This window comes from Capra hircus, chromosome 29 (assembly GCF_001704415.2).
Source record: "Capra hircus breed San Clemente chromosome 29, ASM170441v1, whole genome shotgun sequence".
Classification (NCBI taxonomy): Eukaryota; Metazoa; Chordata; class Mammalia; order Artiodactyla; family Bovidae; genus Capra; species Capra hircus.
Window position 1 is genome coordinate 25,682,788 of NC_030836.1, and position 142,907 is coordinate 25,825,694.

General features: G+C 42.4%; 5 protein-coding genes across 9 annotated transcripts; 1 reads left to right on the top strand and 4 right to left on the bottom strand.

Moving 5' to 3' along the window:
* On the bottom strand, window positions 1,134-13,148 carry LDH-A (lactate dehydrogenase). Of its 3 annotated transcripts, none has more exons than XM_018042654.1 (8): window positions 12,933-13,148; window positions 8,154-8,303; window positions 6,556-6,673; window positions 5,432-5,605; window positions 4,596-4,769; window positions 3,883-4,000; window positions 2,490-2,613; window positions 1,134-1,910 (listed from the first exon to the last, which is right to left on the bottom strand). In XM_018042654.1, the coding sequence occupies exons 1-8, from the start codon at window positions 13,077-13,079 to the stop codon at window positions 1,746-1,748; spliced, it is 1,170 nt and encodes a 389-aa protein (XP_017898143.1). In that variant the 5' UTR covers window positions 13,080-13,148; the 3' UTR covers window positions 1,134-1,745.
* GTF2H1 (general transcription factor IIH subunit 1) lies at window positions 36,153-65,955 on the bottom strand. Its single transcript, XM_005699541.3, has 15 exons — window positions 65,785-65,955; window positions 58,433-58,601; window positions 55,123-55,315; window positions 53,743-53,908; window positions 52,699-52,792; window positions 51,213-51,362; window positions 51,005-51,084; window positions 48,334-48,461; window positions 48,133-48,220; window positions 45,796-45,884; window positions 45,310-45,427; window positions 41,236-41,326; window positions 40,672-40,787; window positions 39,575-39,667; window positions 36,153-37,149 (listed from the first exon to the last, which is right to left on the bottom strand). Exons 2-15 carry the CDS (start codon window positions 58,584-58,586, stop codon window positions 37,063-37,065), a joined length of 1,647 nt encoding a protein of 548 aa, XP_005699598.1. The 5' UTR covers window positions 58,587-58,601; window positions 65,785-65,955; the 3' UTR covers window positions 36,153-37,062.
* HPS5 (HPS5, biogenesis of lysosomal organelles complex 2 subunit 2) lies at window positions 65,949-110,795 on the top strand. Of its 2 annotated transcripts, none has more exons than XM_005699540.3 (23): window positions 65,949-66,382; window positions 75,184-75,347; window positions 77,020-77,130; window positions 77,299-77,363; window positions 77,818-78,010; window positions 79,121-79,254; window positions 83,778-83,990; window positions 84,305-84,376; window positions 88,145-88,233; window positions 89,336-89,514; window positions 90,383-90,541; window positions 91,124-91,310; window positions 91,975-92,098; window positions 92,928-93,077; window positions 94,938-95,015; window positions 95,326-95,906; window positions 96,903-97,023; window positions 97,227-97,382; window positions 98,346-98,465; window positions 100,032-100,145; window positions 101,901-102,007; window positions 107,451-107,721; window positions 109,270-110,795. In XM_005699540.3, exons 2-23 carry the CDS (start codon window positions 75,240-75,242, stop codon window positions 109,328-109,330), a joined length of 3,393 nt encoding a protein of 1,130 aa, XP_005699597.2. In that variant the 5' UTR covers window positions 65,949-66,382; window positions 75,184-75,239; the 3' UTR covers window positions 109,331-110,795. The 2 variants fall into 2 exon arrangements, with proteins under 2 accessions (XP_005699597.2, XP_017898489.1); XM_018043000.1 differs by having other exon boundaries at window positions 65,949-66,363.
* Window positions 122,425-124,473, bottom strand: LOC102168428 (serum amyloid A protein). The gene is made up of 4 exons (XM_018043001.1): window positions 124,348-124,473; window positions 123,692-123,783; window positions 123,100-123,238; window positions 122,425-122,712 (listed from the first exon to the last, which is right to left on the bottom strand). The coding sequence occupies exons 2-4, from the start codon at window positions 123,780-123,782 to the stop codon at window positions 122,547-122,549; spliced, it is 396 nt and encodes a 131-aa protein (XP_017898490.1). The 5' UTR covers window position 123,783; window positions 124,348-124,473; the 3' UTR covers window positions 122,425-122,546.
* Window positions 138,594-141,815, bottom strand: LOC106503728 (serum amyloid A protein). 2 transcript variants are annotated; one of them, XM_018043003.1, is made up of 4 exons: window positions 141,729-141,815; window positions 141,232-141,323; window positions 139,273-139,411; window positions 138,594-138,874 (listed from the first exon to the last, which is right to left on the bottom strand). In XM_018043003.1, the coding sequence occupies exons 2-4, from the start codon at window positions 141,317-141,319 to the stop codon at window positions 138,718-138,720; spliced, it is 384 nt and encodes a 127-aa protein (XP_017898492.1). In that variant the 5' UTR covers window positions 141,320-141,323; window positions 141,729-141,815; the 3' UTR covers window positions 138,594-138,717. The 2 variants fall into 2 exon arrangements, with proteins under 2 accessions (XP_017898492.1, XP_017898491.1); XM_018043002.1 differs by having other exon boundaries at window positions 138,594-138,883; window positions 141,729-141,814.

The window sequence follows — 142,907 nt, forward strand, 5'->3', positions numbered from 1 at the left end:
ACTTATATGCAGAGTACATCAAGAAAAACGCTGGGCTGGAAGCACAAGCTGGAATCAAGATTGCTGGGAGAAATATCAATAACCTCAGATATGCAGATGATACCACCCTTATGGCAGAAAGTGAAGAGGAACTAAAAGCCTCTTGAAGAAAGTGAAAGAGGAGAGTGAAAAAGTTGGCTTAAAGCTCAACATTCAGAAAACGAAGATCATGGCATCTGGCCCCATCATTTCATGAGAAATAGATGGGGAAACAGTGGAAACAGTATCAGACTTTTATTTTGGGGGGGGCCTCCAAAATCGCTACAGATAGTGACTGCAGCCATGAAATTAAAAGACACTTACTCCTTGGAAGGAAAGTTATGACCAACCTAGATAGCATATTCAAAAGCAGAGATATTACTTTGCCGACAAAGGTCCATCTAGTCAAGGCTATGGTTTTTCCAGTAGTCATGTATGGATATGAGAATTGGACTGTGAAGAAAGCTGAGTGCCAAAGAATTGATGCTTTTGAACTGTGGTGTTGGAGAAGACTCTTGAGAGTCCCTAGGACTGCAAGGAGATCCAACCAGTCCATCCTAAAAGAGATCAGTCCTGGGTGCTCATTGGAAGGACTGACGCTGAAGCTGAAACTCTAATACTCTGGCCACCTCATGCGAAGTGTTGACTCATTGGAAAAGACCCTGATGCTGGGAGGGATTGGGGGCAGGAGGAGAAGGGGACTACAGGATGAGATGGCTGGATGGCATCACAGACTTGATGGACATGAGTCTGAGTGAACTTCGGGAGTTGGTGATGGACAGGGAGGCCTGGTGTGCTGCGATTCATGGGGTCACAAAGAGTCAGACACGACTGGGCAACTGAAGTGAACTGAACGTATGTGAATTGTAGAGTACCAGTTATGATTAGCACCATAATCAAATTATCTCATAATCTTTGAGGGCTTAGAATATTATAATGATTACAATGGAAATGGTAACAAAACAGTCTAGCCAATCTAATCACACCCTTAATATGTTAATTAATTGAGTCTGGTCATTAGTAAATAGTACCCCTCAAAAAAATCATTGTTGTGCAGCCCAATAACCCAATGGCTCCCATTTATGTAATGAACAAATAACAGCTTTATGACTTTGTATCTTAATTAACAGAGTAGTCACTGTTCAAGCTTTATTTATTGTTTTAGTTGGTGTTAACTTAGTTGGCTGCCTTATGTAATTTTTCCTTTTTACATTACAAGGCAATGTACACTATTCTGATACATACAGTACGTAAGATTCTTTAGAACAGTTATGCACATGGCATGCAATACTGGATTTGTACATTGGATCCCAGGATGTGATCAACTGGAGGGAAAAAGTTGGACTAGGCACCTTGGCTAAAGGAACCAGAGGTTATGTTACACAGTAAACACACATCTGGTTTGAAGGGCAACTGCAGCATCTGCAACATGGGCAGTGGAACCTCTTGAGGAAGTTGAATTATTTGACAAATCAATTTAGGACCACACAAGGTAAGTGCCATGCAGCATCAGGATACAGCTGCAAGGTTTCATGAAGCATTCCTTGCCATCCAGCAGGGTTTTATGAACCATTCCTATTTCTAACATTAGGAAATTGATTTTTTCCTAGGCTGTCTTAACATTACTGTTTTAATCACAGATCAGATATAAAGGACAATATGAGTTACAACCTCCAACTAAAATCCTGTGTAGCCTAGACAGTGAAGTGACACAACATTAGAAGACTTTAAAACTGCAGTTCTTTCTGGATCCCCCAAAGTGTATCTGCACTCTTCTTCAAACAGGCCTCTTCCTCATGAGTCAGAGTCACTTTCACAACGTCTGAGATTCCATTCTGTCCCAAGATGCAAGGAACACTAAGGAAGACATCCTCTTTTATTCCATAGAGACCCTGAGGATGAAATGAAAAATATTTTGTGTTTTTTCTATGCATTCTGGGGTCTCCCAAGACTTTCTATTCTCTACAATCATGAAGCTTACTTAATACAACTTGGCAAGTAAAATTTCTTCCTAGATTTTCACTTAGGATGTAATGAACAGTGTAAAAGAAAGTCATTAAAATAGCAGCAAGACTTCCATTCTAAAAGAAAATCTACATTATTGCTAGTATCCCTCATACTTTCCAATTTTTACTGTCAGACACTTTAGTAACTTTGAGTGTGATTTCTATTTTTTCCCAAAGGAGAAAAATTTGTGTTTTATAGTCTTCCACTCATCTCAACAAAATTGAATCAAGTTTTTCAGTCAACAGGAAGTAGCTATGTGCTAATAACCAAAATACTAGTAGACATTAATCCTAAAGCTCAACCAGGTCTTTTCAAAAAAGAAAGCTGCAGGTGCACTAATTTATTTCACTCAAATCAATGATTGAGGACTTACCTTAATCTAATTGCTTTCTGAAATGAGTTTAAAAAAACAAAACAAAACAGGAAATAATGGCATTCAAGTACATTTTACTACACAGACCTACCTTAATCATGGTGGAAATCGGATGCACCCGCCTAAGATTCTTCATTATACTTTCTGCCAAATCGGCCACTGACAGTCCAATGGCCCAGGATGTGTAGCCTTTCAGTTTGATCACCTCATAAGCACTGTAGGATAGCGAAGGACAGGAAAAAGTAGGGCAGGAGGAACAAAGAAGAAGCTTTCACTCAACACATGCTTTATAAGAAATCACTGATATAATAAGTAATACTATATAAATATAAACTTGCATTATGTACCTAACTGTAACCCTTGCACATGTATGCCAGGATATTATATATGGGGATGTTTGCAATAGTACTGTTGGTAATAGCAAGAACCTGGCAACAACCCCAGTGCTCTTCAACAGGAGGATGGATAAATTATACATAGCTGTCAAAACAAACTATGGCTCAGGCAACAAAATAGATGATTCTTGTACATGCAATATTAAATTTTAAAAAGCAGACCCAAGAAGATTACATATTGCATGCTTGACGTGGGATTATCTCAAGAGTGTGTATGTGGGGGTGGGGGGTTAGGAGTAGAGGGGTAAGTGGGAAGAGCACAGAATCCACTCATTTCCAAGCACCAGCAGACTAATAATTCCAATTCAACAAACACTACAGTTAGTTAACAGCAACTGTCAACATTTCTTGGGTTGGATGATGGGTTCACAGGTTTTAACAAATACAAATCAGAGGGCCTTGCTGAGACCAATCATGATTCATTCTTCAATTCCATAGACCTGAGGTCTACACATGGCTACCTTATTTAAAGTAAATAATGCTAGTAAGCTACAAGTTTCCCTATTTGAACAATTTGTAACAGTTATTTTTTGTACCATGATGAATTTGTATCTTGCTTAAAACTTTATAATCATATGAGTAAACAAGCAGCTAGTTGTGTTTCTATTCATGATTATAAGATCTTAGATTAAAAAATTCTTATTCCTAACTAAATCAATGATATATGCTTTTGAAGTAAAGACTGAATCTTAAATCAGGTAGACTTGTTTTATATCTTCGTTTACAAACACAGGAAGAGTTATCATACTATAAATTGAGAATTATGGCAAATAAAAGTAGACTGTAACATTAATACATGCCTGCAATATCTAATACCTGTTTTATAGTACGAGTTTTAACAAGCTTTAGAAAACAAGTTTTCTGACAGTTACCAAATGCAAAAGTTATTAAATTTTAATCTTTTATGTTTCTGGCCATGTGTGGGGCTTGCCAGATCTCAGTTCCTCAACCAGGGATGAACTCACAAGCTCAGCAGTGAAACCTCAAGTCCTAACCACTAGACAACCAGGGGATTTCCAAAACTTTTAATTTCTTAAATAAAAATAATAAATTTTAACCTTCTGTGTTATAAACTATGAGATCTATTACCTGTCAACCACTTGTTTGTGAACTGCTTTCCACTGTTCCTTATCTGCATCAGTGCCTAATTCAGGGTGTAAATTCTTCAGGGAGACACCAGCAACATTCACTCCACTCCATACAGGCACTAAACAAAATAGTACAGAATATATTTACTCCCAAGCACTACCTAGCTGACCAGTAATTCTGACCCATTCTCCAAAAACTGCTTTCTTATTTGAGGAAGATTATCCCCTTTTGGTAGGTGGTCAAGACTACCAATACTCTTCGTTTTCACTGATTAATTTATGTAAAGCTAAGAATTTTCACTGTATACTAATTTGCTTTTTCCTAATGGGAAATATTGAGATGGGATATTATGAGATAAGAGGAATTTTCTTGCCATAAGGAACCAAGAACTCTGCACAAATTATAACATCTTTCAACTGTGATAATGGATTTTTTCTCATACATTCCATTTGGATCAGCAGTTTGCCTATAAACAGCTGTGATATTAATATGTTCATTGTAATAAATTTCATTCCTCATCCCTTATACCAAAATATGTCACACAAAAATGGCTAAAATCTTAACAATTCTAGCATATAATTACACCAAGAGATAAGATTTCTGGAAACCATCTACCCTAATGGATATCTGATTTAGACTCTGATTCAGTAACGATATTCCGGTTAATTTTTTTACACAATCTTTTTGCAAACAATAAAAGAAGTCACACTTACCACTAGAGTCACCATGCTCTCCAAGGATCCACCCATGGCAGCTTAATGGGTGAACTCCCAGCCTCTCCCCCATGAGATAACGGAACCGAGCTGAATCCAGATTGCAACCACTTCCAATAACACGGTTTTTGGGAAAGCCGCTTATCTTCCAAGCCACATAGGTCAAAATATCGACTGTGAAGAAAATATTTAGACAGAGGTATTATGTGAATTGGGCTTACCTGGTGGCTCAGAAGGTAAAGAATCTGCCTGCAATGCAGGAGACCCGGGTTTGATCCCTGGGTTGGGAAGATCCCCTGGAAAATAGAATGGCTACCCGCTCCAGTATTTTCACCTGCAGAATTCCATGGACAGAGGAACCTGGCAGGCCCCAGTCCATGGGGTCACAAAGAGGTGGACACGATTGAGAGACTAACATTTTCACTATGTGAATCATGAGCTAATGGCTGACTACTCAAGATTCATGGCTCTGTATAGATCTTGGTATTTATCATGACCAATCAATATTTCTGTTAATTTTTTAAGCCTCTATATTGTGTATAACAAATATATTAGGAATTCAAGAAGTGTAGTTTAATGAAAATAACTTGTGCATCAATAACACATTATTCATAATTATTCCTTATCCAAAATCTTCCTAGGCAAGTTACAAATTTTGAAGTGCCAACTACGTTAAAGACTTTGTTTCCCCTTGATGTTTTAAATTTAACTATTTTACAAAAGCACAAATTCACTCTCAGGAGGAAAATGAAAAATATGAGAAATATATATAGATTATGATACATACTATCAGTTTTACTCTAGCTCATCTATTTTTATGCCATTAAAAGTCTCACCTGGATTGGAAACAACAAGCAACTTGCAATTTGGGCTGTATTTTACAATATTAGGAATGATGAATTTAAAGATGTTCACGTTACGCTGGACCAAATTCAGACGACTCTCTCCCTCTTGCTGACGTGCCCCAGCTGTGATAATAACCAGCCTGGAGTTTGCTGTTACATTATAGTCTAGACAAAAGAGAAAAAATAACTAGATTAAGGCTTTTAAGAAAACTCCAGCAAAAATGTGTTCCATTAACTTTTTAAATGGACAGTTTTATCAGTGTTTTGTGTATGTGGCATATATATGCCCAGACTCCTCCTTTACTTTTGGAGTTTTATCACTGTGGCCACTTACATGGAAGAAGACTACATCGACACCTCCCTTGTATTATGTAATTATGTTGTGGCTTTATATAACTATGACTGGGGGGAGCTGAATCACATTTATTTTACACTCATATCAAATGAGACACACCCAAATTTTTTGCCACCTGAGCTTAATGTTCACACTTTTCCACACTCCTGTTTCTACTTAATTGTGGTCATATCAGCTCAGGGATGGGTTTTTTTTTTTAAAAGCAGAGGCAATTTCACACTTATCAAGCATGTCTAACTTCTATATATCCTGTAGCACAGTATGGTTAATCCAGGGTTGAAGACAACGAAACGAATAATCTATCAGATAAATGGTCAATGGTTTTCAAGTGTTAAAACAGACTATTTCAGCCCAAGTCTGTTTCCTGGCTGGTGCTTGTAAAGTGTGACAGGGTCAAGCCAAGAGTATCTGCTGACCAGGCTCATTTACCCTAGTCTCTACCTTATGTTAGTGTATGAAAGGAAGTAATGGAAGTAAGTGTATTTAAATATTTGAAGCAATGTAGTACACTATGAACCTAAGAAGCTTTGCTAGTTATATTATAATTCAGATGTTTTCCACATCATGGACAAACTGGATTTTCATTTAAAAACACTTTTGGAAATTCAAACATTGATATCTATAGATAACAATGCAAAATTGTTCAAAAGGTTCTCTTATCCTGTATAAAGAAGAAATCTTTGAAGAACTGATAGGATTTTCAAGCCTGATAATGAATTAAGCCTAACACAGAATCTAATATAAATTTGCCAAAATCAACCTTTGCCAGAGACAATTTTTGGTGTTCTAAGGAAAAGGCTGCCATGTTGGAGATCCATCATCTCTCCTTTCAGTTTATCTTCCATGACATCAACAAGAGCAATTTCATCTGCCAAGTCCTGAAAGACATAAAATTTTGGTTCAATGGAAAATAGCCATTTCCAAATTTTTAGACAAGCATGAAAAATTTCCATATTTCTGGTATAGGAGAATTCTGCTACTTTAGTATCAGTACGTACCTCAAAGTAGAAGTAGGCTCTCATTAAAAGCTCACTCACAGATGACATATACATAGGAAAAAGAACTGACCTTCTCTCTCATTGGAGCACCCTCGGCAAGAGCTCCACCACCATTGCACAGAAGCAGAACACTGAATTTGCAGGGAGTACCACCCAGTTATGTAAAACTGCTCTATTTAGTCTCTCAAATTCAGTTTTACACATTGATTTTAGGTTGTTAGTCATTAAATAGATGATACCAACTAGTATTAAGCCTAAAAAGTGGTATTCTAGATCATTCCCTGGCTACGTTTTCCATATGTTAACCAACATAAAGTTTTACTTATAGACAGATTTATGCAATACAAAATGTTGGTGAAAAATATCCTTTCAGGTGAACCATTAGAAGTTCATAGGTGCATCTCAGACAAGGATCACCAATAATAGCTTTAATACAAATGGAATGTGGACTATCATAACCAAAGAGATTATAAGAGCTGAGATGCACATCTACCCCTAATCATTTACAGTGTAATAAGTGGTCTGCCAGTTACTCTTAGCCACACCTGAGTTAGGGGGCATCACAGAAAATGACCACAGGTGGTTCACTGGTTTGGGAGAAATAAATGGCATCAATGTCTGATCCAGTGGGGAAGGAATAAAGACTTTGAATAACATGTGGCCTCTTTTAAGAACACACAGAGCAACCTGTGTGGTTACAAGACCTTTGCAGAGCTCATTTTCACCTTCAGTCCCTTCTCATTTCAGTCCTTTTTGTGCGGAATCCAGAATTCATCACTTCACTTTCCTATTAGTAACTCCAAATCTGAACTTAAAAATATTTTAATATCGTAAGCTCTCTCAATTTCTTTTTAATACAAACCAGGCTTGAATGCTATAAAAAGTGTTTTTTATTCATTCACAAATTTTTTCTAATTAAATGTTAACTCCACGATTGATACCAAAACTGCTATCCAAGGAGCGGGGCAGAGGGGATTACTATGGGCAAAGGACTTCCCACATTCAGTTTAATTTTACCATGTATATGTGTCAATTTCAATTCAAAAATTACTTTTAAATAACTTTAGCTTGCTTAAAGGCATAGGCTCTACTTTTTCTTTGTAGGCAACTAACGAGGTTAATAAAGCACAGCGAATTTAAGGAACTGGGTCTCCAACTTAGAAACTTTATGTAGTTTAGATACCCGTTTGGTATAGCATCAGGTTTTAAAAAGTTTGTTTCACATAAAGTTCTTTCAATGAGTGCATGAGCTTATATATTTGTATATACAATGTGATAATGCAATTCTTGGAGAGCAAATGGTAGATGGGTTGAGTCAAGGTATCTTTAGGGACTTGCAAAGTGAAAGGCTCTCACTTACCTTCATTAAGATACTGATGGCACAGGCCATGCCAACAGCACCAACCCCAACAACTGTAATCTTATTCTGGGGGACATGTTCTTCCTTAAGAAGATTCTGAATCAGTTGATCCTTGAGAGTTGCCATCTTGGACTTAGAACCTAAAGGAACCTATAGGGGAAAAAGCATGCACTGTCACTTGGATCCTTCCGAAAACTGTTCTGAAGAAGATTCTTTTGCTTTCTTTTGGGATACCTGCCCCTAAAAATCACAAGAAATGACTAAAAGAGGGGAGAAGGGAAGAAACCTACCAACAGGCAAAGAAGAACTGAAAGGCCTAATGCCGGGCTCTGGTCTGACTAGGGTCTTGGTGTAAAGTTCCTCACCTTGGCGTGGAAAAATAATATTGAAGTTTGGGTATAAGTATAGCCTCCTGAAGGCTCACTCATCTTGACTTATTAACTCCAAGCGGAGCTAGCCTTTCTTCAAACAAGATAACTATAAGCTGCCGGCCCAACACTTCGGCAGTCACCAGGGCTCCTGCCAAGCCCTTAAGGACCACAGGTACAGCTCTACTCCAATCCCCAGGGCTCTTGCCAAGCCCTGCAAGGACCACAGATACGTGCGTAAAGCGGCTCTAACCGTCTTCACAGCCCTAGCCAGAACCGGTGGGAGCTGTGCTCATGCGCAGCTCTAGTTTTCGCCTCCCAGTCCCCAACCCCCGCCCCCGAAGAAGCAGTGGCCAGCCAGTGGCCAGGGGCCCGCGGAGTTTACGCCCCGCCCAGACCCGGAAGATTAGCGGCCGCCCTTCCCCCGCCCACGCACCGCGCTGCTCATCTTGTGCGCAAGCGCACTTCACAGCGTTGGGCGGAGGCAAGAGTCGTGTGCCTCGGCGCCGCTGGCTATTGAGAGGTGAGCTCTAGCCCCGACAGCCCGGCGCTGGCTTGCGGAGCCCCACCCGTAAGCGGACCTGATGAGGAGGAAGTCTACTGCTCTGTGGGTCTGAATGAGCTCGGAATCAAGACTTTTTCAGACTGAACTCGTGCTCTGAAGCACACTTGTTCATGAAGCCCGGCTGGCTGCCTCCCCGGCCTGGCGCGCTGCCAGAACCAGAGTTTTAATCTTGATACCAGGCACCAGGGGGTGTTAGCCAACTCACATGGAGGCACCTCGCGTGGCTTCTGCCGTGATCTTTGTTGCAAAGGCGTGAGGCCTGGTATGAGGAAATTTTGTTACTACAGGGAATGTAGCAGTAGCTGCAGAGACCCCTAAAGTTCATCAATAAAGTTCCTCTTGGTGGAAGCCTCGATTTCCAGAGCCGGGGAGGTGGGGGGTGGATGGTGGAGGGTATAGGGTGGGGTAGGGGTGGTTCTGCGTTCACTGGAGAGATTTTCATAGATTGCATCCCGAAAGCACTACGTCTAATCTTGACACTGCTCCAAAGGGCAAAAATATCTGAGAGGACTTACAGGCAGGCAGCCCAGAGTCACCAAGCTGGAATCGAGTCTCTCCTGACAAATCACTGCTATTTCTAGACAGCCCTGAAAGGTTTCTTCAGCCTGGCAGGGGGAAGGGAGTGCTTTCTGCAGACATCTCCTGGTTTCACCAAAACCGAAGCTCGGCTCCAGCGCTCCCTTCAGTGTGGGGATACGGATGGGAGCGGAGCCCTGGAGAAAGGGGGTCTGTCTACCTCCCCCCAACTCTGGCAGGCACTCACTGTGACCTTAGAGATGCCCTAATCGGCCTTGGGTTCCGAGAGCCGGGAGAGCTGGTACCCTTTCTCCTTCGTATTTGCATGCACCACGTCTAGTTCAGCGACGGACACAGCGGCGGCTGCTTAACAAAAGTAACTTGCGCCAAGAGCTCCCTCTCATCTGCAGGCAGCGGCTGCCCCAAGGAGCCCACCTCTCGAGAGTGCCAGGATTAAAATGCGATCCGAGAGCACCCAGCGGCTTTCCAGCTTCCGGGAACCTGCCCCAGACTGCTGAAGCTTTTTCGGTTCCGTGGACTCTGGCAACCTGACTTTGAGCTCCGTGCGGCTTGCTCATTTCAAGCCCGGAGGTGTACTGCACCCCCCCCCATCCCCCCTCCCCAACCAGTCGTCTCCTATTCCGTCTGCATCTACCCGGACCTTCGACCCCAGGTTAGGTGCGACCACCTCCTTGGTTTCCCAGCCCGGCCAGAGGCCATTGTGCCCACTTAGAGCAGCAGCAACATTCGGCCGGCCCCCGAGACCATTTGGTAGGGTGGGGCCGCCCCCCAGGTCTCAGGACTATGCCCTTTGGAAGCAGCGCCTACACCTCCCAAGAGCGGGGACCCCACCCCCATGGGCAGCGCCTGGGCCAGTGAAGCCTAAAGCGATCGCCCTTGCCCTCGGGCGCAGAGAGCACCGGGCCGGACCGTACCGGGAGTGACCGTCGAGCGGGCGGGCGTCGGAGGCGCGCGGCGTGAGATCCGGACTTGGCTGCAGCGGCTCCGGTACTCGGAGTGGGGCGCGGGAGGGGCCTTAAATGGAACCGCGAGGCTGACGTCAAGGGGGAACCGGGCGGACGTGCGAGAACCCACGTGTGCGCTGGGCTGGGGGCGGGCTCCTAGCCGGGCGGGGCGGTGAAGATGCCCCGGCGGCGCGCGCAGGCGGAGGACCCGCAGGCGGGCCGACCCACGTGCGCCTAGACTTCAGAAGGACTGCGCAGAGGCATGCTATCTCTGGCACAAAACACGGAGCCGTAAGCCGGGATCAAGCCGACCCTCCATTTCCTCTTCCGTAAAATGTGGAAGTTACTTTCAAGGAAGGCTCAACCTGAATTTTTGCCGCTGTTCCCCACTGCCCAATTTCTAGCACGTAACCGACACTCGACAGAATATTTGTTGAAAAAAAGAAAATTCTTAGCACAGCGTCAGTCTACTTAACCCAAGTCGTGTGATTTCCAAAACGTGACCCTGCCTGTCCCCCTACGGCTGGAACTTGCAAGTCTCACAACTCAAAGTAAAACCTCAGCCTTTTGATTGCACTCCCTGCTGCCCTACCGGTCAAGCTCCTGTGTCCCAGCCACGCCCCAGAGCAGCCTAGGTTTTATGTTTTTAACATATGGTATTTTTACCTCCAGCCTTGGCTCACCCTGGTTCCTGCCCGGCCTTTCTCCGCTGTCTCTTTCAACTGTGCGCATCTTCTCACCCTCCCCTCTCCCCCCAACCCCACACACCCACAGAGTTGGTATCCCCCTCCTGTATGCTTGCACCACACCAGTCTGTACATCCTGCCAACCGCTTTGCAGTAGAAGTGTGTGTGTGACTCAGCTGTCCTACCTGCCCATGAATGTTTTAAGGGTATAGGTGAATCCACTTCCTCCATGCACCTGGTGCACCGATTAATAGCCGCCAGCTGTGAAAAATATCCCTACTGGTGAGTTCCTTGGTTTTGAAGGGAAAACTCTAACCTCAGCTCCAGAAAACAGGGCAGCTTTCTAGCACATCCTAGCAGTTTTCCCGGGCTTCCTAGGTGGCTTAGTGGTAAAGAATCCACCTGCCAGTGCAGGAGATGCAAGTTTGATCCTTGGGTCAGGAAGATTCCCTGGAGAAGGTAATGGCAACCCACTCCAGTAGTCTTGCCTGGGAAATCCCATGGACAGAGGAGCCTGGCCAGCTACAATATATGGGGTCGTAAGAGTCAGAGTTGACTTAGCACCTAAACAACAAAAAACAGTTTTCCCACCACTCCAGGAGGCTCAGAAATCTAGTCTGCCTCCACAAACACATAGCTGGGAGGGACTGAGGGCCAGCCACAGGTTCTCCTGGGTTCCTCAGAGCAGGGTGAATTGCAGCAGTGTCTGTGGTTCATCAACCTTTGCAACAGCGGCCTCGTTCAGCCAGGGCTGGGCCCCTGCCTTCCTATCAGTGCAACCACAGCTGTCAGTAGGAGGAGGGCAGAGCCCGGAGAGCAGAGGTTAGGCTGGGGAGACAGGTAGGAACCTTCAACAGCTGGGCTTTGGGACCACCTCTGAAGATAATCTAGGCAGAGAGTTTGCAGTTCTCTAAGGCACCTAACAACAGTTCATTCCAAGCACAGCTTCCCTCTGTTTATGTAGAACTGGAGCTTCTATTTTACTCTACAAATATGAATCAAACAAGTACTGTTTTACTCAGCACCTCCTGTGTGTCAGGCAGCAAGCTAGACATTCCCCATCCTCATCTTCACTTTAATTCTTTGGAATAGGCATAATTATCCCCATTTTTCAGATGAGAAAACTGAGGCACAAAGAGATTACTGGTTTTGCCGAAGTTCTACAGCTAATCATTGATTTCAGCTGGTACTTTTTAATCCAGGCTGAGGACTCCAAACTAGGAGTTTTTCCTCTATAGAATGTTGTCCCCCTCCTACCTCTCAGTTCGGTTCAGTTCAGTTGCTCAGTCGTGTCCGACTCTTTGTGACCCCATGAATTGCAGCACGCCAGGCCTCCCTGTCCATCACCAACTCCCGGAGTTCACTCAGACTCACGTCCATCAAGTCAGTGATGCCATCCAGCCATCTCATCCTCTGTCGTCCCCTTCTCCTGCCCCCAATCCCTCCCAGCATCAGTCTTTTCCAATGAGTCAACTGTTGGCATGAGGTGGCCAAAGTATTGGAGTTCCTACCCCTCACCCCCGACCAATTCCACAAAGGCCCAGAAATTATGTAGGGGGGCCCAAGCCAGTCCCAGGTTCAGAAAGTTCAGTTTCCAATGAGAGGCAGTGGGCGTCAGTGGGTGTCTCTGCCCATCTGCTTGAGCCGAGACATGGGTCTCTGATCCTCATGGAACTTACGCCGCTGACACTCCGGCTTCTCAGGCCTTTGGCTGGGGCTGGAATGCACACCACCTGCTTTCCTGGACCTCCAGCTTGCCGACAGCAGATCGTGGGACTTCGCAGCCTCCATAATCGCATAAGCCAATTCTTCATAATGCATCTCATTTTATATATAAATGTTGTCTTTCTCTGGAGAACCTTGAGTAATACAGAATCCTGACTAATGCAATCCAAACACAAGAACTTCTGTACTAAAGTCAAAGCTGAGGGTGGGGCAGGAAACTGCTTCAGAAGGCAGAAAAGACTTTTCACCCTGACAAAGTGGTTTTTTGGGGAAGGCGGGGGCAGGTTCTTTAAAAGGGAAAATCTCACAAAGAGGTGATGTGATCAGGGGACAGGCTGGCTGTTGAGTAGAGAATGGGTGCTCTTCCGCATCTAGCCTGAGATTTTCCTAAAGTGACCTTGGCCAGAGAATGTGTCTACCCAAAACACATCATTCCTTCATCCAGTAAGTATATATTATCTTCCTCCTCAAGAGCATTCAGTGGCCCCTCAGTCAATGGCCTCCCGAATAAAATCCAAATTCTTTGAAAAGGCTCAGTAGACTTTCTATGATCCAAAGCCCACATCCCCTCTCTGGCCTTATCTCCTATTTTCCTGCATGCCATTCCCAAGAGTACTTACCACATTCCCCAAATATGCCACTCACTTCCACCTAGGCAGTTCCTTCAACCTGCATGATTCCTCTTGCCACCATCCCTGCCCACCCTAACCCCATACCTCCACAGGTCAAGTGCTGTTCCTTTGGCTTTATATTAAATTCTTATTGCTGTGCATCTCTTTCTCGGATTAGATTGTAAGCTCCTAATGGGCAGAAACTTTCTCACTCATCTATCTCCATATCACCAACATTTTGTTTAATAAATATATTTCAAATTACATGCCTGCTATGTAAAGAGTATCATTATAGGTGCTGGGGATACAAAAATGAATAAGACAAATTTAGAAGGCTTCTCCACAAATTTAATGGAGAAAACCAACAGCATCCCTCTCAGTAATTAAAGTGCAAGATAAAATGTAGCATTAACACAAAAGAGGTAGAAAGTAATGCTCTAGCGTTCAGATGAGAGATGGGTCCTTTGGCCAGGGATACCTGTGAGGGCTTTCTGGAAGAGGTAGGATCTGAACTCAGCCTTAAAAAAAGAGAGAAAGAGAGAGAGACTTGAATCGATGAACATCAGGTGTTGAGAAAGCGGAAAACAAATGCCTGGAGTCAGGAAATTCAAGGTACATCTGGTGAATCTTTAGCTTTTAACGTCAGGCTAAAAGATTTGGCAGTTTGCTTTTTTGGTTTTTGGGGGTCACTGGAAGTCACTGAAGTTTGGGGGGAATGGGAGAGATGGGGTGAAAGCAAGATGGTTGAGAGGTGATGGTTGAGGGCTGAGTAAGGACCGTGTGGCATGTACACAACAGAAAGTATAGGACATACGCAGCTCCAACCAACTCTAGACGAAATGTCCGCTTCTCTGACACACCATGCGTGCCCCCACAGCCCCTCTGAAGACTCACTGACAGCCTGACTTTTTTTTTTCCCCACCTTTTCCATGGCTACAAAGCTGAGTTTCCAGAGTTGCAGGATCCAAGATGCAGATTGCCTTATCGGTCTCCATCCCTGACAGGCCAGGGCCTGCTGTATATGGGCCACAGCGGAAGCTCCTCTCTCTGGGAAGAGAGCAGGTGCCTCCCTGCTCATGAAGTGGGAGACCACTTTATGTCATCCTCCCAACCCCGTCTACTTCTCTCATGATGGGAGTGGCAGCTGAAGACTCTGCCCTGAGTCCTCAAGTTCTCCTGGGTGCCATCTCTTCTGGTACACTGATGGCTCCCTACCCCCAACTCCTTCTCCCCTCCTTCAAGCTGGCCTCACCCTCAGGCACTGGATGCGGCCTCTGTTTCTCTTTTTGAATTAGACTGTCATTCCCTCCAGAGTTCATTCCTCATTTGACCCCCTAACAGAAGCCCCTGAGAAACTCCCAATTCCCTTTGCTCCATACAAAACGCCTGTGTCTCCCCAAAAGCCATATGTTGAAAGCTAATTCCCAAGATACTAGTATTTAGCAGTGGGGCTGTTAGGAGGTGATTAGGTCATGAAGGTAGAGACTTCATGAATGGAGTTAGTGCCCTTATAAAGGAGACCCTAGAGAGATTCCTTGTCCCTTCTGCCATGTGAAGACACAGCAAAAAGATTGCCATTTATAAACTAGAAAACAGACCCTCCCTAGAAACTTTCCAGTACCTTGCTCTTAAACTTCAAGCCTCCAGAACCGTGAGAAATGTTTGTTGTTTATAAGCCATTCAGTCTATGGCCTTTTGTTATAGCAGCCTGAACAGACTAAAGCATTACCCTTCTAGCCACTTTCCACCCCAGGAAAGAGATTAGACCTGTGTCCTTTCATCTTCATACTCCCCTGGCAGGGATTTGTTGTTGTTGTTCAACCCCACGGACTATAGCACACCAAGTTCCTCTGTTTTCCACTATCTCCTAGAGTTTGCTCAAATTCATGACAGTTGAGTTGATGGTGCTATTTAACCTTTGCATCCTCTTGCCTGGTGAACCCCATGGACAGTAGGAAGAAGCAGGGAGTTAGGCCTCAAGTCTTCCATCCCATTGATGGATTCCAAGGCAAAGACTGTCACCAGAATGTAAGTGGCTTCCAAACTGAGACCTTCAGAACTCGGTGTTGCAGAGGGAGTCCCAGGACCTCTCCAAGCCAGACAATTCTCATTGTAATGGAATGTGCCCCTTATCTAATCACAGCAGGTGAGAACTGTGGGGACCTTTGATAGCCTTTCCCTCTGACAGGTTGGGTGGCAAGGACAGTGACAATCATGGCTTAGCAAAGATGAGTGAGTAGCCTGATAGAAAGGCAATAATGACCTGGGGTTCTCACTCCAGCTTTTCATGAAGATATCGTGGCAATCAGATTCTCTCTGTAGTCCCAGCATCCCTGACTGTAAGCAGAAGAGGGTCTGTCTCCTTCAGTTCAAACATCCAGGGAGGCTCAGAGCTAGGGAGTTGAGCCTCCACACACACCTTCATTTTTCCAGTTTTGTTCAGGATTCAATGACAAGGCCACCTCCTATTTTGGAAAGTGATTGGGGCTGCTCTGGGACTAGAGGCAGACATTCAAGGCTCCTGGCTCCACTTGTGGTAACAGGAAATCCATGCCTGGCACTCTCTTGTCCCCATAATAGTTCCAAAATAGGGTCCAACATTCCTAAGGATCTGGTGGGTACTGGATTTGTTAATAAAAACAGTCTCACGGGGCTTCGAAAGTGAATCACTGATAACAGGAGCCCATCTCTCTTTGATTCCTGAATAGATGTTTCAAACCTTTAAACCTTACCAAATGGAGAATTACATTCCAAAGCCTACCTCAAAGAAGAAGAACAATTTCCTCTAAAATTCCAAGAGGATCAAGCCAATTGTAAATAGGAATACAGCCAGGGAAGTTTATTGGTAATTTCCTGGGGCAGGGTATGGGAAATGCATGGAGGTCTTCTTGTCTGTGCAGCTGCTGACTGCAGAGCACTGTCACTGAAATTTCGGTCCTAGGATTTTGCTTAGGCACTCATCTAGCTACACCTCACAAAGCAGGGTCTGCTGGAGAAGGAGCCCCTCTGCCCTGTCATTTGAGCCTGCTCAGAGGACCCTGAGCTGAAAAGGTAGACCCACCTCATTTTTCAAGGGTACAAGAAGGGAGTCTGGGTTTGTGTTGAAGGCTCAGATGGTAAAGAATCCACCTGCAATGCAGGAGACCCAGGTTTGATCCCTGGGTCAGGAAGATTCCCCTGAAGAAGGAAATAGCTACCCACCCCAGTGTTCTTGCCTGGAGAATCCCATGGACAGAGGAGCCTGGTAGGCTCCAGTCCGTGGGGTTGCAAAGAGTCGGACATAATTGAGTGACTAACACACATACTTGTGTTAAGAAGAACAGAAGAGAGCCCCTTTGAAACCCAGGAGGGACCAGAGGCCACAATGAGTCCAGACGTGGAGAAGGCCTCCCTGCAGCTGGATAAAGCTCGTTGGGTCCTTCTTTTCTGTGTAGCTTGTGGGAAGGGAGCAGGCTTTCGTATCCATTCTCTCAAGGTTTTCACCTCAACCAAGAGAGGAAAGCAGAACAAGAATTTTTACCTCTCTCTTACTGGTGACACTGCCCAGCCTCAAAAGTGTAACCACTTCAGGCCTCATAGATGGAAGGCAGGCAGGTGGATTTCAAACTCCTGCCCTAATCTTCCTTCTCCTCCACTACTCTGTGCCTCAGTCTTTCCTGGAGTGGCTCATGGACTGGAGAGCAGTTGACCCTTTGTTCCCTGAATATCAAGGGGTGACTGTGATAAATCCTCATCCAGGGCTGCCAGAAGGTCCAGATGGCTCACCTGCCCCCAGGGCTGCTTCAGGGCCCTTTCTAATAAAGCCTCCCTCTTCCTGGGGCTCCATTAGCCTTGCACAGTCCACGTGTGTGTAGGGTTAAGCTGTGCCCTTTACACAAACACACTTGCAGCGTCAGGCATCTTAAAGGACATGTTAACTGAGCTCATCTACCAGTTTTAGCCACAGAAGGGATGAAAGCTTAGGAGAGGCCCTCACAGCCTTGGCCCTCCTTTACCCCCTGAATCAGAGGGAGGCCAGCCCCTCACACGCACACACTCTTTGCTTACACTCTCAATAGGATCGGCCTACAGGGAAGACATCATTACGTGTTGGGGAAGTAGGGCTGGGAGAAGGGGAGGGCAGTGACATGCTCTTGACCCTATCTTAGTGTTTCAGGGTGTTGACTAAGAAACAGGAACCTCCCAACCAGTCTAGCACTCTCTCCACTGCACCAGACACCACAGGCTTCTCCACCACCCTGGGCTCTTTCCCAGCACTGTGGGTGTGGCTCCATTCCCAGCTCGACTTCTGGGGTTTTTCCACTGTACCAGAGCCTCTTCCAACAGCCCTGGCTTGGGATTGGCAGCTTGACAGAGAGACCTCACTCTGCGGGAGGCCACACCCCGGCCATTAAAGTCAGAGGATTGGCAGGAGGCCATCTCAGTGGAGCACGGTTCTTGCAGCGCTCCCAGCCTCAGCCTCCTCTGCAGCTCCCTCAGCGGCAGGCTCATGATGTAACAGACCCTTCCCCTCAGCTGAGCTGGTTCTCAAGCAACCACATTTCTCCCCCTCATTTCTTAAGGGAGGCTGCCTGTCAGCCACAGATGGGCACAGGCTGTGCCAAGATCTCCATGGCAACCAGAGGCCCCTGTTTCCTGCCTTGGGCGATGATCCAGAGCCAACACCCATGGAGAGCTCCCTTGCAGACCCCGGTGGGGCTGACTGTTGCTGCGGGCCCATCACACCCTGCTGTCATTCCTGGAACTTAGAAACAGCCTAGGGAGGAACCCCAGCTGAGTTTCCCTGGAAGACTTCAGACCCATTGGGAGTTTTCTGAGAAAAGTCCTGGAACGGGGCAGGCTGGGAAGGCTGTTCACTGGAATCCATCCTCCCCCTCCCATTGATTTCTCAGGGCAGAGTGTGGGGCTTCTGGTGGTAAACCTTCTTTAGGGTAATGGGTGAAAGTTGACAATTTTACAGTGTACTAGTTGGCTTTAGACTTTGCTCTCCCTGGCAGAGGGGGTGGTGGTGGTGGTACTGGAGACAGTTTGCAATGGATTAGGCAATAATCCCAGATCCTTGCTACCCCCACCCGATAAATGACCTCTGAGACATTTGAGGACCCGGCAGGATCTTAACCAGGTGGGTGTTTATCCATGTGCAGTCAAAGACTCCAGAGTGAAAGGGATGGCAGGGTGGGCACCCTGGGAGCATAGATGGAGCTGAAACTCACCGCCACAATGTCAAGAACTGGGGAGGCCTCTTCCTAGAGATTCCATCTCCAGGAGAAAACCAAATCAGAATGCAAAGTAGAACTGTACCTAGTTCGACCTGCTTCTCCTCTCTGCCCTCTGCGAATCTCCGGGAGGGAACCTGAAATTCAGTTGTGTGGATACTGTACAGGCACGGTGGTTCACAGCCTTCTCTGCTCCCTGGGGGATTCCTTCTCATCAACTTCTTTCCCCAGTCTCAGGGGAGAGGAGTTTGGTTTTGCTCATCTTGTTTGTTGGGCTTTCATAATGTAGAATCAATACCCAGTTGGTGAAGATTCTGTGGTTGGACTGGCAATGGAAAGAAGGATTTGGGTCTACAGGATATTAGTCTATATAATAAAGAGAAATAGAAAGTATCTCAAGGAAATTTTGGAGGCAGTGGAGGTGGGAGATTGGAAGAGAGTTGCCCTAACTTCTGCTGACTGATGAGAGGAGATTTGACAGGACCGAGAATTCATGCCCAGTGCTTCCGTGGACATCACCATCCTCTCCCCTCTCACTTTGCCAAAGGGCAAGTCTCAGGCTTGAGCTATTTGGAAGTTACTTGTGACTGCTAAAGGGCACTTCCTAGTCAGTGCTCGGACACCAAACCTCGTGGATCCAGACTTTGTGAGACTTGTAACAATAATCACTCTCATGTTTACGGAATATTTAATATGTATGTACCCAACAGTCCTTTTTCTTGCTGTTGGTCAGCCGCTCAGTCGTGCCTGACTTTTCTGCGACCCCATGGACTGTAGCCCTCCAGGCTCTTCTGTCCGTGGGGATTCTCCAGGCAAGAATACTGGAGTGGGTTGCCATGCCCTCCTCCAGGGGATCTTCTGGACCCAGGGATCGAACTTGCGTCTCCTTTACCGTCCGAGCCACTTAGGGAAGCTTCCCAGCACTCCTACTAAAACCTTTGAAGGCATTGTTTGATTTAATCTTCCCAACTGCCCTGTGGAGAAGGGAACATCATTATTCCTATTTTCCAGAAACAGAACTGAGTCACAGGAGGTAACGACACTTGCCCAGAGTCAGATGTGCTGTCACCTGGCCTGGAAGGCATGAAATCCGGGTGGTGTCCAGGCAAGTTTTCTGCAGGGAGGCCAGGTGCAGCAAGCACGATGGGGAGCTCCTCTCTGGAAATTGCTAGGCCGCGCTGAAGAGGGTTCTCTGTGGAAGCCGCAGCCTCTCACTGACCCAGCAGAGCAGAAAATCAAGCTGATACGAGGCCCGGCTCCGTGGAGGCTGCCCCTCCTCAGCTCTGAGCGTCAGGAATGTGCCGGGAGCTGAGGTGATCATCTAGGACACCTCCGGTCAGCCTGTTTGTTCCCCTGCCATCTTGTGAGTCCTGGGACTGACGTGTGGGGGGACACACAGCCCAGATTAACCCCCTCTGAGGAGCGCCCTGTCGACTTTTCTGCCGAGGCGTTTCAGAACGCAGACGTCCCCCTGAGAGTTCCCATCACTTGGAGAGTCCTGCGGGACAGGGAGGGGCAGATGGCTGAGCCTCTGTACTGCCTTCCTCTGTGGCGCCAGACTTACTGTCCCTCAGGAAGGGGGTCTCTGTGGGAACCTCAGGTTTGGGAGTCAGTGGGTTCGAACCACCCTTCCCACAGGAAGCTCTGACATGATTCCTGTTTGGACAAGTCACTTTCTAAACTTCATGCCTTGGTGAAATAGGAAAAACAGTAGTACCCACATAGTAGGTTTAAGGCCAACAAAATGACTTGGCACAAGGAAGTTGCTCAATAGGCCATATTCCGATCTCAGGAAAGGAGCTGAGGAGAGAGTCGAGTTTGTGGTCACTGGTCTGACAGTGCGTTATATCTGCTTTGGACTCTGATTGGTTCTGAGCATTCTTCTTGGCCCTGCACCCAGGCACAGCTTGACCCTTTTCTCAGTGAAGCTCTTCCAGAACCGGTGCATATCTGCCTTACCAACCTTTTTCTTTTCCTTTTTTTAAAAATATGCCTTATTACCTAGTACTACAGTTGGTTGCATATACAAGTCTGGGCTGGTCAGGGAGGGGCTACAGTTTTCCTAACTTTTCTGTGCATAATCCTTGGCTTATGATGCAAAGCATGTGGCTGTTTCTGGCCACCCCTGGCCATGCTGCCTTGTCATTGCCACACTCGGGCTGGTTTCTGCCCTTTGCATGGATCCAGAAAGGCAGCCCCTGCCCGTGAGACCCTGGCCTCCCTCACTGGTGTTTTTCTCACAGTTTGGTAAGGCACGCAGCCATGCAATGTCCAGACAGGGCAGCAGTGTAAGGCCCTTGTCTCCAGGGGACAGTCCTGTTGGTGTCTCTCCCTCAGGGAGGCTCTTTGCTTTGTCCTCACATTGCCCTGGGTTTGATTCCTGGCTCCGCCACCCACTGTGAGAACTTGAGCAAATTACCTCCTCTCATGGAGCCTCTGTAAAATGTAAAAACCTTGTTTTCATAGGTTGTGAGGTTTAAATGTAAAGCTCCCAGCACCCAGTAGGGCCCCAATAAAATATTAGCTCCCTTTTCAGTTCCTGTGGGGCAATCAGGAATGTTGAACTGAAGACACTTCCTAGGGGTTTCCCTGGTGGATCAGATGGCAATGACTCTGCCTGCAGTGCAGGAGACCCGGGTTCGATCCCGGGTTGGGAAGATCCCCCAGAGAAAGGAAAAGGCAACTCACTCCAGGTTTCTTCCCTGGGAAGTCCCAGGGACAGAGGAGCCTGGCGGGCTACAGTCCATGGGGTGGCAAAGAGTCAGACATCACTGAGGGACTAACACTAGGAAGCTCTCCAGAGCCCTGGGCTAAGAAGAGGAAGGCCGCCAGGAGCCAGGGGAGACCGCTGATACCACCTGCCTCCCTGCCTGCTCTGCCTCCTCTGAGCAGGAGCTGGGCCAGGGCCGTTCTGAGACAAGTGAGCAGCCTCCCTGAGGCTAAGAACCAGACACTCCAGCCAACTGTCAGGTACCAGCCCTTCCATGCGCTCAGGCTGCGTCGCAGAGCTACGGGAGCAAAGGTGCCGAGGAGGGGAGGTCTCTGGGGACAGAAACACAGCTAAGAGGAAGGCCAGCTCCACAGGCCTACTCTGCTCTTCTAGCTCCCACAGTCTGCAGACACCCTCTTGCAACGCACAACTGACCAACTCCAGTCAGGCTGGAAGGATTTCTGCACCCATTCCACAACAAGAGAGAGATGCCCACACCGGACAATCCTTAGTTTCCATTCCAGCTGAAGGAAGAGCACAGGCCCTAGGGCTTTTTTGGGAAAGAATTGTGTTTCTTAAGTCTTCTTTCTGAATCATGTAGCACTAGCCAGCTGCAACTGAGCAGCACTGGGGTTCAGCAAATATCATTGTCACAATGTTTGCCGTTCGCAAATAGCACTTATACTACTCTACTCAAGGCACTTCTCTAAACCCACTGTATTTTACAGTCTCATCCTTAACAAATATGTGCCTGATAAACCAGTTTCATTTAATTGACAAAAAAGTATATCACTGGTTTTAGAAAAAGCAGAGGAACCAGAGATCAAATTGCCAACATCCGCTAGATCATCGAAGAAGCAAGAGAGTTCCAGAAAAACATCTATTTCTGCTTTATTGACTATGCCAAAGCCTTTGACTGTGTGGATCACAATAAACTATGGAAACTTCTGAAACAGATGGGAATACCAGACCACCTAACCTGCCTCTTGAGAAATCTGTATGCAGGTCAGGAAGCAACAGTTAGAACTGGACTTGGAATAACAGATTAGTTCCGAATAGGAAAAGGAGTACGTCAAGGCTGTATATTGTCACCCTGCTTATTTAACTTCTATGCAGAGTACATCATGAGAAACGCTGGACTGGAAGAAACACAAGCTGGAATCAAGATTGCTGGGAGAAATATCAATAACCTCAGATATGCAGATGACACCACCCTTATGGCAGAAAGTGAAGAGGAACTAAAAAGCCTCTTGATGAAAGCGAAAGAGGAGAGTGAAAAAGTTGGCTTAAAGCTCAACATTCAGAAAACTAAGATCATGGCATCCGGTCCCATCACTTCATGGCAAATAGATGGGGAAACAGTGGAAACGGTGGCTGACTATTTTTCTGGGCTCCAAAATCACTGCAGATGGTGACTGCAGCCATGAAATTAAAACATGCTTACTCCTTGGAAGGAAAGTTATGACCAACCTAGACAGCATATTACAAAGCAGAGACATTACTTTGTCAACAAAAGTCCGTCTAGTCAAGGGTATGGTTTTTCCAGTAGTCATGTATCGATGTGAGAGTTAGACTATAAAGAAAGCTGAGCGCTGAAGAATTGATGCTTTTGAACTGTGGTGTTGGAGAAGACTCTTGAGAGTCCCTTGGACTGCAAGGAGATCCAACCAGTCCATCCTAAAGGAGATCAGCCCTGGGTGTTCATTGGAAGGACTGATGTTGAAGCTGAAACTCCCATACTTTGGCCACCTGATGCAAAGAGCTGACTCATTTGAAAAGCCCCTGATGCTGGGAAAGATTGAAGGTGGTAGGAGAAGGGGATGACAGAGGATGAGAGGGTTGGGTGGCATCACTGACTCAATGGACATGGGTTTGGGTGAACTCTGGGAGTTGGTGATGGACAGGGAGGCCTGCTGTGCTGTGGTTCATGGGGTCACAAAGAGTCGGACATGACTGAGTGACTCAACTGAACTAAACTGGTATCACTATACAATCAGAATTTTGAAATGCTCAGTTCTCTGATCCTTACTCAACCCCCTGGAGGGGTGCTAACCACACCGTAGAAAACACTGGGCTAGTGAACAACCTAGCAGTGGGATCATGTGACAAGCTCACACACACATCAGGGCTAAAAGCAGGAGCTCAGTAACTTTGCTGCTCTATCACAAGGGCCTGAAGATAGCTACTAGGGGTTTGGTTTGTGGACAAAGAATTCCAGTGGCCAAATCAGTGAACAAAAGATGGCGTGGCCATCAAGTCATCAGCCACTGTAGCCACTTCCAACAGTGCACCCTGAGCAGATGGAAAAGAATAGGATGCTGACACCAGACAGCTGAGGTGCATGCCAAAGGAATAATTTCATTAAGCCCAGACAAAGTGAATCTTCCCATACAAAGTGCTAAACTCATTAACTTCAGATATTTGTTTCTTTCTTTAATTAGCAGAAATCTTTTCGTATTCAACTACGTGGTTTGTTTTTCACAACACTGCTATATATCCTGCCTCTTCCCTGGCCTCTTCAGGACAATCCTTCAGAGCTGAGAGTCTGTCTCTTGGGCTTAAGTCCTTAGTATGTCTGCTGAATAAAATGTAATTCTCAAGCTTTTTGGTTGTGCTTTTTTCTCCAGTTTAAAGCAATCATCTTATGGGACCTCTAGTCATGAAATGGTGAACATTCATCTTGATTCTAAAACCAAACCACCAAAATTCGAAAATGACTCTGGTTAAACATGGTGGGTTGAACTCACATGTTTATCTTAGGTCCTTCCCTAGATCCCACTAAAGTAAGGGGAAAAGAACATACAAAAGTATAATCATACAAAGACCCAGAGACCGGAAGAGGAGACAACCGCAGACAAGGTCTGCTGACAATTGTTTAGAAGGTCGAAATTAGCATGACGAGCACCAGATGAAACTCAGGTGCTCACAGCAGGGCTTGGGGAAGAGATGGAAGCTGATTTGCCCTGCAAAGCACTTAGATGGGCTTGGGAATTGGAAGGAGTGCAGTGTGGGGCTGAAACAATGGATATGAGACTTAGACACCCAGATTCCTATCCCTATATGTGCAACAAAATGACTGCCTCCTGCCTCCACCCTCACTGAAAATAGGGGGTCTATTTTCTGGGGAAATGCAATCAGGATGAAGTACAGTGGTGAGAGGTACTGGTTAAAGACAGGGGCACACGAGCATGTTTACATACGGAGAAACCCCTTCTTGAGGCAGTTCCCAGAGAGTTAGCATGAAGCTTATACTCCCAGGTAGAGGCATGGAGCTCCTCCTCTGGAGAGATGAACGGCCTCGAAAAGTTCCCCAGATACCGACTTTTGAGAGACTAGGGTGGCAAAGCTGCCTCCCCTGTTACCCTCATGGAAGCCCTTTGACAGACCTGCCTGTGCACATTGAGCTTCTAACCCACTTTAAAGCAACTTGCTCAAATATAAGTGCCAGCTGAGGAGTTTCACAGTCTGTCCACAGTTTGGAGTAAAGTAGCCATAGGGATGTTAGAAGATGGAGCCAGCTGAAAACTGCAAGCACGCTACATCACTTCAGTCGTATCCGACTCTTGTGACGCTGTGCACTGTAGCCCGCCAGGCTCTTCTGTCCATGGGGATTCTCCAGGCAAGAATACTGGAACTGGAGCGGGTTGCCGTGCCCTCCTCCAGGGGATCTTCCTGACCCCGGGACCAAGCCTGCTTCTCTTATGTCTCCTTCATTGGCAGGCGGGGTGGTTGTTTTCTTTTTTTTTTAACCACTAGCGTCACCTGGAAAGCCCAATGAAACCTGTGGTGAAGGACAAACAGTTGGTCAAGAAAGGTGCCCTGGTTGGCTGTGGTTCAGGACATCTTTTTATTTTTGACATCTATTTGGCCTGCAGGTTCACTGTCCTCTTCTCCATCATGCTTTGGGCTTTGAGGGGCTGACCTGAAGGAAACACACAGTAGCAGTACCCCCATCCCTCTGCCATCCCTGGAGACTGGGGGAGAGGGCGAGTGAGATGGAGCCCTCCATGTGGGACTGAGTTGTCTGTGTCTGTGAACTCCTGTCTTTCCTGGTGACCACTTTTTTCTGTTGCCCCATCAGGCCTAGGACTGGTAACTAGGACACCACACTGCAACTAATGGTTTCTCTGTACTCTGCCTGCACCTTGGGAAACCGTTCCTTTATTGATCTCTTCAAATTACCCAGTTTGAGGGTGCCATTTATTTCCTGCCACGACTCTGACTTGAAGCACCAAACAATATTTACATCATCAAAATGTGAAAACTGAGTGCTGAGTACCAGAAAACCTGTGAAATAACTATAGTGGGAAGCTGGAGAAAGGGAAATGGGAATAAAAGTATAAGAACACCAAATCCTTAACTGCCATGATAGTAGTGAATAACAAAATTGATAAACTGGGAATGGTATAATATAAGCGAAAGGAGTTGAAAGTGATGAATTCTGTGAAGAGGGAAGTTGATGGACATGATGTTGTGGTATGTACCCTTTATGCTTTTGATTTTCTAAATTATGAGCACGTATAAATTTGCAAAAAATTTAATTTAAAAAAAGTAAAATGTCAGGAGAAAACAGGACAGTGAAAACTCTTTGAATTCTTCGGAGGACCTAGTGCATAATGGTTGCTTAGGTACCAACAGCAGAGTTGAACCCTACATGGCTTTCCCTTAGAGCTTCAGGTCCCCAAGAATCTGTCACTGCCCTTCAGGAAAATGAAGCCATCTGTGCTTGACAGTGTGTGTGGCCTGATAGCAGGGTGGGGAGAAAATAAGGCGATTAGGGAGAGAGGTCAATAGTTCGCAGCTGCATAATTTGCTTTAAGGAGCAGAGCCTGAATCTTAGCTCTCCCCTCTCAAATAGGAGTCAGGGTCTTTAGGCAAGTTATTTCACCTCTCCAATCCTCAGTTTATTAAGTTCCATGAGGGCACAGTCTATTATAACCATCGTCTTTTCCTGACCGGAGACTTTATATAGTGGGGGCTGTAGATTGATGCATAGTAGGAGCTTGACAAATAATTGAGTGAATCCTTAACTATAAAGAGGAACACATTTGAGTCAGTTCTAATGAGGTGGATGAACCTAGAGTCCGTTAGACAGAGTGAGGTAAGTCAGAAAGAGAAAGACATATCGTATATTAATGCATATATATGGAATCTAGAAAGATAGTACTGATGATCCTACTTGCAGGGTGGCGAAGGAGACACAGACATTTTGGACACAGTGCTGGAAGAAGAGGGTGGGAAGATATGAGAGAACACATTGAAATGTATTTATTACCACATGTAAAGTCGATAGCTGGTGAGTTTGATATATGACTCAGCGAACCCAAAGCCAGTGCTCTGTGACAACCTAGAGGGGTGGGATGGGGAGGCAGGTGGAAGTGGGGGTTCAAGAGGGACAGGACGTGTGTACTCCTAATGCTGATTCATGTTGATGTGTGGCAAAAACCACCAGAATATTGTCAAGTAATAATCCTCTAATTGGAAAACTGGAAAAAGAATAACTGAGTGAATCATAAGGATTAATTAAGAATGTACATATAGCAGGCAAATGTTTGGTAAATAGATCAAATAAACATTAATTTTTTTCCTCTCTTACTTTCTGCCTCAGTTCCCTATCAATGTTGATATCAATCAGCTTTGAGCTGAAGTCTGATAGAGGTAAATAATATAAATGGTACAAAGAACAATTATTGAGTCCTTAATTTGTGCCTTGCAAGCTTATATTAGCTTATTCAATTTTCACTCCCTAAGAACTATTATGCCCACTTTACAAGTGAGGATGCTGAGGCATAAGCAGTGAAGGCTGAGTGCGGAAGAATCAATGCTTTTGAACGGTGGTGTTGGAGAAGACTCTTGAGAGTCCCTTGGACTGCAAGGAGATCAAACCAGGAGATGTCCTAAAGGAGATCCATCCTGAATATTCATTGGAAGAACTGATGCTGAAGCTGAAACTCCAATACTTTGGCCACCTGATGCAAAGAGCTGACTCATTTGAAAAGCCCCTGATGCTGGGAAAGATTGAAGGCAGGAGGAGAAGGGGACAACAGAGGGTGAGATGGTTGGATGGCATCACCGACTCAACGCACATGAGTTTGAGCAAGCTCTGGGAGTTGGTGATGGACAGGGAAGCCTGGCATGCTGCAGTTCATGGGGTCGCAAAGGGTCAGACATGACCGAGCAACTGAACTGAACTGAATGGCATAGCTAGTAAGCGGTGGACTAGGATTTGAACACAGGCAGCTCAGCTTTAGAGCTTAAGCACTTACTCATTTACTAGATTGTTAACAACCTATTCATGTAACCCAGAAAATGGATCACTATCAGGTTTTTCAGGAAATTCCTTCTTGCCAAAGCAATACTTGTGATATGCTACTGTCCAGACAACAAAGTCACCACTTTTGGGTCTGGGGATATGTTCACTGAAGCCCGTTAGTGACCTTGTTTTGAAGAGAAACCCATTCACGTATTTTATCAAGCTTCGGGGTTGCTCTCTTGCTAACTCAGCATATCTTGTTATTCTTTGATCCCAACGTCTTTAAAAAAAAAAGTTTATTTACTTATTTATTTTTGGCTGTGCTGGGTCTAGTTGTGGAGGGCGGAGGCTACTCTCTGGTTGCGGTTTGAGGGCTTCTCCTTGCAGTGGCTTCTCTTGTTGCAGAGCACAGCTCTAGAGTGCTGGCTCAGTAATTGTGATGCGTGGGGCTTAGTTGTTCTGTGGCATACGGGATCTTTCCCCTCAGGGATCGAACCCGTGTTTCCTGTATTGGTAGGCCAGTTCTTTACCACTGAGTCACCAGGGAAGCCCCCAACCTCCTTTTTCAAAAATTTTTTTAGTAAATATAGCTGATTTACAATGTTATGTTAGTTTCACGTGTATAGCAAAGTGGATCAGTTATACATATACATATACCCATTCTTTCAGATTCTTTTATCACATTGGTCATTCTGGAGTATTGAGCAGAGTCCCCTATGCTATACAGTAGGTCCTTATTAGTTATCTATCTTATATATAGTAGTGTGTATATGTCAACACCAACCATCCATTAATCCCTCCTCCTGCTTACCCCCTGGTAACCATAAGTTTGTTTTCTACGTAGATTCCAACTTCAGTCTTTAAGAAAAAATCTTAGCAAGTAGTTAAAATATAATAAGATGTGCTTCTTTTCCCATTCCCACTAAAAAAAAAGGGAAAGTTTTCTTCCCTAAATATGAAACACAAGTTATGAAATGAACATTCATTTCAAACAAATTTTGGATACTAATTTATAGTTTCTTTTAACTTACAGTTGTCCTTTAATCTATATTTTACATTTTACATCCCAGGGAAGAATATAGAAACATTCTCTTCAGGTTCTCTAAAGAGTGGAAAGAGTTTATTTCATAAATACTGCAACTGAAGTGTGCAATTAGTTATAAGCAATTTCATATAGGTAATTTGGAGAATGCAGGGCACCACTAAGAAGTGACTATTAATAAGTCTATTAAAGATAAGCCATGAAAATTAGCTTTGGGGGGCAGTTTTGGGTGGGGTAAAAGTACAAAACTAGGCACCTTTACTGTTCATTGAGGGAATTTTCTTCCATTCAGGTTTCTCAACAAGGAACTTAGGAAGATGTTGCCTTTTACTGTATGGCTCAGTGAAAACCTGTGTCAGCAGACACTCACCTGATACATATCAAGTGTTGGACTGTGTCCCAAGTGCCCTGTATACTCTGTTATCCTTGCGGTAACCCTACCAGCTAAGTGCTACTATCAGTTCAGATCAGCCGCCCAGTCGTGTCCGACTCCTTGTGATCCCATAAATCGCAGTACGCCAGGCCTCCCTGTCCATCACCAACTCCCAGAGTCCACCCAAACTCATGTGCATCGAGTCAGTGATGCCATCCAGCCATCTTATCCTCTGTCGTCCCCTTCTCCTCCTGCCCCCAATCCCTCCCAGCATCAGGGTCTTTTCCAATGAGTCAACTCTTCACATGACGTGGCCAAAGTATTGGAGTTTCAACCTCAGCATCAGTCCTTCCAATGAACACCCAGGGCTGATCTCCTTTAGGATGGACTGGTTGGATCTCCTTACAGTCCAAGGGACTCTCAAGAGTCTTCTCCAATACCACAGTTCAAAAGCATCAATTCTTCAGCGCTCAGCTTTCTTCACAGTTCAACTCTCACATCCATACATGACTACTGGAAAAACCATAGCCTTGATTAGATGGACCTTAGTCAGCAAAGGAATGTCTCTGCTTTTGAATATGCTATCTAGGTTCGTCATAACTTTCCTTCCAAGGAGTAAGCATGTTTTAATTTCAAGGCTGCAATCACCATCTGCAGTGATTTTGGAGCCCCCCAAAATAAAGTCTCACACTGTTTCCACTGTTTCCCCATCTATTTCCCATGAAGTGATGAGACCAGATGCCATGATCTTAGTTTTCTGAATGTTGAGCTTTAAGCCACCTTTTTCACTCTCCTCTTTCACTTTCATCAAGAGGCTTTTTAGTTCTTCTTCACTTTCTGAAGAACTATGATGAAATATGATGAACCTGACGAACTATGGATGGAGGTTCGTGACATTGTACAGGAGACAGGGATCAAGATTATTTCCAAGGAAAAGAAATGCAAAAATGCATTGTACAGGCTTTTTAGTTCCTCTTTACTTTCTGATGAACTATGATGAAATATGATGAACTTGATGAACTATGGAGGGAGGTTCGTGACATTGTGCAGGAGACAGGGATCAAGATCATTTCCATGGAAAAGAAATGCAAAAAAGCAAAATGGCTGTTTAAGGAGGCCTTACAAATAGCTGTAAAAAGAAGAGAAGCAAAAAGCAAAGGAGAAAAGGAAAGATATTCCCATTTGAATGCAGAGTTCCAAAGAATAGCAAGGAGAGATAAGAAAGCCTTCTTCAGTGATCAGTGCAAAGAAATAGAGGAAAAGAACAGAATGGGAAAGACTAGAGATCTCTGCAAGAAAATTAGAGATACCAAGGGAACATTTCATGCCAAGATGGGCTTGATAAAGGACAGAAATGGAATGGACCTAACAGAAGCAGAAGATATTAAGAAGAGGTGGCAAGAATATACAGAAGAGCTGTACAAAAAAGATCTTCACGACCCAGATAATCACAATGATGTGATCACTCACCTAGAGCCAGATATCCTGGAATGTGAAGTCAAGTGGGCCTTAGAAAGCATCACTATGTGGTACGAGTAGGGAGGAAGGAGGAGGGTTCAGGATGGGGAACACATGTATACCTGTGGCAGATTCATGTTGATGTATCGCAAAACCAATACAATATTGTAAAGTAATTAACCTCCAATTAAAATAAATAAATTTATATTAAAAAAAAGCATCACTATGAACAAAGCTAGTGGAGGTGATGGAATTCCAGTTGAGCTGTTTCAAATCCTGAAAGATGATGCTGTGAAAGTGCTGCACTCAATATGCCAGCAAATTTGGAAAACTCAGCAGTGGCCACAGGACTGGAAAACGTCAGTTTTCATTCCAATTCCAAAGAAAGGCAATGCAAAAGAATGCTCAAACTATTGCACAATTACATTCATCTCACATGCTAGTAAAGTAATGTTCAAAATTCTTCAAACCAGGCTTCAGCAATATGTGAACCATGAACTTCCAGATGGTCAAGCTGGTTTTAGAAGAGGCAGAGGAACCAGAGATCAAATTGCCAACATCCGCTGATTATCAGAAAAGCAAGAAAGTTCCAGAGAAACATATATTTCTGCTTTATTGACTATGCCAAAGCCTTTGACTGTGTGGATCACAATCAACTGTGGAAAATTCTGAGAGAGATGGGAATACCAGACCACCTGACCTGCCTCTTGAGAAACCTATATGCAGGTCAGGAAGCAACAGTTAGAACTGGACATGGAACAACAGACTGGTTCTCAATAGGAAAAGAGGTACGTCAAGGCTGTATATTGTCACCCTGCTTATTTAACTTCTATGCAGAGTACATCATGAGAAATGCTGGGCTGGAAGAAACACAAGCTGGAATCAAGATTGCTGGGAGAAATATCAATAACCTCAGATATGCAGATGATACCACCCTTACGGCAGAAAGTGCTGCTATAACACTCACTCAACAGATGAAGAAGAAACTGGCGCACAGATCAAGTCACATAGCTAGTGAGCTTCGCAGCTGGGACTTGAGTCCAGCAGCGTAGGTTCAAAGCCTGGGCTGCAATGGCTGCTATGCCATGTGTCTGCCACTGCTGAGGCGGCAGTCCATCCTGGAAGGGCCTGATAGAGCACTCCTTTTTTTTTCTGCTTCTTACATCTGTGGGTCTTGGGTGACAATCTGATTGTACAAGTAAAATTCCAAGGAATTTTGGTATTCAGGCCAGACATAGCCTGTTCTTATGGATAACTGGGTACCAGAAGTAGCACACTAATGAGGAAGACCAAAATTCACAAAATTTTGCTTACACGAAGGGGACCATGAGTGGATTGTCTAAGGAGATAAGCCCCCCGGTCAGGGTTTATCTTAAAGGGTATAAATGTGTTCACAGGTGTTTCTTTGCTAGAAAAATCTCTGTAGGCTAGAAAAATAATTTTAAGTGCATGGAAAAAAATATCTTGGAGAAAATGCACTAAGCACTACCTCAAGAGAATGAGACTTGGGGTAAGGATACAGAAACATTTTCTATTTTGTATATATCAGTACTATTCAAACCTTAAACCTTAAAAAATAATACTTTTGTAATCAAAAAATGGACATTAATGGTCAGTGATCTTGTCATTTCCTTTTCACTATTCAGTTCACCAGTCAGATACTTGAACCAGAAAGATATACATTTGAGTAAAGGAGGTCTGTGAATTCTAACACCTAGTGAAACTGAATTTGACATGCTGGTGCTGCTGCTGCTGCTAAGTTGCTTCAGTCGTGTCCAACTCTGTGTGACCCTATAGACAGCAGCCCACCAGGCTCCCCTGTCCCTGGGATTCTCCAGGCAAGCACACTGGAGTGGATTGCCATTTCCTTCTCCAATCCATGAAAGTGAAAAGTGAAAGTGAAGTTGCTCAGTCGTGTCTGACTCTTTGCGACCCCATGGACTGCAGCCTAGCAGACTCCTCAGTCTATGGGATTTTCCAGGCAAGAGTACTGGAGTGGGTTGCCATTGCCTTCTCCAGAATTTGACATGAGGGAAGGGCAAATCCAGTGAGGTATAGACATTTCTGTAATTGCAACTAGTGTATAGTTGAGTCTTGTTTTTCAATCCAATCTGACAGTCTTTATCTTTTAGAGTGTTCAGTCTGTTTTAATTGCTAAGGTGCGTGCTGGGCTTTTCAGGTGGCTCAGATGGTAAAAAATCTGCCTGCAATTCAGGAGACCTGGGTTCTATCCCTCGGTAGGGAAGATCCGCTGCAGAAGGGAATGGCAACCCACTCCAGTATTCTTGCCTGGAGAATTCCATGGACAGAGGATCCGGGCGGGCTACCATCCATGGGGTCACAGAGTCAGACAACATTAGCGACTGAACAAGAGGGTGGGTTTGAGTCTTGCTTAATACCATCTTGCTATTTATTTCTATGACTACAGATGAGTAAAATTTAAAGATTAAGCCAGTTTTACCTCATGCTTCAGCCTACTTTTAAAGATAATTTTTATTTTTTGGTCACACATAGGGCTTATGGGATCTCAGTTCCCTGACCAGCAATCACAACTGGGCCCACAGCAGTGAGTGCCAAGATTTAACCACTAGGCCTCCAGGGAATTCCCTTCAGCCTACTTCTGTTATCCATCCCAAAAAACACAGCAGGTTACTAGGTGGCCAGAGAGGGTATAGGTTTTTCAAGCTGTATTGTTAGGGGAAATGGGAACACCCGGACCTCTGGCTCCACCTCAATAGGTATAATTAATTCCATGTTTGTCGTATTAGGGGTTCTGGGAAAGACTTATGAAAACCAGACTCTGCGGTTAGTTTCCAGTCTTTTCTGTGGCTTAAATACATACCCAATCGAGGATATGGCCTACAAACCAAGTCTGATCATCTCTGAACCAAGTTCTAGGAACTGCTCCAGCTCTGGATAATTAAAGAGCTGAAAATAACTAAGACTCCCCTGGCCTCAGGAACTGGGAGAACAGCTGAGTCTTGAAGAAGCTAAACTGGGAAAGGGCAGAGGTAATGCACTGAGGAATCCCATGCAAGTTCTGACACTGGAAACAGCAAACCTAAGTTTAAAACGGGCAGCTTTCCATCCAAGGGCCACTGTGGCTCCAGATGACATATGCACCAATAGGAAATCACTTTCTAGATTAAACCCTCAGCCTGGATGAGTGGGTTACCTTTCTGTTATGGATGTTTAAGCAATCTTGTTTTTTCAGATCGAAGCAGGCAACACAAGGTATCCTACTCATTTTGTAGCTTATGTCCAAAGTAAACTAGACTATTGATTTTTATGCTTTTTTCCAGGAGAAACTCATTCTTCTGGGGCACGGCATGCTTTCCCTATGCTACGACATTCTGTAGCCTTCCAGGCTAATGGGCCCTGCTAAGCAGAGTAATCCCATAATGTGATTTGCCTTAAAAGTAGCACACAGTGGAAGAACTGGAGGCAGGAATGACTGACAGGGTAAAGGAAAAACTTGGCAAGAAAAGCCTGGGCTGGGGAATAAAAGCTTTCAACTTCACCAGTATCCTACCTAAGTGGCTACTGGAGTTTAGCAGTCTAGGGTAAGCCTTGCCACTTACTGGAGTAGATTACTTGACATCAAAGCCTTTTCTAAAGGTGCTTGGCACAGTGCTGGTTTATCACGGCTCTCAATTACGAGTAGCTGCTATCATTTTCCACAATGGGAAGGTGGGGTCATGGTAGGCCTGAACAGCTGCCAAAGTTCAATTTGAAAGGACTCCAAGGATCAAGTATATCAGATGTTAGCTGGACTTGAAACTGAGAGCTACCTTTGGTGAAATCTCCTGTTAAGTCCTTCATTCCTTGTAAGACTTCATCTCGTATCTTCCTACTTATCAGAATTCCACTTAATTTGGACCTAGTTTGCCAGTCTGGATTGTTCCAAAGTCTTATGAAGGTTTTGGCATTTCTAATTGGCTGGACTTTTTATCTACAAGCCAACCAACCGTAATTCCCTCACAAAAACAATTTATGCTTAAAATTTTCTCCAAGATTCACCCACACCGAATGGTTAAGGTCTGAATTTTAAAAAATAGCTCTTACTAAAAAAAATCTTTCTTATTTACTTGACTACACTCGGTCTTTGTTGAAACATTCGGGATTTTTTTTGTGTGTGGCATGCAGGATCTTTAGGTGTGGCCTGGGAACTCTTAGTTGCAGCATGTGGAATCAAGTTCCCTGATCAAGGATGGAACCAGAGTTCCCTGCACTAGGCTTACAGTTTTAGCCACTGGACCACCAGGGAAGTCCCAAGACCTGAATTCCTTACCTTGGCATACAAAGCCATTTGCAACTTGAATTAAACTGATTTTCTTCAGCCTCTTATCACTTTCAACTCTCCAACACTATTGCCCCCAAATGCCTTTCCTTTCCTTCACACCTTCACCATGCCCTTCCCTCTTCTATCTTTAAGGCTGAGCTAAAATGTCACCTCTTCAGTGAAGCCTACCCAATTCCCCCAACGGTTTCTTCCTTCACGTTCCATTATACTTATCACTTAATCTTTAACAGAGAACTTACCTGAGATATACTTTCTTCTATTTCAAACATTTTTTGATCTGCTCCATTGCTATTGCTTATAGAGTAGTTGTGACAATAATACATTTGAAATGTGCTTTGTAAAACTGTAAGGTATAACACACCATCACTACACTCGTCTGGAAGAGAAACAGCAGGACTGAAGCAGAAGAGTGATGTTGCTTTCCTTTTACTGGCTCGAAGTCTGAACCGGTTTTTGACCTACTGTAGCCACTTTATACCCACTCGTGTTCTTGCCTGGAGAATCCCAGGGACAGGGGAGCCTGGTGGGTTGCCATCTATGGGGTCACACAGAGTCAGACACGACTGAAATGACGTAGCAGTAGCAGTAGCAGTAGCAGCTACTTTCTATAGGAGAAGGCAATGGCACCCCACTCCAGTATTCTTGCCTGGAAAATCCCATGGATGGAGGAGCCTGGAAGGCTGCAGTCCATGGGGTCGCTGAGGGTCGGACACGACTGAGTGACTTCACTTTCACTTTCATGCATTGAAGAAGGAAATGGCAACCCATTCCAGTGTTCCTGCCTGGAGAATCCCAGGGACGGGGTAGCCTGGGGGGCTGCCGTCTATGGGGTTGCACAGAGTCGGACACGACTGAAGCAACTTAGCAGCAGCAGCCACTTTATATGGAAAATAACCACTTGTACAATGGCTTAAAAAAGTAATGAGTAGCTCTCAAGCAACCCAACCAAGTAAGCATCACACATAAGGAGAATCCACAAGATGTGTTGCAGTTGAAAGAGTATCTATAAAAAGTTTTACTTTTTCCTGTAATTTTAATACAAGATATCTAAAGTCTTAGATGAACACTGAGTTGATCCTATTAGGAACAAAATATGGCACGGATTCTAAAAACATGAACATATCTTTTTTTTCCTTTCCATTTAGGCTTTGTAGTTACTATGTAATGATTATCACTTTGCCAACAGTCAGATATTAGAGAAAGAGAGATATGAGAAACATCTTTTATTTTTTTTCTAAAGAGGTGAAAATAAGTAAGATTTCTTATATTTCTCACTCATAAGATTTTTAAACTCTTAAAAATGCAATTTCCTCTTTTCAAAGCACATGCCATCTTAAAAAAAATCTTAGCAATGTACATTTGCACTCAAAGAAAAACATGCAGTCCCATTGTCCTCTGACAAAATTCTGCATAAAAACCTCACACGACTTTCTGCAAACATGTCCCCTCTTTATCATTTAGGGACTCCAAACCACAAACATTCAGTGCAATATTTATTGTTTCTTATTTCCGTAGGAAACACAGGACCAATGATGTCTTCTGACTACAACTGTTTCTGGATGGCTGAGCAACAGTCTCCCTCTGCTTTAAAGTACTCTCTTTAACTTGCTGATGTAAGGTACAACTAGAATTCAGCAAAACTTGAGGATCCAAGTGGAAGATGGAGGAGAAATACTTAAGGTGTACCCTGTGCCATAAACTTAGGAAAAAAATTTACATAGAAAAACAAAACAAAACAAAAATCTCAGATTTATCAATGCACCCTTTTAAAAAGTGTTTTTTTTTTTAATTTCTGAAAGCAGCTTAATGTGAATCAAAAGCAGTTCCTGAGTAACTGCAGTAAACAGTGTCTTTTTAAAATATATATATATATATTTGCAACTTAGCTCATTTTGGTTCTGCCTTAATTTACTTCCCCAGCTTTTAGTTTAATCACAGTTCCTTTCCTTTCAGTTCTCAATGTGCAAGTACAACAGCATCAGCTCCAAGAGTCGGCGTGCTGCAGATGTTTCTTGTCACTCCTGTGTGATCACCTGCATGTCGTCAGGCCAGGTTTCCAGAGTGACTGCAGGCCACAGTTCTCTCAGTCTCACAAAACCTGTGAGACCTGCAGACACTTCACGTTTTCTTCATCAGACGCCGTGACTGCCACGTGTGGAGCTTGTTGTAGGCTGTCTGCAGCATCTCCTCTATGTGACTTACCAGCTGAAAAACAAACAACACTCTTAAGCAACAAGGGCTAATGGCTGGTGAGGTTAATGCTTCTGACTCAGATCTGGTCCATATTTCAGAGCACAGTTGCAAAGCTCTTTTTTATTTCCCCAATGAGGCAACATGCAGGCCCTCTGTGAAGGTTCTCAGATACATTTCGCCTAGAAAGGTAAGAGGGATGGGGGCGGTGTACAGCAGAGGCTGAAGTTCACCTGCTCTGCCTACACTGTATGTGTGCCCTGTCATTAACCAGCCACAGAACAACAGGAAAATCTGTGTTACAGGCCTCAGTTTCTTCTGTCAAATCAGAGAGGTTTCGAGATTTAAACATTAGACTTCTAAGTAAGATCCAGAGGGCATCAACACTATCTGAGAGAAAATATAAAAAATGCCCTACTCCCCTGAAGATTCTGAGGCAGCAGGTCTGAGATGATACCCAGGCATCTTTTCATTTTCACAAGCTTCTGAGCCTGATTCTGCTGAACAAGCTTGAGAAGCACTTTTCTGTGCTCTCTAGGTCTTTTCCAGCTCTCAATACTTCAGGATTTCCACATAATTCAGTAGATTATAGAAAAATGTAATTGGTCTTAAAGCTCCACACAAGTACTATGAAACCCCTTAGGTCAGGACTATGTACTCTGAGTAGAAAAAATTTCTGCCCTCATCATAGACATAACTAGAAGTCAACAGGACCACACTGATCTCAACTGATAAAGACTCCTGAGGTAGAATGTCCTTGGATTATCTGTTTCCTTGGAAGTGGACAGTGTAATTTACATGGTTGGAAGTACAATTTTTGTTAAGTCTCCAAGTCGATTTTGGCAGTATGGAGACAGAGAACAGGAAGGCTTAAATCCTTACAGCATGCCCACAATTTGGATTCAATCTGAGGTAGAGTTAGAAACAAACAAAACAAACATTTATTACCACATCTGTTATCACTAAGGGGAGTGTTTGTGTAGGGGAGTATTATTTACTTCTGTCTGTAAACTACATAAAAATCATTTATTCTGCTTGACAGGCCACATGTTTCCACAGTACCAGTTAGAAGAGATAAACACCACAGCCTCGGGTAAGACTGCTCAGGGGCTCAGAATTCTTTTTACCAGAGTCCTTTTTACAGTGCTCCAGGCAGTTACAATCAAATGAGAAGGCACAAGAACTGAAATCTGAGATCCTTGCTCTGCTGTGGGAAGACACTTCAAGCTTCTTTTCTGATTATACATAATATTATTATGTTTTGAGGGAAAAAACCAATGTTTAGGGAATAAAAACTTACTAAAAATATTACCAATGAAGATTTTTCAGCTTTCAACTGTGAAATTTCCTGTTTTGCTTATCCTACTTACACACTGAACATAAATAGTTTTATATGTTATTTTTTTCCTAGTCATCTCTGAGAAGACTTGCATTACCCACAGAGAAACAATCTTGTGTGGCTGCTCTGCGTGTGTGTGGTTTTGTGTGGGGCTGCTCTGCGTGTGTGTGGTTTTGTGTGGGGCTGCTCTGCATGTGTGTGGTTTTGTGTGGGCTGCTCTGGTGTGGTTTTGTGTGGGGCTGCTCTGCGTGTGTGTGGTTTTGTGTGGGGCTGCTCTGCGTGTGTGTGGTTTTGTGTGGGGCTGCTCTGCGTGTGGTTTGTGTGGGGCTGCTCTGCGTGTGTGTGGTTTTGTGTGGGCTGCTCTGCGTGTGGTTTTGTGTGGGGCTGCTCTGCGTGTGTGTGGTTTTGTGTGGGGCTGCTCTGCGTGTGTGTGGTTTTGTGTGGGGCTGCTCTGCGTGTGTGTGGTTTTGTGTGGGGCTGCTCTGCGTGTGTGTGGTTTTGTGTGGGGCTGCTCTGCGTGTGTGTGGTTTTGTGTGGGGCTGCTCTAGCCCTGCATTAAAAACATTAGAAATCCTGGGTGCAGGCGACACGTCTCATGCATCGCCTCACTGCTGCCCTGCTGTCAACAGGGGAGCTGAGGCCATGGCCCAGGAACTTTCCAGCTCACTCTACAGAATGGCAACTCTGCCTTTCATTGCACTGCTAGAACGTAACTTGTTACTCAGGTTTTCACAATAAACATTTTTAGGAACATATACATAGGTTGTAAATCTATAAAGAAAATCATGAAGATGATTATTACAGATGCTGGGTTAGTCGTGGCCTTGAGAGAGTGTGAAGGAGGTGTGGGCAACTGGCCAGGGGCACTCAGGCGCTGGTTCGATTTCTTACCAAGCGTGGTGAGCACACACTGGCTTTACTGCTTAAAAAGGCAACTGTGTTTTATACACTTATGAATGTATGATACATTTTACAATTAAAAAACAGGATTCCCAGGGACATAAAAACCAACATATATACTCAATTACAGGAAAACGAAGTTAATTTCATCATTTTACTACAGAGAAAAAAAATCAGGCCAAAATTAGATTTTTGCCTTACATTTGTGCTTAAATACTGTCTCCGAATTTTTTCTTGGAATGGGCAGAGCTTTGTAACTTGGAATCGTTCCAAGTTACTTTTCATTTTCACTACCTAAAAAAGATGAGAGAAATAATGAATCAGACTCTCAAGAACCTACAGAGATCAAGGGAAAAATACACATAAGGTTACTTTCTTTCTCTAAGATTTACTGGCTCCACCAGGCAGAGAAGCAGTTATCTAATATATTTAGATTTTTTTGGTTCATAATTCCTATCCTTCCTGGTATTTTTTTTGTGCATGTGTATAAATGTGTATGTGGAAAACATACGGTATATACTGTTACAAAATTCCACTTGGTTATTGTGAACATCTTTAAGTCAATAATATTAGGTCATCATTTAAAATGAATATATCTTTAACCAATCCTCTTCTGATAGGTATCAGACCATTTCTAACGCAGACAGTGGTAGAGAAACATCTCTATGGCTCAATATTTGCATATACTCATTCTTAATTATTATTTTCTTATATTTCTAAATGTTGAATTTCTGGATCAAAGCATGTTTTAAAAAGGCAGTACTAGCAGCAGCAGAAAGGACTCTCATCAAACTGGCCAATACCGATTATTTCAAATTTTTTATTCTTTTGCAAATTATACATAAAAAATGCACCTTTTCTGTAGCTTTAAAGATAATCCAGGAAATGAACCCACACTCCCTGCATTGGAAATGTGAACTCTTAACCACTGGACCACTAGGGAAGACCCTAAAGATTGTCTGTAAGATAGTTTATATAGTAAGGCTATTACTATTTTTTTAAAATTGAAGTATAGTTGACTTAACAATGTTGTGTTAGTTTCTGGTGTATAGCAAAATGATAGTTAAGTTTTAAGATGTACAATTAATAGTTATGGAACTGATCTGGATCTCAAGTTTCTTTACAAAATGGGTATCAATACCTACTCCATGAGGATGCTGTGAGGCTTAAATGAAACAATATAGACAAAGTAGTGTTTGGCACATGATAAACGTTCAATACAGTTTTCCAACATCAAGATAACACCTCACTAATTCACATTATCAAAACAGCTGGCTGTGTTTGGGATCAGTTCTAACCTTTTCTTCTAGGAATGGTGTATTAACAGGAAAACAGGACCAGAAGTGCCGTAGAAGTTCCCCAACAGCCACATACAGGTGTTTCAATTCAGACTGAATATCATTTGGCACCATCTCTGCAAAAGAAAAAGAGGTTCACAGAATAAAAGCTATTTTCCCATGTGTGTGCAGTCTCTGAGAGAATTAGAATTTATGCTCACAGTATAAATGTGAATGTGCACTCTGCCAATGTTAAACCTGGATGTGCTATTCTAAGTTAGTGATTTTGTGGCTGACACTAAATTCCCTTGGGGTTTCAGAGGACTTTTCAGGTTTTGCTTTAAGAGGTAGGAGAGGGAAAAAAACTTTTAGTGACATAGCAATGTGCCACTGTTTGTAATATAAAAACAGTACTGAAACGTTAAGCTCTTTTCTAGGTATGCTTCAGGATCTGGATGCATAAAAACAAAACACCGATCCTGGAAATGTTCCAAAGGAAAACCAATACAACTTTAGCACTCTTCTCAAATTGCTCTTTAGAGCTGATTTAGGTAAAGGGGTAGCAACAGGAGGCCCAGAGCGTACGGTTTATGGCTTGCTGTGTCCCTCCCTGCATCAGCGCTCCTCCAGGCGACAGGGCTGTGATGGTGCTACTGGCAGCACTACTTGAGAGAACCTGAAAGGAATGAAGGGAACATTTCAGTTTAACAACGAGTGTCCAGGAACACTCAGTCTATGGCAGCCAGAGTGAGCTACTTCCCATAAGGCTACTAGAATACCTACAAATCTTCCAGAACACCAGGCAAATTCATAGGCACCTCAAAATACACACCCTTTTGTCTAGTCAAGCTTCCCCCACCTTCAAGAGTATAGCTGATGGGTAATATTGTGCTAGTTCCAGGTATACAGCAAACTGATTCAGTTAAACATATATATGTATATAACCATATTCTTTTTTTATTCTTTTATAATTTATCACAAGGTACTGAATACAGTTCTTTGTGCAGTAAATTCTTATTATTTTCTATGCGGTAGTGTGCATCTGTTGGTTCCATACTCCCAATTTATTCCTGCCTCCCCCACCCCTGCCCCCACTTTCCCCTTTGGTAACCAGAAGTTTGTTTTCTATGTCTGAGTCTGTTTCTGTTTTGTAAATAAGTTCATTTGTACTGTTTTTTAGAGTCCACATATAAGTGATATAGCCAAGCTCTTTCTTAGGTACCAACTTCTTAGCACTGAAGGTAAAACTGAGTTTCAGGAAAGAAAAAATGCCAAAAAAAAAAAAAAAAACCCTGGCTGGCAGTTGACAGAAGAAAATCCAGCAAAATAGAAACTTATCACTTGGCATTTTTCAAGGAAGTGGATACACACTGCCAAAAGGGAGAAAAAACCTACATTCCCCACTGTATCCACATGAACATTCAGGGACATAACTGATGTATCTCTTCAATGCGTGCCTAATAAGTGCTAAGGACCAGCCATAGCAAGGAACAAATCATTTGCTGAACAGCTCAAGCACAGGGTTAATGTGTTTCACAAGTAGAAATCCAGGTATGTACGGGCTGGATGAAAAACAGAACACTTAACTTGGTGTGAAGAGCACATTACAGGTCAACTAAGAGTCAAGGAGACATGAAGGTTCACTTGATTCCTATTTCCTTCTGTGTGTACATACAGAAAGTTATAATGCACTGTAAGCAGAAGTTTCACTGATTGCTACACCCGCTGACTAGTCACTGGCTACACTCACGGATACACACCTGATGGCAGATCATCTCTTCATGTGTCTCAGATAATCAAATCACTTTTTGGAGGGAAAAATCTAAACTAACCACAGCTTAAAAAACTTAGTGTTGACCTATATACAATAAAAAGAACTTGTACAAAATAAGTGCTCTTTCAACCTTGAACTAACTAAATAAATAAATGTACAAAAAAAAGTTAGGTGGAACTACTTTGGCCCAAGGGCCAAATCTAGAAGGGAAGATGTAGTCAGACAATCCCATATTTGCTATGTGAGCATAAGTATGTACACACATATTTCTTTGCTTTGTCCACTAGCAGGACAAAGAGACCAGTAGCAAATGACATCCCACCTAGTATTCAGATCTTGGTTTCTAAACCTACTCAACACTTGCCAAGCAGGGAAAGAGTTAGATGAATTTGGAGTATCTATCTCATTGTGCCATAAACTAAAGAGCTGCTCAAAACTGATGAAGATACTGTCAGAAAGATATAGGCGCCAATATAAAGGGCGTGGCAAGGGTATAACTACAAAGGTGCAAGGGTACCTTTTCAGGGGTCACAAAACTTGCCTTTTATTTGTGTTGGTAATTACATGACTGTATATACACACTGAATTCAAAAGAATATACTGAAAAGGTAAATTTTACTGTAAGATATCTCAGTTTAAAAAAAAAAGGATAGCAACAATTTATAACCCACAGAATATAAGAATCCATGCTTATAAAGTAAATAAATATGAATGAGTCAGGGAGGTTCAGAAGGTCAACTGATGGGAGGACAGAATTAGAAAATAACCATTTAACTACCACTATGGTAATAACTGTTTTCAGCAAGAATCATCAACAGATTCTAAAACATTAGTCAGTAAAAGTTTGAGGGTAAACAAAATAGTTACACAGTATCTCCCCACAAGATACTTACTAATTATGAAGGGAGAAATTGGTAAGTTTTCCGAAGAGAAATCAGATAGACAGAGCCTTAACCAAGTGATCAAAGTTAGCACTGCAAGGCAGGACAATAAACATGTGCTTCCTCGTAAGATGCACAAAGGATGACGTAATACTTACGCAGCAACCTGGTGGAATTCTTGCTAAAAATGAAATCCAATCATGAGAAAGTGTTAAGAGAAACTGAAGTTGAGGGCATTCTACAAAAAAACTGACCTACTTTTCGAACATCAAGGTCATGAAAGATAAAGACTGAAAGACTACTCCACCATAAAGGAAACTAAAGAGATGTAAGAACCGAATGCAATTTATGAACCTGATTTGGATGCTGGATCCAAAAAAAATTTTTTTTTTTTGCTCCAGGGACATTAATGGTACAATTGGTGAAAATTTTCCAAGAATATAGGTTAGGGACGTCCCTGGTGGTCTAATGGGTAAGACTCCATGCTCCCAATACAGGGGCCTGGGCGTGATCTAGATCCCATATGCCACAACTAAGATCCTGAGTGCCTCAACTAAGACCATGTATGTTAGTTGCTCAGTCATGTCTGATTCTTTTCAATTCCATGGACTGTAGCCTGCCAGGATCCTGTCCACAGAATTCTACTGGCAAGAATACTGGAGTGGGTTGCCATTTCCTTATCCAAAGACCATGTACAGCCAAATAAAGAAAAAAAATTTTTTGGAAAAGAATACAGGTTAGATAATAAGACTTAAACAATATTAACTTATTGTTTCTGTAACTGTACTGTGTTATTTAGATGTATAGGGATCTGGGGTTTCCTAGGTGGCGCTAGTGGTCAAGAACTCACCTGCCAATGTAGGAGACTAAGAACTAGGTTCAATCCCCGGATCAGGAAGATGTCCTGGAGAGCATGGCAAGACACTCCAGTATCCTTGCCTGGAGAATCCCATGGACAGAGGAGCCTACTGGGGTACAGTCCATAGGGTTTCAAAGAGTTGGACAGGACTGAAGCAACTTAGCATGCTCACAAAGGGATCTACCTTCAAAATGGGTCAGAAAACTTTTGCAACTTTTTGTAAATCTAAGATTATTTCAAGATTAAAAGTTATAAAGTAAACTCCCATATGTGATAAGCACTACAATTCAGGTTTATATTCAGTGTCTGAGTGTTTATGAAACTAGAGAAAAGGGAAAAAATAACTCATTTCTGGGCATGCTGAGGACTGCTTTACAAAGGCAATGGAATTGGAACTATTTTGAATTATTACTATTTGTTCCTTGACACAGAAACAGGCAAAGGACACTCTTAAGAGAGAAAGCATGAGAAAAAGCACAGGAAGCACGTAGATGACACGATTAAAAACCTCTGGGTAGTTTATAGTGTGTTACGCTGGAGTACAGGACTCTTTTTAAGTTATGTGGGGAAGGAAATGGTGGATATGGCTGGAGTTGGGACTAGAGATGTGGGTTAGGGTCAGATTGTAGGGTTTGGCGAGTCAGAGAAAGAACATCCAGTTACTATGAGAAGAAAGGGAAGCACTAAAGGTTTTTAACTTGCAGTGTGATGTGGTTGGAATCATGCTTTTATTAAAATAACTTGCAGTGGCTGTGCTGAAAACCTGACCTGTTTACCTAAGTCAAGGTGATGGAGTGAAGAATTACTGAACTGACAGAACTTGCTGATCAACTGAAGTATGTCTAAGGGCAGGCAAAAACAAAGACTATCTACAGAATGATGTCCAGAAATTTTTTGGAAATCTGGGAGATTTTTCCAACAAAACTGTATATATGGAAGAAAAAAAAATCACCAACCACAAAACTCATTATTTTATTTTCATTATCATCTGAACTTCAGGTATGCCAAATATTTCTCTTTACCTTTTTCAATTTATTAAGCAGAAATATGTCTTTACCCCAAGTAAAGTATGAGTTTTATAAATATGAATGTGCTCATAAAAAGTAACTGGGAATTCTGTTTTTCAAACTGTATAAGTCACCTACCTGAGTTAATCTGGGTGTATAAGCTTCCATTTCTTGTCTAATACTTTGAAAAGAATTAATAATGTCCTGACTTGTTGCATACTGCAGCGACTGGATTGGAGTTGGACCATGATAATACCTGAAGATTAGCCAAGAAATTACTAATCACATATAATGAGGGTGCTCAATATTTGTCCGTCAAATATTTTAGCAGTCTCCATACAACATTCCCCCCAAGTAAAGAGTTAAAGATATTTCAATTAAATAACTTAATTCCAATAAGGGTAATAAGAGAACAGCACAGATAGCTAAGTTATTTTCTTCGCTTCAATCATTTAGGATCCTTTCCTGAGATTTACAAAGTAACTTTTTAAGGAAATACAATACTATATTTTATGGCAACAAACTGATAAAAACTTGAATACTACACTTGCAGAATAAATTCTGTACCAACTTGTGTTATAAAACTATTTTGCTTCAAATTAACTTAATAGTCACCAAACTTACCTATCTGACTTCTTGAGGTTTAGTGCAATTGTTTTTATGGAATTATTTTTTCCCAAGTCTTCATATTCAATGGATTCTTGTAACTTCGCCTATAATTATCAACACAACACTTTTTATTGCTGCACTTCCTACATGTGTCCCCTCTATACATAGCTACCACTTAACAGAGTAATTGTTTTCCTATACTCTGACCATACTATGCATCATTAAACCTTTAATATTTGAAAATCTAATAGATGAAAATGTGTATTTTACTCAAAATAAATTAAAAAAATTCATTTTATTATCTGTTGCAAATACTTTTTGCCCCCACTTTGGTGTTTTTCAGTTTTAATTATTCCCTTTATACTTATTCTTCTGTGGATTTTTTTTTTTTTTTTGCTTAAACTTTGATCCAACAGAATTTATTGTAAAATAAAGAATAAGGTAGGGAATTAGTTTTTTAAAAAAATATTATTAATCAGTCCCCCAACATCATTTGTAGAATAACATCTTTCCCCACTGATTCTGAAATGCCATGTTTATCATATATGTATTTAATCACTCCATGTATTTGGGTTTATGTCTGCATTCTTTATCTTGGTTTTACTAATGAGCTTTCTCCTGGACTGTATACGAACAAATCTGACCTTAGCATGCTATTCAGAGTAATGTATCAATCAGTCCCACCTCGCATAGATTCAGTGTGTTTTTACTACTTTCTCATTTCTATACCCTTGAGCCAACTGTCATCAGGCATACTGATGTCTTTCACTACCGTTCCTGTATGTCAAGCTCATTTCTACCCCTCCTGCTGCCTGATTTAAGTCATGTCCTGACCCAACCGTTTATATGAATCCAAATCTTAAATCTCTGCCAAGGCCTGGTCATCCACCTAACTTTCACACTTAACTGAAAGCTCCATGAATATGAGGACTCTTATTATTATTCCAGGATCTCTCATTTTATAAATCCCTTGTAGAACACACAGCAGACAACTACTGATGTGAAAGAACATCTTCAGTCAGTGTATCACTGAATATTGTGAAAATTCACACAGTGATTTTTGACAATTTCATCACTACCAAGAATCAAGGGTACTCAGTGCAATATTGCAAAGCAAAAAATCACTTCCAAGATTTCTTTTTAGCATCTCTAACTTATATTTTAGCTTCACTTTGCTTATTTCAGAAAAGAAATATCTTACTTTGTTAATTTTAAAGGTGTATATCCTGTAGAAATATATTAGGTGACTGAAATACATAAAGGACCCATAATCTCTTAAAGTTCATAAAGTTCACAAACTTAACTGTATATTAGTTTGTTCTACAAACTTTATCTACTTACTCTCTGGTTCCTACTGTAAATAAACAATTACTATACTTTAAATTCTGTTTTACAATTATTCTTTTCATTTTGTCTTACCTATAGACACTAAATTCTTTGAGGACAAAAACCCAGTCTTACTCATTGTTTCCTGCCACCTAATATGGCATGTAAGGCAACGAAAAAATGGTTTCTTTTAATTTTAATCAAGTGAACTATTGTCATGGTATATGCGAACTCACTTTAATTCAACGTATCAATAATCCTTTAAAGCAGTCATTATTCGCTGCATGCATCACTCTCCACTGTAGGGATGTATCACGACTATCATGTTTGCTATTTTCTCAATTATAATACTGTCAGTGTATCTGTATCTAAATCTTTGCATGTATCTTAAAAAAAAAAAAAAGTTCCAAGTGGAATACTGTCCGGAAGTGAAATTAAGGGTATAAACCTTTAAAAATTTAATACACTTTATTGCCTGATTGCCCTCTAAGAAACCCTTGTCATAATTTTTATAATGAGGGAGGAACTTAAAATTGAGGGATACAGAAGCTTGGCAAAGTTGCAAAGAGAGAAGAAATATACAAGTAGGTAACTGTTCATACTCCCTCACAATCCATCTTCAGTATTTAACGAAAGACATTTCTAGTTCTAAAATGCTAGGTTTTACATGAGGGCCAAATCTTATCTTTTAAAGTCAAATACACAAACCTTTAGTTTTTTCTTTCTGTCATATTGCCGTTGTTGGGTACTCTCTTCCAGAAAATGAAACTATGCATTAACATGTATGTGTGTTTACAGGTGAAGGAGAAAAATAAAACAATAAAACCAGTTAACAGACTTGAGTCTATGGAAACTAGGCTGGTAAGCCAAAACTGAGAAGTATTCTTTAAGCCAAATACTTAACAGCTTGGTCAGAAGAATTAAAGCCATCTGAACTTATCAAGGGTCAACAGAAGGTACTGGCAGTTACATAACATATATCTGGAGAAATCTGAGCCATAAGCATTCCAGACTTTTTACTCATACCCTTTTGATTGCTGGCTGAAAGCAATCTGTATCTCCGGAATTGCCATCAGTACTGCTGGGCTCACCATTTTGTTCCTTTTGTGCTTCTCTGAAAACAAAGGGAAAAAAATTAATGTTAAGTACCACAGGAAGAAGAACAACAAAACTCTATCTGGCTATCACGGAAAGCCCAGTTACTGCACCTCTGCATGTGTACTTAACTGTTTCCTGAGACCTGCTGCCAGGACCATGGCACTGTGATGGTTAAATCTCTTGATGATGGCAGCGTTGCTGTTCTCTCTGATGGACTTAGAATTAGAAGTAGATGGCACGGAGGAAATGCCATAGCCCTGCAAGGAACAATTTAGTACAGATATGTTGAGTTAAAAAATTTTCTGGATATAGGACTCAAAATATTTACAGGTAAAAATTTAAAAATAAGTAACATTATACATACACACAAAAATGAAAAAATGCTACTAACTGCTTTTAGTATCACAAAAATATCTTAACTGCTAAGTGCTGCATTTTTTTCCCTAAGGAGCAATTTTGGGCTAGTTAGCAAAACATTAAAATATTGGTTAGTTGGGATGCTGGGCTGTAAGCCATTACACTTAAGTTAAAACTTACAGGTGCTACGAAAGAAGTGGTCAATCCCATTAGAGGTGGGGGGCGGGGAGGGTAGGTTCAAAAGAGCTTCGCGGAGCACCGTAAGATGAATAGGTAGGTGCTTGCAAGGCAAACACTGAGACATTTCAGGAAGAAGAAACTGCTTAAACAAAAGGTATAGGAGTAATGTAAAACATATTGTGTCATGGGTTTGTATGCAGTTCAGTATACCTCAAATGAAGGGTGGGACAGGAAACAGCCCCAACTGAGTATGCAGAGGCCAAGTTAAGAAGAGACTGGCAGTAGTTCCGATTTTATTCTAAGTTCAATGAGAAATCCCTGAAAAAGTTTTTACATAGGGGAACATTATGATCTGATTTATAACTCTTACTGCTAGGGAAGAATAAACTATAGGGAACAAAAAGAAACAAGAAGATCAATTAGGAGGCTAATGTGTCTGTGCAGACAGTTTTGAGACGTAGCGCACTTGCTGAGCAACTGAATGTTAGAGGTCTACAAAGGGGTGGGATCAAGGAGACTACTAGGTTTTGGCTTGAACAAACGAGTCCATGGTACTGTTTTTTTTTTTTAACTGACACAGGGAAGGGCCAGGAAGAAATAGGTTTTTGATGATGGGAATCAAAGACTCCATTCTGGACATGTTATGCTGAGGGGTGTGTGGAAACAACCTAGATGAAGATGCCAAGTCGGGAGTTGGACATATGATTCTGGACTTCTTGGGTTAGCCAGACCAGGACTAATTGGGAGTCATCATCACACAGTTAGTACTGGTATTTTTAGCAATGGAATGGAAAGAATGTAATTACAAGGAGCCCCAAGCCCATATCCTGGGACAGAATTACTAGAGGATGATAGGGAAAGAGGAGGGAAAAACTGAATCAACCAACACTTTTATTAAAAGGCTTGGTTTTATCAACTTTTATATATCCATGCAAGGGAATACAACATGGATAGTTTTAAAAATGTAAATAATAATAATAAAAATAATAGATCATTGTGTAACTTTAAGGTTTACAATGTGTTGATTTCAGATTGCAAAATGATCACCAGTGTAGCTAATACCCCATCATGTCACATAATTATCGTTTCTCTTGCTGAGAACTAAGACCCAGTTTCTGAGCAACCTGAGGTTTCTACTGTCAGCCAGGCTGTGCATTAGGTCTACAAAAATGATCTACTAGCTGTAAGTTCGTATACTTAAACAACAACTCTCCAAATTTCCTACCCCTCCTTAAGGTCAGAACTATTAACCTCATTTTACAAGAAAACTGATATTAGAAACATTAAAAAAACTACAATTTAAAACCAAGTAGTTTGGTTTTAAAGTCAACGTACTTAACAGCTGTGTGGTTTATTTAGCTTCATTTCCTCAGGGTGATTAAAGAGGTCATGTTTATAATGTGTTGAGATTCACCAAGGAAGTGACTGAGTGCTGGGAATTTTCAAGAAAACAACTGAATTTCATTCGGGAAACAACTAACTGGGGCACCAAGATTATTTTCTGTTAATTTAATAATTTAGACTATAGATGAAATTTTAGCATTGGTTTTCTCACCTGGAGCACGCATACACTAAGAGAAGGCAGACAAGAACACGTCAATAGAAAAGGAGCCAAAGGAAAGCAAGAAAATTAACAAGTTAAACGAAGGGCACTAAAAGGTAACAGTGTCCAGAGAGTAACTGAGGAAGGCAAGTTCCTTTCTAGACGAGAAGACAGAGGCAGGGACAGAATTAGCCTTGATCAGAAGGGATCACCTATTTCTCTAGCATTGGATGAATTTCTAAGTCTGGAGTCATGATGTTGAGGTAGGTAGCTCATACTCGATGGTCCAGCTACTGAAACATAATGGGGCTAATGTGGAGTAATGGTCATGACTGTGCTTAACATTTGGTAAACAGTGGGCAACCAATGATGTTTATCATCTTTTCCCTATCTACGAATATTTTTTCACACTTACTTAATGTTAGATATAGCATAAACATTTGTTAAACCTTCATTAATACCTAGACAACTGTTGATAAGGCAGTTAAAAAATTCTTGTAAAAAATGTTCTACCAACTCACAGAGGAATTTCAGTTCTCCCATGCAATCTTAATAATGAACAGTGCTATCAAAAAAGCACTTTTGATAAACCACTCCAAATAACATTCTGTTTTACCTTCTCACAAGTAGAACATCCATACTTTACGCAATTTTAAAATACAAATGTTGAAGACTAGGAAAAGACTGTTTTCTCTTGTAAATCCTTTTACTACTACTTACCTCATCTAATGGTTTATCTTCCAAAGCTGTTAAGTCAAGTAGCGGGTTTTTCACTCCTAATGAAACCATTGTTTTTAATCCTAGAGAATCAATGAAATAAAAAATTGATTAAGTTTTACGTTTCCCAGAAAGCAAAAAATCAGTAATGGCACTGATGACTAGAGAGCAGCAGATTAAATGCTAGAGTGTGTCAGGGATAAGCAATTACCTTTTTCATCTATTTTGGCACATTCTGCAAAGAGGTCCTTTGACCCTGTATTCAGCCGGTCCCTGTGAAAATAATGGGACTGAAAGAAACGTGTCCAGAATTCCTTTTCTGTCATGTTGTGGGGAACATTTTCTGCATATTTCATTTTTACTGTGAATAAAAACCACAATAGTTACATACTGAATTTCCAATTCTTAAAACCTCTCAAATTAGTTTAAAAGTAGTCCAAGAGCAAAACCAAATTGTAAAAGATTTCAACTTTACAAACAATATGTAATAATTTAACTGTAAGTTATCATTTGAGAGATTACGTTAGACGTTACCTTTACGAATCTTAAATTACAAACAAAACTTTATTTTGCACCAAGAAAATTATTAAGCTTCAAGTTTCAAAGTTTTATTGGGAACATCAAGATTAAGAGGAAGACCTGAGTTTGCCTGTTTGATCATTTATATATGGACACTTTTAGTCCAAGACACCATATTGGGTGCTGGGGAAATAAAGATCTCCATAACCCACTGGACTATCAGTTCAGCACTCCAGAAGCCTGTGTTGTCTAATAAGCAAAGAGATTAAGTTAAGAGGTTAAGGTCTCTTAAGCTGGAAAGCCTGAGTTTAAAATTCGAGGTCTACTACTTATTACCCAATGTGATGCTGGACGAATTTCTTTATCTTGGTTTCCTTATCTGCAACATGGGGTAATAACAACCTAATTCATAGGTACTATTTGTGACAATTAATGTTAACACACACAAAGGCCTCAGAATGGTGTCTCACAAAGATTAAACACTACATAATTATTATCAGAAAAATAGAAAATAATTACATTATAATGTGGTAAGACACACAGCCCTGTAGATGGAATGGAGAGGGGGATTACATCTGCCTACGGAAGTCAGATTTTACAGAAGTGGCAATGAAGTGATGCTTGAGGTGAATCCTGCAGAAGACTGTCTCCTAAGGAGTCAAGGGGCAGAAGGTGAGGAAGCAGGGAGAGAGAACAAAATGGCTTGAGAGCTTTATGTAGTTAGAACAATAACTGAAGTAACTGTTTTCAACCTTGGCTGTACATCAACATTACTAGAGCTAGGATCAAACCATTTATACTTTAGGTGATTTCTCCAAGGGAAATGATTTGTGGGTTAGAAGTCATTCTGCAGGCAGCATGAAGGATGATCTGAGTTAGTGCTGTGGACACTCATTTACTGATGCCTCTGGAGTATGTCAGCCTACTCAGGTTATGTTAAAAGGTAAATAAAGTTTAAGAACCACCAGTGGAAAGAATGAAGGTCATCATATCCATGGATTGATGTCAGTACATTACACACTAACCTCAATATCTACCACGTCAAGCACTGGATACAGTACTTTACATGTTTTATTGCACTTCATCAGGAATACAGGTAAGCTTTTTGTTTTTCAGATATTTCACTGAATTCATTCAAACAAATATTTTAACTATCTGAAAGAACTGATTCTTCTTACCTGCTGGATAGGTCCTAAAAATGGACTCAATGATATCAGATGTTAAATTATATCTCAAACCATTACATCCATCTGTCTGGGGTCGGACATCAGCCTAAAATAAAGACATTTGTTAAGAGTATTGGGCCAAGATGTCTAAGAACCCAATGGACACTGGAGAAAGGAGGAAAAACAGAGTCTCTGAATGAAATACAGAGACAGACAAATCCTTTGCCTTTATTTGGCACAGAGATGGGTCAAATCAATCTGACCTGCTTCACATAACTTTAGTGACCAGTAAAATCTATGTTTCTGAAAACACAACATGGTCAAACAGACACATTTAAATGTGGCCAAAGGCAGATACTTAGTGGAAATTTAACATAAAGCTTACAGTTACCAAATATTTAACTATTTGGTTACAACATATTATCTGATTGTTTTAAGAAAGGCCTTATTAATTCAATTCATTGCTAAGCACTCAGAAAGATGCCAAACATGTAACTGGTACTGAAATTTTAATGCTTTGGTTTTACCACAGTATAGACTGAAACTCACTTTCTAATTCCATATATATGGTATCCTCAACTTTCCTTTCAAGATACATGTTACAAATCTTCTTTAATTAAAAAATTTTTTTTTTTACCTTTTGCTCATGTGACATAGCATGTGTGGTCTTACTTCCCTGACCAGGAACTAAACCAGTGCCCCCTGCATTGTAAGTGCAGAGTCTTAACCACTGGGCTGCCAGAGGAGTTCCCAAATTTTACTTTTTTGTAACATGATGGTCATTTTACATTTAAACTTGCATTATAAGTAAAATATTGAAATCATTAAAAAAGGAAAAAAAGATATCTGAAAGCCCTTACTTTAAAAGTATTAGGGGAAATAAGCATCAGTCCAACTGCTAGAAGATTCATTTTCAAAAGTCCATTTTAGAAGAGTATCATGGCTACTGAAGTATCTTGTTAATTTAAGGAAATACTACATTTTCCAGAAAAATGGCATCATTAGCACATATACCAGGGTTTTTTTCCTCTTTAGAAATCTAGAAGGGTCACATACCAGAAATGCTGCAGAAATGCCAACATCCTGCTTATGATTAGACGTGGAAGAACTCTCTGCTGCGTTCACATTTAAACGATTGGCCCAGAATTCCTCAGCACTGATGACCTGACTCACAACAAGGTCTTTATAAAGCTGAAACAAAACAGGATCTTCTTGCAGCATTCTGGTGATAGAATATATCAACATATTGAACTTTTAGAATAAAACACCATTTAGGTAGCATTCTAAAAAGACCTTAGCTACACAAAACACCCAATTTTCATTTTGTGATGACTGAGCGGCAAAGGTCATTTACTTCATTTGTTAGTAACTAAAAGCAAAAAAACATTTTTGGAGGAAGAAATCCAGTGCAGATAACTGGAAGGCAGTTGAAGCAGCAAAGGCTCAAGTCTTTGAGGGCCTGGATTTGGTCCTATTCATCCCTATGTTCCAGTGACACAAAGGCTGCATTTGTACAGTACTGTGGTTTCTTTCACGAAAAGCTGAATGGGAAGAGGGATTTTCTATCAACTAAGTTTTTCATGGTGATATACACTTGGAGCTATAAGCACAGAAAGATAATTCATCTTGTCAGAAATTCTCATTATTTTAAATTTATTTATTTGACCATGCCACACTACATGCAGGATCTTAGTTCCTGAGCAGGTATTGCATCTATGCCCCAGCAATGGAAGCGTAGATTCTTAACCACTGGACTGCCAGGAAGGCCCAGAAATTCTTGTTATTTTAGATGTTTTCTAAACTTATACAGTATGACTTTCAGGTTTCTCATTCACAAACATACTTTTTAGTATCATCTCTGTGACAGAGAATTAAGGGATCTTGGCATCTTTGAATTACACTTTTGTTCCTAATCTGATATTAGGCTTGAGGCAGTTGGTTTAACTTCTAATTCACTGTATTTGCTGAAAGCCAAAGTTAGTTAAGATGCTGAAGTTAAGAACCAAGCATACGGAGCACCAAACTCAGCTCCCTATGTTATACAGCTGCTTCCCACTAGCTATTTCACACAAGATGCTGTGTACATGTTGCCGCTACTTTCTACACTCGTCCTACTCTCTCCTTCCCCCACTGTGTCCACAAGTTCACTCTCTACATCTGCGTCTCCATTCCTTCCCTGCAGATGGATTTAAAAGGGAGGGGATACATGTATAATTATGGCTGATTTGCGTTGCTGTACAGCAAAAAGCAACACAACATTGTAAAGCAATTTTCCTCCAATTAAAAAAAAAACCCAAACCAAACACAGAGATAAAGATAACAAAGCCTATATTTTCCAAGACTACACTATCAAAGCACAAAGGGTGAGAAATAAACTATTACTTGACTGGTAAGAACCTAGCGTCTCTTTAAAAGGCTGTTCTTTCCCTCCTTCACCTGTTCTTCTCTTCCAGCTCTTTATTTGCTTTCCTCTTGAATTTGGGAAGCAGTTGCTGAAGAAGGTCTTTCACTGCATCTCGCTCTTTCACTGCTGTGCTTTCATTGGAAAAATGGAAGTTAGTTGTGTCCCCTGCATGCAGGACCAGTTGAAGCTGAATTTTCGCTTTTCCTTCTGGACTGATTTTCTGGCCTAAAAAGAAGCATGAGGCTAGTTAGATGAGGACACTCACACTGTGCACACAGTCACACAGTAAGTTACTTCTCATCCCAAGAAGACTCAGGCTTTCTTTGGGCTTTAGTTGCCCTATTCCAATCTTGATGCTTAAGAAGAAATCCACTCTTTCCAAATAATTGCATACTACCAGAGCACGGTTCAACAAATTCACTGGTAACACTCAGGTTCCTTCTATAGTATTCTTTTTGTGTGGCATGTCTTACCCAGTATTCCACCTCTGGATGCTAAAGGGCTTTTGTTTCCACTCAAGTGAGCAGATTTCTTTAAAGCTTTCTGCACAGCCAACTTGGGAGTCCTGAATCCACCAACAGCTGCTTCCACCTGACATTTTCATTAATAAAAATGATCTGTCACAATTCAAAAAACTCCAAAACATAGCTCATGGCTTATTTACTAGCTGCGAGGGGAAATATGTAATTTTACATTTGGAGATCAGGTGTCAACACTTTAACCAAGTGATCAAACTTAGCCACATTAAAAATGAGCAACCTGACACTGTGGGCTTTCTGAGGTGACAGAACAGGAAGCCAGCACCACCACTTAGGTGCTCTTCTTGCTCAAATGTTTAACTTCAGTATAATCAAGGCTGCAGACCTGACTTTTAGTTTATAAGAAATACAGGAAATAATTAAATAAAACCTTGATCTGACATAATCAGGATGTATGATATTCTACAAATCCATACTCCTAAAGAAGAGACTACAGAGACCACAACTACATACATGAACCTAGACCAGATATTGATTAAAATAAAAAACAAACAAAAAACCCACAGCTATAGAAAACAATGTTTGGACAACTGGAGAAAAAAAAAAATCCAACAGTGGTATGGATATTTATTAAAATTTCCTTGGTGTCATAATGTTACGAGCAAAGTGTATGCACATATAATAAAATATGGCAAAATTTAAAGAGAAATGTTTTCAATGAAGATGTTGCTTCCAAACCAACAGTTTAGATAAAATACCTTACAGCTAAAAGTAGCAATATGAAGTCATTTACATTGTCAGCCAGCCTCTTCTATTATTCTGTTCCTCCAAAACAAACTCACTTCTTTCTAGGTATCTTTTCTTAGTCATTGCTTTATTCTTGCTTTATCTTAGCTTGTGCCTCTGAGAGGCCTACTTCTGAAGTTTTTAAACTAACAAAATTGCTGATTTTTACCTTAGAGTTGGACTGTGAAGAAAGTTGAGCACCGAAAAATTGATGCTTTTGAACTGTGGTGTTGGAGAAGACTCTTGAGAGTCCCTTGGACTGCAAGGAGATCCAACCAGTCCATTCTAAAGGAGATCAGTCCTGGATGTTCTTTGGAACGAATGATGATAGAGTTGAAACTCTACTATTTTGGCCACCTCATGCGAAGAGCTGACTCATCGGAAAAGCCTCTAATGCTGGGAGGGATAGGGGACAACCAAGGATGAGATGGCTGGATGGCATCATGGACTCGATGGACATGAGCCTGAGTGAACTCCAGGAGTTGGTGATGGACAGGGAGGTCTGGTGTGCTGCAATTCATAGGGTCGCAGAGTTGCACACGACTGAGTGACTGAACTCAACTGAACGTTATTACTGAAAACTTCCAATGGCTTCTTTCAGAAACGAGCATTCTTTCAAATATTCAACTTAAAATGAAAACTGATTTTATGCACATCTAGAGTTTGGTATGTGCTCTCCTCCCAACAGACAGGATAGGCATGTTCTCTACTGCATGCTGTAAGAATCACAGAGAGTCTATGTTTTGCAAAGGTATAGAGCAGGCTTCCCACTTAAAAGAAGTGCTAATACAGACAGTTCCTATTTCGTGAGGCTACAGAAGAACCAATGCTAATTTGCAAGATTATTATTGGTGAGGCATTTCTCCACAGAAACAAAGTTTTAAGCAGTGTTGGCAGGAGACTGGACAAAGACCAGATAGCTCAAGCAGTACTGAATTATTAATATAATGAATTTTAAACAGTATTTCCTTTTGGAAATTAAGATACTAAGTTATTTCAGGGGAGAAAGATGAAGATCTTGGTCATTTCCAGCAGCAAATTAGAGGTAAGCCCTTTGGGGAACTGTTCATATACAAAGGACCTTGTATACTGACCTCTCGCAAGTTGAGGACTACCTATGTTTTAAGGTGTCATATTTCTTGAAATATGCAAAGGATTTTATCTAGGAGAAGAATCTCATATCCAGGAAGATAAATGAATTCATATTAACGGTTACAGTTAAGATACCACAATTTGTCAAGGGCTTTGTTGCCCAGACTCCCCTGGGGTCCCTCCTATTCAAGATCTTTTAGTTAGGTAAACTGCAGAAATCCCTTTCAGAGTAAAGGTTCTAAATCTCAGGATTCACTTAGTGCCTTTAAACTTAATTACTGAGCCACAAAGTGCCATACCCTTTGGGTAATAAATTCAAAGTTAATTTAGTTGGAAAAGAGAAGGGGTTTTGATGTTAGCTTTCATACTTGAAAATCATAAAAAGGATATAAATATATTATGCTCTGTATTTCTCCCATCTACATTTTATATAAAACTGAGCTTATTTTCTCAATAGATAATGGACACATTACCAAAGATTAGACAACTTTACTTAAATGATACAATTTTATTAAGGGAAACCTGGCATCATCTATCAAGATTTTAAATACATGAGCCATTTGAACCAGTAAGTCCACTGAAGAGGTGTATCCCATACACATGACCTACTCAAAAAGATGTTAGTGCACAGGTCAATACTACAACACTGCTTTCAATAACAGAATTCTGGAGACTTCCTAAACGTCCTTCAATAGGTTAAGTAAACGACTAACTCCATTCAGTGGACTATTAGGTAACTCTTAAAAAGAAAGTATGTGTGGAAATCTTTACATGAGATTGATTTACATATGTGAATTGTACATACTCTATTACTGTAGAAAGGCAGGTGATAGAATAATATACATTCAGTGACCCCACTTTGTAATTATGTCAATACAATTGACTTTTTTTGACAATAGAAAATCCACAAAGATTGTAAAAGCTGTCTCCTTATAAAATTACTAACAAAAACAATATACATCACACCTTAGTATAGTTGACTTACATTTGATATCTGCATACATATGGCTGATGGTAAATCTATCTTTGCCTTCAGGTGCCCAAGCAATTCTTTCTGCCATGAGGTACAGAGCTCCATCCTGCTTCTTCTGTCGCACCTTCTTTACAATCAACAAAACTTCTTCAGATGAAGTTGCCATGATGGCTAGAAGGTGCTAAAAAAAAAAAAGGATTTCACATCTCAATTAGGGTTGGATCTGTTGATTTTGAGTCCCTTCTAAAACTAAAATGAGTAATAAAGGGAAAAAAAAGTCGTTTCCCTCATTCAAAGTTAAAGTATTGCGCTATTCCTTTAAAATTAAATTTCATTTTGTTCATATCACAGGTGTGAATTTATACAAAACTGATGCACCTGCCAGTTTTCAAACCGTTTCTACATACGCTGATCCTAGTATTTTTGATTTATTTTTTTCAGTTATATTCTTAAATCTTAAATGTATGATTTGACTACAAATATGTGGTTTATAAGGAAAAGGCAATGTCAACCCATTCCAGTACTCTTGCCTGGAAAATCCCATGGGTGGAGGAGCCTGGTAGGCTGCCATCCATGGGGTCACTAACAGTCGGATATGACTGAGTGACTTCACTTTCACTTTTCCCTTTCATGCATTGGAGAAGGAAATGGCAACCCACTCCAGTGTTCTTGCCTGGAGGATCCCAGGGACGGCGGAGCCTGGTGGGCTGCCATCTATGGGGTTGCACAGAGTCGGACACGACTGGGGTGACTTAGCAGCAGCAGCAGCAGCAGCATGTGGTTTATAACCTATTCTTGGAATTGTAGAACTTTAGAATTATACTGCTGGATAATTCAGTTCAAATTGTTCCAACTGAAAAAACCAAGAGCTACAGGGTTTGTACAGCCTTCCTAAAACCACTCCCAGATCTAAAAACTTGGTCTAAGTTTCCTTCTGTGTGCTTAAAAATAAAACTGAAATAATTTAACACTTAATACTTCAGATGCTATTTCCCACATCTTTTAACAATCAAATGTCTTCAACTGTTAGTTTCATTTGTATATGGCTAATCTGTTACCTAGGAAACGTTTGCCTGGAGATTCCCTCAACTTCTCCCCAATTCTGGGATTCTGAACCACCCAACCCAAAGCCTAGCGCCTTGAGTGTGGCTATCTAGAATGAGTCTGGGTTCAGCAGGCAGGATGCCACAACTGATGAAGTCTGCCATGGGCTGGGATGGGGAAACTGGTAGCACAAAGGGCATATATGCCATTTCTGGTGAAGTTATGACTTTAGTTTTCATTCTCAAAGCAGTGACTTAAAATATAGCTTAAAAAGATTTACTTGTTCAGGTATGAGTTATAATTTCAGACAAATTAACATACACAGGTGTCATAAGAATTAAATCTGAGCAAACAAGTGAAGCTTTATTATAATATTTCTTACTCACTGAGGCAGTGATTTAAATATAAAAAACACAAGTTAAAAAAAGACTAAACTTTTAATTACTCTGAAGTTTACTACCTGAATTTTGATTAGCCAGATCTTCCCTTTTGTAAGTTTCCTTACAGGTTACTCCATCCCCAAGTGGAAAAGAGTCAGTGTGAACTTGACTATTTATTCAATAGTTCTGTACTGAGCCAAGGAGTCTAAGGATTATGACAAATGTCTGCCGGTTGCAATTTCTGCTTTCAGAAAGCTTCCAGTCTAGCGAGCAAGACAGGTGTGTGAATCCATATAAATTAGAATGTGTAAAGTTCAGGGAGATTAAAAAAACATTCTGATTTATGACTCAGGCACTTAACTTCTTCACACAAGAGGCTTTGTCATAGATACCTTAGGGCAACTAAGAAATATGCAGTTATAATTAAGAAAACAACAAAATGCATAGTTCTTAGGTGTTCTGTTTGACGCATTTTGACAACTGTTTATGCCCATGTACCATTACCCAAAACTAGAGAGAGAACATTTCCATCGCCCTACCAAGTTTTCTCGCATCCCTTTCTAGTCTACTCTCTTCCTCCCACCCTCCAGCAACTGTTCTGATTCCTATCACCACAGGCTAGTTTTTGTCTGTTCCAGGATTTCATTGGAAATGGAATCATGCAGCACGTATGCTTTCATTTTTGGCTTTTTGAAATCCACCGTATTACATGAATCAGTAGTTTCGTTTTTTTTTAATGTATGTTATTCATGAATTGGGTCTTAAATGAGGGTTTTGACAGAGAAAAGAGAATAAGCATTGTTATCAAAAGCAATGGCTTGGGGCAAAGGTTTGGAACTCAAGGATTGGGGCTAGGGATGGTTACTAGTTTGCTCTGGATGTAGCACAAAATTCATAATGGGGATCAGTGGGATATGAAATTGAAGAGTTAAGATGGAGGCAGACAATGGAAAATACTCCACTGTGTGGTTGACAATAGAAAACTTCTGAAAGATTAAAATAGGGGACCAATTTGTATTTTAGGAAATTAATCTAAGACAATATGAGAGAGACTGAAGAGAGGGACCAGAAGGGTCTGAAGCAGGCGGCGGGCGGTGAGAACGGAGAGGAAGAGACAAGGAGAAGTACTGAGAAGCAGAATTAATAGATGTTGTGCTGAAGATGTCAGAGCTGCTTACTCACACCCCACTTCTAAGTGTTGCTGACAGGAGTACAGTGATGCCATTTACTGAAACAGAAGAAAAAACAAGTTTGTAAGTGAAGACAAACAATTCAGCTCTGAAAATGAGTCTGAGGTGCTGCTAAGTCATGCAGGTAAAGATAGTCTGTATTATGCAGGCATTTATAAATGCTGGGACTGAGTTTCATTAAGTCCAGTAACAAAAAAGGATTTTAAAAAATGCCCCAAGTTAATCATCTTGTTTACTTGTGATTGAAAACATTTTCCCATGTTATTTACAACCTCCAGCTTTAATATACATCATATATGATAAAGGATCAAAATTCTTAATGCCATGTTTTAACTGATTTACTTGATGTCCTCCTGAAATTTTGATTACTGTTGCTTAAAAAGTTTGAAAAACCATGGTTTTAAATAAGTGTTTTTTTATTTTTTCCCTTTTTTGGTTGTGCTGCGGTGTGTGGGATTTACGTTCCCTGACCAGGGATCGAACCTCGGCCATCAGCAGTGAAAGCACACTGTCTTAACCACTGGACTGCCAGGGTAGTCCCTAAAGGACTATTTAATAACATTAAAAAAAATTCCGTTAGGTGCTCAAAACGAGCAAAAAACCCTAGTTTGATTATATACACTTAAATTAAAAAAAAACCTATCTAAAATTTATTGAATGCTTGTAATACATGCCAGCAATTGGGCTAAATTCTTTATTATCTCATTGAGTCCCCAGTTAACAATCCTGAGGTAGGTTCTATTATTAGTTCCATCCTGCAGATAAAGGAAACTGGGTCTAAGAAATCCAGAAGCTTTCCCAAAGCATCAAGAAGTAGAACTGGGTTTGAATCTGGGTCAGTCTGACCTTGGAGTTCCATTACGCTACTCTGCAAATATATGTGACAGGAGAGACATATACCCAATTGAATAGTGGTTACCTATGGTGACAGGACTACAGATGATTTCAATGTTCTTTTTGTTTTCTTGACTATCTACAACAAACACTGTATTTTGTAATGAGAAAAAGTTATTAAAAATGTCTTTCCAGGGACTTCCCTGGTGGTCCAGTGGTTAAGACCCTGGGTTCCCAAGGCAGGGGGCCAGGATTTGATCCCTGTTCAGGGAACTAGATCCCACAAGCCGCAACTAAGACCCAGTGCAGTCAAATAACTAAATACCTAAAAAAAAAAAAAAAAAAAAGTCTTTCCAAGAGTTGATGATCTATCAAACTATATCTATAAGGCAACATGGGAAAATGTTACAGGTGGTTAGTGTGGGTAAGAATGAAAACAACTGTTATTTTCAAGTTTTGTAATATGCATATTGTTTTTATTTAGTATTAAAATTTTAACTTAATTTTATAACATCTATGGAAACATTAAATATTTTTACATTAATATTGTAGCATAAATTATTGCAAAAATTTTAAAAACTTATCTATACTTTGTAAAATTAAACTGCATACCACAGGAACCATGTTTTAGGAAACATGAATTAAAATCTGAGAAAGACAGGTAGGGAGGGTGTGTGGAGGGGGATAAGCAAATAATGACAGGATAATTTCAAGTATGTCCATGTATGGAGGAAAAGCAAGGACAGCTGGTAGAGAAAGTCCCCAATTAACTGGGCTTACAGGCACAAATAAAAGTATTAGCTTTGGAAAAGAACAGGAAAACTTTTCTGAGATGGGACGGTAAGGAAGAAAGATGAATGAAGACAGAGGAACCATAGAGCGGAGGATAAATTAGATTAATAGAACTATTAGTTGGCTACTTTAAATCAATTTGGAAAAACAAAAGGTAAAGCCATTCATATTAAAATTCATTTAGAGGAAGCTTTAAAAATGAAGACAAGTTACTGAACACTGGGAATAACTAGCTGACTGTCTTACAGATAACTTGCTTGGCAAATTTCCCTGCTCATCTGCAGCACCTCTGTTAACTACAGAAGGACCAGTTTTAGGAAGTTTAACAGAACCAGTGGTACTATCCTGCAATGGCATCTAAGATTTCTAGATTTTTCTTGAAGGGGGCTCCTTGGGGAAGCAAAAAGTTCTTTCTAGTAGAACTCTGTAAGAGCCACAGAATATTTTGTTTAGGAAAAATACTGATGCGGTTACATTTAAATAAAGCGGCTTGATGAAGATCTAGCTTTACTTAAAAGATTACTTTATGAAATAATCTGCCACAAGACTTCTTTAAATAGCAAAATCCTCCAGCAAAGGCATTAATTCACTTGCAGTTAAATATTTACTTGCACTGAGCCTTGACACAGTCTCCTCCCTTTCCATCAACTTGCTTGTACTCATTTTTTGGTCTCCTCCAAGTTTCAAAGTCACCAGGCAAGGTTTCCTGTTCTTCTCTTTACAGCACTTATCACTACTGTAATTAATTTTTAAAGTAACTCTTTAACGTATGTCTCCTGGCAAGACTGCAAGCTTCACAAAGTAGGGCAGAGGCTGCATATGTTGTTCATGGCAATACAGAGCCCAGCAGCATATTTAAGCCCGAGGACCTGTGACATCTATGCAAGATCTCTGCTGTTAAAAGAATACAATCTTGGTTAAGAAACAAGAAACCTTTGTACATACATTCTGGACTAAACTTCAGGAACTTAATTCACAGATCACAGTACCATTCCTCACAGATTCCAATAACTGGCTTATAAGTAAACAGGGATAAGAATAATTTGAAACTATTTGGCAGAAATCTTTAACTTTCCATTTCCTACATCCTGTATCTCTGCATTTCCATTCCCTTTCCAACGTGAGAGATAAATGGTGCAGGAAAACAAAACAGAAGACACATGAAATAAATTCCGTATCACTCTCTAAAACGAGGATTATTATTAGAGAAAGCGCTTCTGTGTCTGCCAGCATACAAAATGGAGATCTGGAATGCTGCTTGCTGTCAGGCAATCCTAAAAAATGTTAACAATTCAGCACTACAGGGAATAAAACCTTGGAAGTATGTACAGAGTGACCAAAATGTACTGTTATAAGGATCGTCACATATGTAAGGAGGGCATTAAATGGATAAACTGAGGTAGCAATTTTAAGACCAAGCACTTTTTCATTTTACAGCAGTGCAGGGAAAGGAAGGAGGAGGAAATGCCACAGAGATGCAAGACAGAAGGAAGTGAAGGCTTGTATTCACTGATAAAATTCTGCACGCCAACAGCAGGATACCAACAGTGAGAGGAGAGCAATCAGCTGGTAATCAAAGTGCAGAAAGGAGGAAAGAACTAAAGACACTTCCAGTAGCAGTATCCATGAAGTAGAAACAGTGGGCAAAATGCTTGGAAAGCTCAAGGTACACCTGACAACTTCTGACCGTGAGGGGAAAACCAGCAGCACAGAAAAGCAGGGCTAAAAGATGTACAGACAGACCATCAGGAAGAAGATGTAAGCCTTTAGAGCAGGAGATATAGGAAGCAGCCACAACTGACTGAAGCTGATCGTCTGGTGCACGGTTTTTAACCGATTCCTCTCTTTGCATCAACCTTCCTGGTATTTTTAAACAGCTCTCTCTGCATTTGTGTGATTTTTTTTTTCCACATAAGCACTACCATATCTATTTATTATTAGTATCACCCAGAACAGACTCAAATCTTTCAATCTGCTGCACTGCTAAGTGTTGGCTGAGTGAGAGTAGCAGAACAGGTTTAATGGCTCCAAATTACCTCTCCCTTTTTTCCAAACCAGGGATTTTGGTCAGCTAAAAGGCACAAAGTTCCTTCTAGAGCCTAGTCCTTTTGTATGCCAAAACCCTGATACTAGAGGTTACCCTCCCCTCTGCTGTGACCTCTTCATTTCATTTTTCTACCTTTGATTTTTCAAAATCTACCTTAGGGTTGGCAACCTTGCTTTAGTTACCAAAGTCGAGTTCAGTGATTTTCAAACTGTGTCCCAAGAGGGGAGGCTGAGTGGTTAGGACGGGTGCTCCCAAATGCAATTCCACCATGGCATGCTGCTTTATATGTCTGGGGTTTCTGGTAAGAATTCACTAGGAAAAATTGTTCCACTTCCTTATGGAGTCAGTACTTACTGCAAAGTATACTTTAAACCACACAGTTTCGGTATGTTTTTAAAACTGGGTCTGTTAATGGGTAAAAGGTTAAGTTTTTATCTCTTTCCTCCCGTCACACCTCCCCCCCGCCGCCTTTTTATAGACCCTAAAACAGGCGTTTAAGAGTCAACCGAAAACACTTCCTTACATAATTTAGCCTTTGAGAATTTCTAAAATAATTATATATTTCCATGCGTTGGTGCTTAAACATGATCAAGTCGGGCAAAGATCAAAACTTGGTGTGTGTGGCGGAGGTGGGGTGAACTGGCACACGTGTTAAGGTCGTTTTAAGAGGGACAGGATTGACAAGCGAAGCAAAAGGTGTGTGGAACTAAGATGAAAGCTTTTCCCTTACAGAAACCGAAAGACACAATAGCACGTTTTCTAACGGGAAGAGCTCCTCAGCCAGAGAGAGGCCTCCACGTCCTTCACCCTCATGAGCCAAGTCTCATCCCAGCTTCGGGTACATCTTTGAGTCCCTGCTTTCAGTGGAGGAGTTGGCTTCCTATAGACAAGCAGATTAGGGGTCGCCTCTTCCTCTCTTCAGAAAAATAAACGGCTAACCGAGACAACAGAATTGGGAACTGCAGCAACGGCGACAGAGATACAGGAAAAAGGGGCAGATTCCGTGCCGTCCTGCGGCCCCCAGGCCTGTCAGCTCATCACCCACCCGTCCACCCCCATTTTTCGGTCTAAACTTACCAGGTGGGAGACGGCCCTGGGCAGGGACTAAGTTACTGCGCTGTGTCGAGTCGAGTTCCGCTGGGCTTCTTAGAGACGCTGCGGGAAAGAGGCTGAAACCCAGTAGCCGCCGCCGCCGCCACCGCCTCTGTTACCAGGGGGTCTCGCCTCCATCGCTGGCTGCGAGAACTCGGAGGGCACGTGACCGGAAGTACGAAGGCGGGCCTGAGGAGCACGTGACCCCAGAGCACGGCCGCCATGACACCTTCCGCTAGTTCCCTCCCTCCTCCGCCGGTGCCCGCCTGTTTCATTTCCTCTCGCCGGCTTTAAGCGGTGAAAGGTCCCAGGAACTTGGCTGTCTCACCCCTTTGGCCTAGAGCTCCTCCGGTCCCGTTCGGCGCTGCGTCTTCGGCCGGCAGCGGGCAGGCCGCAGAGAGCGTAATCGCGACCGCGGCCGAAGGGGGAGGGACCACGCGCAAGCAGGGCGTAACCCGTCACGTGACGAGGAAGTGCCGTTAACAGATTTGTCCCGGCGTCCCCGGCGCTCCGGGATGACGTAAGCCTGGGCGGGGAGGAGTAGGAGGGAAGACTGAAGCTCAGGTGCGGCTCTTAGCGCGCGGTGAGTGTGCGGGCGCCTAACCGGGAGAGAGGCTGTGACCCACAGAAAGTTGGGGGCTGCCGGCCTAGAGGTGGTGGAGAGGGGCTGAGACTTACAGGCTGTGAGCCTGGCTTTGAAAACTTGATTACCGCCTCTTCTTTCAAGAGATCTGAATGTAGTATTAAAGTTAACTGCTGTTAAGTTAGGAGTTCGCTAGGCAGGGAGCTTGTGGTCAGATGTCTGCAATGATGCGTGCAAGACATGTTGAGTGCATGAGTGAGTGAGTCGCCATTTCTTGGTCTAAGGTAGAGAGGAGTTCTCTATTACTTGAGTAGTAGTTGTTGAGTCACTCAGTCGTGTCCAACTTTGCGACCCCATGGGCTGCAACACGCCAGGCTTCGCTGTCCTCCACTGTGTCCCAGAATTAGCTCAAATTCATGTCCATTGAGTCGGTGATGCTATCCAACCTTCTTATCCTCTGTCTCCCCTTTTCCTGCCCTCAGTCTTTCCCAGGATCAGAGTCCTTTCCAAAGAGTCGGCTCTTTGCATCATGTGGCCAAAGTATTGGAGCTTCAGCTTCAGCATCACTCCTTCTAATGAATATTCAAGGTTGATTTCCTTTAGGATTGACTGGTTTGATCTGGCCGTCCAGTGGACTCTCAAGAGTGTTTTCCAGCACCACAGTTCGAAAGGCATCGATTCTTTGGCGTTCAGCCTTTTTTATAGAAAGATCCCATTATGAGGAAATCCCCAACTTCCCCTTTGCATAATATCTTTAATTTTTCTTCCTTTTCCTTCTCTCTCGTCTTTTCTTCCTTCCTCGCGTCTAGTGGGGAAAAGAGAACGCTGTGATTTGCAGTTGGGTGTTCGCACAGCAAACTGGTTCAGTAAAATGAGTACTAGGCCAAGAGAAAAACCTTTTTTTGATCCTACTGCTTTTTATGTTGCCATCAAGCAATAGGGGAAATGGAAAGGTAATTAGATTTGGACTCAAGATTAGTGGATTTTAGTCTCACCTCTGCTTATGAGCTCTGTGACCTTTAGTAAACCAGCTCTTCAAAAGGTTTTTTCATTGACTTTGGTAAGCATTTATGGCCACCCTCTGTTTGCTTAGTGTTTTGCTAGGCTAACTGTGACAGAAGTAATAGTTAAACTCAGTTTTGTGGAGAGACCGGTTTTTCTTATCTGGAGGAAGATTCCAGAAACAGCATATATTAAACCATGGATGCATAGAAGGTTTATATAGAATGAAAGATTTGTACAGAGATTCTTGTTAAATATTTACTTAAAAGTCTTGAATGCATATATGTGTATGACTAAGTCATTTTGCTGTACACTTGAAACTAACACAGCATTGTAATTTAACTGTATGTACCTCAATAAAAAATCTTGTTCAGTAAAATTTCAAACACAGACAGACAGAATAGTACAATGAACCCTCATGTATACCTAACCAAACTTTAACAAGTATCAACATTCTACTGTTCTTGTTTGAACAGCTTAAAAATTTCAGGGTACTTTTTATATCCATTGTTAAATTTGATTAATAGCAGCTTTAAATTTGAGCTCAATTCTACTGTATCTAGGTACTAAGTTGTCTCCAACTCTTTCGTGACTCCATGGATTACAGCTCCCGTTGTCTCCAACTCTTTCGTGACTCCATGGATTACAGCTCCCCAAGCGCTTCTATTTGTGGGATTTCCCAGGCAAGAATGTTGGAGTGGGTTGCCGTTTCCTTCTCCAGGAGATCTTCCCAACCCAAGGATCGAATCTGTGTCTCCTGCATTGGCAGGCGTATTCTTTACCACTAAGGCACCAGGGAAGCCCAGGTACTAGCTAGGAAGATTATATTAATTTTGTTTGAAAATTTCTTTGGGTGTTAGCTTCTTTCTCTGTTGAATCAGAAGTGTGACATGGCTACTTTAAAAACATACCTGGAAAAAAACACAAAAAAACTGCCTCTGATACTGATTTAGGACATAATATAGAAACTTAGTGTCCAGGTCAAGGAAGTTAGTGTTTCTACTCTGTTCTGGTTATTAAGCTACTGAAGAGTTTTATGTTCACTTCTGGACAGGACATGTTCAGGCAAACTAAAGGCCCTGTGTGGAAAGCTTATCAGAACTGAGAGGAATTTGGAAATTGTCAGGTCAGCAAGAGTGAAGAACTGGTGGTGGTAAATTTTTAGAAGACCTCATGACATTTTTCAAATACTGAAGGACTGTTTTGTAAGGCGTAAACATTTCCTTGAGCTTCCCAGGTGGCACTGTTGGTAAAGAACCCGCCTATCAAAATGCAGGAGACGCAGGTTTGATCCCTGGGTAAGGAAGATCCCCTGGAGGAGGGCATGCAACACACTCCAGTACTCTTGTCTGGAGAATCCCATGGACAGAAGAGCCTGGCCGGCTACAGTACATAGGGTTGCAATAAGTAAGACACGACTGAGGTGACTTAGCATGCACGCAGACATTTTCTTAAACTGTAGAAGCCACAGTTGGGAATAAAAGTTCCAAGTCATCAGGTTTCAGCCCAGTAGTAAAGAAGTACCTTATAATGTGTGAGCTGTGGAGGAGTGGACTGTGCAGCTTCATGAGAAGGAGCACTTCCTTTCCCTTTCTGAAAATGTTCAGGGATCCAGAACCTTAATTCAGATTAATTTTTGAATTATGTGGATGTGTGCAACGAGTTATCTATGAGTCTTCCACTTTGAGAATTATGAGAAGTGGGACTTATTCTGGACCTGAAAGCCTGGGAAGATTTTGGTAAGTAGGTCTGGGAGGTAAGGAGTCTTCAGAGATAGTAAGCGCAGTTCAGTTCAGTTCAGTCGCTCAGTCGTGTCTGACTCTGCGATCCCATGAATCACAGCACGCCAGGCCTCCCTGTCCATCACCAACTCCCGGAGTCCACTCAGACTCATGTTAGTTGAGTCAGTGATGCCATCCAGCCATCTCATCCTCTGTTGTCCCCTTCTCCTCCTGCCCCCAATCCCTCCCAGCATCAGAGTCTTTTCCAGTGAGTCAATTCTTCGCATGAGGTGGCCAAAGTACTGGAGTTTCAGCTTCAGCATCATTCCCTCCGAAGAAATCCCAGGGCTAATCTCCTTCAGAATGGACTGGTTGAATCTCCTTGCAGTCCAAGGGACTCTCGAGAGTTCAAAAGCATCAATTCTTCGGCGCTCAGCTTTCTTCACAGTCCAACTCTCACATCCATACATGACTACTGGAAAAACCATAGCCTTGACTTAGATGGACCTTTGTTGGCAAAGTAATGTCTCTGCTTTTCAATATGCTATCTAGGTTGCTCGTAACTTTTCTTCCAAGGAGTAAGCACCTTTTAATTTCATGGCTGCACTCACCATCTGCAGTGATTTTGGAGCCCCTCAAAATAAAGTCTGATGCTGTTTCCACTGTTTCCCCATCTGTTTCCCATGAAGTGATGGGACCAGATGCCATGATCTTCATTTTCTGAATGTTGAGCTTTAAGCCAACTTTTTCACTCTCCACTTTCACTTTCATCAAGAGGCTTTTTAGTTCCTCTTCACTTTCTGCCATAAGGGCGTGTCATCTGCATATCTGAGGTTATTGATATTTCTCCCAGCAATCTTGATTCCAGCTTGTGCTTCTTCCAGCCCAGCGTTTTTCATGATGTACTCTGCATATAAGTTAAATAAAGCAGGGTGACAATATACAGCCTTGACATACTCCTTTTCCTATTTGGAACCAGTCTGTTGTTCCATGTCCAGTTCTAACTGTTGCTTCCTGACCTGCATATAGGTTTCTCAAGAGGCAGGTCAGGTGGTCTGAGATTCCTGTCTCTTTCAGAATTTTCCACAGTTGATTGTGATCCACACAGTCAAAGGCTTTGGCATAGTCAATAAAGCAGAAATAGATGTTTTTCTGGAACTCTCTTGCTTCTTCGATGATCCAGCAGATGTTGGCAATTTGATCTCTGGTTCCTCTGCCTTTTCTAAAACCAGCCTGGACATCTGGAATTTCACGGTTCACATACTGCTGAAACCTGGCTTGGAGAATTTTGAGCATCACTTTACTAGCGTGTTGGAGAAGCTGTATACTGTCAACAAAAACAAGACCAGGAACTGACTGTGGCTCAGATCATGAACTCCTTATTGCCAAATTCAGACTTAAATTGAAGAAAGTAGGGAAAACCACTAGACCATTCAGGTATGACCTAAGTCAAATCCCTTGTGATTATACAGTGGAAATGAGAAATAGATTAAGGGACTAGATCTGATAGATAGAGTGCCTGATGAACTATGGAATGAGGTTCGTGACATTGTACAGGAGACAGGGTCAAGACCATCCCCATGGAAAAGAAATGCAAAAAAGCAAAATGGCTTTCTGAGGAGGCCTTACAAATAGCTGTGAAAAAAGAAGCAAAGAGAAAAGGAGAAAAGGAAAGATATAAGCATCTGAATTCAGAGTTCAAAGAATAGCAAGGAGAGATAAGAAAGCCTTTCTCAGCTATCAGTGCAAAGAAATAGAAGAAAACAACAGAATGGGAAAGACTAGAGATCTCTTCAAGAATATCAGAGATACCAAGGGAACATTTCATGCAAAGATGGGCTCGATAAAGGACAGAAATGGTATGGACCTAACAGAAGCAGAAGATATTAAGAAGAGGTGGCAAGAATACACAGAAGAACTATACAAAAAAGATCTTCACGACCAAGATAATCACGATGGTGTGATCACTCATCTAGAGCCAGACATCCTGGAATGTGAAGTCAAGTGGGCCTTAGAAAGCATCACTACAAACAAAGCTAGTGGAGATGATGGAATTCCAGTTGAGCTGTTTCAAATCCCAAAAGATGATGCTGTGAAAGTGCTGCACTCAATATGCCAGCAAATTTGGAAAACTCTGCAGTGGCCACGGACTGGAAAAGGTCAGTTTTCATTCCAATCCCAAAGAAAGGCAGTGCCAAAGTAAGCGCAAGGGAAGGTATAGATTTGGAATGGTGTAACACTGTCACCCGGAGAAGGCAATGGCACCCAACTCCAGTACTCTTGCCTGGAAAATCCATGGACAGAGGAGCCTGGTAGGCTGCAGTCCATGGGGTCGCTAAGAGTCGGACACAACTGAGCGACTTTACTTTCACTTTTCACTTTCATGCATTGGAGAAGGAAATGGCAACCCACTCCAGTGTTCTTGCCTGGAGAATCCCAGGGACGGGGGAGCCTGGTGGGCTGCCGTCTATGGGGTCGCAGAGTCGGACATGACTGAAGTGACTTAGCAGCAGCAGCAGCAACACTATCACTGGGCTTCCCTGATAGCTCAAGATGGCAAAGAATCTGTGTGCAATGCAGGAGACTGAGTTTGATCCCTGGGTTGGGAAGATCTCCAAAAGAAGGGAACAGCTACTCACTCCAGTATTCTGGTTTGGAAAATTCCATGGACAGAGGAGCCTGGCGGGCTACAGTCCACAGGGTCTCAAACAGTCAGACACGACTGAGCAACTTTCACTTTCACTAACACTCAGCAACTTCTCTTGCGGACTGACATTGTATATGCTGTTCCCTTTTTGTTCTCATCTCTATTAAAGTCTTTTTCAGAGAAATAGAAACTAGGTTTTTTACCCGATTAGGTCATAATTTCCAGGTCATTCTCTCTTCACTGAGATCAATGCCAAATGGTCTATCCGGATCAGAATTTAAGTTTGCAGGTGGAAGAGATGGCCACTGTGGTCTTGATGTCATTCCTTTCTGTCTTCCTTAGGACCTTACACAGTGATTCATCTTCTTTTTCTTGTATCTTCAGTCCCTATCATTCTAAATTCTGTTTGAGTCTCCCCTGCTCATAAGGTCAAGAGAGGTTTTCTCCTTTTCCGCAAGATGTCTTGAGAAACTAAAAGACTTTATCTTTAGTTTCTCACTTCTAACCACTTTTCTCAAGTCTTTGGTTTCTAGTGTCTGCCCACAGCACTTTACAGAAATTATGTTGTCTACCAGTACTAAATCCTTGAATGTCTTTCTGTTGCTTACCAAATTATAATTTGTTCAGGTTCGTTGGTTTGAGATTTATAGTGCTTTGAAACTTGTACCTGAATTAAAATCCAGGTTTATCTTTTTTTATTCCGTTGCTTGTATCCTGTGTTTCAGCCAAAGACTTATATTCTCCAAATATATCCTCTGACTTGCCAGTGCAGGAGATGCAGATTTGATCCCTGAGTTGGGAAGATCCCCTGGAGAAGGAAATGGCAACACACTCCAGTATTGCCTGGGAAATCCCATGGACGGAGGAGCCTGGTGGGCTGCAGTCCATGGGTCGCAAAGACTAAGACACAACTGAGTGACTGAACAACAGTAAATACTTGGCTTCTTGCTGCCTCGTTACCCTTTCCATTTCCTCAGATCTAGTGCTGCTTCCCTTAGAAAGGTTTCTGTGGTTACTTTTAACTCAGTGTGATCTCTCTGTCCTCTGTGTTCCGATGTATTACTTTGCTTTTGTTCCCCTTATGAGGTGTGTGTGTGTGTGTATGAGGTGTGTGTGTGTGTATGAGGTGTGTGTGTGTGTATGAGGTGTGTGTGTGTGTGTGTGTATGTATGAGGGGGGTGTGTGTGTGTGTGATTTGTCTTTCCTCCTTAGTTGGTTATAAAGTGCTTTCTGGAATTATTTTGTCTTGTTAGCACCACTGTGCCTCATATTTTACTAGAAGCTTTTGATTTGGAGAAAAACACACCAGAATTATGAGTTTACATTTTACTCAGGGGCTTGCTGAGGACTTTAGCCTGGGCGATAGCTACTCAGTTAGCTCTGAGGAAACTGCTCTGAAGAGGTAGGAGAGAAGACAGTTCACATGTGAATTTTAGCTAGGAAATAAGTGCAGGCAAGCCTATATCTTGGTAAAAGACTACTGCTAATCATAAAGAACAGATTTTAGTGCTTTTTTATGTATGGGGATATATAAAATTCTGAGGTGATTAAAATTCTTCCTGGGATATACATCTAACTATCTGAGGGGCCTGTTGTCGGCAGCAGCGGGCCTCATCCTGTTGACTTAATTTCCTCTCAGAGTGCCGGGGTGGTCAGCAACTGCAGCGGGTTGGGACTTAACCCTTGTAGAACTGGATGGTGAGCAGAGCTGTTTGTCTGGTGATCCTGATTTTTCTGTGTCGGTAATACTTAATAATGTGAATGGGTGAAAGAATGAGAGAAGATTTTTAAATAATATTTTGAGTATAGGAGAACTCCTAAAGATTTTTTTTTTCCAGAACACCATTCTTGCACAGATCAAGCTGTATTAAAAACAGCATTAATAGCAGAAAATAAAACTATCTTATGTGTAAGCAGTAAAAAGTATTGTAAGCTTCGATATGTGTTTTGCCCCTGGAAAGTATACTTCATGAATGTTAGGACTTGTTTTGTCCTCTGTTGTATCTCTGGGATCTAAAAGGATGCCTGGCACATAGTTGGTGCTAAGTACATATTTGTTGAATAAATGAGTGAGTGAATACATGTGTTTTTGGGAAAAAAAACCACCAAAACCACAAGGTATAAATAATTAAAAGCAAGTATAAACAATTATTTCTGAAATTTTCCGTGGTATTTGCTTTTTGTTCTCAACTTGGTAGGTAACAAAAGATTGAGGAAAAGTTAAAATTAATGGGTAGAATTTTCATAAATTCTGTTTCTTTTTTTCTGGAAACTTGTATAATTTGACAGAAACATACACTTGGGTGTTGTTGAACAGGTAAGAATGCTTGTGTTAGTTTACAAAGTCTTCACTGGGTGCTTGGCATTTGCTCCCTTGTATTCTTTTGTTTAGTCACTAAGTTGTGTCTGACTTTTGCGATCCCAGGGATGTGAATTCTTACTCCTGTTTTTTCCTATCAGGTCTGATACTGAAGCTCTCATTCTCCTTGGTGTGCTAATTCTCGACACCTGACTTCCCACAGGCTGGAGGAAGCCATCCAGAAGCCCTTTCCTGTTAAGCACTGTTGAATTGTGGGCTCATAACCATTCAATGTAGTGAGAGACTTAAAGACAGATGCGTTACAGCTCAAAGAATTGCAGCTGGAGTTACTATTTTGCCGCAGAGGAGCTTGACAAAATTTTTCCTTATGTTCTGCAGTGTCTATTCTAGACTGTTAGATAAATAGAGTAGGACAGGATTATGGGGAACCTTGAGAGTCTGGATTTTTTCTCTGGGAGTTTTGGAGTCAAGGAATGATACAGGACAAGCTGACTGTCACATATAATGTCACTTCTGCATGTTTTCTTTCCACCTAGGTGCCAGGCACCTCCAGAGCAGGGAATCCTTGTCCCTTTCTCATGTGTCCTTGTTTTTTCCACTTGTTCCTGAGTCCAGGCTTGCTCTGCTCACCGCATGACAGGCCAGTAAATCGGAGACAGAAGTGTTGAGGCAAAGAATAACTTCATTTGAAAAGGCAGCTGACCGAGACAATGGCAGACTCGTGTCTCAAAATAACCATCTTATTGGGGTCTGGATACCAGATTGTTTTATAGGGGTGGGGAGGAAGGTGAGGAAGTAAAGTAAAAAGGCTATTAATCCTGCAAATATCTCCTGGAATGGCCAATGTCAGGGAGGAGAGTGTTAATTTCTCCCTTCCTGTAGCCATCCACAGGTGGAGCGGGTCCTGAAGAAAGGCATTTTGGTTTAAGATACAGGCAGAGGTGCAGGGTTCCTTGAGGCAGGCCATTATGTATGGATCGCAACAGCAATGGGGAGCAAAGGTTAAAAGGAACAGATCCAACATGGAGTCAGATTTTGTTCTTTGCTGTAACACCTGTTCATGTAATGCTTGCTGAAAGAGTGGTGAGCTTCTTAAATTATATTTCTGCAGGTTGTATTCAGGATCACTGTGCCTGTCCCTCAACGTAGTTTCATCTATCTGGGTAAATGACTTTTGTGCCAGTGATACCAGAGTCCTACAGCCATGTTCTTGCAGAATTTGAGTCTCTGGATCCATTACTTTCAGCCCTGAGGCTGGACTCTGCTCGTCTAAAGGTGATTTTCTTGATCCATGTATCAGTTTTATTTTCATATTCATAGTTTGGTTCGTTCTCTGTTACATGTGTACCCCCCCAAACATTTTTTATGTTTTATAGACTCCGGGGTGTTCTTACCTGTGCTGTAATACTTTGCATAGAAGCAGTATTTTCTTAGCACTTTCTTGATTTATTTTTCAAACAGTTGATTGAATCCTTCTTTCCCATCCTTAAAGATCATGATATTGATTACTGAATCCACCCCTCCCCCCAAATCTTACTGCCTTCTCTCAGAAAGTAATGTATTTGATTAAAAATAACGTAGTTTAAATGAGTATACCTCATTGCCTTTTGAACAATAAGAACCATTGCAGTTCTATGAAGTTCATTTCAAAACAACGAATTTGATGTACCCCCTCTGTTTAAGGGAACAGAGCTAAAAATTAGCATTACAAAATTAGCCAAAAATTAGTTCTGTGGGAAGGAGTATGTGCTTCTCTCTAACTCTTGAGTTCATTTGATAAACTTAGGAATGACATGGTAAAGAACAGTCTCATAACCAATTCCTCACCCCAGAGCACCCTTCTAGCCTCTGAGCAAAGGAACAGGAAGTGATAGGCAAAGTAGTATGAGCAACAATTATGAGGGTTGATAGCTGACATTCTTTTAGCTGCAAGTTACAGAAAATCTCAGTAATGGCTCAAGCAATAAAGGTGTTTATAACCTGGTTTGAGGTCGCTGTTTCTGGGTTTAGTGTGGTGGCCACTAATATTCCTTAGGACCGAGGCTCTCCTCTTTCCTGTTCTGCTAGCTTCTGTATATTGACCGTTGGTCACATTTGCAAGATAAGCAGGCTGGCTTCAAGTCTTGATTATCTCCAGTAGCAGCTCAAGTGAGATGGAGCTGCCTGAGACAAAGGCTTTCTTCCCCTTCAGATTCTACCGTTTATCTGAGAGGGCAGAGTTTTCCAGGATGCCCCCACAGGGTTTAGTCTCATTAGCTAGACTTGAGTCCCAGGGCTCCCCCTAGCTGCAAAAGAAACTGGGTAAGTGAAGATTTGGATTTTCCAGCTTCTATGGTAGAAAGAAACAAGGTTGAAGAGGATTGGGAATATGTTTGTTTGCCAGTCAGTAATTTTTACCAAGTGTACTGGGCACAGCATACCCACTGCTGCTTCTGGATAAGGAGCGGAAGGTGTGGGGAGATGTACTAGTACAGCGATATGTATTTGTGTCGTCTACAGTCTCACTGGCTCTCAGAGCTGTGGGTTTTCTGTGCTCATCATACAGACTAGAAAGGATTTACCTGAACAGATGGTTAAAGTGGTTGCTTTATCCCCTGGGTACTTGAGCTTCCATCATTGCGGTCAGCACTGGAATGACCTAGCTGAACTGCCCAGAAGATGAATCGGCTAGTAACTGGCTTCTGCCAAGGGGGAAATTACTCATTTATACAATTGAGCCTATTCAGCCATTTTGCGATTCAGTTAAAAAGTTAAAACCAAAATGTCCTTTCTTCTGTGTCTTTCACTACTCTAGAATAAGAGCTTGAGTCCCGTTGGATGCTATCTAACTGGGCAGTGGGTAGGCTGGTGGGGAGGAGCCTGACACAGGTTCTCAGTATCTTATTTCCAGTAGTGTGATTTGCTAAGTGACTGAGAGTCTCTCACTTGTCTGTTTCCATGTTTCTAGTGCACGAGCATAGCCGTGTCTCGAAAATGGTTGGCTTTGGGCAGTTCAGGAGGAGGACTCAACCTCATTCAGAAAGAAGGCTGGAAGCACAGGCTTTTTCTTTCTCACAGGGTAAGATTAAGGGTTGCCCTGTCATGTACCATCTGGAATATCTGTCATAAATGTGAGTTCTCCATTGTAAATATCATTTGGAATAAAAGAAGAAGGTAAAACTTGAGATTGAGCAGTAAATTACCCAGTTTTGAGGAGCTGCCTAATACTTTTCCTTCTGTGCTCTAGGAAGGTGCAGTTTCTCAGATCGCCTGCTGTGTACATGATGACGACTATGTTGCCGTGGCTACCAGGTGAGAGACTGTTCTGAAGCTACCTGATCTTTCCCAGATGCATCTGAGATTGAAAAATGTGGTTGTGTGTATATTAGGGTGACCAACCATCCTGGTGTGCCTGGGCCTCACCCTGTTTTAGCACTGAAAGTCCTGTGACCTGGGAAACCATTTAGACCCAAGCAAACCAAGATGGGCAGTTGGCAGTTGATAGGATTTGTGGAAAACACTAATATGAGGCAACATTTCTGAGACCTCACAGTAGAAAGGTAACATAATTTAGAACCTCAGAGTTCTCCATTTGTATTGGATTGGTGGACTAAAGCAAGGAGATTAATATCTTGACTTTCTACTTCCTCTTTTCTGAAGAATAAGAATATGCTTATATATTTAATATAAGTGATTCTGTGATGCAGTGAAATTGTACCTTTTTCACCACTGCCGAAAATTTGCTTCTGTGTCTCCATTCTTGCAGTCAAGGTCTTGTAGTTGTTTGGGAATTAAATCAAGAGCGTCGTGGGAAACCAGAACGAATTTATGTGTCTTCAGAACACAAAGGCCGAAAAGTTACAGCTCTCTGTTGGGATACAGCTATTCTTAGAGTATTTGTAGGTGATCATTTGGGAAAAGTTTCTGCCATCAAACTCAACACTTCTAAGCAAGCAAAGGTGAGAAACAGTTCAGTGCTTTGTGTAAGTGGGTGAATATATAAGGTATTGTCTCACAGAATTTCAATTAAAGAACACAGTTTGATCTGTATGTCTTTCAGGGTTATCTAGAGCCCAGACTATTAATTTTGAGAAAACTTGTTTGCACGTAGTATGTATGGTACCCTAGTTTATCTTGGTCGTGTTGCAGAATGGCTGTGAGCTAACTTTCATAATTTGCATGTTGTCTATCACATTACTCCATAATTCACCTGGATGGCCCACTTAAATAAAGCGTTCTTTAATAGTTGGCTGTCAAGAAAGAACAGATGCCTGTTTATTAGTTATGTGAATAAAATGGCAGACATGGAGGAATGGTACCAGTTGCCCAGGCTCCTAGTGTCCTGGTCCCCATTTTGAAGAAATTCTTGAGTGCAGGTATACTTTCTTTCAGAATGGAGGTAACTTGTGAATGGAATCTTAAAGGCACTCCCGGATTGGGCTTAGCAATGTGGGTCCTGAGGCTTCGTGGAATGCTCTAGTTTGTCATTAAGACAGCGGACCTGCTTTTCACTGTCCTCCTTTTCCAAAGCTGTTACATCAGAAGTGGGGAGCTTGTCTCTCATTGGCTTATTTCCTTGGAGGATCGTGGCAGATTAGAAGAGATCTAAATACCATTGCCTAATTATTCTTTTAGTTAACACATCAGAGTATTTTTGATGTGTTAATGAAATATTTACGATGACCCATCACAGTTACCGCTTGATTCATAATGTATTTTTCATCCGAAACACATTTGGGATTCTTAGCTCTAGTTTGTCTCTTTTTCCAAGTGGAGAAGTACTGTCTACTGGTGAACAGTTCTCTCACATATTCGAAAACTTATTTTGTCTTTTTCATTCCAACTTCTAAGAATAGATAATCACAAACAGAGCCTTAAGAATTCTCCTCTGCAGTTACGTAGATCCATTCGTTGAATGGATGAAACTGATAGTCTAACAGGGAAATTAATTTTGGCCCATTTAAAATTTTTGTTTTGCTCTCTAAGCTGTTTTCGTTTAAAAGGTAAAGAGAGAAGGATCATGTGTATACAGAAGGATAAATTTTATTTTCTCATCACGTCCCCTTTAGGCAGCCGCTGCCTTTGTGATGTTTCCTGTTCAGACAATCACGACAGTTGATTCCTGTGTCGTCCAGTTAGATTATTTGGATGGAAGACTCCTTGTATCTTCGCTTACTCGATCCTTCTTGTGTGACACTGAGAGGTACATTTACTAACCATGAGTCATTGGGAATACAGAATTTCAGAGCTGGAAGGGACTTAGAAGACATCTTGCCCAGTTTCTTCATTTCAGTTATGCAAACATTAATAAGGAACCAGCTCTGTGCAAGTTGATGTTAGAGAGCAGAGAGGATATCGAGGAGAGTCACCGTAGTCCAGTGGGTGACTAAGGCACAAGCTCAATTCTACCAAGAAGCCTGGTCTGAGTGCCATGAAGGAAGGCTGAACAAAGGCCTGTTCCTATATGGGGAATCAGGGTGTCTTCTTTGATTGAGTTTGTTGTTGTTGAAATTGGCTATGTAGTTTTTTTTCTGTTTTTTTTTTTCCTTTTGCTGGAAAAGCAAGAGACTTTTTGGGAAAGGTGCCCAGGTGGAGAGCAAGGATAATGGAACCCAGGAGAACTGCTCTCCCACATGGCTCAGAGTCTCAGATTTTATGGTGATGTGGAATTTTGCTGTGTATTTAATAGAATTTTACTAAAAGGTAAAACTGGGTGAAGACTAAGTAAGAACTTTGTGAAGCTGACAAATATTTACTGAAATCTCAAGGGTCAAGTCAAGTGGGCTTCCCTGGTGGCTCAGAGGTTAAAGCGTCTGCCTGCGATGCGGGAGACCTGGGTTCGATCCCTGGGTTGGGAAGATCCCCTGGAGAAGGAAATGGTAACCCACTCCAGTATTCTTGCCTGGAGAATCCCATGGACGGAGGAGCCTGGTGGGCTACAGTCCATGGGGTTGCAACGAGTCGGATATGACTGAGCGAATTCACTTTCACAAGGGTCAAGCCTAAGGGCCAGTGAATGGCAAAGGAGTGTATTGGTAGTAGCTGTGAAGTACTAGAACAGGAAATGGCTTGAAATGAATAAATCTTGTGTATCACTGTGTTTAAGTTCCTCAGCCATTCTCACTGCATAGAAATATTCACTGCCCCCAACCCCGCCTTTTCCCTTCTAGTAGCCTTGGCCAGCTACCATATTCCTCCGAACCCATCCCCTCTTCTAGAAATTTATTATGGAGAATTTTGAGCACACACAAAAGAAGAGAGAATTGCTTAATAAACCCCTGTGAGTCTGCTAGCCAGCTTCAGTAATTTGATGAGGAGGTTCAGTAGGTGAAGTTTGAAGGCAGAAAGGTAGGAGGGGAGAGGCTGTTCTAGTAGGAAGGTGCAGCCTCTTGGGGAGCAGCAAGAAAGAATTAAGCATATTCCACGATGTGTCCTTCTGGTGTGAGATGGAAGTTGCTGCGGATCCCGTTGGTAAGTTTGAACCATACTGAGAGTGACAGCTGTAAATGTCACTCTAACTAAGCACATGGGCTCTCAGATCATTTTAAGGAAGTGTGAAAGTGAAAGTGAAGTCGCTCAGTCATGTCCGACTCTTAGCGACCCCATGGACTGCAGCCTGCCAGGCTCCTCCGTCCAGGGGATTTTCCAGGCAAGAGTACTGGAGTGGGGTGCCATTGCCTTCTCCTTAAGGAAGTGTACATGTGGAAAACCAGGGTTTGGAAGTTGGTCCTCTTAGAACTGTCCAGGATTGGAAGCTTTTTATGTCTTTCTAGGGGTTCTTCTATCTCGTGAGAAGGTGAGGAGAGGTTGCACTTTGTTTTCTTGGGATGAGAAAGACTTGTGGAAAGGAGACCAGTAATAGGAGGTTGCAGGTGTCTGGCATCAGAACCTAGGTATACAGCTGTGGAGCAAGGCTTTGCGATGCAAAGCATCCGTATACCTGGAATTAGTAGGAAGGGGAATGTACTTGGTTCTGACTTATTTCAGACTGTGGGTCAGTGATGAAGTTAGACTTATAGAACTGGACGTCATCCAATGTCAGCCGTTCACTTTTAGCCTAGACCTAGTGAGTAACAGAGCTTGCCTGACATCATGCAGCTGGAGGAGGCAGACCAGAATCTTTCCGTCTCGATTTTGTGCCTTTTCTGTACCTCAGTCACTTCTAGTATATCCTTTGACATTGGACCTTTTGGCCATTAAATCTACCCTTGAGATTTTGATAAAATATTAGTTAATCTCACAAATTTTGTAACTATTCTTCATTTGTGGTTTTTGCTGTTTACTACACAGTCCAGTTCAGAAATCTGACTGACATTCTGACAAGTGGTCAGACCACTGGATTGAATTAACATCTTACTGGGGTTGTTTTGAGAATCTTGTGAAATGGTATAAAGAACTACATAAATAAATGGAGGTTTATTTTTATCTCTGTGCAAATGAGAAATGCTGGATTGGATGAAGCACAAGCTGGAATCAAGATTGCCGGGAGAAATATCAGTAACCTCAGATATGCAGATGACACCACCCTTATGGCAGAAAGTGAAGAGGAACTAAAAAGCCTCTTGATGAAAGTGAAAGAGGAGAGTGAAAAAGTTGACTTAAAGCTCAACATTCAGAAAACTAAGATCATGGCATCTGGCCCCATGACTTCATGGGAAACAGATGGGAAACAGTGGAAACAGTGTCAGACTTTATTTTTCTGGGCTCCAAAATCACTGCAGATGGTGACTGCAGCCATGAAATTAAAAGACGTTTACTCCTTGGAAGAAAAGTTATGACCAACCTAGATAGCATATTCAAAAGCAGAGACATTACTTTGCTGACTAAGGTCCGTCTAGTCAAGGGTATGGTTTTTCCAGTAGTCATGTATGGATGTGAGAGTTGGACTGTGAAGAAGGCTGAGCACTGAAGAATTGATGCTTTTGAACTGTGGTGTTGGAGACAACTCTTGAGAGTCCCTTGGACTGCAAGGAGACCAAAGCAGTCAATCCTCAAGGAAATCAGTCTTGGGTGTTCTTTGGAAGGAGTGATGCTGAAGCTGAAACTCCAGTACTTTGGCCACCTTATACGAAGAGTTGACTCATTGCAAAAGACTGATGCTGGGAAGGATGGGGGGCAGGAGGAGAAGGGGACGACAGAGGATGAGATGGCTGGATGGCATCACCAACTCAATGGACATGAGTTTGAGTGAACTCCGGGAGTTGATGATGAACAGGGTGGCCTGGCGTGCTGCGATTCGTGGGGTTGCAAAGAGTTGGACATGACTGAGCAACTGAACTGAATATAGCTGCTAATTCTCATTTCACAGGATTGTGACTAGAGTTGGTTATAAGGATAGCCAACTGCAAAAATAACATGTTAAAGAAATGCCTTCTTCATTAGCTAGAATTCGGTTTGGGGGATCATGGATAGTATAATAATTAAATTTTTTTATTTATGTTAAAGTTTTGTTTGTTTCAAGCTATATTCCTTTCCAAACAAACACGTTTTTTTGTTCAAACCAAGGCTCCCCATAACTAACCCAAGTGAGATACGAGGTTGCTTTTCCTGCAGCTTTCTGTCAGTGTTGTTAATGAGCTTTACTAGAAGAATTATGTATGTGAAAGTGCTTTGAAGTGCATACAGAGCAATACAAGGAGTTATGGTTTCATTACTTATGTTCCTTATTTGGGAAATAAAATGCATTTCTGGCTTATTTTAGTTAATCCTGAAAACTATTCTTCTAGTAAAGCTGATGTTTTGTTTTAGTGCAGGGTGTGTGCGCACGTGCTAAGTTGCTTTAGTTGTGTCTGACTCTTTGCGACCCTATGGACTGTAGCCTGCCAGGCTCCTCCATCCATGGGGATTCTGTATACAAGAATACTGGCGAGGGTTGCCATGCCCCCCTCCAGGGATCTTCCCTGCCTAGGGATCAAAATCCCTACCCAGGGATGGAACCAGAGTCTCTTGTGTCTCCTACATTGGTAGGTGGGTTCTTTGCCACTAGCACCTACCGTTCAAGCAGACACCACTGCCACATGTAATGCGGTGACTGCTTTGAAAACATGGCGTGGGAAGCCTGGAATTCTGCTTGTAGGAGTCAGAGAGGACTGTCAGAGGAGGAAGGATGGAGTTAGCTCATGAAAAAGAAAGGAGTGTTGGGGAAGAGGCATACTCATTGTCACCCTCCACGTTCTCAGGCAGTTTTGTATGTGCAGTTCTTTTATATATCTAGTTCGTGTAATCCTAAGGGAACGGAATGTTCCAAGGTACAGACTTTCAGAAGGACTTAGCGTTTTGAGGAAAGAGTGAGGCGTTTGTTGGGTATTTGTGACAGACGAGTGGCCTGGAGACAGAATTGGAGAGTAGATCAGTGGCCTCCATGGGACAGGTGAAAAACAAGATGAGCAATCAGTAGGATTTAACTGATTTAATGTAGGAAATGGTTTGGTAGCACTCATCTTTTAGTTTTGAAAAAGAGCCTTCACATTAACTCTGACTGTGGCTAATAAACTGAGTACTAACCTGAAGTGTTTTGCTTCCTATAACAGAAATAGTTGATGGCAAATGAGAGTTGTAGCCCTGTTGTGATCTTCCCATTCTGTTGTTTGTTCCAGTAAATTGCTAATATGAAGAAAGGGAGGACACTGTGGGTGGGGTTCTTATGGCTATGTGGATTTGCATTGCCAGTGCTTTTGACGTTTCTGTAAGTAAACATGATTTTTCTTTTTTTGTGGGGGGTATTAGAGAAAAATTTTGGAAAATTGGAAACAAGGAAAGAGATGGAGAATATGGAGCTTGTTTCTTCCCGGGAAGGTGTTCTGCAGGCCAGCAGCCCCTAATATACTGTGCTCGCCCCGGCTCCAGGATGTGGGAGGTGAACTTTGATGGAGAAGTTTTAAGCACACATCAGTTTAAGAAGCTCCTCTCCTCACCACCTCTTCCTGTGATTAATCTAAGGTAATGACTTACATGTTCAGCAGGAAGTATTTGAGGAACTTACATGGGGTGGGGGTTGGGTGGAAACCTCTGATGTTCTATATGCATCAAAGATTTTATCATACCTTTTAAGAGTGAAGTAGAATTTTTAATAAAAGATTCAGAGAAACCTAAAACTCTTTAATCAATTATTTTTTATATGGTTAAAGCAAATTGAACAAGAGCAAATGCAGTGAACTGGCTCTTGAATTTGTTTTGTAGGCAGAAATTTTCCTGTGTGTCGAAAAAGGTGCTTTTATATTGTGATTAAATCATGAATCATGTTTACTTCCTAGATCAGAACCTCAGTATGATCATACGATTGGATCCTCCCAGTCTTTGTCTTTCCCCAAACTCTTACATGTTAGGTAAGTTTCTCTCTTTGATCCTCAAAAACAAAACAAAACAAAACAAAAAAAACTTCATCTGTTTCTTGTTCAGAGGCAGTTAGCTTCTTAACTTTGTTTTTGTACTAAATCATTTTTAGAAAATCAGGAAATGACTGTGTAAAGTGCTATATATGAGGAATGGTAAAAAAGCATAGAAATACACTTCCCTTTCTGGTTTGAACTGCCCTAAACCACTTGAACACTTTATAGTTGTTGGGTACATCTGACAATTAGAGCTCAGAGCTATAGGTACACATTCTTTCATAACCTCCCCTCCCTGGTGGGATACAGCAATGAAAGCAAGCCTCAGACTGAAATCTGCTGCATATGTATGTTTCTTAGCAAGCAGGTGCAAAAGTCGTTGTAGAATTTGTTCTTGTAAATGTGAAATTTCAGCTTCCTGTTCTTTAGGTGCTTTGCATGAAAAACCTGCTCAAGTTGGATCCAGCCAGCCATATTCTAACGTCAGAGTTTAGCTAGCTTTCTATTTGGGTTAGGTATAAAAAAGTCTACTATTAAGTGGTAGCACAGAGTGCCACTTAGAGCTGTTAGCTGCTGGCCTTGCCAGTTCCTACAGCTTGTTCTACAAGCATGGGAGTGAGTGCCCAGTGTATGGTTTCCAGTCAGTCTGTATGTCTTGAACTTCTCTTGTTTCAGCAATAGGATATTATTTCTAATATCCCTTAGGCTAATTAACAAGATCGTTAATATAGATTCAGGAAACATTCTGTAGAGCTCTTATAGGGTAGTCTGGAGTTTGGCTTTTGATTGAGTTTTTTCAAAGACTAACTAACCTCTCTTTGAATGTAATTAAAAAAAAAACAAAAAATAGAACACTTGAAATGTCAACTAACTGCCCCTAACTAAAGTATGTATATGTTGCACTACCTCCACTGAAATATTTGGAAGTCAATTGTAAAGAGTGTAACTCTTTGATAAATCCATAATTCATCCTGAAAGTTACTGGAGAAAGCTATTTATTTGCCCATAGATGAAGCATATTAAAACCTCTTTCTTTATGGCACTTACCACTGTTTATAATTACACATTCAAACATGTATGCCTATCTTATTCCTAGACGGTAAGGTCCATGAGGGCTTGGTGTCTGTTTTATTCACTGTATTTTTCTCAGTGTTTGGCATAATGCCTGGCCCGTCATAGACACTTAAGCATTTGTTGACTGTGTGTGATGTGTGGGGTGCAGGCAAGTCCCTTACCCCAGAGTATGTTTTCTAATGGTAAGGCCACAGTCTGCTTGGTTCTCCTGGTAGTGTTAGTTTTTTGAGTTAAACTATTTAAAGCTCCCATTAGAGTTCCTGCCTAGCTAACAAAGCCCTGCGTGATCTGGCTCTGCCTACTCCTCAGCGTAAGTAATAATTAGTGCCACTTTGAAGCCTTTCCTGGCTCCCCGGTGGCTTACGTCAGACGCTTGCCCGCTTGCACTACTGTCGCCTTTGTTCGGCCTCCATCGCCATCCTGTCTCACTGTTCTGTGCACATCTATCCCAGCACCACACCGTTAGCTCCTTTACTGCTGGCACAGTGCTCGGCACACAGAAAGTTCTCAAATAATGGCTAAATAAAAAATCACTAAGAGGGCTTGTTGTTAACTTTTCTTCCCCTATTTGTGTTATGATAACTTTCACTGTTACACCCACGAATCCCACGAGGAAATGCGACAAGGAAGCAAATTTGTATACTTAATTTCCTTTTCGGCACACGGATATCACATTCCTGTTTTTAACTTGAAAAAAAAATTATATTTATTTACTTGGCCGTGCTGGGTCTCAGTTGTGGCACGCAGGATCTTTGATCTGCATTGCAGGCTCTTTTGTTGCATCATGTGAACCCTTGGTTGTGCACGTGCTGGGTCTCAGTTGTGGCATGCAGGATCTTTGATCTGCATTCCAAGCTCTTTCGTTGCACCATGTGAACCCTTAGTTGTACATGTGGAATCTAGCTCCCTGACCAGAGACTGAACCTGGGGCCCCTGCATTGGGAGCATGGAGTCTAAGCCACAGGACCACCAGGGAAATCCCTCCCTTCTTTAACTTTTTAAACAATGTTGTTAGGCTTGTGTCGCTTTCTGTTTATTATAAGGGGATGAAGGCTGTATAAATGACAAAGTCTCAGCTCTTAGGTAAGTCCCCCTGCCCTGCCCCAGCCCATACCTATTTTTACGGAATTTTTCCAACCTGAGTATGAAGTTCAATATCAAAACCGTGATCCTGTATCTCTGTATTCAGGGATCTTCTGGTCTGATTTTTTTCCTCTCTGGCTCCTAAAGACAACCTTCCAATTTTAGTTTTAACTGTGGTTCTGATGATTTCTTTCTTCTTTGTGACAAAGGTTACTTTTCTGTAGGGACAGTGATCTGATCTTATATTGGCAAAATGTTTAATATTTGTGTGATGACCCAGTTCCTGTTAAATATCACTCTTGGTTTTGTAACCACCTGGTACCTACCATTGTAGTACGCTTGGAGGCATAAACTAAATAAAAGTCCCTGTTCTCAAGATCATAATTTTTGGAGAGATATAGTTTATTTCTAGAAAATGTTTAACAGCAATCAAAAGTAAGAGTTGTGAGCGATGGCTAAGGGCTGTCACAGAGGATTTCAAAGGGGAGTAAAGCTGCTGCTAATCCTTGAGAGGTGGTTAGAATGAGAATGTTATATGTGGAGAACGCTCTGACCAGGAACAAGAAGTAGGGATTACCAGTGGAGTATAAAAAAGTAATAGCAGCCTGGAGAGAGTAAATGAGATACATGAGCAAAGGAGTATAGAAGGAAATGAGCCAAGATGGAGAGCGCCAGAGGACTGGAAAGGGAGGTGGATGAAGAGGCAGTGTCCAGAGTCTAGGAAGACTCTCAATTCAGGAAGGAAGGGACAATATGCAGGGTTGGCCCCTGCTGGGGGCTCAAGAAAGAAAATGAAGAAGAAGGTTATTGGGTTTGGCAGCTAGAAAATCTGTGACCTTTCAAGACTATAGGTAAGTGGAATGTTCAGAATTCCAGATAACAGTGGGTGGGTCATTGAGGATTAGTGAGGGTAGCAGTAGATTCTATGAGGTGTGGAGAAAAAAGTCCAGATTTTGGACCCAGACTCCTTGGAATAAATTTGGACTCTTGTATATTCATGCTGAATGGCCTTCGACATATTATTTATCTCTCTGGGCTTCAGTTTTTCTTTTTTACAAAATAGGAATAATGCTTCTATCTTAATGAGTTGCTGCAGGGTTAGATAATACAGGTATAGCCTTTAATAAAAACAAACAAAAAAACCTCCCAGAGTTGACTGGGAATTTTCAATCTTTTATTGCCCACATAAAACTAAGGACATCAAAGTATTTCCCTCCCTAAAAGTAGCTCACCAGAGCAGTGAGGAATGGTAAGATGTTATGTTTAGTCTTTGTTTTAAATGGGCCCTGTCATACCAGATATGGGAGGTTTAGCTATTTTAACAAACATCAGGTAAGACACCAGCGTTTTATTTTTGTAGAATGTATTTAGTGTATCTGAATTTTTCCCATTTTGGCATCATGTTATGATATCTTTCAGTGGGCTCTTGTCACAGACAAAAAAGAGGTGATAGGACATGATTGGCTGAATTTATTGTTGGATTTTCTCTGTATAGGCAGATCTTGCTTTAATAGCTAATGTGAGGGTCTGAATTCAGGGAATTATATCATAAACCTCTGAGTCCGAGCAAACTAGAATTCTCTTGACCTCTTCCATGTTTTCTTGCAGTGAGCATTGTGTGCTGACTTGGACAGAAAGAGGAATTTATATTTTCATTCCTCAGAATGTTCAAGTTCTTCTTTGGAGTGAAGTCAAAGGTAATTATGTTTTTTTTTCCTTATATAATTTTTAATTGCATGCTTGTGAAAGATTTAATTATTGTAGGAGGATTCTCTTGCAGTGTAAGAAGTAGAAAGTAGAAAGAGGTGACATTTCTCTCAAAGATTAACATCATAGGTGTATTCCATTATAAGGTACTTCCCAAGTATATATTTGTGAATTTATAGTTAGTTATTTTAAATAAAATTTTCATTTATTCTTAAATATTAGCTAACCACTGCTAAAGATTGAATGGGTTAATTTTCCCCTTCTACTTACCCTTAATCTTTATCTCTGTTAGAAAACTTGCTTTAACTCTTGTTTTGTGGCTTAATAATTTGGGGTTGACATATTGGGGAAGCCCTGAGTTAATAAACACTCTTCATGTGCAAAAAACAGGGTGGAGGGCAAGGGAGGGGAGAATTTGAAAAGTCCTTGTGGGAACAATAGCTATTTTATGTGGCTGAGGCAAAGACTATCAGTCGCTATATTCTTCTGGTTTAAACCAGAAATGGAGGAAATAAATCTAAGATTTTTAGTATGATTGCCCAGAGATTGTATCTTGACTTACGAGTCATTTTGTACTTTGTAAAAACATAAAAAAGATAAATGAACCATTATCTCGTGATCTGATCAACATTGATTTCTTGTGAATTAGGTTTCCTGAGGGTCTCCTGTGGAAACTATAGTGTTTTAGATTCTTTCATGATGTTCTGCCAAGACGGGTATTTTTTAAGGAACGGTTTGTTGATTAACATATGTGTTAAAGTCTGTTTATTGACATCAAATTTGTTACTCTCAGAAATGTGATAGTGTGGTCTCAAAAGTACCCTCTTTTAAAGTGCCCTTCTTTTCACACAAAAATAGCATTTTTAAATATAGTGTTTTAGATCAGACAGGTATTCCTCTTATTCTTGATCTTTTTAGAATAGTGTCTAAAATATGATTTTCTCTTTGAAATGAAAATATAAAAATAGAGGTGAAATTCGATCAAACCAGACTGTATAAAATGAATTTATTAAAGTAATTTCGTTCAGTCACAAAAATGGAAAAGAAATATTTGGTTAGCGTCCTGCATGTTTACCCCTGTGGTTTTTGTAGATATTCAGGATGTGGCTGTTTGCAAGAATGAGCTGTTCTGTCTACACCTGAATGGGAAGGTCTCACATCTCTCCCTGTTGTCTGTGGAGCGCTGTGTGGAACGTCTGATAAGGAGAGGCCTGTGGAACCTGGCTGCTCGAACTTGCTGTCTTTTCCAAAATTCTGTCATTGCCAGCAGAGTGAGTCAATCAGCTTACATGTTCATCTGGGTTGTTAAGATCAATCTGGCTTGCAGGATTATGCTACACAGTTGCTTATATTTATTAGTGTGCAGGGGGCTTCACAGGTGGCTGAGGGGTAAAGAATCCGTCTGCCAATGCAGGAGATGTGAGTTTGACCCCTGGGTTGGGAAGAGCCTCTGGAGCAGGGCATGGCAACCCACCCCAGTATTCTTGCCTGGAAAATCCCATGGACAGAGGAGCCTGCTGGGCTACGGTCCATAGGGTTGCAAAGAGCCGGAGACAACTGAGCAACTGTGAACAGCACATTAGCTTGCAGATTAAACAGTAATAAATCCCCAAAGGAAGCATGACCTGTTAAGTCTGGAGTGGGGAGTGGGGGCAAGAAAAACCGTACGTGTGTGTTAGTCACTTAGTCATGTCCTACTCTTTGTGACCCTATGGACTGTAGCTCTCCAGGCTCCTCTGTCCATGTAATTCTCCAGGCAAGGATACTGGAGTGGGTAGTCATTCCCTTCTCTAGGGGATCTTCCCGATCCAGGGATCAAACCTGGGTCTTCCACATTACAGGCAGATTCTTCACTATCTGTGCCATCAGGGAAGCCCCAAAATAAAATTTACCCACAAATTTATTTTAGTTTCAGGCCTCGTTTTAAGTGAAATTATTATGTGTGCAGTAACTCTTAACTAAATGCTTAATTCCTAAGAAAATTCTCATAAAGTCTTTTACTAGCTTTTAAAGCCCTTTTAAAGCACCTTTGAGGTTTTATGTTCTATGTTAGACTTCTGTCAATGTATTAGCAATTTGAATATGGAATTAGTTACAAATGGAAAGCTCTCCTATTGGGTTTCTACTTGTTTTTATTAGGGAAGAAAAACTTTAACTGTAGATAAATTGGAACACTTGAAATCTCAGCTGGACTTAACAGCCTGTGGTGATCTAGTTTCCCAACTGGAAGAGTTGATCTTAAAATTGGAACCTTTGGATTCAGCCTGTAGCAGTAGAAGAAGCTCCATTTCATCACATGTAGGTATTCGCACTTTTCAAAGGGTTTTGCTCTACAGTGAGATGTTCTCCATGAGGTTGTCCTCACCTACTTCCAGGATCCCAAAACTTAGCTTCTTTCCAGTGTTTATACTGGAGGTGAGGTGGCGGGTGGCAAGAGGGGGCTTTCTTTCAGCTCTTGCACAGCCCTCTGAAGCACTTCTTTGTGTGTGACTTAGAACTGTGTTTTGTTTTGTCATTGTTTATTATATCTTGTTTGAAAATGTACATTATGTAGCCTCTGGTACAAGTTAAATTGCCCCTAGTATGTGGTTTCAGATGCTTCATGGTAGCTTGAGTCTCAGGGCAGCTCAGGATTGTCTCGTTTAATCCTCATTCTCACTGCCAGGCTTGGTGGAGACTGGCTGGAGAAATCTGGTCGCATGATGCTGCAGGCATGTCAGAGGGACCGGCTGCCAGGCAGTGAGACCTTGCTCACCGTTTTGTTCTAATAAACCATAATTTTCATTAATGACTTACTGCTTTTAGTGTTGATTTTTTCCTTAAAAGAGCTATATCGTGTTATAAACATTTTAATTGGTCTTTAATTCTTTTTCTTTTTAGGAAAGTTTCAGCATCTTGGACTCTGGTATTTATCGTATCATTAATAGTAGAAGAGGCAGTCAGTCAGATGAAGACTCTTGTTCCCTTCACAGCCAGACACTCTCAGAAGATGAGAGACTTAAAGAGTTCGCCTCACATCAAGAAGAGGACCAACCAGATCATTGCTGTGGCTCTCAGGGAAGTGAAGGTGAGGAACGGGAAGTGTTTTTATTGATTGCTGATGCGAAGCAGTTATTTTCTGTGGCTTCTTTATTTTTCCTCTACAAAGTGTTAATAATTTTTATTAAGCTGATAGAGTTTCCATCCAGACTTATTGATCTCTTCACCATTAGAGGAATGGGTTTATGTTTAGTTGGAATTTTTCCCTCTCATGTTTAAGCTAAATTTGGTAAAGTTCCTAATATTGATCTTGTATTAAAGAGCGGGAAAGGTTAAGAGAGGAAGTCATTAACCAAAAGAGTGGAACAATTTTATCCTGACTAACCGAATTATTTTTCATTAGGAATGAAAAATTACTACAGTTTTGGGGGTCCTTGCCTTCACTTTTCGATGTTCAAGTATTCCTGTGGCCGAACTCTTGAGAAGAGATTAATAGAGACTCTAAACTTCCTTTATGACTATGGGGATTCAGGGTTAGTAGGAAAAATGAAGGTACCTGTCTGAGTGTTTTATATGTGGACCATCTTGAGCATCTTATAAACCTGTGTTCCACTCATTTGTATTTGGGTCAGTTGTGATTTTGGTATTGAATCTTTTATTTCCTTTGGTTTATTCATTTCGGAATTTCTTTAAAGATTTAAAAACTTCGTGTGATTAGATTTTGTTTCTTTTCCCTGATTCCATTCATCCAGATAACGTTTCTCACGCATCAGTGGCGTTTGAGACGGATAAAAGTGAAACTTTGCTCCCCTTCGGCATTCCATTATCATTTCGTTCTCCGTCTCCTCTTGTGTCTCTTCAGGCCGTCAAGGAGAGGTAAGCTCATTAGTCTCGTCATTTAATCCCATTTCTGGTTTTGCTTCTGCTGTCATATTAGGCATGTCTGTGCTGAGAATAGAAAGACATTTTAAATGACTTAAAAGGAAGTCACTAGGTTATCCGTCATATAGCCTGTTATGTGAAGTTGTTAACTTCTCATTTCAATTTCGGGGAATGTAACTACCCTCAAGATTGTCTGAGTAGCTGGATATTTGAGTTGTTACAAATGTGCTTCCCACCTCCCCCTTCTCCCCCAGACTGGGCAAAAGTTTAAAAACCTTTTCGTCCCCTCATCCTTGATAGGAAAAGTTTCCACATAGCATTAGTCATTTCTTAATCATTTCTCAGTTTGGGCTCAGAGTTGGAGATGCCTCAGAAATCTTTCTGACTACTCTGTGGGCCAGGGATTGACCATGAAAGAGAAGACTTTGTGCCAGGGCTGCTAAACTGAGTTCTACTGGATACATATTTGCTTTCCAAGAAGGATAAATGTGACAAATGAGCAGTTTCATGAAGAAATTCTATGGCTTAGGATGATCACATGCAGAAACATTGCAGGCACAGCTGGAATTAAAGACCTTTTCTTTAGGGCTGAATCAAAGTAGTTTAGTAAACGATGTCCATCCTTTTTATATTATAACATTTATGTGGGCCTTATGTGAAATATGTAGTTTGGTTAGGGAAGTTGCAATGAACAGAGTCTTGTTAGTAAGTCCCGGTTCCCTTCAGAGACTAACAGGAACATAGAGAACTCATGTACTGAAATTCTCATTCTTGGCAGTAATGAGACCTTTTTCACGTTAGTTTATTGGTATTTGACCTCCAGTGTTTCCAGCTTTGTGCGTAAAACTACTGAGAAGATTGGCACCCTTCATACAAGCCCTGATCTGAAAGTGAGACAAGAACCTAGGGGTGATGAGCAGTCCTGTGAAGAGGATGTGAGTCCAGTCACTCGCCCAAAGGAGGAAGACACTGAGTAAGTTGTTGCTGAGAAGTCTGTGTAAATTCTAGAGGACATAGTTGTCAGTTTGAAGAGAGCCATAAACTACATTTTTTTTTTAAAGAAGTAGGCACACAGTAACTCTCTTCATTGTAGATTGTGTAGCTTATAAAAATTGTAAATACTGCAGAGTAAGTACTGGAAAATTACATCAACCAATAGCAAGTCTGTTGAGATGGATTTTTTTGTGTGGCCATGCTGTGCAGCCTGCAGGGTCTTAAGTTCCTTGATCAGATATCAAACCCATGTCCCCTGCAGTGGCAGCAGAGTCCTGTCCCCTGCAGTGGCAGCAGAGTCCTAACCCCTGGACCACTAGGAAAGACTTCCTGAGACAGAATTTTAATCGAGCGCCTCTTCTGTCTTTCCCCTGAACAACTTCCCCCACCTCCAGATCTCTTCAAATGTCTAGGGTGTTAACAAAGGTGTATTAGAATAGGATGACCAGGGATAGAGGCCTTGTTCTGATTCTGCTTCTGACCAGCACAGTGATGTTGGTGAGTAATCCTCTCTGGCCATAAGACAAGAGCTTTGGCATTGATGATGTTGTGTATCTTCCAATGATATGCTGGTGGCATAGTCCTTGTGTTGTGGAGTTGCAGCAGAGCTCTTGGACTGGCACAGTGTATCTTATCTTTTCTCCTCCTTTTCTCATAGTTCAGGTGATCTGGGCATTGAAAGTACACAAGCTCAGCATCATCAGTAACTGAGATAGACTCATGGAGTGAGGGTGTATTAGACAGACAGATGGGATAGAAGGGCGTTACCTTTAGAGTAGCTTAGTCATGAAACCATATATATAAATGTCAGAAAAAAGTACAGATAGTGCTGTGGCATTTATATTTAAGGCAGCCCTCAGTCTGGCCTGAGCCGACCTTTCCAGCCTCATTTCTAGCCACATCCTTCTGCTGCTGCTAAGTCACTTCAGTCGTATCTGACTCTGCGCGACCCCATAGATGGCAGCCCACCAGGCTCCCCCGTCCCTGGGATTCTCCAGGCAAGAACACTGGAGTGGGTTGCCATTTCCTTCTCCAATGCATGAAGGTGAAAAGTGAAAAGGGAAGTTGCTTAGTTGTGTCCGACTCTTCGCGACCCCGTGGACTGCAGCCCACGAGGCTCCTCCGTCCACGGGATTCTCCACGCAAGAGCACTGGAGTGGGGTGCCATTGCTGTCTCCCCACAACCTTCTAAGCACTTGGAATTCTAGTCCTGTCAGAGAACTGGGTGTGGACACCTCACTGCTTTTCTTCACGCCGTTTCTCCCACCTGCAGTGTTTTCTCCCCTTGTTTCCTAAGGCAAATGCTGCCACCTCCTTAGGGATCTCGATTGCCTGTGCGCTGTGCTAAGTTGCTCAGTTGTGCCTGACTCTTTGTGACCGCATGGGCTGTGCGCTGCCAGGATCCTCCGTCCACGGGATTCTCCGGGCAAGAATACTGGAGTGGCTTGCATGCCCTCCTCCAGGGAATCCTCCTGACCCAGGGATTGAACCCGTGTCTCTTATGTCTTCTGCAGGGGCAGGCGGGTTCTTTACCACTAGCCCCACCTGGAAAGCCCTCTTGATTGCCTAGTCAGAGTAATTATTCCTTTTTCTGTGCCCAGAGCACAGTGCTTATTCTGCTCTTTAGCATTTATTTTGTTCTCTCTGGTAATAGAGTTATTTTTTCATGCCTTTCTTTCTAATTTGAGCTTACTCATCTTGAAGCCATGGACCGTTTTTTTTTATACTTGTCTGTTTGCTTCATGTAACATTAAGTACAATAGGTACCATTTAATGAGCACTTAGAAGTGTTTACCCAAGGAAGTTCTAATCCCCTGTAACTTTTTTCATACTTTTCTAGAGAAAAAGAAGAAATAGCTAGTTGCCTTCCAGAAGAGGACAAGTTCCAAGAGCTCACAGTGGCAACAGCAGAAGCAATGTGAGTATTTGTGAATGAAGTTTTATAGTAAGTAAGAATGACTTTGAGATCATAGGTAATGGTCCTGGGACAGTATGGGGCAGAGATAGCTTCACTGGGCATTGGAATTCAAGAAGTAGTACTAAGTTAATGTTCTCTGTGTTGTGTTTATACTGACATCATCTTTATTTAAAGAGTTGAAAAAAAATATTGAAAAGTAACATTTATTCAGATAAGTAATGTTGTCTGTGTTAGGCTTATTTAACATGAAACAATTTGTTTTTGAAAAACCACATAAAATGTAAGTTTCATACTTGTCTGTCTTGTATAGGACCAAGCTACAGGACCCACTGGTTTTATTTGAACCGAACTCCCTGAGAATGGTTTTACGGGAGTGGCTTTCACAGTTAGAAAAGACATTTGCCATGAAGGACTTTTCCTGCATTTCAGATACTGGCAGCTCATCCACGGAATCAAACCAGGATATGCTATTGCTTGATGAGTCAAAAAAGGGAATATTAGATGAAGAATATGAAAAAGAAGAAAGGGACTCTTTAGGCAATGAAGAAACTATTGATCAAATAGCATGTGAATCTGTAAATAGTCTGAGGGAGCCCTTGGATGATGACGTTTTCCAAATATGTTCTCCTTGGAGTATAGCAGACAGTCTTCAGAAGGATCTGGCCGAATTGACAACATTGTGTTTGGAACTGAGTGTATTCAATTCTGAGATCAAAAGTACCGGTGGGCATGGCGACCACACTCTGCAGCAGTGCTCTCTTGAAATGCTGACTTGTCAGTTCCTAAAGAAGTACTTTTTTCTTCTGGATTTGAAAAGAGCAAAGGAGAGCATCAAGCTGAGTTACCCTAAAAGTCCTTGTGTTTGGGATACTTTTATTGAAGGATTGAAAGGTAATAATCAGATTGCCTTGCTAAAGATAAACATTTGTATAGAGGTCAATAGCATGTTGACATGCTTAAGTTTAAAGAAAAAAAAGTAGAAATCATCTCTGTTCTGGGCAACCATCCATTTAGTTTTCTATTCAATTTAATTTTGTTTTCTGTTGAGATTGTTCCCTTTTTTAAGAAATTGATCTACAACTCAATTTAGTTTTAAATAGTTCTTGCAGCTATTATAAGAAGTTGGTTTTATTTTTCTCACAGTCATTGAGAAAATGATATAGCAGTGTTGGAAAAGTTGGATTTAAGCAAAATTTCATAAATGCTGATATGTGAAAACCAGAAAATCCCTAACATAACTTACTGATAGAGAGATCGTATGTCTTGTTTATTAAGTACTTACACGTGCTGGTTATTAACGCTAAACCCTTTTCTGGCATCGTTTCATTTCTTCCTTCTGACGCTTGGAGTGGATGGTGGCATTCTCTTTAGTAGGTGAGGAAAATCAGGCACAGAGAGATCATAATAGCTGAGTAGGCTCAAGTGCTCTGATACTTCATAGTAATGCAGATAGAGAGTTTATTTCTTGCTAATATATCCACCCAGGACAGACGTTCCAAAAGATGGATTAGGGATACCAGTTCTAGAAAAAAAATTAAGGAATTTGACATTAATGGTACATATGTACTAGGTATATATACTATATAGCTTATATATGTAATATGGATAACACATGTAAAAAGGCTTTTTCAGTAGTAATAGTCACTTATATATTGGTTATCTGTTCCTTTGTCTTATTGAATATGCTTTGCCTCCCAGTTTGATTTTAAGGTTCTTAAAAGCAGAGATTGTCTCTCTTGTGTTTTTTGTCTTTCCTGTGATGCTTTACAAATGTTGTTGGGACTTGCACACAGTAGGTAGACTAGTGATTGTTGATTCATATGTTCGTGAATTAAGTTTTTTCAGCTGCTATGAGATGAAGGGAAAAGGGTGTGCTTTGTCTTTTAGAAATGGTGAGTTCCAGTCCTACACATATAAAGATGGAAGAAGGAGACCTTCCAACAAGATTAAAGTTATTGGAGGACTCGGTTCCTTTTGACAGTCCTTTGTTGATTGTGTATGCTGCCCGGTGAGTGGTCCTATATGTTGTTCATATGCATTAAAGCCCAGGCATTTTTCTTGGTCTTAGTCTCTAAAGTTTTCCTCTATCACATGTTGAGCAGCTTCTTGTTAGTATATTTATTTTCATTTCTAATAAATATGTAGATAATGTAACCAAGTTATATTATCTTACTGAAGTTGGAGACTAATGTGTTTTGTTTTTAAATGCAGATTGTATGAGAAATTTGGAGAATCAGCCCTTCGATCCTTAATCAGGTTTTACCCATCCATTTTGCCTTCAGATGTCATGCAACTTTGTCATCATAATCCTGTTCAGTTTTTGGCCTATTTAGACAGTCTGGTGAAATCAAGGCCCGAAGATCAACGGTGAGAAGGAAAGAATATTTGCAGACTCTCTTTCTTTTTTTATAAAGACTTTCCTTTCCTTTGTGGCTCAGCTGGTAAAGAATCCACCTGCAATGTGGGGGACCTGGGTTTGATCCCTAGGTTGAGAAGATCCCCTGGAGAAGGGAACAGCTACCCACTCCAGCATTCTTGCCTGGAGAATTCCATGGACTGTATAGTCCATGGTTTCGCAAAGAGTCGGACAGGACTGAGTGACTTTCACGTTCTCTTGATAGAGCATTGTTTCTCTCATATAATCAGTTGAAACCTGTTTATTGTTAACTGCCACAGAGTTGAGGTACCTGTTGTAGAAGAGGAGGATTTTGGCAATCATGTACCCTCTTTCACAGATCGCAGTACGCATCACACATGTGCCCCTAACCACAGTTCTCTGTCCTGCCCCTCTCCCTCTCAGAGAGTCTCAGATCAACAGTGTGAAGTTAAACTCCTGCTTCAGGGCCTAGGCCAAGACTGATAAGCTTCCTTGCTATCCCTGCCAGTGAGTGGATTTTCTGCCACCTTTTTGTGATGATATCCCAGCTTTCTGTGGGTGGCTCTCAGTTCCAGCTCTCTCAGCCTCTTTGGGCTGAGGCCTCTTTTCCTATCTCTCTGTGGCAGTAAACACACATGTTCCTAGATTATTGAGAATGGCAACTTCCCCTCTTCCCTTTTCTGATTGGTTCACATTTGATATACTAGTATTTCTTTCTTTCTTTTTTTTTTTTTTGGCTCTTTGGTGTTTTCCTTTTTATCTTGAAGCTCAGCTGTTCACTTAAAAGGCTATTAGACTTTCACCAGCACTTGTATCCATTTTGTAGCAGAAGGTTTTTCAAGTTGTTTCGTCCACTATATTGATCCCTTAATAACGTTCTCGTCACATCTGCACATTTTATCTTTCCTTTCTCCACATGAATATTGGTGATTTTCCTCTCCACGTTTTCTTAGGCCATCCTTCCTTGAGTCCCTTCTACAACCAGAGTCTCTAAGGTTGGATTGGCTGCTGTTGGCTGTGTCCCATGATGCTCCCCCAAGCACCAGCACTATGGATGATGCCGGAAACCCCAGGTACAAAGGATCGTTTCTAAGCTTGGTGCTCCTTTGGAATGGAAGTAGTTTATTCACATAGAGCATTCTGGGCTTGCTTTAGGAACAGCTGTGGAAGAGAGATACCCAAGTCATGTTAGTAATCAGACTGAGTGTACTGCCTAGTAGTTCTGAACATTTGTTTTGAGTCACAGACCCTTTGAGAATCTGATGATTCCTGTCAGAAAAATATATACATTCATGGAGAATTTTGCACATGATTTCAGAGAATTAAACTTGGCCTGTGAAACTCTTCCATGGACCAACATTAAGAACTTGGTGATTAAACTTGTGTTAGAGGGAAAAGTGTGTGTGTATTTGTGTGTTTTCTTCCTAGAAATTTGCCAAGGGATTTCTAGACAATACGTAACCTAGGAATTTTTTTTCTTTTTTCTTTTTTAAATTGTGAAAGTATAATAACACCTTTATAGGAGACTTGGAAAATACAGGACAAAGTTACATATAGTTCCACTGTGTGTTACAGTTATTTTTTAGTTGGAGTTTCAATATCAAACTCGGAATAATTAATAGAATGAATAGAAAAGTAGAAGGATTTAGTAGACCTGAAAAGCACTGTGAACCAATTCAACGTAGTTAAGATTTATACAGTTTTCACACAACAGCAGCGTATAAATTCTGTTCAAATTCCAAAAGATTATAAGCCAGGAGACAATGGAACATAGCCAGGGACATAAAACAAGGTGCAAAAATTTCATGGTCTAAAGGTATTGAAATCATAGAGTCTGTTCTCTTATCACTGTGAAATTATGTTAGAAAGCAATATCAAAAGATATTTGAAAATAACCCATGTATTTTCAAGTGCAATGTCACATTTATTGAGAGAGATTTTTCACTCAGCCACAGAAAGCCTTCATAAAGTTAAAAGACAGAAGAGACATAGATGGTGGTTGCAGAGGAGCGGCACTTAATGAGAAATTAATATAAAAATGAGAAATTAATATCAAGGATACTTTAAAAGCCCCATGTATTTGGAAATTAAATGTCCACTTTGGAATGACGGGTGTATCTAAGAATCTGTAACAAGGAAAATTAAAAAACATTTGTAACAGAACAAAAATGAAAAGAATTTATCAGAATTTGTTGCATGCAGCTGAAGCTGTTCAGTGCAACCAAATACAATATAGAGTCTTGAATAAGGTATTTAGAAAACCCAGAATTCATAAAAAATACATATTGATGCTTGTAATATATCAGATATGTTCCTTATGTTTTCTCTTAAAAGTTCCCAAAATGCCTGTCTTACTTGCCTAGAAAAAAGGTCTGAAAAGATATAAAATGGCTATCTGTGAATGACAGAATTTTGAATTTTCTTTTGATTTCTAAAATGTATAATTAAAAAAAATAAACAGGTATTTGTCATAGGAAAGACAGCGATTTTAATGTTTTGAAAGCCAAGTAGAAATATTTGAAAAATATAATGATGGAAAGAATATAATTAAACTTCTATTCTTACCTGTTAGCTGACGAATAAGCTTTTTTGTAGAGTTTATTTCCTATCTAATTTACTGATATTTTTTAAACTCTCAGGCCTCATTCCCACTTGTTTTCCTGGGGTTACAGTCAGCTCATCCTTCATCTGATTAAACTTCCTGCAGATTTTACAACAAAAGAGAAAATGGCTGACATCTGTAGGTCTCATGGGTAAGTGAGAATTTTCCTAGAAGCTGAAGTTAAGGTTAGAGTCATTTTAGTTAATAACTTTGTAGTTAAGGGACTGAAGGTATATGCTTTGTCATTTATTTTTTGGCTAAAGTGCTTCTTTGTTTTAAGTGCTAATAAGCATCTTTTTTTTGTTTTAAATTTTGAGCATATTTTATTTTGTGTGCACATGAGACCGGTCCTTGCTTGTCCCTCTCTCCCCCTTCTGCTTAGTTGGTCACTCCAGTTCTCAGGTGTATTTAGTTAAGTACCAGGCTGTGTGATACAAGTTGTAATTGATACAGTTTCTGGGAAGGGAGAGATCAGACTGGGCTCAGTAGAGCTTCTGGTGAAGGACTCAGGGAGGAGGTGAGACATGGAGGTAAGCCCTAAGAATGGGGAGGGTTTGTATTTAAAAATGAGCCAGGTAGAGGGCAGGTCAACTGAGACAAACAGCAAGATCAAGGCCATGAAAACTGACATGGCTTTTTATTGGTGCATAGTTCATAAAGTAGTAGGCACTTGATACATATTTGTTCATTGATAATGAGGGATGAGACTGGCCAGGTGGTGGGTCATGAGATCATATAGGACCTTGAAAGGTGGTTAAAAGAATTTATGATCAGCGGAGACCCTTTTAAACTTTTTGGTACAAAAATGCATGACAAATGAAGGCTTCTGGTTCATACGTGAGAAAGATTGGAGACAAGAAATAAAGGCCAGCTAGGAACCTGGTGGAGTAATTCAGGTATGACTGAATTGATTCCAGGGCAACAGAAGGAGCACGGCCGGTGGGGCATGTCAAAGGAACACACAGTGGGAGTTGTAGGTACTGGTATAGGAAGTGAGGAAGGGGAGAGTCAAGGAGAGCTGCCAAAGTTTGCATGTTTGCGGAAGAAATATGCTCGTTTTATATTAAACCTTAAAGTTTATAAAGTATATAAGCTTAAAAGTCTGATAGTTGGGGCTTGGCCTTGAGAGCATGCTTAGTCGCCCAGTTGTGTCTGACTGTGTGTGGCCCCATGGACCATAGCCTGCCAGGCTCCTCTGTCTATGGCATTTCCCAGGCGATAACACTGGAATGGGTTGCCGTTTTCTCCCCTGGAGGTTCTTCCCACCCCAGGGATTGAACACAAGTCTCTTGCATTGCAGGCAGATTCTTTACTGTCTGAGCCACCAGGGAATTAGTATTTATCACTAACTTTAATTTTTGTTTTTTCATAAGTGCTCTAGTTTCTGAGGGAATGAAAGTATTCTAAAAATATTTTATCATGCTGTCCAATATGGTAGTCACTAGTCACATGTGGCCATTAAGTCCTTGAAATGCGTATTGGTCAACTGAAGAACTGGCTTTTAAATTTACTGAGCGACTTCACTTTCACTTTTCACTTTCTTGCATTGGAGAAGGAAATGGCAACCCACTCCAGTGTTCTTGCCTGGAGAATTCCAGGGACGGGGGAGCCTCATGGGCTGCCGTCTATGGGGTCGCACAGAGTTGGACATGACTGAAGCAACTTAGCAGCAGCAGCAGCAGGGACTTCCCTGGCAGTCCAGTGGATGAGACTCTGTGCTTCCAAGGTGCAGGGAGCATGGGAGCCATCACTAGTTGGGAAACTAAGATCCCACATGCCTCATGGCACAGCCAAAAATAAATAAATGTAAATAGCCACACGTGGCTAATATTACTGGATTGGACAGCACAATGCCATATAAATTCACTGCCTTTTATTCTTCTCACCAACTTTGGTCTCTTTAAAGTTTCTGGCCTGGATATCTTATTCTCTGTTTGGAGCTGGAGAGAAGAAGAGAGGCCTTCACCAACATTGTGTATCTGAATGATATGAGCCTGATGGAAGGGGACAATGGTATGTAAATTCCAATTGGTTACTCTTGGTTATAGTATTTTAGAAATCACTACAGACTTTGCGGTAAAGAAATGTGGTAAACATTTCAGTGATCATATTCTTTATTCTAGCTACTTGTCAAATTCATGGAGTTTTTTTGATCCTTACTACTTGGTATATCGTGAAATCCTAACTAGAAATAAACTGCAGGCAACTTTTCTATTTCATGAGTGTCTAATGTGTGAGGCATTCTACTAGATGCTTTTCCATCTAGTTTAAATGAAATAACAAATCTGTGGGATAGTTACTATTACTTCTGTTTTACAGAAAGTATAATTGAGGCTCAGAAAAAGGACAGTTAGTTTCCCCACAGTCATACAACTGGTTATTGCTGGAACTGATGTTCAGGCCAGGTCCAACCATCTGTAAAGCTCGTGCTCAGGTTTTTTTCTTTGCATCATGTTGCCTTTTTACACAGCCCAAAGTTAGAGATCATTAAGATGAACTTAGAGTAGCAGTCAGGTTTTCCTAAGCCTTTACAAGTATTCAGGTACTTTTTTTTTTTTTTTTAAATTTTCATCAATTCAGTACAGATAAAATGACAGGAGGCCAGGATTTTGACACATTGAAGTCTGAGAGTTTATCCTACACTCAGAGAGGTGGTCTTGGTCTGATTTGTAGTGTTGCTTTATTCATCTCAATGCAGAGATACCCACAGCATGGCATCAGGATCCTTCATGTAGCAACGTGACCTACTGGCTTTTTCATTTCAGCGCTGTTGGTATAGAAGAAGGAAAGTTAGAACCGAGCAAAGAAACCAGGTGACTGGCAAGGGTTAGCTTCAGATGTCCCACTATAGCAACAGTAACTGAAAATATCACCTAAAATTCTTCCTACTCAGATAAAAGTACTCTTAATGTTTTGGTAATATAATAATAATAATAGCTATTCTCACCCTTGGTATATTAAATGAGGGTCTTTTCTTGACATTCCTCTCTCCTAACTCATTTAATCACTTTAAAGCTTGTTGATCTTACTGCCCAATATATATCTCGTAAGTTTTTCCAATTAAAACATTTTTATTGAGATAACATTGGTTTATAACATTATATAAGTTTTATGTGTATAACGCTTTTCACTTTTTTGTAGTCTATAGAATGGTCACAGGTAAAAATGTACTTTCCATCCGTCATCAAGTTTATTCCGTTTACCCACTTGACCCTGCCCTGGCTCCATCCCCTCTGGTAACCACTGCTCTCTTCTCTGCAGCTGCATGTTTGTTTTTGTTTGGTTTGTTCATTTATTTTATTGTTTTGTTTTGTGTATTCCACCTGTGAGTGAAATCATGTGGTGTTTGTCTTTGTCTGACTTATTTCACTTAGCATAATACCCTCAAGGTCCATCTATGTTCCACCGATGGCAAGATTTCTTCTTTTTTTTAATGGCTGAGAAGTATTCCGTCGTCTCTGTGTGTGAATCACATCTTCTTTATCCATTCATCTATTGAGGGGCACTTCAGTTGATTCCACATCTTGGCTATTGTAAATAGTGCTGCGGTGAGCACAGGGGTGCATGTATCTTTTCCAATTAGTGTTTTCATCTTTGGATAAATATTAGAAGTGGGATTGCTGGATCAGATGCTAGTTCTATTTTCAGGTTTTTGAGAGACCTTCCTGTTTTTGACAGTGGCTGTGTCAGTTTACATTCCCAGCAGTATACAGAGTTCCTTTTTCTCTGCATCCTTGCCAATGTTTGCTGTTCGTAGACTTTTTGATGATAGCTATTATGTGTGAAGTGGTATCGCATATGGTTTTGATTTGCATTTCTCTAATAGATGTGTAACATCTTTCCACGTGCTTTTCACGTGTATGTCATCTTTGGGGAAACATCTATTTAGCACCTTTGGCCAGTTTTTCATCTGTTTGTGTATTTTTGGTTATTAATCCCTTACCGTTTTAAATATCTTCTCCCATTTGGTAGATCATCTTTTCATTTTATGTTTGGTTTCTTTTGCTGTGCAGAAGCTTTTTAGTTTGATGTAGTCCTATTTGCTTATTTTTGCTTGTTTCCCTTGCCCGAGGAGACTTATCTAGAAAGATATTGCTAAGTTGATGTCAAAGAGAGCTGTGTCTGTGTTTTCTTCTAGTTTAATGGTTTTGAGTCTATTTAAGTCTTTAATCCATTTGGAGTTGGTTCTTGTGTATGGTGTGAGGTAGTGGTCTACTTTTTTTTTTTCCTCATGCAAAAAAATGTCCCCAACAGTGTCCCCAACACCATTTATTTAAGACACTATCCTTTCTCCATTGGATGTGCCTTGTTCTTTTGTTTTGTATTAATTGTCCATACATGTATGGGTTTATTTCTGGACTCTCAGTTTTATCCCATTGATCTATCTATCTGTTTTTCTGCCACTACCATGCTGTTTTGATTACCATAGTTTTGTAATATAGTTCAAAATCAAGGCGTGTGATATCTCCAGCTTTGTTCTTTTCATTCAGGATTGTTTTGGCTATTTGGGGTCTTTCATGGTTACATATAAATCTTAGAAATTTTTGTCCTATTTCTGTGAAAAAATGTTTCTGGGATTTCAGTAAAGATTGCATTGAATCTATAGCATGCTTTGGAAGTATGGACATTTTAACAGTGTTAATTCTTTCAGTCCCTGAGCAGGCAGAATCTTTCCGTTTATTTGTGCCTTCTTCAGTTTCTTTCAACTTTGTCTTATAGTTTTCAGTATACAGGTTTTTCACCTCCTTGGTTAAACCTATTCATAAACATTTTATTCTTTTTGTTTTCATTGTAAATTGAGTTGTTTTCTTAATTTCTTTTTCTGCTAGCTCATTGTTAACGTATAGAAATGCAACAGACTTAAAAAAATTTTTTATTTAGTTACTTTTAGCTGTGCTAGGTCTCCACTGCTGCATGGGTTTCTCTTTGTGGGTTTCTCTTGTTGTGGAGCACAGGCTCTAGGTGCCCAGGCTTCAGTAGTCGGCAGCATGTGGGCTCAGTCGTTGCATCTCCCAGACTCTGGAGCACAGTACAGGCTCAGGAGCTGTGGTGCATAGACTTAGTTGCTCTGTGGCATGTGGGAACTTCCTGACCCGGGAATCGAACCCTCAACTCCGTCATTGACAGAATCCATGGATTCTTTACCACTGAGCCACCAGGGAAGCCTCTGCAACAGATATTTGAATGTTGATTTGTACCCTGCAGCTTTATTCATTTTTTATTTCTAATAGTTCTTGTCTTCAGGGTTTTCTGTATATAAAATTACGTCATCCACAAATAGTGAGTTTCACTTCTTTCTTTCCAACTTGGATGCCTTTGATTTCTTTTTCTTGCCTGATTGCTCTACTGGAAGAGAATGGTAAGAGTGGGCATCCTTGTCTTGTTCCTGATTTTAGAGGACTAGCTTTCAGTTTTTCATCATTGAAAATGATATTAGTTGTGGATTTGTCATATATGGCTTTTTTATGTTATGTTCTTTCTATGCTCACTTTATTGAATTTTTTTATCATAAATGGGCATTGAATCTTGTCACATGCTTTTTCTGCATCTATTGAAATGATCATATGGTTTTCATCCTTGATTTTGTTAATGTGGTGTTCATGTGAATTGATTAGTGGACACAACCCTCCTTGCATCCCATGACATGTGGGATCTTAGTTCCCTGACTAGGGAACTAAGCCCGTGCCCCTTGCATTGGAAGTGCAGAGTCTTAATCACTGGATCACTGAAGAAGTCCTTCTTTTTTAGAATTTTCAACTCTTTGTAAAGTATTCCTCTGTTCATTCAGTTTTTCCCCTCTGTTCACTTTTATTCCTGAGTTCATTGAACTGCCTCTCTGTTTTGCTCTTTTTTTGTAGCTCTTTGACTTTCTTCATGAAGGCTGTTTTGAATTCTCTTATCAGTTAGCTCACAATAATCTGTAACTTTAAGTTAGGTTACTGGGTAATTGTCGTTGTCCTTTTGTGATAGTGTTTCTATGGTTCTTCATGATGTTTGATGAAATTGTTCCTCTGCTGGCAAGTAACCTCTCTGCTTGATTCTGCTAACACAATAGGTTAGAAACTAGAGGCCTTTCCTTTATCTTCCAGCAGATGGCGCCTTAGCACACATTTTGGGTCTCTCTCGCCTCAGCTGCTTTTGTTTATGCTTGAAAGTGCGCACTTGGTGCCCTCCACGTCTGACTGCCCTGTGGCCTTTATTATCACTTCTACCTGTGGGGCCATGGATGCCTTACTTCTGCCAGTGTTGCTGGCATAGCCGCCTGGCGCACCTCCTGCTCAGGGTCCCTTAAGTGGCAGGCTCCACTGCTATTGTGGAGGAGGCGGGGAGTAGAGCGGGGTAGCCGTGTCCAGTGTCCTAAGATTCCTGGGCTCGCGGCTTCGGGGGTGACTGGAGCGTGTGCGCCGCCTCCCCCGCTCCTCCAACCTCTCTGGGGCTGGAGGTCTGGGCGCTGCGGGCCCCGTCTCTATTGTTCCCTCGGTTCTGCCGCCTCTCTGTGTTCCCGTTCACCACCTTAAGTGGTGCATTTGTGTGGGAAATTCTCCAGTGCCTCGGTGTGCTGGACACAGGCACCTTTGTGGTGTGAATGTTTATGTAGGATGAATGGGGGAGACAAAGGTAGCTTTTCGCTCCACCATGTTACTGAGGCTCAGAATGGTTCTTTTAAAGAAAAATTGGGTTATGTGGCTCTCCTCCTTGAAACTCCTTACGCTTGACTCGAAGTCTAGATTCTTACGCTGGTCCCTTATGGCCTGGCCCTGTCATCTCATTCTCAATCCTCACTGCCACCTTTGAGTTCCTTGAAATCACCTAGTTTCTTCCTGTGTCATCTTCCATGTTTCCTTGATCAGAAACATAAGCTCTTTTGCTCCTCCTTCCCAACACCTTCCCTGCACGTATGTCACATGCATATGGGTCATATGCACACACGTGGTAAACTTGTCTCATCTTTCAGCTCTTTGCTTAAATGTCACTCTCATAGAGCCCTCCTCTGATCCTCAAAAATAAAAAAAAAGAAAAAAAAAACTGTCCAAAACTTGCTAGTCTCTCAGATGGCTCTTTGATCTTTTCCTTTATAGCAAGCACTGAGCACAATTTATAAGCGTAGATTTGTTTGCGTGTTTACTGAGTTCTTTCTCCTTCACTAGACTATGAGCTCCGCAGCAGTGCAGGGCTCATCATGTCTGTTTCACATTCATATTCAGTGCCTAGCATGGAGTGTGCCCTGGGTTATTACTGCATGAGCAAATGAAAGAATGTAGAGGCTAATTTCATGGCTTCTCCTTGTCTTGAGCTATTTATTCCACAAATATTCAGTAACCAGCTTTGTGTCGGGATGGTGAGATTATGTTCTTTTAATATTTTTATGTTTTGGTATGAGACATTTTTCCGAATGGTTTCTCCTGTATGCAGGCAGAGTGCTCAGAGCCCACATTGTGTCTGTGTGTTTGAGTAGGTTGGATCCCAGAAACTGTGGAAGAGTGGAAGCTTCTCCTGCATCTGGTGCAGAACGCAAGCACAAAGCCAGCCCCCCAGCAGTCACCAGATGGGAACTTCAGCGATGGGCCTTCCCCTATCACTATGGAGAATGTGGCCCTCCTGCTGGCTAAGGCCATGGGCCCAGACCGGGCCTGGTCACTGCTCCAGGAATGTGGTTTGACCCTGGAGCTGTCAGAGAGGTTTACCAGAACCTGCGATATCCTGAGAATTGCCGAGAGGAGGCAGAGGTAATTAATGTCTGTCTGTCCTGCCCTTGTCCTGCCCTGTCCACAGGCACTTGGGGAGTGTAGAATCCCACAGATTTTCAGAGGGGACAGGACTGTATTGATCACATAGTCCCAACCCCTCACAGATGGGGGTACACAGACTTCTCTGTTGACTTAGGTGATTAAGAGAAGAGGCTAAAGTAATACTTCGTTCATAGTCGTGACAAAGACACTTGTAGGTCAATGTGAATACCCAAATATGATGTATAGTCAGTTCTTGAAGAATATTATTTGTACCGCATGCCTAATACCTGCTGTGCAGGAGACCAGGGTTTGAGCCCTGGGTCGGGAAGATCCCCTGGAGAAGGGAATGGCAATCCACTCCAGTATTCTTGCCTGGAGAATCCCATGCGTGGAAGAGCCTGGCGGGCTACAGTCCTTGGGGTTGCAAAGAGTCGGACATGACTGAGTCACACACACACACACACACACCTAATCATCTCAGTCAGTTTAAAAAAAATTTTTTTAGTTTTAAAAATTGTGGTAAAATACAGATAACATGAAATTTACTGTCAACCATTTTTAAGTAGTTGGTTCAGTAGTGTTAATATATTCGTGTCATTGTGCAGTTAATTTCCAGAACTTTTTCATCTTACAGAACTGAAACTGTCCCCACGATTCCCCCTCCTCCCTCTGCCCGCTCCCTGGCAAGCACTGTTCTTTCTGTCTGGGACCACAGTGTGTGTCTTTTTGTGGCTGGCTTATTTCGCTTAACATAATGTCCTTAACTGTGTTGCAGCATTTGTCAGAGTTTCCTTTTTTCCTGGGACTGAGTAATATTTCGTTGTGTGTATATAACCACACTTTGTTTATCCGCTCATCTCTTGATAGACACTTGGGTTGCTTCTGCCTCTTGCTATTTTGAGTAATGCTGCTGTGAACATGAGGATACAAATCTCTCTTTGAGACCCTGCTTTCAGTTCTTTTGGGTGTATACCCAGGTGTGGAATTGCTGGATCAGATGGTACTTCTGTTTTTAATTTTTTGAGACACTCCTGGACTAATTTCCATGGATCCCGCACCATTCTGCATTTCTACCAGTGACGCACAGGGGTTCCTGTTACTCCACACCCCCAGCAACACTAGTTATTACTATTATTTTTTGATAGTTAGCTATCCTAATGGGCATGAGGTAATACCTCATTATGGTTTTTATTTGCATTTTCCTAGTGATTAGTGGTGGTGAATACTTTTTCATATGCTCGTTGGCCATTTGAATGTCATCTTTGGAAAAGTACCTGTTCAAGTTTTTTGTCCATTTTTAAATTGCATTATTTGTTTTTTGTCATATGAGTTCTTTACATATTGTGGATATTAACCTCTGAGATACATGATTTGCAAATATTCTCCCTTATTGTATAGGACAAGGTGTCATATTCATAGGATGCCTTTTCACTCTGTTAGTTTTGTCTTTTGATGCACAGAGTATCAGCTTTTTGAATCCTTTACTTCTGAAAAGAATGAACAATGACAACTAAATTTGCTTGTTTCTTTTCTTTGGGATTTCAGAGCCTTGATACAAAGCATGCTCGAGAAATGTGATCGGTTTCTCTGGTCTCAGCAGGCCTAGTGAAAAAGATGCAGCAGGGTGTCACGACATGTTGAGAAAGACTGAGCTGTGCTCCCGAGCCTCCTGAACACACTTGTTCTTGAAGGAAAGGCCCCACCGGGGATCCCAGCACCTTTTGGGGAGCGCCTTCATCCCTGTCTGTTACCTCTGCATTTGTGGCTCGATTTGTGACCTCAGTGTTTTTCAACCAAAGTTGGATTTTGAAAGGAATCAGTCCTTGTTTGCTAAAACAAAATGCTCTGGAAGGAAGCAGAATGTGAATATCCCCAGCTATGCAGCCCTTATGCTGGACAATGGAATTATTGGTTCCTTGTTGGTGGACTAGGGTGATTCTTTTCATGTCATGACTGCTATGCAGGGAGCAAAAGTTTCTCAACCTGGTCATATGAAGACATACCATGTAGTTGATAGAAATTGAATTCCTTTCTTTTCTTCTCTGGGATACTTGAGAAATTACCAAAGTAAGACCTGGTAGAATGTAATTAACACATAAAATAAGTGAAACACTGAAGATTCAAATTAAATGTAAAAATGAAAATTAATATTTTAATTGAGCTAATTTAGAATATATTTTTTTCTAGTACTTGATATTTTCTAGTTGAACCTATATAAAACTAATTCATTACTAGAGCTGTTTTACTCCAGTCTTTCCTAAATAAAGTAGCCCAAAGGAATCATGCACTTTTAAAATTTGTTTTTTAAGGACCATGATACAGGCAGGCTGAGTATTGATAAAGACAATAGCAAGTGCTTGTGTTATTTAAGCCAGGTACTAGATTACCATTTTCAGGCTTCTGTGTACTTAACACAGCATGTTTTATTAATAATAAATGTAAAATCTGATTTAAAATGTTACTTGATTAGAATGTAGACATGAGGTTCATTGTGTGTAATTTTCAGGAGAGTGTGATATAAACTCAGCATGGAATAGGCAAAATGTTGTATACATTGAATGATTCACTTCTTTTTTTTTTTTTTTCATTTATAACACAGCCAGAGAACTAGAGACACAAATTGCCGACAGTTTAGAGAGTTAATTCCTTCCTAACTGTTAGGAAATCCTAACAGTTTTGGTCACCGGTGTGTGGCAAGGTGTGTGTGTTGTGTGTTTCCCCACACCAAGGGATTCTCCAGTACCAGCTGAGTGTCCTTTCCACTCAACAGAAAGTCACTCCAGAGATGGCATTGAATTCTGCAGGTTAAGGGCTCGTTTCCACAAAACTGCCAGCACCTAAGATGCCAGTCACAAGTCCAGGTTGTACACTGTACGAGCGTCCCTCTTTTTATTGCACTTTGTTTTATTGTTCTTTGCAGATACTGTTTTTTTTTTTTTAAACAAATTGGAGATTTGTGGCAGCCTTCCATTGAGTAAGTCTATCAGTACAGTTTTCCAACAGCATTTCCTCACTTTGTGTCTCTGTCACATTTTTGTGATTCTTACAAAATACAGAGTTTTTCACTATTACTTGTCATGGTGATCTTTGTCAGTAATCTTCATCATTACTGCTGTAAATGTTTTGTGGCGTTACTGCACCCACGTAAGGCAGTGAACTTAATCGAGAAATGTGTGTTCTGACTGTTTCAACCGATTATTCCCCATGCCTTTCCCTTTCTTCAGGCCTTCCCATTGCCTGACACACAGTAATAGGCCAATTAATAACCTTATGGCGGCCTCTTCAGTATTCAGGTGAAAGGAAGAGCTACTTACACATCTCTCACTTTAAATCAAAAGGTAGAAATGATTAAGCGAAGTGAGGAAGGCATGTTGAAAGCTGGAGTAGGCTGAAAGCTAGGCCTGTTGCATCAAACAGCCAAATTGTGAATGTGAAGGAAAAAGTATGTGATGGAAATTAAAAATGCTACTCTGATGACTAGAAGAATGAGAAAAAAGTGAAACAGCCTTGTTGCTGATACGGAGAAAGTTTTAATAGTCTACATAGAAGCTCAAACGAACCAGAGCATTCTCTTTAGCCAGAGTGTAATCCACAGCAAGGCTGAGAGAGATGAGGAAGCTGCAGAAGAAAGCTGCAGAGGTTGGTCCATGAAGGTTAAGGAAAGAAGTTGTCTTCATAACTTTTGTGTAAGGTGAAGCAGCAGGTGTTGATGTAGAAGCTGCAGCAAGTTGTCCAGAAGATCTAAGATCATTAATGAAGGTGGCTACACTAAATAACAGGTTTTCAGTGTTGATGGAACAGCATTTGAAAAGAATGCTGCCCAGTACTTTTCATCTAGCTAGAGAGGCAAAGTCAATGCCTGGTTTCAAAGTTTCAAAGGACAGGCTTACTCTCCTGTTAGGGGCTCATGCAGATAGTGACTGAATTGAAGCCAATGCTTATTTACCATGGTGAACATCCTGGGACCTTAAGAGTTAGGCTAAGTCTACTCTGCCTGTGCTCTGTAAGTGGAACCACAAAACCTGGATGAGAGCACACGTATTTACAACATGGTTTAATGAATATTTTAAGCTCACTGTTGAGACCTACTGCTCAGAAAAAAAGATTCTTTTCAAGGTGTCACTGCTCACTGACAATGGACTTCATTGCCCAAGATAGAGATACAAAAGACTAACGTTTCTATGCCCGCTAACACATTCATTCTGCAGTCCATGGATGAAGGAATAATTTCAACTTTGGAATATTATTTCTTAAGAAATACATGTTATAAGATTATAGCTGCCATATATTATGATTCCTTTGATGGATCTGGGCAAAGTAAATTGAAAACCTTCTGGAAAGAATTCACCATTTTAGATGCCATTAAGAACATTCATGATTCATGGGAAGAGGTCAACATACTAACATTAATAGGAATTTGGAAGAAGTTGGTTCCAACCCTCATAGGTGACTTTGAGGGGTTCAAGGCTTCAGTGGAGGAAGTAATTGCACATGTGGTGCAAAGAGCAAGAAAACTAGAATTAAAGGTGGAGCCTGAAGATATGACTGAACTGCTGTAATCACAGGATAAAACTTTTCATGGATGAAGAGAGTATCTTCTTTTGGATGAGCAAAGAAAGTGATTTCTTGCGATGGAATCTATTCCTGGTTAAGATGCTGGGAAAACTGTTGAAATGAAAACAAAAGATTTAAGATATTACGTAAACTTCGTTGACAGAGCAGTGGCAGGGTTGAGAGAAAATTGACTAATTTTGAAAGAACTCTTACTATGGGTAAAATACTATAAAGTATTGCATGCTACAGAGAAGTCATTTGTGAAAGGAAGAGAAGGAAGAGTCAATGACGTTGCAAACTCCAGTGTTGTCTTATTTTAAGAAATCACCGCAGTGACCCCCAGCTTTAGGAAACACTGCCTTAATCGGTGAGCTACCATCATGGAGGCAAGACCCTCTCCCAGGAAAAAAATTACAACTTGCTGAAGGCTCAGATAATGGTTAGCACTTTTTTTAGCAATAAAGTATTCTTAAATTAAGGCTTATACACTGATTTTTAAGACAATGTTATTGCATGCGTAATAGACTATAGTAGAATATAAACATAACTTTTATATGCACTGGAAAACTAAAAATTCATGTGACTCGCTTTATTGCTGTGGTCTGGGGACTGAACCCACTGTATTGCCTATGTGTGCCTGTGTTTCTGTTCAATTGGCTATAAACCAGAAATTCCCACCATCCACTCCTTGGGTTCAATTTGCTAGAGCAGCTTGCAGATCTTGGAGACACGTTTTACTTAGATTTGTCAGTTTATTATAAAAGCCTATAACTCAGGAAGAGCTGGATAGAGGGGATGGTATGGGCAAGGGGCAAGGAATTTCCATGCCCTCTCCCAGTGCCACTGCAGATGGATGGCTACATGTTCACCAAGCAGAGCAAAAGCAAAGTTGCTCAGTCGTGTCCAACTCTTTGTGACCCTGTGGACTGTAGCCCACCAGGCTCCTCCGTCCATGGGATTCTCCAGGCAAGAATACTGGAGTGGGTTGCCATTTTCTTCTCCAGGAGATCACAACCCAGGGATTAAACCCAGGTCTCCCACATTGCAGGCAGATGCTTTTAACCTCTGAGCCACCAGGGAACCCTAGATAAAGCAGCAGCAGTCTTGGGTTACAGGCTGGAGGTTGAGTTCAGTGGCCAATGGCCAGTGTCAGGACTGGAAGTTCCAGCCCTCTAATCACGTGGTTGGCTGCACTGTCAGCCAGCCCCCATCCTTAGGTGTGGTCGAAAGTCACCTTAAGGTAAGGTGAAGTCGCTCAGTAGTATCTGACTCCTTGTGACCCCACTGACTGTAGCCTACCAGGCTCTTCCATCCATGGGATTTTCCAGGCAAGGGTACTGGAGTGGGGTGCCATTTCCCTCTCCAGAGGATCTTCCTGACCCAGGGATCGAACCTAGGTCTCCTGCATTGTTGGCATATGGTTTACCGTCTGAGCCACCAGGGAAGTCACCTTATTAACATCAAAAAGACACCTATCACTTTGGAAATTCCAAGGGTTTTAGGAACTCTGTGCCCAGGAAAGGGGATGAAGACCAAATATAATAGATTTCTTATCAGTTCAGTTAAGTCACTCAGTCCTGTCTGACTCTGCAACCCCATGGACTGCAGCATGCCAGGCCTCCCTGTCCATTACCAACTGAATGGTATTTTTGCTTGTTTTCCTTGGAAAATAAATTCAGGTGAAATTTTTTTCCTTTAATGCTAGAAAATTCCCTGTACCCTTTTGATAAATGAGGATAGATGTAACATGCCCTAGAAAGATGTGTCATAAAAGATTGCACAATTGTGCCAGTTCAGGCAGTTTCCTCCTGGGATTTCCCCTAGACCATCTTTTGCATGGTCACTGTATAATGACAAAATCTGACAGTAACAGGAGGGCTTTCACCCTTAATGTTAGTACAGACTTACATGTCAAGTAACCCAGTACAGCCACGATCAGTTCAGCTGGCAAAAATCCCATTCAGTTAAACATTTATATTTGAACAGTCTACTTGGATATTAGGCAGTGTTTACAAGTACAGCTTGTAATCTTTCACTTACCCTGTGCTTGTCTCACCTTTACTCCTGCACCCAGGCCTTACTGGTGTTTAACAGGGCTTCAGGGTAGCATAGTGGCTGCTAGCCTGGCTTTGTCCATTGTGGAGGAAAAAAAAAAGCACAATGTGACAGCTGTGAGTTGTTTTATTTGAGGCAAAATGAGAACTATTGAGAGAATTCAAAGGGCCTGGACCCCATCTTAGGCCTGTTCATGCTGATCATGCTCGGCCAGCTCTCCGAAGGACTCTGAATGTTATGCCCAAGTCACAAAATCTCCCAATGGCCACCAGGGAGCCGATATCCAATGGAAAAACAAGAGAGTTTTTATTACCAAGCTCGAGCTGGGACTCGCACCGTTACCGACGCAGCTGCTATAGGGAGGAGTCCTGGGTTTTGGATTACATTGCTTATGTAGGGAGTGTTCATGAAAAAAGAATTTCTAGGTAGAGGGACGTCTGATTTGTTACTTCTTCAGTCAGTTCAGTTCAGTTCACTCGCTCAGTCGTGTCCGACTCCTTGCGACCCCATGAATCGCAGCACGCCAGGCCTCCCTGTCCATCACCATCTCCCGGAGTTCACTCAGACTCACGTCCATCGAGTCCGTGATGCCATCCAGCCATCTCATCCTCTGTCATCCCCTTCTCCTCCTGCCCCCAATCCCTCCCAGCATCAGAGTCCTTTCCAATGAGTCAACTGTTTGCATGAGGTAGCCAAAGTACTGGAGTTTCAGCTTTAGCATCATTCCTTACAAAGAAATCCCAGGGCTGATCTTCAGAATGGACTGGTTGGATCTCCTTGCAGTCCAAGGGACTCTCAAGAGTCTTCCAACTGAGACAATTACATCAGTCTTTAGGGAACTTCCTTCACTTCTGTTAAAAAACAAAATTGAACAGTGAGTTTAAAGGTCTAATTGCTTTATTCAATGACACGATCAGGCAGCATCCCATCTAATAACTAGAAGAGTGCTCTCAATAGGTATATGAAGGGGAGGGCTTTTATAGAAAGAAGGGTGAGACAAGGGAGTTATTAGCAAAAGAAAAGAAAGAATTATTTGTAGATCAGGTTATCTTTTTGTGGAAAAGGGACGATTAAGACTTATCATGCATATTACCTCTTGGGGGTAGAGGTGGTGAGATGGGATGAATGGAGAAGGCCCACTCGCAGATTACCTCTGACCACAAAATTCCACTGGTTAAGATGACATTTCTGGGGAGGGTTGAAATTGCAAGTTGGTTGATTATTACAGTCTCGGTTCCCTGGGCTTTAGCACCAGTGGCACCATCTTGGTCCTGTGGTTTTCTCTAACGCTTCTAAACACTGCCTTGCCCCCTACCACCACGCGGTCCCAGCACATCACAATGGAACCAACCTTCAGTATCACTCAGGTGATTCACAGACTTGCCACGCATTAGAATCATCGCGGGTCTTGTTACAAATACAAATGTGGGAATCCTGCCCCAGGCCTGGACTTTTAGACCTAAGGACTTAACCTCCTTCAACTTGTCTCCTATCCCCACATTGTTCAGGTTATCCTAGTTGGTAGATAAACCTCGGCCCTTCAGAGTGACTGGTTCATTGGGTCTCATGGGAAGTTCATTGGAGACTGTCAGAATCCTTATTCTCTGAGGCATAGCCTTCAACCCCTTCCCAATTGGAAACTTTCGTAGCTCCCCTCTGCTTTCCAAATCCCAATCCCAAATCCTTGAGCTTGGTATTTAAAACTGATGAAAAAAATTATTTTAAGGCAGGACAAGAAAAAAATTTAACAAAATTTTCTCTGCCTTTTGAACTACTAACCTCTCCCCTTTAGTGTACACTGTGTGTGTTGCATTATCTAGATTCCCTTAAAAGACAAAGGAATGCCTGCTTGCCAAAAAAGAAAAAAGTAATTTCCTCCTGGCACCAGCAAGGTAACTCCTTAGGAGTTAAGCTTTCCTTCCTTGATCCTGGAAGGAGTGACAATGACCCATTATTCACTTTGTTGGACTACGTCAACTGTCAGTGTGACACTCTTATGTATAACTGTTTGTTTTAAAAACGTATAAGTGCTTTGATCTCTGATGGGTGGAACAGTCTTCAGGGCTTTTTAAAAAATTATTTGTTTATTTTTGGCCACATCCCAAAGCTTACTGGACTTTAGTTCCTGACCAGGGTTCGAACCTGTGCCCTCAGTGGTGGAAGGGCAAAGTCCTAACCACTGGACCACCAGGGAATTACCCTCAGAACTTTCTGAAAGACTGTTTCCTGAGCTATAATTTTCATGTTGGCTCAAATAAAATTCTCTTTCTTTTTAAAAAAATTTTGTTTCATGTGGACCATTTTAAAAAACGATACTTTATTGAATTTCTTACAATATTGCTTCTGTTTCATGTTTTGTTTTTTTGACTGCAAGACATGTGGAATCTTAGCTCCCTGACCAGGGATTGAACCCATATTCCTGCATTAGAAGGTGAAGTCTTAACCACTCGTCCACCAGGGGAGTCCCCCTCTCTCTCTCTTAGATTGAGTATTGATTAAAAGTTGTTGACCAGGCCCTCGATGACTTGTTCCCAGATTCTTGTTCTTTGTTTCAGAGCCCAAGTTTGTCTCTCATCCTGGGCGCTGTTCACGGACACACTCTGTACTTGCCCTCTGGTCGTGCCCCTGCTCATCCCTGACCTGCCCTTTGCCCCAGGGCCCATCTGCTGAAATTCCACCAGGGTTCTGTCCCTTCTGGTTCCACATGGCAAGTGTTTTTTTTTTTTTTTTAATTGTAAAATGCAGATAATATAAAATTTATCATCTTAACTGTTTTGTGGCTCACCAAGGGACTGAAATTGCCCCTTTTGTCGGGAACAGTAACTTTAGGGCAAAATTTAGAGCAAACCTCAGTTTTTCTCACCCTTTCATTTAAAATAAATCTGGGTACCATGAAACTTCCTGAGGAACAGTACAGAATTACAACACAACGCTGCTGTGCAGAGATGACTAGCCTGGTGTTTCCAGTCAACCTTGGTCTAGTGGATCAAACACAAACCGCAGGAGAGGCTGGAAAATTCCTGCTTGGTATTTCTTCCCTGAGGACTCAGAAAATACTGCCACTGCTGTGTCCTAAATACAGAGAATGTTTTCTTGGACTGGGGTTTTCCCAGCATGCCCAGGTAATAATACACTATTCCAGATGGACTTCTCTGAATCCGTCTGAATATTCAAGATGACATATACTAGTGATTTAGGCATGATTTTAACTGATACTAATAGGCAAAGCCTGGGTTTCATGGCTTTATATCAGTGTTTTGAATTCCTCAGCTTTTCCTAGTTAAACCGCCTGTCTTCGTGGCATGAGGCTGTGCACCCATGCAGAGCCCCATGCCTAGCACAGCCCTGTGCCTGGTTTAATGCCCCGCTTTCATCATCTTGGAATTTTTAAGAATTTCTGAACATGTTTATTTGGGACTGGTACCACACATTATGTAACTGGTCCTGCCTGCTGTGGTAGATCTGAGGTACAGCTTGAGATTTTGCATTTCTGGCTGAATCCCAGGTGATGACCGTTTTACAGCTTGTTCTGTTCTCAGTTTATTTAGGCTTAAATTAACTTTCTCTGGAGAAAGAACTTTCTGTGAGGGGTGCCTAGGGACTTGACTCCAAATGGATCAAACACAAGCTCAGGCTCTCTGGTTCCTCTCTTCCAGGGATACCGGGTGATGATTGGAATAGCTTTTATTATTGTTTTAGTTGAGATATCATTAGCATATAGCATGACATTAGTTTCAGGTGTACAGTGCAATGATTTGATATTTGTATATATTGTGCAATGATCATCAAGATAAGTCTAGTTACCACCCATCACCATACACAATGACAATTTTTTTGTGTGTGATGACAACTTTGACATACTTACATGTGGAATCTAAAAAATAAAATAAACCTGAGTATAACAAAAAAGACTCACAGTTAAAGAGAACAAATTAGTGATTACCAGTAGGGAGAGAGAAGGGAGGAAAGGGCATGATAGCAGTAGAGGATTGAGAGGTACAAACTACTCTGTAGGAAATAAGCTATAAGGATGCACAGGAAATAGAGCCAGTATTTTATAATGACTATAAATGGCATATACTTTTTAAAAATTGTGAATCTCTGTGTTGGACATCTGAAACTTATGAAATATTATACATCAATTATACCTCAATTTAAAAATATAAAAATAAAATATCCATTCACCCCTGTGTTAACCGTAGCATATTTGCAACAGCCAAGATATGGACAGCATCTAAAGCACCTTAAAGTCCATCAGTGAGTGAATGGATAAAGATGATGTGGAATAATGGAAATACATTTTGTAATGTATTACCCTAAAAAAATTACCTTTTTACTAGTTAGTTAAAAAAATTAATTATTTCATTCATTCACTTTTTCAATAAGCACTGAAGTCCTATTACATGCCAGATACCTTGCTTAGTGCTAGATGTTTAAAGTCAAATGAGACAGAAATTGTTACAATCTAGGGTTGAAGACAGACCAAGAAAACCATCAAAACACCCCCCCCCCAAAACCAAATAACAGAAAAAGTAAACCGATAAACGAATTAAATCATCTCATATATTGATGTAAATGTGAAAGTGAAGTTGCTCAGTCATGTCCTACTCTTTGCGACCCCATGAACTGTAGCCCACCAGGCTCCTCCATCCGTGGAATTTTCTAGGCAAGAGTACTGGAGTGGGGTGCCATTTAGGAAAGAAGTAGTAGCCATGGTAGGCCACCCAGAGTAGTCAGAGAAGGCCATCCTGAAGAGGAATTTCAAGTGAGAGGCGCAGGAAAGACGGAAGCAGCATGGGTGGGAAGCATGTTCTGGGCAAAGGCAATACCACATACCTAAAGACTAGAGTTTGACTCATTGGTGGGACTGAGGGAAGACCAATGTGGCTAGAGAGCAGAGAGCTGGGAGGGTGTGGCATGAGATGAGACCAGAACATGACCAGGGACCAGGTCTGCTGAAGAGTTTTAAGTAGAAGGGACACATGATCGGATTATGGTTTGCGACCATCAGTCTGTGTGCTAGAGAAACAGGCTTCTTTTGCCTGTGACAGTCCTAGTTGATTCCTGTCATCCTGGCATAATTATTACTAATGCCCCTTTTCCTTCTGGAAAGTGACTTGGATTAGATGATAAGTTATTCAGCCAACTTAAGCAGAAGGGGAAACCATGAAGATGGCGAGACTAGTCAGGCAGTGGCTGCAGGAACCCAGGTGAGAAATGGTGCTGGAGGTGCACATGAGAGCAGACTGATGGATTACAGAGGAAATCTGGAAATAGAATCGCAGGACTTGCTAGTGGATCAGATGTGGGGTAAAGGGAAGGGACGCATCAAGCATATATCTCAATTTCTGGGCTGAGTAACAGAGGGAACAGTGATGTCATCTGCTGAAATGGAGGTGAAAAGTTCTGGAGGCAGATGAGAGTTCCCTTTGGGACATGCTGAGTGTGAGATCTCTGGAAGCCATCCAAGCAGAGGTGTCTAGAGGTCAGTCGGATATTCAAGCACAGAGCTGGGAAACCAGGTTTCTGAGTGGGGGAGGTGTAATTTTCAGAACCATCAGTGTATAGGTGCTATTTCCTGCACTTGGAGAAAATTTAGAGACATAAACGGTGAGAGTCCTGGGGTGGGAAGGGGTAGGAGGTGGGAGGGAGGTTAAAGAGGGAGGGGACACATGTATACCTGTGGCTGACTCATGTTGATGAATTGTGGAGGCCAACACAATATTGTGGAGCAATTTTCCTTCAATTAAATAAGTTTGGGGGAAAAAAAGAGAGAGAAAAAAAAAAACCCTTAAAAAAAATGAGAACCCAGAACCAAGTCTGAGGGACCCTTAGAGTTTAGGGAGATGAAAAGACCCAGCTAAGGGGATAAAGGAAAATTAAAGGGAAAACAAAAGAAGGGTATGGTATTATGAAGCCAAGAGAGAACCTTCCAGAAAGGAGGAAGAGGACAACTGTGCTGAGTGTGGCTCAGAGCCTTCCTGATATGAGACAGGAACTTGTCAACTGTCTTGGCACCACGGAGGTCAGCGGTGACCAGAGCTGTTTTGCTGAGTGGTGGGGACAGAGATCAGGCTGGTGTGGGTTCTAGTGTGAGTCAGAAGAGAGGAAGCAGGAAGTGCAGATGGGCAGACTCTCAAGTTTGACGATAAAGAGGAAGAGGAAAAGGTGCCAGAGTGAAGAGTGACATGGACTGAAGTCTGGGTTTTCAATGTGGGAATTTATTAAGGAAGCAGATAGAGAGGGTCTGGACTCTGAGGTGTGGCATGTATCATGAGGAGCAAGCACGTTTTCCTCACTGAGCTGAATGTCCCCAGGTGTCCTGTGCAGGACAAGAGCGCCCAGGAGCTGGGTGGAAGGGAAGCACTAACCAGGAAATGCTTTCTCCGGCAACGTCCCTCCAGCACCCCAAACTGCAGAGATTAGCACCATGGCCAGCTAGCACCGGGGGTGTGTTCACAGGGTCCAGCTCCAGAATGACAAGCCAGGCAAAGAAGGGTAGGTGTGGAGCTCAGAGTAAATGAACACACACTTCTACTCTGAACGTGGGACTGAGGAGCTCTCCCGAGGGGAGAAGATTAATGAGAAAATGATCTCTAGAGAGGAAAGACATGTTGAATTTCCCTGTCAAGGAGGAAGAAAAAGTGTGGATATAAGGTAGTCACAAGAGCGCTTTCTCATACAGGTCCCATCAGAAGGCCTTGTCAGAGATGTAGGTAGATGAAGTTTAAGGAGGATTATGGCTGTATCTCAGAAAAGTGAGTCTCTGACTAGACAAAGCAGGCGAAAGTTAACTGGGATTAAGGAGAATGTGGCTGCCCATCAGCTGCTGAGAACAGGCTCAAAGCTCTGCTGAGTTTAGGGTTTCAATGGTAGAGTCTGAATGGACCCCAGGTTGTAAGCAGCCTTTTATGAGATTGTTCACTGTTAGATTTCTATCCCAGGTGCTGAAGGTCTAAAATTTTCAAAATGAGGGGAAAGAAAGGAAACATTAGAGAAAGGATGATTGGCAAGTTTGGATTAACAAGCTTTCCAAATTTTTGTAAAAGGGAAAAATACGTGTATTATTACTTGAGATGAAAGTTGGATGCAGAAGTCTATTCACCATTCTTTAAGATTTTAGATCATTTTACTTCTTGGAATCTGAAAAATTCCTAAACATCAAATCTGAAAACAAAACGAACTGAACACCGAAACCAACGTTTTTATCTGAGAAAGAAGTTTCTTGGTTTTGTAGGAATATATGATTTACAGAATCACTCATAATTCCTGTGCTCTAACAGACCCATGCAACCCACTCCAGGATTCTTGCCTAGAGAATCCCATGGACAGAGGAGCCTGGAGGGCTACAGTCCACGGGGTCACAAAGAGTCAGACGTGACTTAGCGACGAAACAACAACCACAGACCCAACTCCCTTCCATTAGAGACAATGTTTTCCTCAGTAAGAGGTAACTGCTGCTGGCTTCCCTGGGTTGAGAAAGGACCAGGAGGGGAAAATGACTTCCTCTCAAGGACATGAATCATATCCAACACAAAAGCCGCCTGGCTCTGAATTTTGATGTTGTCACTATTCCTCCACTTCTTGACACGTTTGTTGCTGGGAACGTGTAGAAGGCAAGGAAACAGAGGGAAGGGAGCAGCACTGGAGGCGGTTCCGGAGGCACAGACAGAGAGTGGCTCGTGGCTGGACTTGTAGGTGCTGCTGAGAAATGAACAGGGATCAAGGTGGCAGTCTCTGGAGCAGGATTCCACCCGTCCAGTCCTCCTGGGCCGTGTCCACGCCCCACACAGAGAGCTCCGAGGACAGGCTAGGGGACTAGACCCCCCGACAGCGAGGGGACAGGACACGACTGCAGGGAGTGAGAAGGCCTGACAGCGAAGGGCCTGGAAAGGGCCCCAGGGTCCCCAGAGGGGCCTGGAGAGGGAGCGGGTCTGATCAGGGGAGGCTGGAGAGGGGTCTGTCCTGAATGATGCTGAGATTGTGTCCAGAACCAAACACAGAGGCACAGGCTCAGCCTTCACTCCGGGGTCCTGCCATCAGTCCTGGAACTAACAGGCTGTCCTTATACCAAGAATGACACACAGTCTCAGGATTGCATCTCGTAAGCATTTATTAGATCTGCTGCCTTCTGAGGACAGAGAACTCTCTAGGTCAGTGTCCCTGCCCCTGGAGACTCGCAGCCCCATCTCCTGAGCAGAGAGAGAGGCAGCTCAGTACTTGTCAGGCAGGCCAGCAGGTCTGAAGTGGTTGGGGTCTTTGCCGCTCCGGCCCCATTCGTTGGCAAACTGGTCGGCCTTCGAATCCTTCCGTACCTCGTCCCTGGTCATACCCTTGAGCAGAGGGTCTGTGATTCCCTGAATAGTCTCTCTGGCGTTACTGGAAAGGAAGGCAGGGAGGGGATTAATCCAGGACTCTCAGCCACAGCCCCATCCTCCCCAACTTCCCTCTTTCCAAGGGATCAATGACTCTGAGAGGAGCCAAGGAAAGAGGGGCTACAACCCTGAGGCTCCCTGGGCTCTGCCCACCTCATCCCTGTGCTGGGTGAACAGCACCCATAGGGGCAGGGTGGAGAGTCACCTGTCCCACCAAGTTGCTCTGCTCTTCAGCCACTCAGACCTCACACTGGGCATAGAGCAGGAGGGTGCTTAATAGTAGGAGGGCCCACAGCCCTACTGGAAAGTCCTTCAGGGCTTGGCCCCTCCAGGTTGTCCTAGGCAGCCAAGCTCTGCTCACCCATCCCTCCATCCCCAGGGGCCCTGGTACCTGATCACTTTAGCAGCCCAGGCGCCCCCCGGTCCCCTCTGGGCAGCATCATAGTTTCCGCGGGCGTGGAAGTATTTGTCTGCACCCTTGTAGTTGGCTTCTTTCATGTCTCTGTAGGCTCTCCACATGTCTTTAGCCCCTGGGAGGAAAAGAAAATGATGAGATGAATGTGATCATGTTTTGGTGAAAGAGAGAAATAAATCATTTCCTCCCACTGATTCCAGGTTTCAGCCTTCGACTAAGCCCTTGGAGATTATTATATTGGCTTGAAATGAATACTTCTTTACTTCTCACTTACTTCCCTGATCTGAAGTTGTGACTATCACACTTGGTGCAAGGTTTATTCTGTTTGATTTCATTCTAAGTCTGTTGGAACTTTGTTTCTGGAGGTGTGTGATGTGTGTGAAGAAGAGGTCATTGCTCTTTATTTAAAGGATGTTTGCTTATACAATGAACCTCCACCTGGAAAGAAACAGGAAAGGCTCAGACCAGAGCTTGAGAAGAAGGTCAATACTGAGAAAGCCTGTGGATATAGAATACTCCCAGCCTGGAAGCAGACACAGCCTCCCCTGGCCCATCCTTTGGTCCTTACCTTGACCAGCTTCCCTGAGGAATGTCCCCCATCCCTGGCTGCTGACACCCAGGATCAGGAAGCAGAAAATGATGCCCGTGGAAAGGTTCATCCTGCAACAGAGAGATGAGTGGACTCAACCAAGAATGACAGAGCTTGGGGCTGAGTTGTAATGTGGATACACTCTTACATTCCAAACATAAACCCCTCTGAATTTTATCTCGATAGATAGATAGAGGATAGGTTGTAACACAGAGGATCCAGCTCTCATTTCCACTGAATCCTGGGAATCCTAGTTATTTCTTGCATGAAGGATTGCAACGTGATTTTAGCATAAACCACTTTCCAGTCCAGTCATCCTCTATCAGCCAGAAACCCAGCTGCACTGCTGCAAGTTTCCCAAAGGCAAGAGGAGTCTGTTTGTGCCGCCTCTCTGTGATACGAGACGAGGAGAACGAGGCACAGGTGTCTGTGGCCCACGTGCTCACCCCATCACTGCGTGCGCAGGAGATGCAGACAAGGAGAGCCCTACTCCCTGAAGTGCTCACATCTGGTGGATTCTAATGGTCAGAACAGTAGATTCAGGAAGGAAGCAGAGAGCTGGGCTGCAGCACAAGAATGCTGCTGAAGAGAAAGTCTCCAAAGAGGAAAAGTGTTGGAGAGTTCTAGCTCCTCACCTTTGGCTGTGACCTGCTGCTGAGGCTCCTGGTGAAGCTGAGCTGCCTGTGCTGCCTGCCTGGGAGATGGGGCTGGTGCTTTATATACTGACACTTGGCCAGTGGAGCAAATGAGAAATGGGGTGGAAGCAAAAAAAGAAAGAAGGAAAGAAAATTTGGGAAATCCCTCCTGACCAGAACCCAGCATTCAAAACAGCAGTGTTATTCTTCACTCACGTCTAATTTTCCTAGATTGTGCAATCTGGCAACTTTCAGAATGTAGCATGTTGGGCTTTTTCCTGCCTGTTTCTAGTCTCACTTCAGGAGACAAATGTGTTTTTCATCCCCCACTGTAATCTACTGACTTTTGCTGTGAAGTGTGTGTGGGCTTAGTTGCTCAGTTTTGTCCAACTCTTTGGGACCCCATGGACTGTAACCCACGAGGCTCCTCTCTCCGTGGAATTCTCCAGGCAAGAATACTGGAGTGGCAGGCAAGAATACCCCGTTGCCTTCTCCAGCGGAGCCTCCTGACCCAGGGGTTGAATCTGGGTCTCTTGCATGGCAAGTGGATTCTTTACCACCTGAGCCACCTGGGAATTCCAAAGACTAACATCAGAAAAAGAGAGTTGAATAAAGAATGTGAGCAACAGGGCAAATGAAACAGCACAACGGGTCCCTTATAAGGGACAGCTCAGGATGAAGCTGGGACCTCAGGCTACAGCAGGAGGAAAGGAAGGAGATAAAACTCAGGAAAATCAAACTTCCAGTACACACACGGGGTGGATTCAGCCCTGGAAAAGGGAGTCTTCCAGCTTCAAGTGTATTCATGGTCAGATGCTGTTGATGGTCATAACAGTAGGTCATATTGAGAGGTCATTGCAATCCCAGGAAGGTTGAACTACAGTGAGCAAATTTGCTATGATATCGTGTAGAAATGACACCATGAAAATGAACAGGAAAAGTCCATATGTCTGTTAAATTATCAGGATAACAGGTTCAGGAAGGATACAGAGAAAGCTGATGTATCACAAGAATGCTGGCGTGTACGATGTCAAAGAAAAGGTGTATCAATCAGAAAAGCAGGACTGGGCTTTATTCTGTGAGTTCAGGAAGATAATCTTGGGAGGAAATTTCATGCAGGTGCTCTCTCGGGGATGGCGTCTCTGATGAACTCCGTGCCCCATCTCTGCCTCTTCATCCTAAAGGGAAATTTCAAAGGTCACTGGATTTCCCAGAGGAGGAGGGAAGATGCATGTGTAATATGTCAGAGATGGTGGGGACCCAGAGGACATGGAACTGCTCTTCCTGACAGTGGGTCCCTGGGCTGGAAGCCTGAGGACGGCAGGAGGGCAAGTAAGGCCCAGCCCAGGAGCACCACCTCAGGATTCTTGCCTGGAGTGTTCACAGGAGAGAAGGAACGTGAGCCGTGCATTGGAGACACAGGGACTCCATCTCCAAGACAGATGCAAGCAAATCATGGAGACTTGTGAACTGAGACAAGGGGAGATGGCAAATTAGAGTCTGGAAGGATGTGGGACTTGTGCTCAAGTAGTAATCCCGAGAAGAAGGAGGGCGAAGCATTTCCAATTTGTTACAAGACTCGGGGAAATGTGAGCAGGACGTTAGAAAGAAGAGCACTGTCCCGGGAGGAAGCACGCCGGCTGAGGATGACGCTGTGGTCTGGGAACCGCGGTCTTGGATTTGTTGTTGTTTAGTCACCAAGTTCGTGTCCGACTCTTCAGTGACTCCATGGGCTGTAGCCCCTCAGGCTCCTCTGTGGGACTCTCCAGGGAACAGTACTGGAGTGTGTGGACATTTCCTTCTCCAGGGGATCTTCCTGACCCAGGGATAGAACCCACGCCTCCTGCACTGCAGGCAGATTCTTTACCACGGAGCCGCCTGAGAAGCCCTGTCTTAGAGTAGAACCTCTCAGAAATAGGATGATGCCTCTTTCTGGGTTTGGGACATATTTTATTTCCTGTAGGTGTAATGAGATGAACACGTAGGGCGGATAACTGTCTAAAGGATTGCTCTGTTTGCTTTTTATCCAAGGCAAAGCTAAGCAATATTTAAATATTCTCAACATTCTCAACTCCTTGGGAAAGTTGGGGTTCCCTGAGGTTGGGGTAGTCCAGGTCCCTGAGCTGGCCTAGCTGACTTGGTCCCAGGAGTAGACATGGTGGGGAGAGGGGATGTTGTCACCATCTAGTCATCGGCCCTGAACATGCCCTGGGGCAGCTCCTCAGAGGGGGACTGTGATGTACACATCTCTTCTTCTGCCTTCCTCGGGGCAGAAATCAGGGGCCAGTGATCACATTCTTTTGCAACTTTTTGACTGTCTGGAGCCATTTGATACTGGAATTCTATTTCCCACTTTCTTGCATCATTCCAGTCATTTCTTATTTGATAGAATCATTAGAGACAAAGTAAGTACGATTTCTAGACAGCAAGTCAAGCATTGCAAGTTCTCTTCCTTGTTACTTATGGCACTCTGTCTTTGGAAGGAACACCCAGTTCCTTGCAGGGCCATGCTTAGAACAATAGAAGACAGTAGTAGTCAGCTCTTTTTACTTGTTTCTCCTGCAAAAGAAAACCATCCTGTCATATGATTTCAGAGTCTTCAGGCCTTAAAGGGATTTCCCAGGAGTCTTCCATGAAAAGCTGTGTCCTGGTTTGCAGAGATGGTATCTGTTGGTGCCTCTTGTTTCAGATTAATAGTTAATAGTGAGTGACAATTAGCAAATTGTTTTATTTTTGAAAGAGACCTGGTTTATATATTAGGAGGTACTGCTTCCTTAATAGCCATGTGTGATAAGACTACTGAGAGGTTTAAGAGACCTTCATTTTCTGTTATAATTAAGAGAAGAGAAGAACACCAAAGCTTTGCAACCAAAAAACAAAACCCCACAGGATACACTCTGACTATTAATAGCACTTGGGGCCTAGGTCCCAAAGTGTTTGATACAGAGAAATCTCCTGTATTTTTTGCAGCTGCAGGAGAAGGGGGGATATTCTCTCCTCACACTGACAGCGCTTCTTTCACCAGCAGTTGGGAGGATGTGTCGTTTCTCTAAAGCCAAACCCTGTAATTCTACTACATGGCAGAGAGAGAGAGACAGACAGACAGGACTGTGAAGTTCACAGTTTACCAAAAGGAAAGGAAACACAGCTTTAGGACCAGAAAGGCTGGCTTCCCTCCTCTTCATCCTTCAGTTCACCAGGGAGATTAAAAGAAAATAGCACTGAAGAAATTATCAATGCCCTATACATTGTTGAATATTTGTTGCACTTTTTTTTTCTCAAGGGAGAAAATAAAGACACATGAGGGTTGGAATTGACACATCAGAAAAGGAAACGTACTGCACAGCTGCTCTGAGCTTCCTGAGGATCTCTGTTTATCTGGTAGAGGGCAGCAGCCCCCTGATTCTGAGGTGACCTGCTAGGAGGGGATCATCTCTGCTTGAGGGGGCTCCTCACTCTGCCCCTGGTCCAAGAGTGTAGGAAAACAGCCTCCACAGACTGCTGGTGTCATAAGGAAAGACCGACTTCCTAGCATCGCACACAAATCTGACGCCAGTCACTCCAAACCTAGAAACAACCATCTAAGAGACCAGATCCACCGCGTTTCTCCTCTCAGCAAACTGCTGGCAACTCACAGGTGAGACAACACCCACAGTCATGCGTGTACACCCAGTGACTTCTGGTAGAAGCCACAACAGTCGACGCCAACAACAGCTGCAACACAGCACAACATGACACCCTCTGCAATGACTCTAGCGTCTCTCAGCATAAAAGGTCTTCAGCAGCATTATTCTGAGCTGGTTAGACCCAGTTCACAGAGGTAGACTCTCCACACAGACCCAAGTGAGTGAGATTAATCTGAATTCCTCTTTCCTGGTTCAAAGTTAAACTTAACATGGAGCCTCAGATCTCCATTTAATCAACTCACGGTGGCACATCATTTGCTAATTTAGATGAAGGAATAGCCTTTTTTTTTAGTGCAAAGAAACATAGATGTCTTTAGGAAGTTAGTTAAGTATTAAATAAGCAAAAGTGGCTATCACAGCTTTCTTCTTCCCAGTATCCCCTACTAAGGCCAGTGGTTTTCCAGGAGAGTCTGCTAAAATCTCAGGGGATAGTTAATAGTATGTTACACAGGTTGGTGTAGAAAATTAATCAAGAGTAGAGATGTATAGCTCATTTTAAAGAAGTAGACTAATTGATTCCAAAGTAAGAGATGGGCAATACAAGAAAACAACAGTCCCACTTCACCTCTAAAGGTGCAAACAATTCAAGCAGAGCATAGTGTTACCAAACCAAATATGAGCATTAAAAATTCCTCATAAGCGAGTGAGGTTTCCTCTTGGAATGCAAGAATTGGTCAGTATTATGACTACAATTAATGTAATTCATCACATTATTAGCCTAAAGGAGAAAAATAATATTATCTTAATTGATCAAAAAAGAGTGTGATAAAGCTGAAGTTATGTTTCTTTTAAAAAGTCCATTAAGATAGATTCACAGATGTAGGGAAAAAACCTTGTAGTGTCCAGGGTATTACGCAGGGGGTGAGGAGGAATAAATTGGGAGCCTGGGATTGACAAACACATAATACTATACATAAAATAGATAATTAATAAGGACCTACCATATAGCAGAGGGAACTCTTCTTAATACTCTGCAGTGACCTATATGGGGAAAGAATGTAAAAAATAGTGGATATATATCTTGTCAATAGACTTTGCTGTATAGCAGAAACTAACAAGCATTATAAATCAATGATAAGAAGAATTTTTCAAAAGAGAGAGAAAAAATGCTTTAGTAAATTACATTTCAAATGGAACATTCTTAATTTTATAAAATTAAGATGAAATAAAATTAATTTCATAAAATTAACATATTTTGTAATGGAAAAACTTTTAGCCCATCGCTTGAAGGATCAGGAATGAGCAAAGAATGCTCACTGTCACCACTGTTGTCTAACACGGTTCTGGGAACCCTGACCAATGCCATAGTACATAGAAAGAGAGAAGAGATATAAGGATTAGAAAAGCAGAGATAAAACTGTCATCACGTGTATTCCTATGGCTGATTCATGTTGAGGTTTGATAGAAAGCAACAAAATTCTGTAAAGCAATCATCTTTCAATTAAAAATTAAATTTAAAAAAAAGTAAAAAAATTTTCCATTGGTATAATTATAAACTGCCCAAGCCACAAAATCAACAGATTATTACAATTAATTAGGAAATTTAATAAGATGGCTCACATTTGATCCAAAAACCAACAGGTTTTTCCATAGTAGAAATACCCAAATAGAAAACATGACCAAAACAATAAACTATTCATAGTAACAGCAAAACTATAAAGTTCCTCGCAATTACTTTCACCAGTAATTCATAGAAGTCCAGTGGAGAAGGTGTGTCAGACCTCTAGCAAACACCTTAAAGTATGATTCAAACATGGAGAGAAGTTTCTAGCTCACTGATGGGATGACTTAACATTAAGGATGTTGATTCAACCCCAGATTAATTCAGACATTTAACCCTGAAAATCTCAGCTGAATTTTTCTGGAACATAAGATGATTACTTCAAAATTCATATAGATAAATAAAAGTCCATACACAGAAAAGTCAGCCTCAAAAAAGGAGAGTATTAACAAGAGGGACTTACTTTACCAGGTGTTAAGATAAACAGCAAAATGCAGTAATAAAAATAGTATTTGCTCAACTACAGACATATTGACCAATGGGACAGAATAGAGAGTGCAGAGCTAGGGTCCCATGTATAGGACGTTAGTATATGATCGAGAAGGCATCACAAATCACTGAAGATAGGATGATTTAATAGTTTTGGAAAGAGAAAAATAAAGCTGGGCCCTTACCTAACAGGGCTTTCCTGATGGCTCAGATGGTAAAGATTCTGCTTGTAATGCAGGAGACTCAGGTTCGATCCCTGGCTTGGGAAGATTCTCTGCAGAAGGGAATGGCAACCCACTCCAGAATTCTTGCCTAGAAAATTAGACCCTTACCTAATACACATACATAAGTCAACTGTAGAAGTATTAAATACATAAATGTGAGATAACTATAAAGTTAATAATAATATGAAAGAATATATTTATGATCTAGAGATGTTGTAGAATTTCTTAGATTTCAAAGGCACAAACCCCAAATCAGGAAGTGGTAAATTTGACTACATCAACAATAAGAATATAGTTGTAGATGAAGAAAGGGAAAAGATATCTAAAATATGGCAAGGGATTAATATTTCAAAAATACAAGGAACTTCTGTGAGTCAATAAGGACAAGAAGGCAGCCCCAATAGAAAAATGGGTGAAGTGTTAGGAAAAAAAACAGTTTACAGACAACATGCAAAAATAAATAAACTCACAAAGAGATGCACAAATCATTAATAACCAGAAAAATAAACCAACAAGCAGTCATGTTTTAAGTGTCAGATCAATACAAACGATACCTGCACCATGCCTTGTGTGTTACAGGAGGGACAGAGCTGGTGTGCATACCCTCAGTTTCACAGTAAAGTGTCACTCTGAAGTCCAGAGGGGCAGCCCAGCTCACACACCCTACAGCAATGGGGAGGATTTCTATGGCTCTGTGCTCTTGCCTTGGAATGAACCAGCTATCTGCTTTTCCAGTCTAACAGCTTCTATCAGAAAAGAATTTTGCTTCAAAGACATAAATTAATATCTAAATTATAATTAAAATATTAGAGGGTTGCTGTCACAGGACATAGTGACTATCTTTAATGTGTCTTTTGTTGTTGTCATTAAAAAAAACTCCTTTGTTAGAAATAACCTTTGTCGATACAGGTTTTATTCTTCTATTTGCTATTCTTGTAGCTTCAGGAGAGATGGAACATTTTCTATTTCTTACAAAAATTCTTTCTCCAGAGATTAGTAGGTTGTATAGTTTACCAGGCCAAGTACTGGAACCACACTTTAACCCTGAAAGAGATTCAGTCCTGAGAGAAAAAGAAATTATATGGAGAAGAAAAGAACAGGATTAATGATAGAATATGGAATATAAAAATTACTGATGTCCTTTCCCTATTATTCTCCATTATGAATTTTTACTTGTACTCTGACACATTTATCAATTTTTATCTTATCATAATCTTTATGGATTCATGTGCATTATTTATGTACATATGTGTGTTTGCACATTTAGTGCTGTTGTGGGGTGTGCGTGTAGAGAGAAAGGAATATACAGGTCAACTACAGTGTAAGTAGACACTTGCTGTTTTTCCTTATCTCATCCTCATGAGGACAGGAAGTAAGTTGATTTTCTCTACAACCATATTCAGTGCCTAGGAAAACACTCGACACAGCCAGGCTTGATTAATCTCACTGAATGAACATCTTCAGCAAGGAAACTTGAACAATATAAAATAAGTATAAAGACAAGAATAAGAGCAATACTAATTTCCTGAGCCTGGATGAGAGGGGGAGGGGCAGGAAGAACCTCTGTAGAAACTTTGTTTCCAGTCTATTATCTAAGTGTATGTAGACATGTGAACACATAAACAAAACAGGGTGGTATATGAGCTATTATTTTATGTTCTGCTTTTTTGCTGCAAAACTTACCGTGATAATGTTTGCATGTTACTACCCTTCCCTGTCACAGTGGCAAAGCTGAAATTCAGATCTAGTCTGTGAGGATGGAGCCTTGGGATTCTTAGCCTCAGGTCATAGAGCTCACACTGTGTGTTGTGGCACATAAATAAATGAACGATATATTTTAATTCAATTCTCTTAAATGCTGATTAGCTTAATCATAACTCTCCAGTGGAATGTTCCTCACGTGGGAGCACTGGCCTGGTCTGTCTCAGGTCCCCAGGGCCTGGCCCAGCCCCTGCCGCGTGCCGGGGGATCATGAAGAGGGAGTTGGAGAGTGAACAGAAGGATGAAGGAGCTCTGGAGGCGTCTTTACTAAAGGGTGACGTGAGGTTTTGCAGACGCCACGTGAGACTGTTCTGGACGGTCTAAGTCCACCCTGCAGAGAGTAAAGGGAGGTCTCAGTGCACTGGCTCCTCCTAGGTCGGATGGTTCAGGAGCGAGGCACCCTGGCCAGCCTGAGTTCTTGTCCATTTGCCCAATTCTTTCAGGAAACATACGAGTGAGTCACTCACAGGAGGTTTTGTAAATATGTTTTACACAGTGTGGTTTGACAGGACTCCATAGGTAATAAATGTGTGTGTAAACCGAACACACCATTCTTGGAAAGGACCTGGTTCTTCTTTCCCATAATCACAGATTTCAAAAAGTGACCCCGGGAAATTAGAGGATTGTGCAAGAGCTCCCTTGGCAGCCGGGTGTGAAAACAGGCTGCTGAGTGCTGCTGCTTTTCCATCACCCACAGCTGAGGACAGGGCTCTGAGGACCACACCCCTAGAGAGGGCATCCAGCAAGCAGCGCCAGACCTCGTGAGCTCCCAAAGCCGAGAAAGAGGCAGCGGCGCTGGCTCCACAGTCAACACCGCCCCCTCCAGCAGCCCACCCCTGGTCCACGGAGGAGATGCCCGAGGAGGGGAGGGGAGACCGCAGGGCGGTCAGTCTCCCGGGGAGTGCAGCATTTGTGGAGGCAGGCGATTTCTGGCAATTGATTCAGGGTGCCAAGAAAAAAACAAAAATGCCTGTTCATCTCTCAGCTGGGTGCACGCTCACTGCGGACACTGCCAGCTCATTCTGATGCCCCTATCCGAGCAGAGGGCAGTGTGGTGAGTTCTTGAGAGAGTTTACACGTGTAGGAGCTGTGAATGGAGCACCCAGGCCAGTAAAGTTGAAAAGGCAGCGGTGGAGTGTGGCTAGGGAGGAGATGGGGTCAGCCTTTTCCCATCTGCCATCTCTGCAGGAAGAGAAGAGGCTCCCGGTCATCTGGGGGGTCCACTGGAATCCCCTGGAAAGACCAGTGAGGTTAGAGAAAAGGCGGTGCTGGGCCAGGTGTGGTGACACCTCAGCTAGGGAGGGGCCTTGGATGTGCAGCATCGTCAGAATCCATTGTGGATAACCTGCTCCTCTCTGGGAAGGTCCTCCATGGCTGAGGGGAGGTGTGAAGGTGGACTTCACCTCAGGAGCACCACCATCGCACTCGGTGATTAATAATAGCTCAATAATTATATATTTATGTATGTATATGTTTACATATATGTGCATATAAATATGTGCGTGCTCAGTCTTGTCTGGCTTTTTGTGACTCCATGGACTATAACCTGCCAGGCTCCTCTGTCCATGGAATTCCCCAGGCAAGAATACTGGAATAGGTTGCTATTTCCTACTTCAGGTGTCTTCTGCATTAGTAGGCAGATTCTTTACCAGTGCATCACCTGGGAAACCCATATATATATATATATATATATATATATATATATATATATATATATACACACACACGCACACGTGCGTGCACATGCACACACACACACACACACGCACACACACACTTTATATATACAGGGCTTCCCTGATGGCTCAGAGGGTAAGGTATCTGCCTGCAATGCAAGAGATACAGGAGACATGAGTTTGATCCCTGGGTCAGGATAATCCCCTGTGTGTATATATATATATGTATATATATACAGAGAGAGAGCAAGAGCGAGAATGAGTGCTCCCTTTCTCTATCTACCTACCTACTTATATATGTATATATTTATATAAAGAGAGGAGAGAGAGAGAACTTGCATAGGTTTAAATTTAAATCTCATATTACATCACTTCTAGGATGCACATCTCTTGGTTATATAATTCTGAAATTAGTACATGTCTTACATTCCCTAATAATTAGGAAGCACTCATGAAAAGGTTGTCATTGTACTAGGGTTAATTTTGTGTATACTTTTCTTCTTGTTTACACACAGGAGTGATATAAGATTAAAATCTATGTCTAAGTTTAAAAGAACTCTCCTAGTAAGTGTAAAATAAACATACAAAGTGATAAGAAAACGTGTGTCTGAACATTATGCCTGAATCTAAATGGTAACATCTTTTTTCTTGGTGGTGTATAAACAGTAATGCATCTTTCAATCCAGAGGTCCTAGACTCAGAGACATGCAGTATGACCCTTTTCCCTTCCTCTATTCTCACAGAGTAGGAGAAGGCAATGGCACCCCACTATCCCTGGGAAAATCCCATGGATGGAGCAGCCTGGTGGGCTGCAGTCAATGGGGTGGCTAAGAGTCGGATACGACTGAGTGACTTCACTTTCACTTTTCACTTTCATGCATTGGAGAAGGAAATGGCAACCCACTCCAGTGTTCTTGCCTGGAGAATCCCAGGGACGAAGGAGCCTGGTGGGCTGCCGTCTATGGGGTTGCACAGAGTCGGACACGACTAAAGTGACTTAGCACTAGCAGCAGCAGTCTCACAGAATATTCTCTGCTAACTTGCCCCTCTGATAGTCAACAAAATACTTTGGAAATTCAAAATATTCTTTCCTTTCTCTCAAGGCTTCTCTTCAGCTACCACAGTGACTAATAGTTTATTTGCATATGGGGTTTCTAATTTTTATTTCTATGAGTGTGAAAAACATTGCTAGAGAAAATTAAATATTTTCCATGATGAAGTAAAATTATATCATTTTGACTGGTCTCTTAGTATGATATTGGTACAGACTTAGCAGTCGCCTCAGTGTGAGCCATCACCACATTTTGCAGATCCAAACCACGTCTATACTTTGTGCAACTCCCAAGCCCCCTCACAGTTCTGACCACTTCTGAACGGTACCTCTTTTCAGACTACAGTCATTCATTTCGCCAGATATTCAAAAAGCAACTGCTATCTGTGGGGCACTATGACAGGCACTGTGGACACGAGGATGACACACAGGAGGAGAGACATACCTTTGGGTTTCCTACCTGCTTGCTCTAAAGACAGACAAGAAAATGGGCAGACACCCTGGGGTGTAATGAGTCCCAGGGATAGTCACCTACAATAACAGCAGCTACAAACGGCTTCTTATAAGTTCCATGTCCTCCTCTCCCATGTGCTGCTTCCCCAACCCCAGTATCTTCACCTTCCTTCCTTCCTCAGAGCCAGAGAGGTTTCTGCTCCCCTGCTGGCCCACCATCCCTTGTGGGCTTGATCCCCTGCCTCCTGCTTTTCCTGACTTTACTGTAACTTCTTTATCTTCAGTGTCTCCCTCTTCCTTAGCTCCTTTCTGTTTCTTAAGCCAGCCCGACCTTCTTTGAAAGGAAACTTTTTATTACTAAACAATACATGAATTCAATTATTTATTTATTAATTTCCAATAAGCACTCGTTAAAATTCCATTATGTGCCAGGACTGGGTATTCAGATATAAGCAAGAAAGAAATGGTCACTTCTCTCACTGATTCTATAATAGAAGGGAGGAAGATGGATCAAAACCAAATCAAAAAAAAAAATTCAGAGGAATAAACCAAAAATTTAGTACAAGAGTCACATATTGAAGTTGGCAAAAAGTACAGAATAACCAGAGTGGGTCAGCCAGGATGACCAGGAAGGCCTCTCTCAGGAAAGGGTGATCTCAGGAGAGCTCCACAGGTGAGAAACACAGTCATATGGAGAACAAGCAGAAGAGCGTTCTGAACAGAGAAAATGTCATATGCAAAGGTCCTGTGCCAAATAAAAGCGTGGCTTGTTGGTGAGATGAAGGGGCAGGGAGCCTGGGAGGGTGTGGCCTGAGATGATGCTGGAGGGTGGCCAGGGATAGTGCACACTGGATTATATTCTAGGGAAATGGGAACCCATGGAAGAATTTAAGCGGGGAAGAGACAAGACCTGAATATAATTTGTATGCTAGACTGAGAGGTGGGGTAAATACATGCTCTCTTTTACCCAGGACAATTTCAGTTCATTCCTGCCATCCATGTATAATCATCAATAAGGCCCTTTTCCTCAGTGGAAAGTGACTTGGTTTAGATGAAAAATTATACAGTCACCTTAAGCAGAGGGGAAAGCCATGAAGATGGGGAGACTGGTTAGACAGCTGTTGCAAGAACCCAGGTGAGAAATGGTGTGGCCAGGAGCATGGAGATGCATATGAGAGCAGCTGACGGACTAGAGATGAATTTTGGAAGTTGAATCTAGGACTTGTTAGTGGACTGGATGTGGGGTGAAGGGAAGGGAAGCCTCAAGGACATGCCCGAATTTCTGGGCTGAGCAACAGAGGGAATAATCGGATCATTTACTTATATGGAGGGGCCTGAGTATGAATTCCGGTGGGGGAGATGGGAGCTCTCTTTGGGACGCATTGAATGTGAAATCTCTGGAAGTCATCAAATCAGAGATGTCTAGAGGGAAATCAGATATATAAGCATGGAGCTCAGAAATGAGATTCTCAGGAGGAGAGAGAATTTTCAGAGCCATCAACATATAGATACTGTTTTCTTCCAAAAAGGAGGGAGAGGACAACTGTGCTGAGTGTGGCTCAGAGTCCTCCTGATACAGGAAGAGAAACATGTCAATTGTCTTGGCACCTGGGAGGTCACTGGTGACCAGAGCTGTTTTGTTGAGTGGTGGGGACAGAGGCTGGTGTGGGTTCTAGTGTGAGTCAGAAGTGAGGAAGCAGAACATGCAGGTGGGCAGACTCTCAGATTTGATGATAAAGAGAAAGAGGAAAAGGGGCCAGAGTGAAGAGTGACATGGACTGAAGTCTGGGTTTTCAATGTGGGAATTTATTAAAGAAGCAGACACCAAGGGCAAGGACCCTGCAAGGCACTGTTCACATGAGGAGAACAAGCTGTGGTGTGTCTGTAACCAGTCAGGCATCTCTTGGGCATAAGGGCTCTCACACTGGAGATCCGTGGAGGAGAGAGTCCCCGCCTCTGACCTCTCGGTCTTGACACCACATCCCTGCTCTCCTGGAGTCAGACACACCAGCCTGCAGTCCTGGCTGCTTACCTACTACAGGTGTGACCTGGAGCAAGGTCCAGATCACTTACCTCCAAGCCTCATTTCTTCAACTGAGACCTGCAAAGCCTTTGTGGTAAATCAAATGATGCATGCAGCGTTAGAACATTTACAATGAAAGGAAATGACGGCCTCTATGATGACCATGCCTCAGCTTCCCACACCCCAGCAGAGTTTGGATCACCATCGGTCTGTGCTTCTGAAGAGGCTTCTCTTAAAGTGCCCTGGAAGTGTGTATCCACATAGCTGACATTCACTCTAGAAGTGAAAATAGTATTTTGTTTGACCCAAAGATAGTGAGGATAAAGGTAAGGGAAACTCATCTGAGAATGATTTCTTAGGTTAAATGAGCTGAGACCCGTTAACAGTTGAGTCAGGGGTTGGCTCTGGTGTTGATGAGAAACAACTGGGGTCAGAGATTCAGTTTCCAGGACAGGTGTCATAAGACTGGTCTTCCCAAAGCAAATGTGCCTTCTTGGTTTGGAAAGAGATCCCTGGGGATAAGGCCTGGAGTGAGGTGAGTCAGGATGCACCTGGGTGGGCAGTGGAGAGTCAGGACACAGAGAGGCCTGAAGCAGCAACACAGTGACTGGGGAGGAAGAAGTGGGGATGGGGCTGCCCAGGCTTGTGCCAGAGTCAGGCCCCCAGCCACTGAGGAGCCCAGCGTGATGGCCAGTGCTCTCCCAGCTCAGGCTTACTTAGGAGGAGAAATGGGGTCCTGAGAGTCCTGGGGCTCAATGGGCTCATGTGGGCACAGAGCAGGGTCCAGGTCGTCAGGGATTCCTGGGGCCCTGCAGTCGCAGGCTCGTCCTCCACAGAGCTTTAACCGTCCATATGGTGCCAGCAGGCCTTTCTCCCCAGAGTCTGACTCGAAGACGCCAGCTTCCATCAACACGTTCAGTTCCACAAACATTTATTGGGCACCTCTGGGTACCTGTCTCAGTACCTGGGAAGGCAGAGTTCTGTCACACTCTTTCCCTGTATGGAGGGAAGTGATGTGTGACTCATAGCTTAGTCCCAGGAGAATTCTACAGTTCTACCTTCTAGGACAGTGTCCCTTGACCCCACACAGAGAGCTCCGAGGACAGGCTAGGGGCCTAGACCCCGAGACAGGACAGGACACGACTGCAGGGAGTGAGAAGGCCTGACAGCGAAGGGCCTGGAAAGGGCCCCAGGGTCCCCAGAGGGGCCTGGAGAGGGAGCGGGTCTGATCAGGGGAGGCTGGAGAGGGGTCTGTCCTGAATGATGCTGAGATTGTGTCCAGAACCAAACACACAGGCACAGACTCAGCCTTCACGTCGGTGTCCTGCCATCAGTCCTGGGAAGTGACAGGCTGTCTTTATACTAAAGAATGACACACTGTCTCAGGATTCCATCTCTTAAGCATTTATTAGATCTGCTGCCTTCTGAGGACAGAGAACTCTCTAGGTCAGTGTCCCTGCCCCTGGAGACTCGCAGCCCCATCTCCTGAGCAGAGAGAGAGGCAGCTCAGTACTTGTCAGGCAGGCCAGGAGGTCTGAAGTGGTTGGGGTCTTTGCCACTCCGGCCCCATTCGTTGGCAAACTGGTCAGCCTTCGTGTCCTCTCGTACCTGGTCCCTGGTCATACCCTTGAACAGAGGGTCTGTGATTCCCTGAAGAGCCTCTCTGCCGTTACTGGAAAGGAGGAGGACAGAGAGGGGATTAATTCAGGACTATGAGCCACAGCCCCACCCTCCCCATCTCTCGTGTTTCCAAGGGATCAATGACTCTGAGAGCAGCCAAGGAAAGGGGGGCTACAACCCTGAGGCTTCCTGGACTCAGCCCACCTCAGCCCTGTGTGGGTGAATAGCACCCATAGGGGGAGGGTGGAGAGTCACCTGTCTCACCAGCCTTGCTCTGGTCTTCAGCCACTCAGACCTCACACTGGGCACAGAGCAGGAGGGTGCTTAATAGTAGGAGGGCCCACAGCCTATAGGAAACTTCTCCAGGGCTTGGCCCCTCCAGGTTGTCCTAGGCAGCCAAGCTCTGCTCACTCATCCCTGCATCCCCAGGGGCCCTGGTACCTGATCACTTCAGCAGCCCAGACACCCCCTGGTCCCCTCTGGGCAGCGTCATAGTTTCCGCGGGCGTGGAAGTATTTGTCTGCACCCTTGTAGTTGGCTTCTCTCATGTCAGAGTAGGCTCTCCACATGTCTTTAGCCCCTGGAAAGCAAAGCACATGGAGTAAGGGTTATCAGGGGAGAGAAAACTGTGACACAGCTTACAGAAGAATCAAGGAATGAGAAATCTTCCACTGACTCGGTTTCAGCCTGTGGTCATAGCCCCACAGATGCTGTAGGGTGAGAAGAGCACTCCTTATACCCAGTTGCCTGCTCCTGGTACTGGAATGAGAGTCACTGGGGTGGGGTGGGGAGGGGCTACAGCTGTGGGAGCTGTTTGTCTGACCCCTGTGATGCTCTCTCTGTGCTGCATCTCAATGAGGGCTCTACCTGAAATGTTTAAGGACAAAGGGAGTTATTATAGGACAGGATTCCTCAGCAGCATTCTATTGAAATTTGAGACCAGGTACATTGTCACTGTTCAGGGCCGTCCTGGATATTATAACATGTCTAGCAGCATCCTTGACCTCTCAAACTGTTCCCCAGTATGACAACCGAAAATGCCCCCAAACATCACTAAACGTCCCCAGGACACAGTTGCCCTGGGTCCAGAACCGCTGTTGTAGAGGAAGCTGCACATGATAAGCTCCCGGGGAAGTGGGTGAGTGAGGAGGTGACATTCGGGACAGGTTCTGAGAAAGGGGCAGACATACAGCTGCTCTGCTCTGACGCCTAAGAAATGTATCCCTGCCTCATGAAAGATCACTTGTGACTTGATTCCCCTGCCTGTTAGGTGAGTGAACAGAATCCTGAGAACTCTCTAGTGGACGATACTGATGATGTGGGCTGCTTGAGGCAGTGGGTCTTTTCCTCAGCCTGGCTGCACTTTCCAATAATCTGGGGAGACACTGAAAGTCCCCTGAGCCCTCACAGCCCAAGCCAGTCAGCTCCCCATCACTGGGCTGGGCTCAGGCAGCAATAGTTTTCATGGCCGCCCAGGTGACTCCAAACTGCAGCCAAGATTTCTCTTTCCCGGCTTGAGGAAGTGGTGCTGGGAGAAGTCTACTCGGTGAGAGCCTTGGCCTCAAGCTCAGCTGGGTTCCCACCTCGGTCCTGCCACCTGCTGACGGGCGCTCAGTCCCTGGGCGACGGACTCGCTGCTCTAAGCCTCGGCTTTCTCCCCTTCAGGTGGAGGAAGATGCCGCCTCACGGAGGATTTCTGCAGGTAGATAGGTGACCAACTGTCCCAGCTTGACCAGAACTGCCCCTGTCTTTGTGGAACTGCCCCAGCTAGTGCTACTAGTGTCCTGGAAAACTCCCCAGCCCTGGGCAGAGAAGGAAAGTGGGTCACTTGATTTGTGTGAAAGGGCTGAGTTCCTGGTGGAGGCTTTCATATGATATTAGGTCCCCCCCCTCCACACATACACACACCTTTATTTTTTGTAAGTTTAACATCTAGGAAAAGATAGGAAACAGACTAAAGCAGGGAGAGCATCACTGAGTACAGGAAGGACCAACAAGGTGCTCTGAAGGTCTCTGAATTATCCAAACAGGAAATGGAAGGAAGGAAGAGAGGAAGGGAGGGAGGGAGGAGCAGGGCTGGAAAGACGGGAGAGGAGAACAGACGGGCCGCTTTCACCCTACTTCATGCATTTGGTCTGAGGGAAAGTTCGTTCCATTTCAGACTTGTTTTCTGTCTTCCATTCAAACTGCTATTTCAGCTGGGAATGATGCTCATTCTTTCTGTAGTACCTGATAGACATAAATCCTGTGCTTTCCAATCTGTCTGAAAATACTCTCCTAACACCTGGCATATTCTACCACTTACAGGAACACCTCCTAGGATGGCAGCTCCAACCCTCAGTGGTGTTTAGGGTGAAGCCTAGAGGCCCAAGGATGCCATCGCCCCTCCATCGGCCTTACCTTCATACGCCTCCCCAAGGAAGGACAGCCACTGGCTGTGGACTCCCAGCACCAAGGAGCAGAGAATGAGGCCTGTGAAGAGCTTCATTGTGCTGAAAGGAAAGGAGAGGGTCAGGAGACACGGACGAGCCCTGCACCCCTCTCCGCCTGGGGTTTGTATGTCGAGGGGAGCCTGGCTGTTCATCTCCACTAGACTCTCAGTGGTCCTGCTAGGACACACTGCAGTTGGACCTTACTCGCAGCCTCAAGCCCTCAATTCTGAACCCACCAGCCCTGAACCCAAGACTGTCTAAGCGATCACCCAGATGGCTTTGATGGAAGAAGAGGACAGTTGGGTCCAAGCTGTGTCTTACTAAAGCAGCCTGTCGTTAATCAAAGAGCATTTCCCATGCACCACTCTGCCAGCACTGACCGCATATAGGAGAAAGAGAAATCAGAAGAGTTATGTTTTAAAGCAAATGTTTTCAAAGAAATGGCTCCTTGAAGTGGTTTCTCACCTGATCCCCAGTGGAGGAGAGCTGCTGGCCCCTGCCTGCTGCAGAGAGGTGGCTGTATTTATACTGAGCCATCACTGGGAGGGTCGGGGGTGAGGAGAACAGCTGGACTGGTGCCCGGGGAGAGTCCCTGCAGGTGATTTCTCCTGCATATCTGCAAATGGTGACTTATTGGACACCGACGATTTCCTCATCCACAGGTCATTTCCCTGGTTGTGCAAGCTTGAGGAAATAGGCAGTTCTGATCTGCCTGGTGTCTGCTGTAGGGGTAGAAGGGCTGAGGCAGGGTCATCAGGAGATGAAGAATGTGGAGCTCCAGGATGGAGGCCCCCTGGTGGTTGGAAGGTGTCTGATTAGAGGATGCTCTTCCAGCCTCAGTTCAGTTCAGTTCAGTCGCTCAGTCATGTCCGACTCTTTGTGACCCCATGAATCACAGCACGCCAGGCCTCCCTGTTCATCACCATCTCCTGGAGTTCACTCAGACCCACGTCCATCGAGTCAATGATGCCATCCAGCCATCTCATCCTCGGTTGTCCCCTTCTCCTCCTGCCCCCAATCCCTCCCAGCATCAGAGTCATTTCCAGTGAGTCAACTCTTCTCATGAGGTGGCCAAAGTACTGGAGTTTCAGCTTTAGCATCATTCCTTCCAAAGAAATCCCAGGGCTGATCTCCTTCAGAATGGACTGGTTGGATCTCCTTGCAGTCCAAAGGACTCTCAAGAGTCTTCTCCAACACCACACTTTAAAAGCATCAATTCTTTGCCCATCAGCCTTCTTCACAGTTCAACTCTCACATCCATACATGACCACAGGAAAAACCATAGCCTTGACTAGACGGACCTTAGTCGGCAAGGTAATGTCTCTGCTTTTGAATATACTATCTAGGTTGGTCATAACTTTTCTTCCAAGGAGTAAGTGTCTTTTAATTTCATGGCTGCAGTCACCATCTGCAGTGATTTTGGAGCCCCCCAAAAATAAAGTCTGACACTGTTTCCACTGTTTCCCCATCTATTTCCCATGAAGTGATGGGACCAGATGCCATGATCTTCGTTTTCTGAATGTTGAGCTTTAAGCCAACTTTTTCACTCTCCTCTTTCACTTTCATCAAGAGGCTTTTTTCTTCCTCTTCACTTTCTGCCATAAGGGTGGTGTCATCTGCATATCTGAGGTTATTGATATTTCT

Excerpts from the sequence above, each read along its gene's own strand:
- LOC102168428 (XM_018043001.1), bottom strand. The coding sequence starts at position 123,782 with ATGAACCTTTCCACGGGCATCATTTTCTGCTTCCTGATCCTGGGTGTC. Across the intron at positions 123,239-123,691 it reads CCTCAGGGAAGCTGGTCAAG|GGGCTAAAGACATGTGGAGA; the intron begins GTAAGGACCAAA and ends TTTTCCTCCCAG. Across the intron at positions 122,713-123,099 it reads TGGGCTGCTAAAGTGATCAG|TAACGCCAGAGAGACTATTC; the intron begins GTACCAGGGCCC and ends CTTCCTTTCCAG.
- HPS5 (XM_005699540.3), top strand. The coding sequence starts at position 75,240 with ATGACTTTTGTGCCAGTGATACCAGAGTCCTACAGCCATGTTCTTGCA. Across the intron at positions 77,364-77,817 it reads TATGTTGCCGTGGCTACCAG|TCAAGGTCTTGTAGTTGTTT; the intron begins GTGAGAGACTGT and ends CCATTCTTGCAG. Across the intron at positions 88,234-89,335 it reads TCTTTGGAGTGAAGTCAAAG|ATATTCAGGATGTGGCTGTT; the intron begins GTAATTATGTTT and ends TGGTTTTTGTAG.
- LOC106503728 (XM_018043002.1), bottom strand. The coding sequence starts at position 141,319 with ATGAAGCTCTTCACAGGCCTCATTCTCTGCTCCTTGGTGCTGGGAGTC. Across the intron at positions 139,412-141,231 it reads CCTTGGGGAGGCGTATGAAG|GGGCTAAAGACATGTGGAGA; the intron begins GTAAGGCCGATG and ends TTTGCTTTCCAG. Across the intron at positions 138,884-139,272 it reads TGGGCTGCTGAAGTGATCAG|TAACGGCAGAGAGGCTCTTC; the intron begins GTACCAGGGCCC and ends CCTCCTTTCCAG.
- LDH-A (XM_018042654.1), bottom strand. The coding sequence starts at position 13,079 with ATGAGATGCATTATGAAGAATTGGCTTATGCGATTATGGAGGCTGCGA. Across the intron at positions 8,304-12,932 it reads GAAGCCGGAGTGTCAGCGGC|GTTCCTTTAGGTTCTAAGTC; the intron begins GTAAGTTCCATG and ends TTTCCCCTATAG. Across the intron at positions 4,001-4,595 it reads AGAGCATGGTGACTCTAGTG|TGCCTGTATGGAGTGGAGTG; the intron begins GTAAGTGTGACT and ends TATTTTGTTTAG.
- GTF2H1 (XM_005699541.3), bottom strand. The coding sequence starts at position 58,586 with ATGGCAACTTCATCTGAAGAAGTTTTGTTGATTGTAAAGAAGGTGCGA. Across the intron at positions 45,885-48,132 it reads TTCAGCCAGCAATCAAAAGG|GCGAAGTTACAAGAATCCAT; the intron begins GTATGAGTAAAA and ends TGATAATTATAG. Across the intron at positions 41,327-45,309 it reads ATACACCCAGATTAACTCAG|GTTCTCTCAAGTAGTGCTGC; the intron begins GTAGGTGACTTA and ends CATTCCTTTCAG.